The 122,204-nt window shown below is 46.5% G+C and overlaps 1 protein-coding gene across 2 annotated transcripts; it reads left to right on the plus strand.

Moving 5' to 3' along the window:
• The first annotated feature begins 30,100 nt into the window (after positions 1-30,100).
• LOC111842407 (reticulon-4 receptor-like 1) lies at positions 30,101-117,739 on the plus strand. Of its 2 annotated transcripts, none has more exons than XM_023808980.2 (3): positions 30,101-30,838; positions 113,727-114,178; positions 115,258-117,739. In XM_023808980.2, exons 1-3 carry the CDS (start codon positions 30,826-30,828, stop codon positions 116,119-116,121), a joined length of 1,329 nt encoding a protein of 442 aa, XP_023664748.2. In that variant the 5' UTR covers positions 30,101-30,825; the 3' UTR covers positions 116,122-117,739. The 2 variants fall into 2 exon arrangements, with proteins under 2 accessions (XP_023664748.2, XP_072558384.1); XM_072702283.1 differs by lacking the exon at positions 30,101-30,838 and adding an exon at positions 112,664-113,398.
• The last annotated feature ends 4,465 nt before the right edge of the window (positions 117,740-122,204 follow it).

Here is a 122,204-nt window from a genome sequence, read left to right on the forward strand (position 1 = left end):
TCTTCTTATGGGTCAGTCACAGATCCGTGTTCTGATCACTCTCATTGGTCACATGCAAATTAGTGCTGTGATATTTCTTATTGGCCAGTTACAGATTAACATTTTGATCTTATTAGTCATGCAGTTTAAGATGGACACAATAATCAAATGCTACAACAGGCAGCTCCGCCCTTGAGATTTGTAGGACTTGAGTTGAATGAATTCATTGAGAATTATGTTGCCTACTTTTGGAGTGAATGGGGCAACCCTGCCAAGAAGGAGAGTATGGTAATGTAGAGCAAGGGTGAGCTGCTTGTCCACTCTGATCATATTAAGACTTTAATAACAGGTTCTGTGTTCAATTCACGCAGCTTTAGTCCTGAGTACTAGACCAGTGACGTCTGCATCAGAGACGCATCAGTGGCATCTGTATCTTCTAGCTCCATAGCTTATGTAATTTTTACAACATCAGTGCTTAATTGCTTTATCAAAATAGTTAATTGAATGATGCTCTTCATTACTCCTGTACTAATCATGTGCTAAAAGACATTGTCTGAAATCCCTGCATCCAGTTTTGACCTTGAGGGTAGTGGTTAACACGCTTAAGCTAGAGGAACAGGAGGGTAGCTTGGACCCCAGCATAAACCGGGCGAGGGTCACACACCCCTGACATTGAGGTGCATTAACGAGGTATGACATCAGCCGTAACCCAGCTTTCCACAAAAGCACCAGGTGAGCCCCATGGGTGGAGCTGTGTATCCAAGGCAACCTGGGGGGGGGGGGGGGGGAGGCGCTGTCACCTAGCAATGACACCCCCCTATTAGGAACTTGTTTTATCCCTGAAAGTGCCTGGGCAGGCAGAAAGGCAATCAGTCTTAATGGCCGCGCAGTGATGGAAACAAAAACACATTTAAAAGGCAGGGAAGCTTTTGAGACAATAGCTTGATTTGTTCCCACCCACCATAGTCAGGGAGAGGAAAATAACAATGATTATTTAAAAAAAAAAATCTTTCCGTGAAGGATGTGCTTTTTCAGGAAGAAGAAAGGTAAGCTTTGGATTGTTCTTTTTTCTTTTGAATTCTTGGTAAATTGTATTGATAGATGAATGTTCTGTTTGTTCACCAATAGTTTTGTGACAAAAGCAGGAGTCTGGCCGGGAATGGGATGAGAGAGCTGAGATTGGAGTGGGGGAGACGACAAAATGACATTTATTCCAAGCACAGTCCCTCGATAAGTGGATTTCATAATTGTGTGCCTTTGTTTTAAGAGCCCTTTTGCGTTCCGGAACGTCCATGTAACCTAGGCGACAAAATCCAGCCAATTAATAGCCTCTGCATAGAAGAGGGGAGACATCAGGAGACCAAAACAGGCAGGATCACATGGCCAGATGCACAGAGGCTCCCCAAAGGCCCTCAGCTAATTCTTTCATTTCTGCACTGGCTTCATAGATCCATGATTTCTGAACTTGGTTGCCATGTCTTCAGCATGCATTCGATTGAAATACATATGGTAATTGGGCCTATGTTGTACTATGTGACAGATGTCCATTATGCGTCTTGGCATTGAAGCGTATTTAAGATAACTAAGTGAAATGTTCTGATTGCAAATTCTTAGTAATATTTATGTGATTTGTGTGACATAACTGCAGCACAGGTATTTTAAGTGTGTGGTTTGCATGTATGTTTTTTGTGCATGTATTTCCCCAGTTCAGTCTTATCATGCCTGTCTGATAGAGCTGTTTGTGTGGGTATGAGAGTGTTTGAATGCTCAGGTGTCGTAGGTGGCGCTTTGAGCGGTAATTAGGATCCCTTTCAAAGTTATGAACCATGTTAACTAAAACGAGAATGTTAAAAATGGAAATTGAATTTAAGAAGGTAAAGTAAAGCTTATCTATATTCATCGGTCTTCTCTATCTTTCCCTCTCTTTCTACTCCTCTGTACTGTACAACTTTCTGAATAACTTCATGCAGATGCCTTATATTCAGCTCAGACTATTCTCTACCTCCTGGATCTGCGGAACGTTCTGGCAGACCCCCTCCAGCTCGGTGCAGCTTTTCCTTCTTGTTTTACTCCCCAGGATGCCATCGCTTATCAGCCGTTATTCGTTATCTGTTCGGCGTCGTTGAGACCGGCAGGGAAGGCATGTGTGCAGAAGGACCGGGCTGCTAACAGCCACTTAGTTGATGGTCACTGGGGGTACAGTGTCTTAGCTGATGGTCACTGGGGGTACAGTGTCTTAGCTGATGGTCACTGGGGGTACAGTGTCTTAGCTGATGGTCACTGGGGGTACAGTGTCTTAGCTGATGGTCACTGGGGGTACAGTGTCTTAGCTGATGGTCACTGGAGGTACAGTGTCTTAGCTGATGGTCACTGGGGGTATGTTAGAATGAAAATGTACATTTCTTATCATATTAATTGTGTGAATGTAGGCAAACAGTTTATCAGCTTTGACGCAGAGACCTGTTAGAACAGGACATCTTCTGTGACTCTGTAAGATTGTGAAAAAGGAACAATCACCCTGGGAGTGGAAATAGACTCTGTCGATACATCAAGGGGGCCCACTCTGAGGAATGCAAGGTCCTGTGTTTAACCCCTTCGCAAGAAGCACAAACAGCATTATAGCTTTAGGATACTCCCCATTGTAACCCCTCCCCTTCTGTATAAATAAAGAAGCCAAGGGACCGCCCGGTGTGACACTGAACTGAGGCGCAGATACTGTCTGTTGCATCTAAGTGAGTGGGCACCCTTGCGCAAGTAAAAGATAGGAAGCGTGCTGTCTCTTTATTCCTGAGTCCGAGAAGTGCAGAGTGTGGAGTGAGAAGCCAGTACGCTTTCTCCACATAGGTATTGAAGGGGTCAAAGCTTCGGCGCTTTCCCCAACAGGGTACAGTGTCTTAGCTGATGGTCACTGGGGGTACAGTGTCTTAGCTGATGGTCACTGGGGGTACAGTGTCTTAGCTGATGGTCACTGGGGGTACAGTGTCTTCTCAGGTGATGGGGGAGAACATTTTATTCTACTATGGAATGTCTTATTGGAAACCTTCACTCATGTCTGATGTCATTTCCTGCTGTTTAATGTCTTACTGGACATTCTCACTCACGTCTGATATCACTGCCTGCTGTTTAATGTCTTACAGATGTCTTACGCCATCACTCACATCTGATGTCATTGCATGTTGTTTAATATCTGATTGGACACCTTAACTCACGTCTGATGTCATTGCTTGTTGTTTAATATCTGATTGGACACCTTAACTCACGTCTGATGTCATTGCTTGTTGTTTAATATCTGATTGGACACCTTAACTCATGTCTGATGTCATTGCTTGCTGTTTAATGTCCTACTGGATGCCTTCATTCACATCTGATGTCATTACCTGCTGTTTAGGGTCTTGCTGGACATATTCACTCACATCTGATGTCATTGCTTGTTGTATAAACTTTGATTGGACACATCAACTCTTGTCTGATGTCATTGCTTGTTGTATAAACTTTGATTGGACACATCAACTCTTGTCTGATGTCATTGCTTGCTGTTTATTGTCTTATTTTGACACATTAACTCACATCTGATGTCATTGCTTGTTGTTTACTGTCTTATTGGACTCATTCACTTGTCTTATTTCATTGCTTGCTGTTTAATGTTACTGGATGCCTTCATTCATATCTGATGTAATTTCTTGCTGGTTAATGTCTTACTGGACACCTTCACTCACATCTGATTTCATCGCCTCCATGTTGCAAAGCTGAACCCTGTGCAGTTGTGGATAATTTAACACTTTCAACCATAGTTGCACGGAGAAACAGATGTTCTCCAAGATGTTGCTGCTGGTGCTGTAAGTGACGGTAAACAGGCCAGCAGGGGGCGCCCCGAGGAGCAGGCTCGACTTGACGATCCGGCCCTCTTCCCCATTCTTCTGACATCTTCCTGCTCCGCTGCTGTTCTCCCACGCCTTCGTTTCTGTTCTGCTGAATCTGGCTCTTCTCTTCTGCCTTGTTTGTCCGCCAACCCTTTTCCATTCTGTGCATATTTACTCTGCCCATAAAACCCTTGAACTAAATTGCTTTCGGGGTTTTGTGGTGTTTTGGGAGAAGCTAGCTCCTAACAGCTGATACTATCTCCGGTGACTGAATCGTTCTCACTTTCCCGTTTTTAATTTGAACTGATGAACAGCTAATTCCGCACCCCCACCCCCACCCCCTAACCCCCCCTAAACGTACACAGTGTAAGACATTCATGCACTCCATCAGGCGAGTAAACGGTTGAGGATCAGAAAAAGTCAGCAAGGCCACTGATACATCACAATAGAAATAAAGACACAGACACACACAGACAGACACACTCAGACACAGACAGACACACACACAGACAGACAGACACACACACAGACACAGACAGACACAGACAGACAGACAGACACACACACAGACAGACACAGACAGACAGACACACACAGACAGACAGACACACACACAGACAGACAGACACAGACAGACAGACACAGACAGACAGACACACACACAGACAGACACAGACAGACAGACACACACAGACAGACACACAGACAGACAGACAGACAGACACACTCCACTTGAACACACATTGCAAACTCAAATTACAGACTCGCATACTCTTTGTGAAATACGCACCTATTCAAACACACTGTCAGACACAGGCAAGCCCACACACACACACACACACACACACACACACACACACAGTGACGCTGCAGCGCTGCACAGGTAACAACGCAGCAAAGCCAATCAGCAGTAGTTTATAAAAACCACCCTGGGGACATTGCCATTGTTACCATCAGACAGGGCTATTTATGCATCTGCAGTCTCTGTATAATAGGGGAAGAGGAGCAGAAAAGGGGGAAGGAGAGGGAGAGGGGGGAAGGAGAGAGACGCTTCATCCTCCGTCTCTGTGAGCCTCTTCCTCACAAATCCTCCTCCAGTGCTCCTCACAGCAGAGGCTCACACTGGCACACACACTCACACATGCACGCACACACACACACACATGCACACACACACACACACACATGCATGCACAGCCGCTCCATCCCGCTGTTCTGCCAAATGAGCCCTGTGAGTAATGATGGTATAAGTGTCGCTTCTCCCACAGGCCAATCCTCTCACCCGGCTGGTACCTGTGATGTGCCAGCCCCCCCCCAACCCTCTCCCAGCCGGGCATGGGGGCCTGTATTTCCTGGCTGGGTCGCTCTGTGTGACTCTATTGGGAGCGGGTCTGAATGACATTACTGTCAGTAGCCCCCACCTCTAGGTGATCAGCCCCAAAAGGCCTTTCCCAACTAACCCTCTCTGGCAGCACGGGGCATCAGCGCGGCCTCACGTGTCACACGTGGGCCACGCGAGCCGCCAGGCGCGTGCGTCAGCGGTGCAATTCGCTCACTCCCTGCCGCGTCGATATCCAGCTACGGCATTTCGCCGAGACCTCCCACTGACAAGATGCCAGGGCGTATTGATCTAACATTTCGCTTTTCTCGCCTCCGACCGGCAGGTGGGGGTGAAAAGTCAGGGTGCGGCTCGGCCTCATCAACGCATCATCAGCGTTCAGGAAGGACCGCATGGGGTTAGCTAACAAGGGCCCCCATCTTTACTGTAACACACGGGCTACTGGACCGTAGCTCGCCATGACCTCACACTTGTTAAGGGGGAAGCTCATTAATCATCCCCTGTTCACTTCCTGTTTGGCTTCCACTCTTTACGTTCACATGCATACTTTTAGCTCACCTCTGGCCAATCCTCAGTCATCACTGCAAACCACTGGTCCCTGAAGTTCTCTTCAACTGGGCGGAAGATCAGGGAGGCCGGGAGTTTGAAAGTAGTACGATTACATGGTGTGCATGCGAACACGTGTGCGTGTGCGGAGGGAAAGAAAGACAGGCGCTATGTGGGTGTGTGCGATAGAGAGACACAGAGAGTACTGGATAAAATCAGGCACTGTGTGTATGTTTACAGTGTCTGTTTCATAACTTAACCACTGGTTATTTGGTAAAGCAGATACAGATCTCAGTTAAACAAACAATTTATATGAACAAATCATGAGCAGAACACAGTGCAGCTAAATTTTCTCTCTGTCTGTCTTCCATACAATTGAGTTAAATGCGAATGATTCTAATTATCTTCAGATCAAGTCAATTCCGTGCATTTGAACTCAATTAGCCTATTTGGTATAATTTTTCCAAATTAGTTTCGCTAAAGTGTATCAGGACATTTCAGAAAGAGAGAGAGAGATGGATGGGAAGGATTCAGGGTGGGCTGCCTCCTCTTCTTCAGGTGCAGGACCTCTGTGCTAGACCAAGACCAATGGGATTCAGAAATTCAGAGAGTGATGCGAACGTTTCCCTGGAGACTCTTAAGAGATTCCGTCTGCGGTTCCGGAATGTGCGACGACTGCTCTGCGGTCGGGACAGGGTGTTAGCCAGCCCTCCTCCCCCTGTCTGGACATGGCAAGCAGGGAAGTGGGTGGAGCTGGAGGTGGAGGTGTTGCTGGTCTCCCAGGCGGACAGAAGAGCATGTGGGTGGACGTGGGGCGGAGGCGAGGTGCCGCCGACGGCTCTGGGTCCCAGCCGAGCACGAGCCTCCCTGTACGGGGATGGTCTAAACATCCTACTTCGACTTTCTGGAGGTAGCATTAAAAAAACAGTAAAGGGTGAGTCTGCTGTCTTTGATCGCACTCCTTTGAAGGACCTACAGGGCATCTGTGCTTCAGAAGGAGAAGGAGGAGGAGGAGGAGGACACAGAACTTTCCACGTTGGCATTTCCTTGTTGCGCTGAGCGTGGGGGCAGGGTGGGCTTCTGGACCTCCAGGGGGACCTTCTGTGCCGCAATGTTGCGTTTGTTCGAAGCAGGCCGTCATTGTACCTTTATTCATGGCGACTGATGGTCTGGGTGAGAAGGTAACAAAGTTATGGGACACTGATAACGCTGTGAAATAAACTACAGAAAGGCAGGAAGCAAGGCCCCCTGCAGAATCATAAAAAAAAGAGAATGTGTGTGTGTGTGTGGTCCAGGTATACCTTACCTTGTGGGGACCAAATGTATACATACATACACACAGACATACATACATGCATACATACATACACACATACATACCTACATACACACGAGCGTACTTACGTACATACATGCATGCATGCATACATACATACACACATGCATATGTACACACTTACAAACATACATACATATGCAGATTCCCCATATTCACACTTACACATACACATACCTATACACACTCATTACATATACTTGGTCGAGCAACAAATCGACACTTGCTGATGGGCTGGGTGACCCTTAGCTCACCCGTAAAGCAGATTCTGAAACAACCACATACACATGCGCGCACACTCGCGCACACGCACATGGGATAATAGAGCAAGCAGTAAATTATTTTAGGTGTAATATGGGCCCAGTCCTGTCATGGTGATTTATGAAGAGCAGAAATATTCTAATCTCCTGGTATGAGACACAAAGCATAGAACAAGGATTCTCACACTTACCAGCTGCTCCGAAAGGACAACCTGAGTGAGGCAGACAGATAGACAGGCAGAGAGAATGAGACAGAGAGTGAGAGACAAAGACAGGTAGAGACATGCAGAGAGGGAGAGAAAGGGATAGAGAGAAAGGGGGAGAAGATAGAGAGATTGGGAAAGACAGAAAGAGAAAGACAAAGAATCTGAATGTGTTCACTTCATTCTTATAAGTTCGCTTTCCAGTTTCTTGCTACTGTATATTATTAGTGCAAAAACTTTTGTGCATTAATTATAATGTGCTGGCAGTATTAGTTTCATATCATGGCAAAATAATTAGTTGATTTTAAGATAGAGGGGAGAGGGAAATGGGAGATGGATGATGGAAGGTCTGCATTCACAAAATCATTCTGGGGGTCCAGTGAAAGACATCTCACATTACAAGCTGCAGAGCGGGACATGCAAACAAAAGCACAAAGCAGAATGCGATCGGGTGCTAAACATGCAGCAGGGGGGCTGAAAGATGGAGTATAAGCTGAGAGAGGCTGAAGGAGGACAGGCTGAGAGATGGAGGACAGGCTGAGAGAGGCTGAAGGAGGACAGGCTGAGAGATGGAGGACAGGCTGAGAGAGGCTGAAGGAGGACAGGCTGAGAGATGGAGGACAGACTGAGGGAGGACAGGCTGAGAGATGGAGGACAGACTGAGAGAGGCTGAAGGAGGACAGGCTGAGAGATGGAGGACATGCTGAGAGATGGAGGACAGACTGAGGGAGGACAGGCTGAAAGATAGAGGACAAGCTGAGAGATGGAGGACAGGTTGAAAGATGGAGGACAGGCTGAGAGATAGAGGACAGACTGAGAGATGGAGGACAGGCTGAGAGAGGCTGAAGGAGGACAGGCTGAGAGATGGAGGACAGGCTGAGAGAGGCTGAAGGAGGACAGGCTGAGAGATGGAGGACAGACTGAGGGAGGACAGGCTGAGAGATGGAGGACAGACTGAGAGAGGCTGAAGGAGGACAGGCTGAGAGATGGAGGACAGGCTGAGAGATGGAGGACAGACTGAGGGAGGACAGGCTGAAAGATAGAGGACAAGCTGAGAGATGGAGGACAGGTTGAAAGATGGAGGACAGGCTGAGAGATAGAGGACAGACTGAGAGATGGAGGACAGACTGAGGGAGGACAGGCTGAGGGAGGACAGGCTGAAAGATAGAGGACAGGTTGAAAGATGGAGGACAGGCTGAGAGATGGAGGACAGACTGAGAGATGGAGGACAGACTGAGAGAGGCTGGAGCCAGCAGCTGACTCTATGCCGTAACTGGAATTCTGGCAGTAAATATGCATTTTGACTTCATTATTACTGTTATTATTCGCATGCACTGCTGTTGTTGCAGTGCTACTATAGTTAGACACGGTACCCATTTGTGTGCCTTTTGTATAATGAGGTCACAAAAGCACTTTAACTTCTTATGCATTGAAACCAATTGAAACACCTGGTTAGAACAACCTATCCAGTAATGCCCAACATTATTACAAGTACTGTTATAAACAAGTAGTTTAAGTGCTGGTAAATACAAATTACCCATCTATATACTGAAATGAACCAATGTCCCCCCCAACAGACTATAGCATTGTGTGGCTGAAAAAAATTGGACCTCAGGATAAAATAGCTGAGTAGCCCTGATATAGCTCATTAAAGTAACTTGTTAACATTCATTTATTCCACAGGTTATTTACTGAAGACACCATGGCTAGTGAAGACTGCTACAGCAATGCCTTCTGTGGATCAGTATTAATTGTCATCACTCCTCAGGATGCATGCAATCATCCTCACCAGCACTTTTGGAGAAAATAAACAGGACATTTAAGGATGAATTTTCATTGGACAAAACTGTAGTAATTTGGAATAATCATTGTAATGGTATTCGACTCTGTATGTGCAGTCTGTTTGTTGTCCAGTGTTACGCAGGTCCTGTCTGCCAGGCCTGGCTTCCTGCCACAGTCCAGACACATGCAGGTAGGTGAATTGGCATCTCTAAATTGTTCAGTGCTGTTTCAGAGTGACATCGCATCCAGAGTGACATCCCATCCAGAGTGACATCCCATCCAGAGTGTGTCCCATCCAGAGTGACATCCCATCCAGAGTGTGTCCCAGCCAGAGTGACATCCCATCCAGAGTGTGCCCCAGCCTTTTGCTCAATGCTCCCCCTGCAGCCCTGTCCTGGGAGAGTGGCTGGAAGATGGATGGATTATTTATCATCATTAGCTGTTATCGATCCTCCATTCTGGGGGTCCTGTAAGTTTAATGAGGACATTTAGAACACAGTGGAAATCCCAGTCCAGTCCAGGCCTGGTGGACCAGTCTGACCCGGTGTGCTACACTTTAGCCCAGCTGCTCCCTGCTTGGCCAGGCACTGTGTGACTCATCTTCATGTTGCGCTCCTGGACCTGGGAGGGAATGAGAGTAGCTGTTTCAAGGAAGAATGCAAACGGCATCGCCTTGGTCAAGCCCTCAGATTCCCCCGTAACCATCTGAGCTTCTCTTTGACCTGAGTGCTTCAAGCGAGGTCAAAATCTGCCATGAAAGGGAAGCAATGGAATGATCTTGGGGAATCTGCTTGAGAATCAATGTTCTCTCGCACGCAGGCTCTGTTCCCCAGGCACAGCAGTGTTCAGCTGAATGATAATTCTTCCTGTCATGTTGCCAAGATGTTATGTTATCACATTGTCTTACCTTCTCCCTTTCAGCACCCAGTTTTCATCTCATTCTCTGTCATTCACTCTTTCTCAGTCAACACTCAACCACCCCTATAACCCCCATGTACTATCACGCCATTGACCCTAGTCACACAGAAACATCATACATCCAGTTTCATTCTTCCCTCCCTGTAGCCTTATACTGCTTCTCTCTCTGTTGCATTCAAAATCCAAGCAATATTACATCCCTCATCACCTGACCACAACCTGCCTGCATCCCTCATCACCTGACCACAACCTGCCTGCATCCCTCATCACCTGACCACAACCTGCCTGCATCCCTCATCACCTGACCACAACCTGCCTGCATCCCTCATCACCTGACCACAACCTGCCTGCATCCCTCATCATCTGACCACAACCTGCCTGCATCCCTCATCACCTGACCACAACCTGCCTGCATCCCTCATCACCTGACCACAACCTGCCTGCATCCCTCATCACCTGACCACAACCTGCCTGCATCCCTCATCATCTGACCACAACCTGCCTGCATCCCTCATCACCTGACCACAACCTGTCTGCATCCCTCATCATCTGACCACAACCTGCTTGCATCCCTCATCACATGACCACAACCTGCATGTGTCCCTCATCACATGACCTCAGCCCTACATACATCCATCTTCACAAGGACTATGAGCATGCATGCATCCCTAACCATATAACCCAGACCAGCACTCATCCCTCATCACATCCATTACTTGACCATAGATGCATTTGAAATCAAATTATTGTTTGCTATATAGTAGGTGAAATGCAGTATGTTTAGTGAGCAGTATGTCTGAATCCTCAGTACAGATCAGACAGCAGGTGAATGGTCCCCAGATGACATACCACATTCTGTGAAAAGTGTGTGACTGAGAGATGCTATGCTGTCCCACAAAGCCACTGGAGCTATAGCCAAAGACAAAGAACGTTTCTTGGTCAGAAATTTCAAGTAAGATATCAGAGAAATTGCTGGCTCTTTATAAATGTCAGTAGAAAATAAAACCCAGTTAAATGAGTTGACTAGAACAGGTATTTTTAGTCATTAATTGTTTTTAACAATTTCAAACTTTTGCAGTGGTCTAGCTCTGTCACTGGAAAACATCTGATTTAGGCAATGTCCGAATGCACATGTGCTGTTCTCATGCATACCTACAGTACATACTACATTAACAGTTGAGCAGTAGCTGTCCAATAAAATTCAGCACCTACTGTATAAGTACTGTAGTAGGTTTCAGACTCACCTTCGATTCTGCACTCATCCTGCATCACATGACCCTGACCCTCACTCATCCCTCATCACATGATCATGATGCTACGCTCATCCCTCATCACATGACCACGATGCTACGCTCATCCCTCATCACATGACCCTGACCAGCACTCATCCCTCATCACATGACCACAACCCTTCACACATCCCTCATCACATAACCCAGACCAGCACTCATCCCTCATCACATGACCACAACCCTTCACACATCCCTCATCACATAACCCAGACAAGCACTCATCCCTCATCACGTGACCATGACGTTGCACTCATCCCTCATCATGTGACCATGAAGCCCTCATCCCATGCAAAAATGCAATTAAACCTTTTGTCATTTCCATATAAACATGACAAACCAGCTGGAAAATGACATGCAAATATGCTTTGAACGTTTTCCAGGGCGTCGTTAATGGAACCACCACGATGGAATCGCTCTGCCAGAACTGACACAGCCGTCGCCTTCCCCTCCCTGTCAAACAGGCACTGCGTGTGATTTCCATGAACACAAGCTCGTCTTTGGTACCACAACACCATAAATGTCAACATGTGGCTTCAAGACGAATATCCATTGAATTCCCCAGGCTGTGTTTGTTTTGAGAGAAACATGCAAAGACAGCTGAGCTATAAAACACACAGCAGGCTGAGAGGTCCAGGGGTGACAAAACTGGGCAAAAAAACAAGTCTCCAGGGTCACCTTGTGCTCTGGTAATTCGACTTTGAGTGACTTAGGGCAGTGTTTCACAACCCATTCCTTGGAAACTCACAGATGGTCCACATTTTTGCTCCCTTCCAGCTCTCTACCAAGCAAAATTGTGGACTGTCTAGCAAGGAGCTTGGAGGGAGCTAAAACATGGCCCGCTGCAAGTCCCCATGGACCGGATTGGGAATTACTGACTTTGAGCAACAGAAACAGCACTGGCCTCAAAGAGCATTAAACATTAGTGCACTGGCAGGTAACAATTTTAAACGGCAGCGAGGCAAATGGAATGGAAAAAATGAGCAATCACAGAAAATAAAAACACAACTTTTCCTTTCCTGGTTAAGGCAGGTTCACCAACAGGCTCCAGAAACAGGTGTATAGCTGAGACCCGGGTAAGAACAGCTGAATATTTTATACTTCACAACCCCATGAAAAGACCACATGCAGGGAGGGGGCCTCCATTTGACAAAAATCCTCAGGATTTCCCAGCAGATGGCTCATCATGCATCTAATTTACTGGATTACATTTTGATGGAGTTTGTTTTTCAGAATGGATTTGGAGTATTTTAAAATGTTCACTGTTTGCAGTGTAAGGCCCTACTTCTGTAGAGGAGTCTGAATTCTCTGGGGAATATATTACGGCATATGTCTACTCTTAATGCCCCACGATGCACCGCGAAGAGTAGAGTAGAGAAAACTTCCCATAATGCACTATGATCGGTCCGGCAGAGTGGGCCTGTTTCAGAGGCGCAGCAATCAACATGTGACACTGTGCAAATGAGTTTAAGTGTCTTGGGTCCTTTCAATGGCATATTTGAGTCTTTAATGGGTGTTTCTGGGAATGCATGTGTGTGCGGCATATACCAGTTATCATGTCGTTGGGTGGGATTCCAAAGACATGCAGTAATGGTAACTGGTGTGTCTAACTGGCCCATTACGTGTGAGTGTGTATGCCCCTTACCATGGACCAGGCAGCCATTTGCCAGAAAATAACTCATCAGCTCTGCATTGTGAGGATTCACCCCAGAGATTAAAGTATTATCTTTGAACATGTATATAATTATTAGAATCTCATGCACACTCGATGCTGACAACACATTCTGCTCTGTTTCTCAGCACAGATTAAATTGACAGCAGAGTAGTGACCTTTAAGCTGTTACAGTAGTTAGGAATCAGATATCTGGCTTGTGGGATGAATATAAAATTGCAGCAGGACTCTACAGGAAACCTGTGATGCAACTGGGTTTTGGGGGGGGGGGGCGTGATAGTTGGTGCCCTTTAATCTGTAGGCTTTTAGAGTGTTAGCTCTGAGAAGTCTTACTGCAACAATCTACAGCTGTGGAAAACAGTGTAATGCAGATGAACTCCAAGGGCGACGCCCGATGAGACAGAAGAAGGAAGAGGAGGAGGAAGGACGTCCCTTGAATGACCTCGTGCTTCTGTCTGAGCTTCTCAGTGTTTATTTCCTTAGCTGGAAGTTCGGAACGACAGGGGTCTGCACAGCCCCGTTATCAGGCAGGACTTTCTGGGATATTCCCGAGCCAAATCCTACTTTTGTGCGATGAGAAATCCTGCGATCGTGAGAGAAGCTTGCAGAGGGAAGTGTCACTTTGAATGTGGCACTTATTGTTCTGAGACAGTGCAGAAAGCCCACCTCTCCGATGACGCAGATGAGCACAACAATGCAGAGAGTGGTGTGGGCCTGACCATAAACGCGCGGGTGTTTAAATGCGTGGGGTGAGTGCGCTGGAAGATGGTTCGTATGGGCGTATGTGTGTCCCGATGCGTGTATGCGTGTGTACATGGCTGGAAACTGAGCTTGCCCACTCCAGTGAGTCATTTAGATGGAGGGTGAGTACTAAAAACCAAACACTAGCTTGGTGACTAGTAAAAAAACATGTTGGACTGCATTTTATTAACTAGTCCAGTTGACTAGAAGCAAAAATTGCACCCCTGTGTGTGTATTTGAATATTGTGTGCAAGACCGAATGTGTGTGTGTGAAACAGAGCTGGAGGAATTCCAGGAATGAGACTGTGTGCATACTTTAATTACTCTTATCGGGCTGAGCCCCACTTGGAGATGTGAGAAGCAAGTGCTGAAGACAATGAGAGCGAGGACACACACACACACACACAGCTCATTGTCTCTAGGGGATATATACACCCAAGCTATCCTTATCTCACACACATTCCCAGCTTTCATAATAGTGATAAATAAATAACTAAAATCTGTTTTTGGAATGAGGGGCAAAGGCACTGTGCTGCGAGGAGGGGACCCTCAACTGCGCCTCAACATCTTGGCCATTCAGGGGTCAGGGGTCAAGGGGTGTGGCAGCGAAGCAGGAGGCTTCACCATTAAGGGATTCTGCTTCTCATCCTGGACAGAGGTGAGATGCACAGGATCTGCTGTTCTGTTCTTGACGTTGGTGCTTCTAATCTTGGTTTTAAAAAGCCAGTAAATTTGGGTATAAAATTGCAATATTGCTATTCGCAAACAGACTCCAGAGCAAGAAAGCATACATTTTTACATTTGAGTACACAAAAGCTAGGAGGATGGTGACATGCAGTTGATCAAGAGACAGGGGAGACAGCAGGAAAGTGGGACAGACAGGGACTATGGTCTATGGTACTGTAGGTAAATGGTCTATGATAGATGGAAAGTTCAGGTCCAGAAAGTACAAATTCAGTCCAAGATTTTGTTTCAACCAGCCAGTTGAATATAAAGAGTCACAGTCACAAAGTACTCAGCTGGTTGGTTGAAACAAAATCTTGGTCTGAATTTGTACTTTCTGGACCTGAACTTCCCACGTCTGATGACAGGAGCTCCCAGCCTTTCAATGCAGAACGGCATACATTCATTTCGCAGACTGCAGGATTACACACAATTAACGAAAACATCATTAACGTCACAGCTGCTTTGCTAACTGCAAAACACATTTTCTGTAATGTTGATCATATTTGCAGCTGAATGATGTTTTTTTTTTTTTACATCACTGATGTCTGTATTGTTGTTGACTCTTTTGTGAGTCAGCCATGAAGTAACTCAGAGTCGTTTGCCTTTTGCTTTTTAAACATGCTGTCTCCTCAGATGCCTTCAGAATTCATGAACATTAGGGGTCGTGAAAAAAGGCGTGGCTTGAAAACATGCAGTTTATTTTTGGCAATTAACCAGCCCATACATGTCAAATTAACCCCCCCCTGGGTTGGAGTGGTGACAGTAGAACTGTAGAACATAGGCTAAAGGAAGAAATTACAGGTAAAAATCCAGAATACGCCCCCACAGGATCAATAAAATAAATCCTAATCTTAATCTTAGAAGTAGCAAGCTATCTATCTATCTCCTCACACTGAGTCATCCACTGTACTTTTTACAGTGTTTATTTTATTTGTACACTCCCCCAAATTATTCCCCGACATCTTGTTGTCTCACCCTTTACATGTCTACATGTTTGTTTGTTTATTTATTGATAACACATTTCCTTATTTGCCATCTCTCTCTTTATTCTGTTTATTGTTTTGGGTATTTTTTGTCTTGACCCTATGTTTTAATTGTATACCCATGCTGCCACTAAAAGAAACTGCTTGTACTGTTTCTCCACGGCAAATAAAAGGCAGGAGTAGAAGTCGTGTCCAGGCGGAATTGGCGAACAGAAAAAAAAATTGATGTTGCGGACAGGAAACGGGAGCCCAAGGAACACAATTTGGAATTGCAGTCCTCTTCGTTCGTATGTCTGAAAGTCTGTAAGTTGAAAGTTCATAAGTAGAGGAGTGTCTGTACTCATATAATCGTATGATGCTTGTTATTAATGTATAGTAAACTGTTCAGGTATGTTCGGATGTTACGGTATACTTATAGGCTGCTTATGAATGTTCAATGAATGGATTATGAAGGTGCAGTTAATGTAAAGCGTTACCAAGGATACCAATGTGCGACTTCAGACCTATGTCATCCCCTCCCCCAAAACTCCCAGTGTTCCATGGCCCAGTAGAATGCTGATCTGTGGCCCCTGATCCAAAGTATCAGCATTGATGAAGCACATGTACAGAAAGAAGGTCTGAATCAGAAACACAGTCGCCCAGAAGCACATTCTGCTTTCCTGGACTGCCGCCTGTTTCTTTAAAAGCTCCCCTTTGATTTATTAATTAAGCCATTAAGCTGGGGGCACAGCTATGCCGCCCCATCCAACGTCACGGTAAACTTTACCATGTAATTTGTTACCGCATAAATGAGTAGCTCTGTGAGAGATGGCTGATTCGCCTCCCCGCCAGATCTGCGATTAACACGTTCATGTCACGATGCCTCCCTCGTTAATTCAGAGAGCCGCCAAAACGCCCGGCGCTTTCGCACCCGAACTCGCTCGTGAAGTACGACCAAGCATCTGCCAGACAGCAGAGGCTGATGTGGCTCCACTCATCAGTCAGATAGTCCATCACAAACATCTCGAGGCCTTTTACCGATCCAGGTCATGTGAAGAGCAAATTGCCAAACTTTCTCGCCAAGTTGGAGATTTCCCTCAGTGACCGAAAGTCAGGCTTCCTCATCATATGTTACAGTATCGGGAACCAAAACTCATTCCTCACTTTCATTACATTTCCAAAAGTCTACAGAAATTTTCTCAAACACACATCCCGTGGACTGAGGGAGAGTGAACAGGCTAAACTCTACACTCATCAGACAGGGCTGCTGATTGCCATATAGCTCCACTGAGGCTCAGACCCTCCATTACTGAAATCATGGCATTTTATCTTGAATGTATGAAATATACTCTCCAATGTGCAATTTCAACTTCCCTTGTTAACCCACTATTCCTGCCACTGCCAAACTGACATCCATCTACACGAGTTAATAATCTTTGAGTCAAATCCACATCAAAATAAGACCAACAGTATTATTTGTAAACTAATTTACACAGATTGCTGCGTGCATGCATTCCTTTGACACTGAAGGTTAGAAAAAAATCCATTCTTTTCCCGTTATTGTCTAAATTAATTCAATGCCAAATACCAGTCAAATACCATACAGTACCAGTCAAAAGCGAAACCTGCGTATAGAGACAGTAGGGCCAGCCAGTTCCTGGAGCAATTAGGCTTAAGGGCCTTGGTCAAGGGCCCAGTGGTGGCATCACTCTGCCAACCCAGGGATTTGAACCAGCAACCTTCTGAGTCCCAACCCACAGAGCTGCACCCCCCCCCCCAAACAAATTATTATTTTTTTTGGTTAATACATTTTTTAGTCAGGGCATAACTTCATATATGTTATATTAATAGTTTAAATGTCTTTATAATTCTTCTAAAATGTAGAACATATTGTAAATAAACCTTCCTATGGGTCGGTGTTTCCAAACTGTTAACTGGTACTTGTTAAAACTCGAACGAGAAATTTTACTGGGGCGAAACAGATCAATCCTGGTGCATGTACCCCAGTAAACGGGATCTAGCAAAGCCTACAGTATGTAGTGCAGCGTGTTACCATTCACATATAGAGAGTACAGTATGACACAGCTGAGACTGGTAGGATATGTACTGAGATAAACAAATTAGACCAGGAAGCAGGCAGGTGGCAGAGATGACTAGAATTAGCTTTCAGATCCCTTGCGGGGGTGATGCTGTTAGACCTGTGAGTCAGGTACTTCACCTAAGTTACTCCGGTAAAGCGCGCTCAACCATGATTGGGGAAGAGTGCCACTGAAAGCCATAAGACATCTGCAAGGGAATTAAAAGGTAGCATAAAAAGGAAGGTGATGCAAGGACTGGGAGAGCGGAGGATCAGCGGGGTGGAACGGGGTGGGGGCGGGGCTTCGTGTGGGGGCGGGGCTGAATACTGATAGGTAGGGGAGGAGCTTGGAAATGAGCAGATCTGTGCTGGGGGGCAGGAGCTAGATGGAACAGGAGAAGAAGGTCATTCGAAGTCAGTAATTACTGTGATTAACCGCGATGAGTCCCCATTACAGCGAGTGGGGGGTGGGCTGGGGGAATGTGTTGTTGTTGTTGTGTTAATCCCCTGGTGAGACTTTCTGGTACCTCTGCCACCAGCACAGCAAGTGGCTTTGCAGTCTGACAGGCCCAGCGGGATGCAGCCGGGGGATGGGGGACTGTTTGCAAAGGGGCTGGATGGGGGGAGGCAGGAGGAGTGTGGAGATCAACAAGAGATGGATCATCTACAATTTCATCATTTAGCTTCTGACAGATTTAGGATTTCAATCCCGCTACCTGTCACAAGGGTACAACAGCAAGTCTTGGGAACTGAACCAAAAGCTCTCAGGAAACCACACGTTTCCAAGGACCTAGACTGTGTGACTGCATGAGTCACGTCTTACCACACGAGACCACAGCCTGACACGCGTCACACGCCAGGCCTCAGAAAGCAGAGCCACTGCCAGCTTCCTGCAATTAGGAAGAAGCGCTTGGTTGGAGAGGCAGACGCCTTCTGCCCATGGTGTCATCATTAGCAATGCAGCTGCAGCCCCCAGGATAAGCAGCTGCTCATGCCATCAGGCCACAGTGGGCAGAAGAAAGACAGATGTTTCTATTGGCCAGATATGGCTCAGGTTGAAAGGTCAAAGGTCAGGGGGCAGAGTTCCAAGAGAGCTGTAGTCACGAAATGGAATGACATCTGAATTGCACAATGATAATTAGGTAGCATTCTCTGTTAGCATTAGCCCCAATAAAGGCCAGCCTTGTTGTGCTAATTTTATTAAACATTCTAAAGGAAATCTAACATTATAACAAAGTCCAGGGTTTGTGCCACCAGTGAATTACACAATAATTATGCATGCAGCCCTCAGAATTATATTTACTTGGAGACCTTATTGTAGATATTGTTTATCAGACAATGGCCCATTCACTGAACACCACCAATTGCAGCTACCCTTCCTACTGCCCTAAAACAAAGAGAAACACTCAAATAGAGTTTTTGAACGACACATTCAAATTAAACACATTTAAATATTGGTCCAGGGACCAAGTGGAACCAAGTGAGCGAGGCTGGTGTGTCCCAGAGGTCCTCAACAGATTGCGACTAATCTAAGCAGAGAAAATGGGTTTCAGCGGCCAGCCGGAACAGCTAATCCCCGGGTGTGATCTGCAGCTCAAGTAAATCAAAATCTGTGGCTCGCCATCACGATCCACATCAGGATTCAGCAGAGGTTAGCTGTTATGTTTCCGGCAGGTGCTAGGGGGCGACATACCAGGGCGTGACTATTCGTCCTGCCTGACTCCTACCACAGAGCAAACACGACGTCAAGAGGCCCCGTACCGCCTGTGAAGCAGGCCGCTGTGTTGGAATGATCTGAGGCTGCTTCAGGGAGCAGATTATTAGGATTTTTTTCTGGCAGTCGGTTAATAATGGTGTGGATCATGTCGTTGAAGCTACATTCAGTCCGAAAGCCACTTCTCTGAAGGTCTGTCACTGACAGGGACATTTTCTCAGTCTCTGAGGTCTACAGAGCTATTGGTAGCTATTGGAAAATGCGCCATTAGCATTCAGCACTAATGTTTAAGATTGAGAAAACTATCAAAACTGCTATTGTGTGTCTTGGCGGCACAGTTTTTAAAAGTAAATAAAACCAAAACAAAACTTTACTTTGGATAAAGTTGGAAATAAACCAATCAAATATCAGTCGAGTAATACCTAGCGGGAAAAGGCACAGGAAGGCAAGGGGCCTGAAAGATTCACAAGAGAATAAAGGTCAAAGAGCTTCTAGCCTGGTCTAGCAAAGACAGGCCAAGGTCCTCGTTAGCAGGCTGAAAGGTTAGCGAAAGGTCTCACATCCTTCCAGAGGTCAAGTTAAACAGCTGCCTGTCAATTGTCCCTCTAGTGCCTGAATGCGAAGCCGAGGAAGCTGTGTAGGCGGAGCTTTCTGAAGTGGGCGGGGCTGGGCGAGGCTGACCGATATACCCTGTGCATGTTAAGCTGTCGGTCAACAGATACGAGCACCTGCCGAAAACGTGTGACACACACATGGCCTCCGCCTGCCAAGACACAGATGTACACACCCATTCATGGAACACATTTACCTTGAGCGCGCTCAGAAGCGCCAACACCTTCCCGGCTATTGCAATACCGCTAGTCATATCATCTGCGTCTCCTGGGACCTCTTCACCGACTATCGATTCATTTTGTGAAGTCGCTCGTCTCCTGCGTGGCTCCAGAAAGGTGAACGGGCCGTTTCCACGGGAGCGGGATTCGATAAGCACGGTGCTCCGGAGGCAGGGATGATGGGGACGAAGGAGAAGAAAGGAGAAGGGAGCAGTGTTGTTGCCGCTGAGTGAATGGGCCCTGGGGTAGTACTCTGGGTTAATGCAGTTACCAGGGAAATTTAGTACTGAGTGTGAAGAACACAGAGCAGGTAATTACCCTGGGATTCACACCTGTCCATGTAACCACATAAATGCTCACCAGGGAGTAGGAGAACCTGATGAGAGTGAAGAAAGAGGACTGATTCTCATATGCTGAGAGATCCTCGCTCACCTCACACCCGTCACATGCTTTTGGATTGTTTATGATTATGATGTTTTTTTTTTTTTTGGGGGGGGGGGGTGGTGATCCCTTCAAGATTGTGTGCTTTGTTTCTTTTCTCCTCTAGCACCGCAACTATAGCAGTGTGCTAACAATGCAGAGGTCATGGGTTCAAATCCCAGGGAGCGCACATAAATTGTAATCCTTCCTTCAGCTATAAGTTACTTAAGATAAAAGCATCATTTAAATTCTTTGGCATTTTCATGTTTTTAAAGAATATGTTACTTGCTTGTTTACTTGAACTTTAGTAGTGTGCTAATTATGTGCAATGTTGTTACTAGATGTTGTGGGTGTTGAAGAACTGTGTAATAAAAGGTAGTATAAAAAATAAGCCATGATGTCCTCTAACCCACCGTCTAGGCAATGATGTCATCTGGCCCAGAACTTATGACTATGATATCATTGTGCCCACAACTTCAGCCATGGTTGCAGGTGGGCCCCATCTAGAGAAAGGTTTCCCTCTGTTGAGCATCAAGCTTTTGTGAGGATCAGGTTGTGACAAAACATTCATCAGCAAATATCATTTATCATTCATTTGTTGCATTGTTTATTTAACAGATGCTTTTATTCAAAAGCAAGACATACTTTATTAGAAAGCTGGGTCAGCCTGTTCCTGGGTTGCTTGAGAGTCTGATGGTGAAATCACTCTGGCCTTCGAACCAATGACGTTCTGATCTTTGGTACTGGGCCTTAACCCACTGAGACATACATCACCCTCCATTCGGCTAAACAAAGTTCAACTTCAGGCAAAAGCAAACAATCTTTAGTCATTAGCGTATAATTGCTGTAGTGACGTTCTTTCACTTATTAACAAATGTCCCTCATTTGATCATATATAAATATTTCAGTACATTTCTTTGCTGCCTTGCAGCTGAGTGACAGCTGGGGTGAGATTTAGCACAGTGATGCAATGCCTTCCAAAGGGTGTAAAAGTGGTTCTCTGTACGGCCCTGGAAGCGGCACACTCTTAGTCACACCCAGCTCCTTTAGCGGCTCTCCATCTGCTGTCCCACTGCACTCCAAGATTCCCTGCAGTTTGTCAGCTAACCAAGTTGCTGTGAGCATGCTCAGTCTCCTGGGGCAGTGCAGAGTGGGTTGGTGCACCCGCCTTTCATTTCCCCCCCGGGAACACAGGCCAGATTTTCAGGGTTCCTACCGACCCGCTAAGTTGCTTTGTTTCTCGTCTCCTGTTTTTCCTCCATCTCCATTAATTTTTTTTTTCCTTTCAACCTTGACCCCAGCTGTTTTTACAATTTGATGTGCACAGAATGGGGGGGGGGGCAGGAAAGGCAGAGTTGGACAGGGGGAGTCACAGTGATTGAGTTAGAGAAACATATGGATCAAAGCAATAAATGAAAAATGGATAAAAGTATGGTGGAAAAAGCACAGAGGAGATAAGGAGGCCCCAAGTAAATAATCCAAAAGCTACGTCTGAAAATGGAGAACACACAACAGGAGAAAAATAAATTATAAAATATTTAATACCTCCCACCACAGAATGGCCAATTCCCCACCAAGAGAAAATCAGCATAATCTTTTAATAACTTTAAATAACCAAAATCCAATAAAGGTGACTGATAAGCAAAATGAAACATCGTCAGGCCAAATCATCCTCTGTGATCAGAGGATCCCTTCTTGCTTTTCATATAAGACATTCATTAGGGAGTAAAGAGGTCGCCGATACATCACAGGCATTCAAATAGAGATGACTTTTACAATGCCTCAGTTCTGAGGTGATGATTTCTGTCTGGGGAATATTCTCATCACACAGGGCCCTTTGGTTTAGATTGGATCTTTATGACTGTGGTCCTCAAACGTCTTTGCCGGAACCCTCAGTCATTTCACATGTTTCTCATGATTTCAGTGCAGGTGTATGTACACAGGTGCGTTTACAGCTGTGAGTGCAGGTGTATGTACACAGGTGCGTTTACAGCTGTGAGTGCAGGTTTATGTACACAGGTGTGTTTACAGATGTGAGTGCAGGTTTATGTACACAGGTGCGTTTACAGCTGTGAGTGCAGGTGTATGTACACAGGTGCGTTTACAGCTGTGAGTGCAGGTTTATGTACACAGGTGCGTTTACAGCTGTGAGTGCAGGTTTATGTACACAGGTGCGTTTACAGATGTGAGTGCAGGTTTATGTACACAGGTGCGTTTACAGCTGTGAGTGCAGGTGTATGTACACAGGTGCGTTTACAGCTGTGAGTGCAGGTTTGTGTACACAGGTGTGTTTACAGCTGTGAGTGCAGGTTTGTGTACACAGGTGCGTTTACAGCTGTGAGTGCAGGTGTATGTACACAGGTGCGTTTACAGCTGTGAGTGCAGGTTTATGTACACAGGTGCGTTTACAGCTGTGAGTGCAGGTTTATGTACACAGGTGCGTTTACAGCTGTGAGTGCAGGTTTGTGTACACAGGTGCGTTTACACCTGTGAGTGCAGGTTTATGTACACAGGTGCGTTTACAGCTGTGAGTGCAGGTTTGTGTACACAGGTGTGTTTACAGCTGTGAGTGCAGGTTTGTGTACACGGGTGTGTTTACAAGTGTGTTGAGGTTTGCTTACTGGTGCTTCTGTGGTACACACCTGTATATAGCACTAAGTCGACTTGTTTCTGAGTATAGTTATTGTTCTCTTTACTTAGATTTGTATATATTATGTTTTCCTGGCAGTGCCCTATTGGATGTTTTATTTTTAATTGATATTTTAATTTAAATGAAAGAAAGCATTAGGCTGATAAAATGGCTAACCTGTAAATCCTAACAAGTGTGATTCATCCCTGGTGAGTGAGGGTGGCAAGCAAGTGTAACTCCATGTTCTGAATATTCATTGTTAACTTGAAGACTTGGGTGACATTAGACAAAATTTTGATCAGTGGTGGTATTTTTTTCCGCTGCATTTGGATGTGCACATCAAACTTAGCTGTCCTACATGCTGCAGCATGGATCGCTGATGTTCCCCACATCAAACACATCTTTCCCAGACGTCGCTGTCAAAAAAGAAGGTGGGGGTTGGAATGCGTGTGGGTGGAGAGGAGTGTGTCACTGAGCACCGAACATGTTCAGCGGGAGGCACACAGGCTACCGACCCAGACCAGACGTCTAAGCTCATGCCTGCTTGCTGCATGCACTCTTTCACTGGTACAGTAACTGGTTTAACGAGTCGAGGAAGTTTGGGGGGGGGGGGGGTGTCTGTGCAGTAAACTGTACTGGTGGAAGATGAGACCTAAGCTTTAAAACAGAAGGAGCTGAGTGTCTCCTGGAGACACAGTGGAACCAGCCGGTGTGTTCTCACTTCCAAAGGGAGGGCGGGCGATGGGGATGTGACTCACGCGGACTCCCCCACAGGGAAAATGTCATTGAGGAGAGAAAAGTAGGGTGACAGGCATGGAGGGCGGGGGAGGGGGGGGAGAGGCATTTTATACCCTGTCGAAAACTATTTTTTGTCAGAATGGCTTCTTTTAAAGGTTTGACGGCTGCATTTTCCCAAATGACCAGGGGCCTGTTACGGTTTTGTGGGTTTAAGGTTCTGTGGCATCAATGTGAAAAGAATCTGAGCCCCCCCCAGCGAATCCCACCCCCTGTCCTGAGACTGAACCTGCAAAACGTATACACTGCAAACAAACAGGAAGTCAGTAGGTGAATCCACCCAGTTAGTGGGCTGTCCGTGGTGCTGAATGCCTGGTTCAATCATCCAATCCTGATCAGTTGGTTGTCTGTGGTTCTGAATGTCAAATTTAGTCAGATTTGTCAGCTGTCCATGGTGCTGAATGTCCGATTTAATCAGATAATTGATGATCCTGAATGCCCAGTTCAGACAGTCTGAGCCTCCAGCTAGTTATGTTCTCCTCAACCCTAAGTAACTCACTTAATAGGAAACTGGTTGCTAAGTGGACTTTAAAATGTGCTCATGCCCACAGCATGACATGGGTCAGTGGTTTCTTTCAAAGGCCAGTCACCTTGCTAAAGGGTACCCTGCATTTGTATAGTCTATCAAAATAATGTTTTTATAGCAAGACATCAGTGCAAGTCATACATAGTTATTGAGGGGGTGGACCCACTCAATCTGACTGCTCCATTGCCTTTCCTTGCCATCTGCTTAGATTAGATGGGGCACGTATGCATTCTGTTTTTCACCAATGAAGAAAAAAAATTACACATGAGAGTAATGGGGAGATAATGCACAGTATAAGATATTGCCATCTGTATGTAAGTTGCATCCAGAAATAATCCATCTATTTATCTGGGAAACAAGAGTGGAACATTATCCCATGACAAAAGCATTTCAAAATATGTTTACTCACAAAGTCTTGCAGAAAAAGCAGCAAAAGCTGTGTAAGAGATGTATGAGGACAATTCTATCTACTGAGACATCATTACCCATTGAGACATCATTACCCACTGAGACATCATTACCCATTGAGACATCATTACCCACTGAGACATCATTACCCATTGAGACATCATTACCCACTGAGATAATGCTACCTACTGAGCTGTCACTATACACACTGACACCTCACTACACACTGAAATATAATTACCCGCTGATATAACACTACGCACTGACAAAACTATCAAATGACATGGTGCTCCTGACTTAAAATGGTCAAAAATCCTCCATGAAAACCAAGTCCACAAATTACACATTTATTTGACACGCAAGACATATTTTGTCATACCTTAAAATATATATCAAAAAATTAATAGTATTCAATATGCAAATACAAAAAAATGAATTATACGTTGAAATGCAGCAAAATGTCATTACGTGACTGAAAGTAAATATTGAGTTTTTCATTAGATGAAAGAGTGCTTCTGGCTTAATGATTTCTCTTTAATTATTTCTGTTGCAATACATTAAGAAACAATTATTATTAACCTATGAGCTCTGGCCATTCAGACCAACCTATTACCCTCTTTCAACTTTGCTATATTAGAAAACTCAGATTTGTGTTTATATTAACACTAGAAAGACTGACTGGGTCAATTGACCCAAATCAAACAAAATCACTGCTATTTCTCATTGAAGTTCTTGCTACAAAAATCTGAAAAAATCTGACTTTTATTTTTTTATCATTCTTGAACAGAACATGGTAACACAAATGAAGTTGCTGGTGAAATTAGTATTTTACAGCAGTATATACCTAGAAAGACTGACTGGGTCAATTGACGTAATGTCATGCAAATGAATTAGATAACCAAGTCATAATAACAATAACATAATAGTCATAACACCATCACCGACAGGGAAACTTGAGAGAAGAGTCAGCTGTCAAGTCACGGTCGCTTGTAAACGCAACAAAACTGTCACTACCTGTGACACGTGCAAGCGTCCTGTTTGCGGCAAATGCTTGGCCAAAATATGCATGAGCTGTCAAACGAAAGCTAACTGAAGCTAACTTTTTTCAGATTTTTGTAACAAGAACTTCAATGAGAAATAGCAGTGATTTTGTTTGATTTGGGTCAATTGACCCAGTCAGTCTTTCTAGTGTTAAAATAGCATATTAGCAGCTAGCTTCCAAGCCCGAGTTCCTCAGAGCCAAAGACCCTGGCTTTAAGGACTACAACACCATCCACTCGCTATGCACCACAGACCCGCTCACACACATGCCCGCTGGTCACTGATAATTACTCATACTTGAGTCATTTGACATTTGAGCTTGTGCAAGCTAGTATCGTCACTTCAACATCATGAGTATAGCAATGGAGGGGACCAGAATTATCACTCTGATGATTAAGAAAGAATCTCAGCTGTCCAGCAAAAGGTTTCAAGAAAAGTGAGAGAAAATCCATTGAGCCTCAAACAATGGCTACGATGGAAGCAACTGGACAGCCTTTGGCAGATTGACATTAGGACTGAGGACCCAGGGAACGACGTGGAAATTGACGAGATCGGAACGGCAGCAACTCAAACTCCCATCTGTCCTGCCAGTTCAGCAATGTCCAACTCTCCTGACAAACTGTTTATTTGCCCTTTCGGTGGTTTTCATAAAACGGGCAGAATTGTAATCGGCTCTCGGCTTTGATTTTCTCTCCGTTGTAGCACACAAAAGGCCGTCGGTACCGAGGAGAAGCTCTCTGCGTCGCTGCTAAATGGACTCGGCTCGTCAGCACATATGCCCTCGTGCACAAACCACCGCATGCCAGGTCAGCATCTGGCCTATGAAGAATCTCAACATACCATGTAAATGCGGCAGCATATCACCTACAATGTCTCTCCAGGTCCCCGTTTCCAGGGCAGCCAGCCTAATGTGGGTTAATGGTCCGTGACGAAGCCCCTCTTCCTTTGGGAAATGTGGCTGTGTACAGCCTTCTCCACCAACCTGCCTATCACCCACACTTCCTAATAACAGTCTCATGCTTCTTTTTTCTGTCGCCTGTTTGTGAGGCTCTCATTTTTCTTACGTTATTTTGAATCAAAGAATCTGATATCCACATTTGCCAAGGCTGCCTGTCTGTCTGTTTTACTATCTTTATCGGGAAGATAGTCCTGTTCCTGCACACCAGCAATGGTCAACCATTTATTAATAGGACTCGAATTCCATGTTCCCATATACTTTGCCAGGTATATTGCTTGTGCAACTTAATATTACAAAACATGAAGTTAACCACAAGACAAAAAGAGATCTAGAATGAGATCTGGGTGCACTAGACATGGGACCAAGTTGCTGGTGATCGTGCAGCACACAGCAATTCCTCCACGGTGGGCGTACAGTAGCAGCCTCGTTTTCCTCATGACAGCTTTGAAAAGGCACTTTAAAAGCTTGACTGCAGAACACGATGCGCATCACTTTGACTGCCCACGGCCAGGAGGGCCATGGGTCGCCTTTGCTCCTGTACTACAGTAATCATTGCACTTTTGCAAGTTAATTTAAAAAAAATGAAAGAATTCCAATTTAATTACACATACTGTACATCAAAGCTTTAATGTTAATTTTATATGCATAATTTCTTTTATTGCATATGTTAATTTTTCATTCCACAGGGAGGGAGTAGCATGACCATCAACTTTAAATAGAGACTTATAGTATAGTATTCCTTTCTGGTTGTAGACAATGCGGGAGCTTCGGTCATGGCATCGCTCAATCCCAAAATTCATAGCTAAAATCAAAACATTCAGTTGGCTTTTGAAAAGGGGAAAGGAGAGGAACCATTGTTTCTTGGTTGATTTTGTTTTTTAAAAATTGCCAAATGACCCAGAGGATAAAAAATATCATAATTTGCAATATTTGTTTTATTTTATTGTAGGCTAATACCTTAAAATGAGGATCTTTCCAGTTAAGTGCACTTTCGATGGCTGTCAGGCTGCTGTTTTTAGAATCATTTGTCAGATTTTTCAAGTGAAATGCTTTTATGTTGAAGCTGCTGTATTTGAGTCATGCAACACTGATACAAGCATAATTTATTTTTTGTCTTTATTTTGAGACTTCTGTTTGGAATAAATTTCTATATTGAATATACAGATTATAAAATCTTTTTAACGTATGACAGTATAATTGTTTAAGCAATTTGCCACATTAATTGTGGTAAAAAGAAATTGATTAACGGCCCTAATATGCAGGCCTATGTATGTATGTATGTATGTATGTATGTATGCCGCTTGTCCTATGTAGGATCTTGAGTCAGTAAAATATACAGTAACAGTCAAAAGTTTGGACACGCCAAGCTGCCTATAAAGGAGAGTGATAGTGTCCCATCACATGACCTGGCCACCTGACATAAACACAATAGAAATGGGTTTGGAGGAGTTTGACCAGAGAAAATAGAACAAGCAGCCAATTAGTGCTCAGCATATGTGGGACCTCCTTCAGGACAGCTGGAGCAGCATCCCAGGAGGCCACCTCATGGAACTGGTGTAGAGGAGACAGTCGTGTCAGACAGTCCCTAGGACAATAGGGGTTAAGGGCCTTGCTCAAGGACCCAATGGTGGGATCACTCTGCTGACCCAGGGATTTGAACCAGCAACCTTCTGAGTCCCACCCCACAGACACCCCTCCAACAAATATTTTTTTTGTTTAATACTTTTTTAGTCAATGTATAATTCCATATATGTTATTTTATTCTAAAATGTAGAGAATATTACAAATAAACCTTTCAATTGGTAGGTGTGTCCAAGCTTTTGACTGGCATTATACATGAAGAACTTCAACTGATATTTAACCAATAGTTGAGGAAGAGCTCTATTGAACAACACCTGCATGATTTGCAAGGCAAGTTTCTGCACAGCAGTATCTGTCAGACTGGTACAATACAACAGCAGCTGTATAAATGCAACAGACACAGTTTCGCTCCACACACATTTTGAATAGTGCTGTGTAGTGATGAACAGTGCTTGCATTCTGACTGTATATTTGTTTTGAATTTTGTTTAGAAACTGCTACACACACCATTTATCACACTTTAATACACAGCATGGAACAAGGAGGGAGCTGTTTGCATGGGGAAAGAACCACAAACAGCACAGATGTCCACATATGTACAGTAATGTCATTTGCTGAGCATTTTTGGAGAACCACAGTGGTACAGGCGCTATATAAAAATAAAATGAATTGAATTGAAATTGCCAGCTGCACACATGCAGCGCGCAATCTTCTGCAGGCTTTTCCTGCGGCCTTTTTCCTCTTCATAAAAAAACTCTGCTGTGTTTTCGAAGGCCCGTAAAGCCCAGCAGAGGCGAGAGACGGTCTGAGATGCGGTGCATTGGTATACAGCGGATTGCAGAGATTTTTATCAGCTACCGTTTGTACTGAAATGAAATGAAAATAAACAGGATTGCCCTAAATACAGACTATGCCCTTAGTGCTGTCAGAGGCCGTGTTCTGTTTGCGGCGGACGTGCTGTGTGTTCATTCTCTGTCTTTTTTTTTTTTTTTTTTGGGGGGGGGGGCAAGTACCTATATGTCAGTCATCATCTGAATACCCATGCCAACAAAAGGAATCACCGTTTCAATTACTGTTTATCTCTGAATTTCCACTAGAAGTCGCGATTTCAATGCATAAATTGGATAGGTGTTATCCCACAGATAATTTATGCGCGGACTGGTTCGTATTTCTAATGTAATAAGATACACCTTGAATAAAGTATGAAGCGGCTCTGAACGGGCCATCTTAACGTTAAGGAAAACATACGGTGCGCATCGTCTGTGGCCCTTTCATGGACTCGGTACATCGCTGCCATCCCGAGTCCTCAGTGAAAAGCGAAAGCGGCGCAGCGACTCGCGGAGAGAGAGAGGAGGGAGGAGGAGAGGCAGAGAAAAACAACGCTGTCTCCCCCGTCTTGTCCGCTGACAGGCGTCAAACAGCACACATGGTGAAGTGATTGAATTGTTGTCCGGGATCCTGGGAAGAAGGAGTCGTGGTTCTCCTTCCTCGGGTCTTGCTGTGGAGATGTAACGACTAAGGCTACAGGAGAAATCAATTTTTAAAAAAAAGCCTTTTGCAACGTGGAAACAAGCGAAAGCATCCAATTCTTTGTCATTCCTATAGCCGTAGTTTGCTTTAGCCGGTCTTCGTCTATTTTAATTTGATTGCTTTTGAAAATCAGAGTTTAATAGGTTGCATGTCATAAATTTGTCCTTTACCTTGTCTCGATGGGAGCGTCATGATCGACTCACAAGAAATTTCTCCCTTAAACTGGCCCAGCCCCGTGACTAGGGGGGACTCGCACGTCGCAAAACAAACACGCCTGACTTCTTTCCTATGCTGTTATTTAGAGTGATGCCAAAACATGTGGGTCAGTCTGGACTGAACCGAACTGTCTCCTGCAGCTCTCTCAATGTCAGCGGATATGTGACAAAGTGTCTTTTATTTCCTTAAGTGGATATAACACTGAATTTAGCAGAAAAGATAACATTCTGCTCCTCGGGAAATGTCTTCGGAATTTTCGGATACTATTTTCTGTATGGAAATTTATGGGATTGCGGTAATCAGATACAGTAGGCGACATCTCAGAAAGCATCCAGAATCTCAGAGAGGATCAAGACTATAAATAAGCTGAAACAAATAACGCACAAGTCACTGACCAGCTACCCCGCAAATAATGCAACGCAAGCCTTAGCCGGAATATCGGAATTCGTGACTCTAAGAACACGCCAGACGGTTTAAAATCTCCAAAATGTTTAAACGAGGTAAGTGCAAAACTTTATGCTGATGATAGACCAAAATATAATGCATTTGTTTATCTGGGTCCTTCCTGTTTAAGATGTGTCGGAGTCTTAATACGTTGCATACGTCGCGGCATCGCAGCGGATCGTCCGGCTGTGCGGATGCCTCGGTTTTGGAGACTGAAAGTAGGCTGGTCACGGGCTTTTTTGGGTGGAGATTTGGAGAAGCCGGCACGCTCGGACCGGCGCTTTGGGAATTGCGCTGCGCTTTAACTCCAGCCAAGAGCTGGCGCTCCACGTGAAGCTAATGTTTATCAGTCCCATCGACCATTATTCCGGCGCATGGAGCGCCGGTGCCGCAGTGCAGCCGAGGAGCCGCTTTTTTGGCTGGTATGCCCCACGCTAAATGATCCGGCTGCCTGATTTATCATCGCGGCGGTCGAGCTATTCTCAGGCGCTAGGCGAGGGGAGTGGGATCGCGCTCCATGGGGGGTATTTCTGCACTTCAGGGATTAGAGGGAATATGCTTCTCTGGAGAAACCATGAGTTTTCTTTGCAGCCTATTCTGTAGCACGGTGAGGGAGCGAACTATGCGTGCGACGTATGTGAAAAGCGCACGATGAAACTTGAGAGAAAAACAACAATAATTCTTGCGGGCTAGAAATGCGCTGGGGAAATTGTATTATAGCTCGTGCTGAAGAAAGTGTTCATTAAATGATTAGCATCCCGCAGTACTGAATTTTAGCTTTAATTAGGCTGCGAACATATCCAATCTGCTCTCCCCATACACACACCTTTCTACACACAATAAATTAGAATTAAGATAATACCTTTACCGGTATCATGTGAAAACGATGGGCTGACCTTCGGGGGCTTATATAAACGCTGCCTTTTAATGTGTTGCTAAGGTTTCACATCGCGAAGCACTATGGCACCATATAAATATTTTAGTACGTTTTCAATTTGAAAGCCATGCGCTGTATTAGACTTCTCTGCAGTTTTTCTAACATGGTTGACGCTTCTCCAAACAGCGTTTTGAGCTTTAGGTCACTCGTAGATAAGCGGGATCGGGATTTTTTACTCGGTTGTGACAGTTCTGCCACTGTGATTGTCATGCCGTCCCTGCCAGCAGGGGCAAAACAAGTTAGCTGACAAAATGATTTAAAACAACGGTTTCTGTCACTTTACTCTAATGACAGGGGAAAGGTGGGCTTCCGCTCCCTGTTCCTTAAACTTCTCCGTGCATTTAAAAAAATCAAGTATAACCAGCGTCCTTCAGCAAGACGGTCACGATTCCATACTCGTAGGGGCCCGGAGCAGCATCCCCGTCCTCTTATAATACACGCCATTTAACAGACGGATGAGACAGTTTTCGGTCTGTCTGCGAAAACACATTTCAATGACTTGAGGCGATTATGCTACTCGGGTTTCTTAACACGATGCGCGCTACCTTCGGTTCACGCCTGCCAGTGTGATACTTCAAAGTTGCGTCGCTCATTACACCTATGAATAAGTGATTTAAGTTTTCGCCTTAGAGATTTCGAAGCTTTACACGTGAGTGCTGTACCCCTTACATCCCACCCCCAAAGCTTGTCCACTTATTAACCGGCAACCACAAAAGCAAAAATACCAGATGGGTTGTGGAGGATTAGGGTTGCCAGCGTTTACGGGAGCAGTAGTGAAGTGCAGGCTATTGCTTTTAGCGGCCTTCTGACGCTATGATGCAATGAGTGCTTTTTGCTAGCAATCGTTGGAATCAACATATTGAGGACAGGCCACTCGTGCATGTATGTGAACTGTGTGGGTATCAGTGTGTGTGTGATATAGGCTGTTCACACCTTTTCTGCCGTGAATATCTTTAAATATGATCATTGTGTATATACTCTGCGAGCTGATCATGCGGTCCCAGTCACACACAAGGCGTGTTTAGAATGCAAAGCTGAACGAGTTTCATGGTAGGGCAACAGGTCCCATCCTGGCATCCTTTGGTGGGTGTTTTTGGGGATCCTGGGAGGGCACCGGTGTTGGAATTTTGTCAGAGGTCTTGGGGGGGGAATCTTGGTGGGCAGTTGTTTAAATGTGGGTGGCAACAGTGGAAGCGCCTGACCGGGGGAGTGCGTGAAGATCTGTTGGGTGGGCAGATGACCCATTTAGGTGGGCACTGCCCACTCTGTGATTGCCAGTATCCACACCCCTGCACCCTGCCATTTGAGCCTACAATACTTGGGGAGCAGCACTGTAATGAATATGCCAAACCTGATTGAATGTTTCAGTAGGGCTTCTTGGCCAATTTTTTTTATGACCACTGGAGGATTGGGGGGGGGGGATTATGAGCAAAGGGCCAAACAGTTCTTATATGCCATGTGATCGTGTGAGGTTCTGGACCCCCTGAAACACATTGGCAGCAGGTATTTCAGTGGCTCTGGGGCTACAGTCTGCAGTTGTGAGCTAAAGTGACTTCATGCTCTATAAACAGGTAAAAACAGAATGTGTGAAGCATTCTGGGTAACAGCAGCAGCTACGTGCTAGAGCAGAAGCTTCTGTTCCTCCTCGGTGTCCATCTCAGAATCGGCAATATCCGTCTCCAACACGCATCACGCGGCTCGTAAGGTGGGACAGATTGACAGGGGCCTCGCCGCCGGTCCCCAGCTAAACAGCAAGATGGGATTTTGGCATGAGTTGGTCTTGTCAGGTTCCTTTTAAACAATCTGTGTATTTTTGGGTGCCTACTAGGGTACGGCATCATTAAGAAGAGCCTAGACAGCCTGTCACAGCTGCTGGAGATCATCACTCAGCCCTGCTGAGCTACACTTTAAACTCTTTTTAGTGTTACCCCCACCCCCATCTATTTCCTCACACAGGATGTAGATCATGTGCCGTTTAGTGTCCCTTCACAAACCAGGGTCTATGGCTGGCCTTGCCATTCGCTCTAATGCCGCAATTCAGTTTATCCTGAACGAGCCACATTCAGACCATCGCCATGACGTCCGTTGAGACGTAACCTCAGTTACCACGCCCTGGTCTCCCGTGTCGGATGGACCCAAACCAACTGGACCCAAGCTGATGTACAAAGGATCCGGTCATGGCCTCTCTTGTTGACCGCCCCTCCTGGAGACAGGATGTGCTCGGCAAGAGATTCGGGGGCTTCTCTGCCATGGGTATCCCCTCGATCCCTGAGCCAGTTTCAGTTTCACTTTTTCTTGAGGCAAAAGCACATAGTTGGAGTAGGGAGAGGTTTCGATGAAGAAGTGCGCTCATCCAGCTATTCCAGCCGTCCTCTGTGGACTGTAGCGTGTGCCAGTCCCCTGGTGAAGATCTCTCTGCTCTGCTGGGCTTTGCAGTGTAAATACAGCACATTGCGGCTCCCCAACATGGCGCCAAACTGGGGTCGGCTCCAGCTTTGCTTGACGCAGACCCGGGACTGGGGCAGAGGAGAGGCTGGGTGAACCAAGACCTTAGCTAAGGCATGATCTGCGCTCCAAATACACACAGGAAGATGATTGACTGGCACCAGACTTGCGTGATTGTTCCTCCTTCCTCAGCTTAACAGAGTATGATTTAAACAAACAAACAAAAAGCACCCTAACAAAATCAGGAGGCGCATGGTGATGCGGAAGCATGCCCCTTCTTCTCATTGGTGGGCTGCTGCTGCTGTGGGTGTGTCCCCAGCCTTCACCTAATACAAGATTCACCAGACAATATGCCTCTTACTGCCATGTTAGAAAACACACTTCATTCCCTCTTACATGTGCTCAGCGAAGCCTTTGATCTCAAAAGCCTATACAGAGCTCACAGCTTCCACCATTTATGGATCCACACTGACATGAGTCAGAAGGACCTTTTTGAAAGGTTCAAAAGCAAACTTCTCCTAGAACCTTTAAGCACTTGAGGTAATAGTGTAGGTATTTAACCAAAGCACCGTCAGTTCTCTGTTGACTGCCAGACACACCAATCTCAAATCAAGATAAATATGTCCATTGGTGGCAAAATAATTTGTATATCTTATACATTTTTAAAAACCTCAAATCTCTTATTACGGGTCAAAATCTCAAAGGCTGGACAGCACAATTACAGGACCAGGGCATCTATTAGGCAGCGTTCGGGAACATGGCTTTTTATCGTCTCTTCGGTCTTTTACCAAGCCTAACAGCTTTTGCTGCTCAGATGGTCTGAAAGCTAAAATGATTCATCATATTGCAATTATGTAACCATGCAATTACACCAGAAGAATCCATTCAGGATACTGCGGGTTTGAGCTGGTCCAGCTTCAGACCAGACCTGAGGTGATCTTGAGATGGATCGGTGAGTCCAGAGTGGAGACACAAACCCCTCTGGTTTAGGGAATAATGAGTCTTGCGCTGCACTCGGTGGGAAGTTCTGTTGATGACGTACAGCTGGGAATCCGGACCACATTTACGCTCACCTGGAAGTTCTCAATGGGTGGTCGAGACACCAGCTACCCAAACCTGTGGTCTTTAGGCGATGGCTGTGCCTTGAGTGGTCTGCAGCCTCATTTACTAAAGGGATTATACCCAGAGCGTTGCAACATAAAAAAATATATAAGGAAAATGACCCAACTGGAGATGCTGTCTGGGTCACATCGGCGTGACAGACGGACCTTTCAGGAGATGGCAGCTGTGGTCAAACCTCGAAATGAGGAAGACAGAATTCTTTCTGGGAAGGAGGCCTGCATTTGACATGTAAAAACCGGCCCTTCCTGCTCTCTGTAGCCTGTTTTTTTTCAGCTTTCGCCACACTAACGGAACTCCAGCACACACGCCAGGGCCCACTGATTACATCCTGCTATCGATTGCCTCTCATTCGCTATTAGATTCCCGTATTGTGTCCGTGTTCCCTGACAGGTACGTGGCTCGAGGTAAAAGCTTTGCTTAACGCGTCGATGTAAAATCGGGTGGAACTGAAAGGACTTGTATGGGAAAATTGCTTTTCTGAAACGTTTAACGATAAGCCCGTAATTAGCTGAGGTCACAGTGCGCCGGTCATGGGGAAGGGGGAACTGAGCTGGGTACACAGCGGAGGATGCCTGACATCTCTTTGTGTGTGTGTGTGGTCTGCATCATTTCCCCCTGCATTTACGCTGGGATATTGTGACCTTCCCTTGACCCAAAATACCATGCGATCTACTCGTTCTAAATTACTTCAGGAAATATTCAGCCGTATAAAAGTTTTTAAATGTAATTCTTGATCTGACAAATCACACTCCACATTCATCTGTGCTCGTGTTGACTCCACCCACCCAAAAACTACATTACCCACAAACCACCACACCCCATATTATTCCAGTGACATCCATTTCCTCCCAGCATACTTCTGATCCTGACTCTTAGTCTTTGTACAGCAGTGGTCTGTTTCTGAGCCCAGAGGCCTTCCATGCTGCGGTTTAGGGGCTGGCCTTTTTTATTAATGACTGATTTACACCTGAAAGGCCAGGTGAGGTAGCTTACTGTTCAAATAACAGGTGCAATAGGGCCATGCCACTAATCCCTGAAATGAATTGTCACCCACGCAGCCTGTGGCCTCTCCGGCCTGGAATGCCCCCTTTCTGAAATGGAGGCTCCACCAGCGCTCTGACACTGAGGCTGCACGGACAGGCCACAAAACAACCTGAAAACGCAACATGAAACATATTAAACCTTATTTTTAAGCAACATAAATGGCCAGCTTAGATATATTAATTGATACTTTATCAAATCCTGTGGGGAAACTGTTTTTACACCTCCCTCAACTTGTTATTTTTTGCAGAGTAAGTTGTCCACAAAGGGCAGCCACCTGTTGTGGTGCCCAGGGAGCTGGGGGTTAAGGGCCTGGCTCAAGGACCCACAGATGTGCTGAGGCTGGGTTTGAACCAGTGACTTCCTGATTACAAGCACACTGGCTTAGCTCACTGAGCCACACATTGCCCATTTTTAATGAGCTAATGAATATTGACATTAATGAATATTGGCATGCAAAAGGGCTATGTGGGGGGCTGTGGGGTAGCATGCTGTGCCTGTGCTCAGAAGGTTGCTGGTTCACATCCCATGGTTCATAGAGTGATTTCCTTGTTGGCCCCCTGAGCTAAGTCTTTACCCCCAAGCGTTCTAGGGACAGGCAGGCCTCAATTGCATGTTATTTTACATAAAAACAAATGAGTGCAGTTGTGTTCTAGGTCAGGGGTAGGCAATCTGGTTCGGCACTTGTGTTCAAAAGGTTGCTGGTTTGAATCCCCGACCAGCAAAGTATCACTGAGGTACCCTGAGCAAGGTACCACCCCCATGCACTGCTCCCTGGCCTCTGAATTAGCTGCCCCCTGATCACAATGTCACATATGGGTTAAATGGAGAGGAAAGATTGTGATGTGTCAACAATTACAAGTAATCACTTCACAGTAAGCAAAGGGCCAGTGTGTATGCAGGATTTTGGGATAACCTTTGGAGGTCAGGACTCTTCAGCCAATCAGTTCTCCAATTAGTAATCTAATTAAGGAGTTGCAATGAAAACCCGGCCCTTTCTGAATAAGATTGCCTACCCCTGTACTAGGTGGAAAGGTAATCCCGTAACCACAGGTGAATGGTCAGTGTAGAAGGGCCAAAGCACCGTGTTCCCGTCTGCAAGCCTTGAGCGTTGGATGCTAACACAGCCGGATGAATTACTGCATTGAGGGGGTAGCATTTTCCCCCCATGGGATTTGGAGCTGCCCATCTATCGAGTCCATCATTTACCCACTAGCCAGCCAGATACCTGCTGACAGTGTCACACACCTGGCCAGACTGCGTTCAGCCCGAGCCCCGGGAGTTTCTCTCGGTGCTGCTGCGAGTCCCTGCTGCTCCGACATCCACCGTCATGCTGGAGGCGGGCTGTACCAGCAAGGTAGCATGCATACACACACAGGCGGGAATGTGCAGGTGAGGATGTGTGTGTCACACACTCAAAGACACACACAAACTGGAATGTACAAGTGAGGAAGTATGCAGTGCACACACACACAGACACACAGTCACTCATTAATGTCAGAATCTGACACCTAGGTGCAACAGAGCAGTATGTGTGTGTGTGTGTGTTGGGGGGGGGGGGGGGGGCGTGGTTTATGTGTATTCTATTGTGGGGACCATATTTCCCCACAATGAGACAAAACCTTGTTATTTTAACCTTGTGGGAACATTTTGTCAGGTGCCCAATATAAACATTAGTTTTATAAAAATCTGTAACTGCAATCAAAAAACTAAAAATGCCAAAAGTCTTGTATTCAGTTTGGTTACGTATGGTTAAGGTTAGGGCTGGGTAGGGATCTTTGTTGGGATAAGGATTTTGCCCATAGAAATGAATGAATGGTCCCCACAACGATGTGTGTGTGTGTGTATGTGTGTGTGTGTGTGTAATGCTCTCTGTCGGCTGCCCTTCCCAGAGAATCCTGGCAGGGGGGCCGATAATTGGGCAGGGCTATGCAGCGGCACGTAACCGCAACCCCCGCTCTCGCCCTCCATCTCCTCCTGCCCGCACTTCAGCCCCCCCCGCAGCTCCCCCCCCCCAGCCAAGTGTCCGGCTGCCTGTAATGAGATATGATCTTATAGTGTCAGGATTGAATTCCTCTAAGAGGTGTCTCGTGGGGTTCTGTGGGCCCCACCTCCCGGGCCGCCAGTGGCAGTGGAGCGCAGTGGGGGGGGGGCGCACTACAAAGACCACTCCCTGCTCTACTCACAGCATCCGCACTTAACGATCCAGGACAATGAGTGCTTCCGTGTATCCTTACAATTATATATTTACATGCTAATTAGTATCATCGCCTGTTATTGTGAGATGGATGTTAGTGCCATCACCCATTGGAGCAGGGCATGAGTGTCCGTCCATGGCGCCATGTGTGTGGATGCGTATTCGCCCTGTGTCATTGTGGGGGTTCCCCCTGGATATTTTGGTGTCCCCCCACAGTCCAAAAACATTGTTAATTGGAGTTACCAAATTGCCCATAGGTATGCCTGTGTGAGTGACTGTTGTATGTGTGTGTGTGTGTGTGTGTGTGTGTGTGTGTGTGCCCTGTGATGGGTTGCCCTCCCATGCTGGGTTATTCCCCGCCTTGCACCTGTAGCTTCCCAGATAAGCTCCAGATCCCAGTGATCCTGTATAGGACAAGCAGGTATGAGAAATGGATGGATGGATGGATGGATGGATGGATGAGTGGATCAATGACCAGTGGACTGACGTTTTGGTATAAAGATGGCGCAGGTGCAAAGACGCCCTTTATAATATAGTCAAAGAAAAGCAAAGAAGCATAAGTGCCCAGCAACGTGCTGAAGGCGGCCCCCATTTGCATGCGTGTCGGCGAGCTCCTGTCCATGGGGCTGCTGAAAATACGAGCCAAGGTCAGACCGTGGTGACAGACAGAATACCCACAATTCAAGGCCGGGCGGCAGCCTCCCTCTTCCCTCCGCCGCAAATGGCCGCTTTCGCAACAATTTACCGGACAATTTAGAATGAATTGGCTTGAGAAAGTGGCTCATTGTGCCGATTACAGCGCATGGGGGCAGAACAATAGGAGCGCGGCCCCTGTGGCTGCTGTGATGCACTGCGCCCTGTCACCGATCCGGGGCCCTTTTTCCTTCAGCTGAGCTTCCCGAGGGAGCAATTAAGGGCCGGATCGGCACCACCCGTCTTCAGCCCCCTGTTTCGGGTGGGATTGGGGTCCTCGCCAGGAATACTAAAGAGCTCCGTTCCATTCAGGCCAGCCTGTTCCAGGGGCTGAGGGCTGCCCATTTCCAGTGCCTGTGCCGAACACCACCGAAAGGTTGCAGGTTCAAATCTCAGGGGGTGTATTAAAAATGGATCCTCTTTAGAGATAAATCATCCAAAAATAAAGAGACGAGATGGAGGTGGGGGAGCATGATGACTCAGTGGGTAGCACTGTTGCCTCACATCTGACAGCAGAGATTTAGGGCTTCAAATCTCACCTCTGTTCTGAGTGTGGAGTCTGAATGTCATTCCCGTGTTGTGTGGGTTTTCCGCTGTACCCAAAGGCTGCAGTTAAGCCAAAATGGCTGTTTCAAATCATCCATAATGTGTATGCATGTCCTGCAATGAGCTGGGATCCTATTTAGGGTGTAATCCTGCACTGTGACCCTCCCCTCTACTAGCAGTTGGAAGATTGATGGACAAGCAAAGAGAGACTGCTGATAACCTCACATAGGATACTTTTAGGGGGGGGGGGTATCACCATGTTAACTAGGCGACACAAAAATCCTTTAGCTTGTTTCAGGTATTTGGGACTATGAGCAGAATGATTATGCCCTGTTTAGAGCTGTAAAGCTGCCTCCCCCCCCCCGGCCCCACCCTGACCCACACACACACCCCCATCCATACACTCGCTCCAAACTCAAGGGTTTGCCTCCTAAGCATTCGGGTGACCAGGCGCTCCCCATCAGATGGGCACGACAGGGGTCAGATATCTAAGGGGTGATTTATGGGGCATCAAAGCAACCTCCTGTACCACCGCGAGCTCAGGGACACTGCGAAAGCAACAAATAAATCAGCATCTGGAAGAACAAGATGTCACAGACTCTCTGTGGGTGATTTTCCAGAGGGAATCAGGACAGTTGAGATTAAAAAAAAACTATATGCAGAAAATATGACATGATTATCCAACCACTTGTGACTTATATATATGTATATAAAGGTTTATCTATATTTACACCGATATTTATTTGGCTCGTACGTTTTTACAAAACAGTTTACAAGTGAGGCAGATAATACGTAATACTGAAAAAATGATACATGTTTGTTTTCTGTGGGGAAGAAGCCTTTCACCAGTCCTTCCCTGGTATATCTGTTCTCTTCCACTGCTCCCATGGTATGCCTGTGTTATTTCCCAGTGCTGGTCAGCTATGCCCATATTAGTTACCAATGGGAATGCTAGTATTAGTTACCAGTGTTTTCTGACTTACCCCTAAGACAGTCTGCAGGGACGTATTGGACCCACAGGTAATGGCTAGTAGGGTGATGTCACCGTTGGGCCCCTGAGTGAGGCCCCTAACGCCATTCGCTCCAGGGGTTGGCTGACCCTGCTTTCTCAGTTTTATATTGCCTTGGATAAAAACAAATTTGAAAACAGCTTCACACCGTCCTCTTGTAGTTCTTCCACTGACCATTAGGAGGTGCTCATTCTGCCCCTAGATTCACACTGTCACATACATATACAGTACATACTGGCTGACGTGATGGTCAGACCAAGCCCTCGCCAAGGCTCCTGATAGACAGGATGAGGCCCAGAACAGTCCACAACAATGTGGACATTTTCGTTTGCAATAGCGAGCCGAAGAGACTACAAGTGTCTCCGGTGAACTTTTCAATAAAATCTATGAAAAGTTCTTTGGACAACTTCTTAGTGACAGCAGCCTCAACCAATAACATGATATATAACAATCATTCAACAGAGAGAATGTGTAGTTATCCTAGCAAAACAACTATAACTGGCACTGGTTTAAAATCCAGTTTATGCTCATGATATGATAATACCCTGAAGGGACTTCATTTTATCTAAGAAGAAAAGACATTTAAACTCAGACAACATTCTACATCTGGCTCTACCGACTTTGTGTACCAAGCAACAACCTTTTCCCTCACATTTAACTACACTATAACTTTCTTGGGAAACCTGCTTTGGCTGCTGTGGATGACAGCTTTAACTTTGTCGGGGACGGGACCCCAGAATGAGCCCGGATGTCATGTGTCACGCTAAACCCCGCCCCCTGCTCCACAGTGAGCCAGTGCCGTGGGAGCGATGTGAGCCCAGCTCATTAGTGGCTGATCTCCAGCTGCTGATATAAATGGGATTGCTCAGTAAACTATGAAGGGTAGGTGACCTGTGGAGCTGGGGGTCCGGGGAGCTTTGGAGCTGCTCCAGTTAACAAAACCCAGAGCAGAGGAGGATAAATCAGAGGCGGGAGAACAGATAGATCACCACTAGCTGTCGTGCAATACATTCAATTACTTATTCACTTAGGAGACAAAACAACTTATGTAGCTCCAAGCAATTGCCAATCAATCAAGGGGACAACAGACGAGTCACTGCTGAGAGATGTTGGTCACGAGTGAGCCAGGGTGGGGACGGGGTGGGCGGGCATCATTGGGATCAGATTAGGATCAGGTTAGGATCAAGTTAGGAGTTAGGATAGGATCCTTGTCCTGGTTCTGGTCTTGGTTCTGGGGAGCGTGGCAAAAATCCAGGAGCATAAAACGGAGATACAGAGATTGCAGGCACCCTGAGAAGCAGCAGGATTAGGGAATGAGGTAGGGGTGGGGGTCTGCACATATAAATGTCAGAGTATGAAAAACGAACAGGCAGCCACCTGGTCAAACCAAAGGGGCCACGCTTGCATATAAATCGGACCTGACCTTGGAACATCGATCCACAAGCATTGTTCCACATCCCTGCCAGAATGTGGCGGAGGCAAAGAAACGTGGAGCGAACCACCTAGGGAATGGAGGGTGGGGATTATGGGGAAATCGATACCTTATGGCAGTGCATAGCCCAGGAGCTCATCACAGAGCGCTTTATTATTGCATTACTGTGATGTGTCCGCTTAGCCGACGCCATTATCCAAAGAGACTCACACACAGTAACTGTTATGCTGGCATATATCAGTGACCAGTTACCGCAGCCCTCGATAAACAGAATGAGGAGCAGGAGTTTACTTCCTTTGCATTTGATCTCCTTCACTGCCACAGCTCTTCACCAGAGGCAGTGCGCACTTTACTGCTTCTGTAGCTGGATATTAAGTGCAGTAATTTAGCTAAAGTTGCTCCCGGAGCCTCTTTTCTACAGTGCACTACTGTTAAGAAGGACTATTGGAGCCCAAGAGTGGTATATATATTTAGTACTGTTGTGTCACAGTCTCTGCTGTGTAGTTAATGTTAGATGCTTTGCTAGGACAGTGTTTCCCAATCCGGTCCTCGGGGACCTGGAGCCGGTCCACGTTTATGCTCCCTCCGAACTCCCTGCCAGACAGTCCACATTTTTGCTTCCTGCTAGCTCCCTACCTGGGAGGGAGTAAAAACGTGAACTGTCTATAGGTCCCCGAGAACTGGATTAGGAAACACTGGGCTAGGATAACAAAACAATCTCTCTATTGATTGGTCGTTATTTCAAATGCTATTGGCTGAGGTTGCAGTCTTTCTGAAGTCGTCCAATGCTCAAGCTTAAATGTTTGGCAGAGACACTTGTATTCCATTTGGCTTGTCGCGAACAAAAACGTCCAGTTGGTGGTATTTCATTTCAGTTGTGACTTGTGAGATTGTGCGTGCAGCTATGTATCTCAAGCAGCCCCTGCAACCTGCTGCGCCGTCTGCTGCGCTGAAACATGCACGTGCATGGAGCGACGCCAAGAAGCCCCGGCCCCTAGCACATACAAGGTCACACACGCGCAGATCAAGCGTGTAAAGAACACAAACACATACACATGATACATATGTGATATTCCTGTGAATATATATCATCTCCTAGCTGGCTGTTTTAACTGGGATCATTTGTTGAACATGACCCTTCTGTTCCAGGTGAACAGAGCACAAATGTGTCCCTGTAACATTAGTACTATTTGCACAGACTGACTGAGGGTCAGGTAATCTGATGCTGTGATTTCCCAAAGCACTTCCTGTCAGCTGACATTTGAGCTCCCTCCAGCTAATCACTGCCCAAATCTCACTAATGTTTATCCAGCCACACTATTTATAAATCTCAGTATTCAGGCAAAGTATCTTAGGGCCCCTCCCAAATAAGGCACCTATTTTGTGATTAGAAGTGAGGGACCAAAGGGTTGGAAGACCTGTAAAGCTGCTAATTGAGCTGGACTAGAATGGCCAGATGACTAATTCATATGGTTTTGGTCACATGCCTTCCTGACTAACACCTGTATCACCTGGTGTATATGACATCAGCTTGTGATCATTGGAAATGGAGTTTCAGTTTTGCCTAAAATAAACACTCTACCAAGCCTTGACTTTTCAGTGGGAAAAAGATAGACACACACACACACACACACACACACACACGCACGCACGCACACACACACACACACACACACACACAACAACAACAGATTAGGTATATCTTTGTGAGGACCGTCCATTCATTTCTATGGGAAAAACCCAACTATCCCTACCCAGCCCTAACCTTAACCATAAGTAACCAAATGAAATACAAAACTTTTGCTTAGCAGTTTTTAAATTTTTTTTTTTATTGCAGTTACAGATTTATATAAATCTGAGTTTCCTGACTGAAAAAAATGTCCCCATAAGGTCAAAATAATAGGTTTTTATTTCATTGTGGGGTCCCCCCAATGTAATATACAGTATACATGACCACCCCCCCCTCCCACACACACACACACACACCCCCACACACACACACACACACACACCCAAACACGCACACACACACACACACGCACACACACACACACACCCCCACACACCCCCACACACACACACACACACCCAAACACGCACACACACACACACACACCCCCCCACACACACACACACACACACACCCCCACACACACACACACACACCCCCACACACACACACACACACACACCCAAACACGCACACACACACACATACACACACACCCCCACACACACACACACACACACACACCCCCACACACACACACACACACACACACACACACACAGTGCCCCCGTGGCAAAGTAATAGATGTAACCTAATTTACAGGCACTGTCAGTAGTCCAAGGTATGACTCTGCATTTATTTCTGCACACAGACCGGATGGAGGCTGAACCATGTTAGCATATTTTACATATGATTACTTTGCTGTAAAAATTGCACCCAGATCTCTAAATTCCGTCGCCCCTCCCTTGGGAAGCTAGCAAAACAAACGCAAGGGAAACCTTTGTCTGCCATGACAGGCACTGCTAGAGCTCATCACTGGCATGGAGACGCCTGTCCAGTTACCCCCCAGTTACCATGTTAGGGAGGATTCCACGCACCTGTCGGTCACTGCCATCGCAGCCCGGACCACAACCGTGAGGCTTTCAGTGACTCACTGCCTTCCTGGTCCCATATTGTGATTTCACCTCAATTAATGCACACAGCTAGTCTACCATTACCGAAATAGATCTGGTTGAATAGCACTCCCCTGCCCGCTGTTACTTGCAATGGTGACTGCTGCACTCACATCAGCAATCCAGCCCACCGCTACCCAACACGCTGCAGCCGACACAGTTAAACACAGAATGTTATTAAGACGCGCTTCAACGTGACGCACTTGGGCCGCTGGACAAACTGTGCTGTGACACGTAGGGTTACAGAGCCATCTGGAGACGGCGATATCCCAGCATGCCGTTGGGTGACTCGCTTGTCAGCATTTAGCCCCCCCCATCCCCGCTGGTTGGCCTGCTGCAGAATGCCCCCATCCCTCTCTCTCTCTCTCTCTCTGAATTTGCGCTGAATTATTAAAAAGTGTTTTGATTCCCAGACTGATTGTGAAGCTGTGCCTCTCACCATTGCGATCGTGTTCCTCTCTCTCCTTATTTCTAATCAGACCGTAATACCCGCCCCCCCCCCACATTGCTTTCATCCTGCTTCCTCCTGGATTCACCTCCAGACACCGCCCATCCTGCACCTCTTCCACAGACAGTTTGTGGGATTAAATTGCCCCAACCTCCTCCATCCTCACGAATCTGCATTTAGGTCCAATTTTATACAGGGTGAAAGGGAATAACAGACAATGGGGCCGCGAGCTTCCCATACCCATAATGCAACAGCTTAGACTATCAAATCAGTTTTGGGATGCCCTTGGAGAAAGCAAGCTCAGAGACACATCTTCCCTACAAAGTAACCAATGGGAAGCATTTTAGCTTATGATTGACAGCACACACCCTCCACAAGCTTTGAACCTGTGTCAATAGGCACTGCAGACACATCTGGGTGCCATTCTTTTCCTTAGCCCCGCCCCCATCTCTCTTAGCCACACCCACAGTCCCACCCACCCAGCACCCCTTCTCTTGTTGTCCTGCAGTATGGCCTTGAATGCAGCTCCCGGGGCTTTGGCCTGGCAGCTTCCATGCATATTTCATGGCACGTTACCTTCCCTTCTGAGTGAGCATGCTCAGCCTCAGCACCCCCGCTGCCGCCTCGCGGGGCACATTCCGCTTTTTAATTTGCCTTCCAGGGGAATCCTGAGTTGCCGGAGCTTATATGCTGAACCCCGGTAACTGAGTGGGGGACGGGGGGACGAGGGGGGGGGGTGCTCACAAACAAGCAAGGAGTATGACAGCGGGTGCAGGAACACGATAAGCGCAGGCGAAGAAATGTGACAGCGAGCGACGTAAAATGATAGCCGGCGTAAACGTGTGATGATGGAGGTGCAGAAATATGAGAGCGGGTGTAAAACCAGCAGGTAGCGAAATGCGATAATAGGTGGAAAAATGGGATGGGGGGCGGGGGGGGGTGCAGAAATATGATAGTGACCTGAGTAGCACCGGCTAATCCGTTTAGGCTCAGCTCGTGTTTGTTTGTTTTTAATAGAGCTCATTATGTAAGGCAAGGCTAAGTGTGCATTCATTATTCATCAATACGGCCATAAGCCGGCATGTCGAGGCTGTTAGGAGGGGGGCTGTAAACATAGACAGCTTGTTGGGCGCTCATGCGGTGCACGAGCATGCTGGGGGGGGCGTGACCCACGGGGACGCGGGCCGCTGGTATGAAGAGGACAGTCGTGTCGGGAGATCAGGTACTTATTAATGGATAACATGCTCCGGATATGTATGAGCACGTATGTAACTGTTTGGGTAGCGTAGCTAGAAATTCTGAGACCCCTGACAAAATGTCACCTTGGGTCGCCCTCCCATTATATCCTTAAACATATTCAAAGGTGGGGGGGTGGCACAGTGGTCAGCACTGCCACCTCACGCCTCTGGCACCAGGGTTCCAGTCTCCAGCATGGCTACATGTGTGTGGCGTTTGCATGTTTTCCCCTGGGAACTCTGGGTTTCCCCCCACAGTCCAAAATCATACTGAGGTTAATTAGAGTTACCAAATTGCCCAATGGGGTGCTTGTGTGAGTGTGTCCCCTACTGGGCTGGTCCCTGCTTTGCTCCCATAGGCTCTGGACCCTTTGCAACCCTGAACAGGATACACAGGTACAGAAGATGGATGGATGGATGGATGGATGGATATTTAAGGGCTGGTATAAAGTGCTGCCCCCTCCCTCCCGAACCTGGCAGGGTATTTGAGTCCCTGCATGAGGATGTATGTGTGTCCTGGGGTCTCACCCCCCCCCCCCCCCCATGAGTCCCCCCGCTCTCCAGATCACTGCCAGCAGAGTCCTCTGGGTGCAGCCCTTTTACAGGGTGAGGACTTCATGGCGAAACCATCAGATTTAATTTACTTGAGATGAGAAATAATACGAAATACAGCTACCAATAAACACACGATCTGAGCATTTCGCTCCTTTTCTGCCTGCAGGAATGCTCTGTTAGTCTTTCGGTTCCCCCCCGAAAAACTGTCAAACTTTTATTTAGTAGAAGAAAATGAGACTTTATGCCCAGGTGGTCCATTGTTTCTCTCTTATTCACTGGAATGACTGGAATGTGGACAAACAGTCGCATTAATCTGGGGAAGCCGGCTTTGTTTACCCGCGGTTAGATAAACATGGCCTCTTTGAAGCCTGGGTCATCCATCAGCACCTGTAAAGTCAGAAGACATCAATTCACTGGTTGCCTAAGACAGGCGAATGTCAGATTGGCTGGGGCTGGACCATAGACAGGAAGCCTGTTGCATGCTGGGATGGGTTTGTGTACTGGTGCACTGTGGCAGAGGTGATACACTGCAGAATGCCAGCACGCGCTGTGCATTTAAGAGAGAGGTGTGCTGTGCAGTAATGCGTACACTCTGTCCCACAGAGCTGGGGGGTCCTCCAGGGAAGGAAAAGGCGGAGCTTGTTGTGGAGATACTCCATGTTGCCCAAACATTGACAGCTTCCTACACTTATCTGCCTCTGTCCGGTGCCAAGCACGGTTTGCCCACCCGTGGCACTCTCATGTGGCAGCCAGACTGCCCCGCTTAAGGAGCAGCTTCCATATATAATTTAAGAGCGATATCTTCAAAAAAAAAAAGACTTTAGAGTGAGTAATAAAGACCCGAGATTTCAGCTCTTCAAGGCTATATCCAGAGTGGTGCTTTGAAGTGGGATGCCGTGTGTCACCGGCTCTTTGTTTCCCTTCCTCCCACTTGACATTCGTGGGTAACGCTGTGGTTTCACGCTCGCACCCATGTGACGGCCCGGCAGCGATTTCTGCAGTCCCGCTCCTCAAGAGGAGCCTTGAACCGCCGTGGAAGGTGGCAGGCAGGATTCCGCTGAGTGACAGCCGGTGGGAACAGCCCAGCCTTCGCACACCGAGATCATCCCCACGGATTCCGGAAAGAGGACGGGCTCTGCAGCCGACCGGCCGCTGAACCTCAGCCCTCCATAAGGGGGTGTGTGAGCAAACCACACAGGCTACACAGAACACCACGGTAAACGACATTAAAGTTTAATGTAGCCTAGTATGATGGCCTAAAATATGATCCATAAGAAACTGAAACATTAGGTGTACCATTACACATGTGTAAAGCAACAGGGAAAAATATGATTCTCATTTCCATCAGGGGTGAGGGGTGCCAACAAACCATTCTGTGCCCCCCATTTGCATTACTGACAGGTAACAGATGAGTCGTCATTCAACTGCCATCTTACGCATCTTACGCCCATCTATCATGACACTAGTAATGTATAAATGCACTCATGTAGACACAGTCATTACTGACAGACGCACAGTCATTACTGACAGACGCACAGTCATTACTGACAGACGCACACAGTCATTACTGACAGACACACACAGTCATTACTGACAGACGCACACACTCATTACTGACAGACACACAGTCATTACTGACAGACGCACACACTCATTACTGACAGACACACACAGACACTCATTACTGACAGACACACACAGACACTCATTACTGACAGACACACAGTCATTACTGACAGACGCACACACTCATTACTGACAGACACACAGTCATTACTGACAGACGCACACACTCATTACTGACAGACACACACACACACTCATTACTGACAGACACACACAGACACTCATTACTGACAGACACACACAGATGCTCATTACTGACAGACACACACAGACACTCATTACTGACAGACACACACAGACACTCACTACTGACAGACACACACAGATGCTCATTACTGACAGACACACACAGACGCTCATTACTGACAGACACACACAGACGCTCATTACTGACAGACACACACAGATGCTCATTACTGACAGACACACACAGACACTCACTACTGACAGACACACACAGACGCTCATTACTGACAGACACACACAGACGCTCATTACTGACAGACACACACAGACACTCCGATTCACACGCACGGTCCCTGTACCATGCTGGTTCCTCCTTTCGCAGGGCTTCTGCATGAGCTATAAGGCCTTCTGTCAGCCTCGCCTCTCCCGTTTCCCTAACATCTCCCGCTGCACTGACGCAGCTCTTGGTCTCTCTCTATCTCAGCCTGAGCAGTAGGCATGTCCAGTCCCGTCGACTGCGGTTCATTTGTGGGGCACCCTAAACACCCTAAGCAGCCAGAAACCCAATTGATTCCAAGCTGATGGTGTGGCAGGCGCCTGAGGTCAGACTCACCGAGAGCCTCTGGCCCAAGTGGAGCCACTGTAATATCATACCCGGAAAAGCTGAGGTTCCTCAGGGCAGGATGGACTGGTGAACGCACCATAAGCATGGTGGGCAATGGCTCTCAAGCAGAAACCACGTGCCTCTTATTATACTGTAAATACGGTAAGACTGATCCATTCAGTATGAGTCCCTGTCATACTAATCAATCCCAAATCACCTCATTTTCTACGAGCTAGACATTATCCCTTGATTGCGACAGTGCCTTTGGACTGGCCAGCAGGGGGCAGTACCCACAGGCACCAGCCACTGTTAGTGACTGCGAAGACGGAAGCAGTAGCATTTCCTGCTTGAGGATAGCTTTGGGTTTAACCCTGTGATTTCGCTCAAAGGCAGACTTCAGCACACTGCTGTCTGTGACCTAATTATACAAGATGGTGATTATGTGACACTGAATTTCAATGGTGTAGCAGGAAATTAATTACATAATTGATGATGAATTATATAACTGCAAAAAAGAATGTATTCAGAGAGAAAGTAAATTAATTAATTATTGAAATTAAATTCAGGCAGAGAATGTGAGATCGACGCTGTATGAAAACATCAATAAGTACTGAGTCTATGACTTTTAACCCTGTCTACAGCTATTTAGAGGAAGACCCATCACATGTGAATGTCAGTAGTTACTGTAGTATGGACTTCACTGGAAACCCACACTGAAGAGAGCAGGAGACCCAGACAGATGATTTCAGGAAACTTTCTTCATTGGGAGGAGTATCAGTGCTTATTACATCCACATGTTTGGGACGTTGGGGACACACATGGCTGAATCCATCATGACGAGAACGATGCCAATACCACTATGTTAAGCACTAACTGGCTTCCTAGACCACGTTCCTGATCATATGATGTGGGTGGCTGGAACATCATAGAGACCCCCCCTCACCCATGCTGTCATTTGTGGATTAATTCAATTCGATTCGATTCAATTCGATTCAATTCAATTCAATTCAATTCAATTGTCATATGCATGTTAACACAGGTTGAACATTTCAACTAAAATGCATTGGACGAGAGAAGAAGCCGGAGAAGAAGTCTCTCAGCATTAGAATATTAGAATATAAGGTTAGGATCTGTCCCCATAATCAGAAGGTCGCAAGTTCAAATCCTGGTAGAGTGATTTCACCATCGAGCCCTTAAGCAAGGCCCTTATCCTCCATTAGCTCCAGGCTGCCTTAATTGTATGTTGCTTTTGGTAAAAGCATCTGATAAATAAATGTAATTCCGTAGCACCCCAATGGTATTATTCCAAAAAAGACTTATTTCCTGCCATCTTGTTTAGCCATTTCCTCCAGCAGAAACAGTGAAAAAATACTCACAAAGCTGCCCCATAAAGAAGCAGAAACCAGTGCCCCCCCCATCCACACTGTTTTGGCTTCCCATTGGTTTCCATTTTTCTGTAATTAATGACCTTCTAAATTATCCAAACTCAGATACCGATCCATAGCAACCACACAGGCACATTTCAGCTTGTTTAAATAACTGATGAATATAATGAAATATCTTCACAACATCATTTTTTTTCAAGCTGTGCTATGATTCCGGGGACATTTTATCAAAATTTGTTCTCACATAGAAAAACTAGAAAACTAGTGCAAATATGCAACACACACACAGACACACACACGCACACGCACACACACACACACGCACACACACACCACACTGCCCAGCAGGAACTCTGGCCAGTAATCCTACTGCATATAAGTCTGTAATCACACAGAGAGAAGAGGCGAACAGAACCACACACACACACACACACACACACACACACCCCTAGCCAGCGGCTTCCCCCCGGTGCTGTTGGAAGCCTGCCGTTGAACATGGCTGCAGTGTATGCAGTAGCTTCAGGGTGCGGAGTTCATTATTTACAGCACATCCCTTCTGCCATTGAGCTCATCTGCATCCGGGTTCGCAGAGACTCACCCAAGTGAGGTGCAGCTTTGGGCTGAATGCGGCCAAGTCAGACCCAGCCAGGTGACTGACAGGAGAATTCAGGCAAGTAGACGGATAGTAAAATGACCAGTTTGACACTCCCCGGATTGCAAAATCTACCAAGGGGGACCTACCGATAGGGATGCCGGACACCCCATGAAATTTATTTCTGGCTGCTGGCCAGGCAGAACTCACAACTATAAATTAGAGCAAATCCGCAGTTCATGTCAGCCTACTGTAGAGCTCTGTCTTTCTTTCTCTCTCTCTCTCTCACACACACACTCTCACACACACACAGGTTTGTAATTGTATCTTTGTGGAGATTCTCCATTCATTTCTATGGAAAACTCTAATCCCTGCTTGATGGCCTTAACCCGTACCCAGCCCTAACCTTAACCAAAGTAACCAAGTAACCAAACAAAATACAAGACTTTCAGCATTTTAACTTTTTTGATTGCAGTCACAGATTGTTGCGGGGACCTGAAAAATGTGAAAAATGGTCCCCACAACGTCAAAAACAGGTTTTTATTACATTGTTTGTGACATTTGGTCCCCATAATGTATTATAAACCTAATCCACACACACACGCGCGCTCCGTGAGGAGTGTCATTCCCCATGGACTGAAGGACGAATCACCTTCAGCCACTATCAGATGAGAATACAATATCAGCCAATCAGAGATGCCCTCAGAAATCATTGCAAATTCATCCAATGGCCTCCGATTGATATAATTAGGGCAGTGGTTTTCAACCTGTGGGCCGCGGCCCCCTAGTGGGCCGCGACGGTATTGCAGGGGGGCCGGCAATTATTATTAATAGAAATTGTAATATTGTTAATATAATAAAAAATGTCTAGTCAAAATCAAATAAATCATAATTTGATATATAATTAAATAAATTACCAGTTTATTCAATAAAGACAATTAACAGCCTTGCTTCCGAGTACTTAGTTAACCCGACACAAAAAGCGGGATCGTTTAAATTCTTTTGCAGTGGGCCGCGGAAACATATGTGTTTGGCTGTGTGGGCCGTGAGTTAAAAAAGGTTGGGAACCACTGAATTAGGGATTTTCTGCTGGATTTTCCAGACCAGGAGAAAGGCTTATGCCAGTGGTGTTAACAAGGGATGACTTTGGACAGTCATTAATTTTAGGACAGAATTGTTTTGTCAGATGTTTTTATCAATGCAGTTTTGGAATGAACCTGTAGCAGTGATGGGTCTGAGCAATGGTGACCATTTGCAGTGATGACCTTTAGCAGTGATTGTATTTAAAAGTGTTGACCTTTAGCAGTGATAACTTCAGGCCATGATTGATGTGTAGTATCTGTGGCTGCAGTGGTGATCATTGGAAGTGATGACCTTACACAGTGATGGCATTTAAAACTGATACATGTTTGCAGTGGCCGTCATAAACAGAAATGTTCTTAGGCTTCCCACTTGTGCCACACTCTCAGTCATACGACCGCACCCTTAAATGTGGGGTCCCACCCTGTCTTTAATGGGCACCACCGCTTTACTCATGGGTGCTGCTGCACCGTCTGCTGGTGGTATGAAGCTCGGTAAGTTAGGATGCTGTGCCTGTAATGTGAAGGTTGCTGGCTCTAATCCCATATTTACAATGTGGTGCTTGTAATCTGAAGCTTCTAATCCCAGAGTTAGGATCCTGTTTGTGCAATCAGGTTGTTGGTTCAAATCCCAGGGTGCGGCAGAGCGATTTCAGTGTTCGGGCCCTTGAGCAGGACCCTTAATGATAATTTCTCCAGGTATCTCTCAAAAATGTACATAGCTTTGGATAAAAGCTTCTTTCAAGACATTTAGTGCATAAGCCCCTCTTTTTAGAAGCGAAAGAAGCAAGTGTATGATATATAACAAAAGAGTGTATAACATTTCTAGAGCTATAAAGAGGGTTTGCATCACTGTGTGAGGGACAGCAGAAGGGCAATAGAAGGCAAACAGCTACCAAATGACCTCTGGTTACCAGCAGAGGGAGATTCATCACATTTCCAGTCAGAAAAACCTTGATTTTTAGCAGCAAGTTAAACTTGCTATCTTTGCATAGCTGTTAGAACATATATTGTTATATAACTCATGAAATGAGACTGGTTCCTGAAAACAAGTAACAGATTCTAATGAAGAGATGCAGTGTGTGCGGTGTGGAATAGGTACGCTTTATTAAAAACAGGTTTCATTCATAATATCCTTGGCACTCTACCTTCCGACCTATTAGCATTAGCCTTCGCTACCGCTATCTGTCACGGTAATCGTCGTAAAGCGTTCGCGACAGCAGAGGTCCTCCAGTGAGCCCCAGCAGCTGCAGCATCTGTGCTGCATGCCAGCGCCAAGCCATTTTAAAATCAGATTTCACCATGAGTAGCTCAAAGGCGGAGGGGATTTCCTAAGCCGAGCGCTGGACTTAATGGCTAACTCCGGGAATTGGCTGGATAATTACAAGCTATTTACAGCCAGTCAGAGGAGAGCGGCCTTTGATATCACCTGCTTATCTCCCACCTTCCATGTTACCTTCTCGGAGTCCATGGCGGAGGATCCGGCGGCAAAAATCCATTCCTGCATTAAAAGTGTGAGCAGCCTGCTGTGCATCAGCAGCTCAGGGATTTCAGCAGACTCTCGCTTCCCCATCCCGAAGAAGGAAAACACTCTTCCTGGAACTCCTAAATAGCATTTCATACCTGCTTACATAGACCCAAGAAAGCAAGTCTGATGGAGTTTCAGCGCAGTGCTGGGAGGGGCTGCATTACCGCTTCACTTTATTGGCAGGGCTGATAGCTTGTACACTGGACCCACTGCAGATGACTCGAAATGTAGCAGAATGGCTGGTATTCAATCACCCGAAATGCTTTCATGTTGCACCTGCTGGTGACTCCGTTCATTGGCTCATTGCTCACATTGAGTACAAGTCCTTGGTGGTGGCTTTCAGAGCAGTTAATAGAATGATATCTAACTCCATCTCACATTGTTCAGTCAGTAAATCAGTGTTACCTGCTGATCCCTCCAAGTCTAACTCTGCTACCCAACAGTATCTGGTCAGTAGAGTTCCTCACAACCTTCAAGAAGGAACACTCTGAATAAGTCACCCAACCACTGACCTGCTCTCTGTCCTCATTGGCTATCCCTTCGTTGCAGGGCCGGATTAAGCTGACCAAGTGTCCCCTGGGGAATAGCACACATGATGTCACCTCAGACAGACACAGAGCTTGTGAAATTCAAAGATGCGTCTAACACAGGGAATGCGCTACATAGGCCTTTCAGTGAGTGCTGTATTAAAAGAACAGTATTCAATGAAATTAAATATATTAGATATTAAATTGCTTCAAATTGTTCATAGACACCCTGGAATGTAGGGGGGGGGTGCACTTGCGACTGGTTCCTCACTGAAAACTCAGCCCAGCCTTGTACCAAAGTCAGCACCTTGAAAGCTGTATGCTTGTTAGGCCTCGCTTGTACGTCGCTTTGAACAAAAGCCTCAGCTAAATAAATGAGGAGGTAGGGAAGGGAAGGTCTGATGCTACGGGCTCGATCGATGTGGGTGTGTTGTGGCGTGTTCACCCGCATGGACACGTGCAAACTGGAGGCTGTTCCTGAGCACGTGGAGCTCCAAGAGCACACAGAAAGCAGACACAGCTGAAAGACAGCAATATATGAGAAAACCGCCCCACATTCATCTGTTTAGCATGCAGAGATCCATGTCTCCCAGAACCAAAGTAACACAAGGGCTCCAGAGCCATAGTCGCAGCATTATATACCTGGCAACTCCACCCGGCCCCGCCCACAACCGCAGAAGCCATCACAAGTGCAGATCATGTGACCAATTAGGCATGGCTAGCCAGAGCAAAAAACAAGATGGTTCCTTCTGATGCTCAGACCATGAGGGTGGAAAAAGATGTTAAAATAAATGCAGCTTCATCAAAAGCGAAACAACCAAAGGAGTAGGGATGTCGGCTCATTACCAAGAAGACAGTTTCATTTTGACTGGGCTTGTGAATAAGCAGGGTGGTTAGGCTGCCCCAGTGACATGCTGGGTTATATGAGGATGGGTTACTATCAAAGCATAACTGCTTTGGAAAAAAATAAAAAATGCAGGACTGCCAGCTGTATAATGTATCTATTATCTGGATAATGATATGTACTGACAGATAAATGCAGAGATGTACGGAGAGGAGAAAAGAGGAGGAATACAAGAGGAGGGTAAGAGCAAGAGAAGAAAGGAGGGATATAACGGTATAGGAAGAAAAATGACCTGATGGAAAAAAAAATTAATTATGAACAAGGCCTTTACAAATTTCCTGGGTGCTGTAAAGCCCTCAGTCTGGATACTCTGACCTTTTTCATCTTTGAACTTCACTGCCAGTGTGTATGTAATTATTTAGCAAAGGATCTCGACTGTTTAACTGCTGCCTAAGGTATATTTATGGCTTAATTTCAAATTTATTTTACACGGATCATTTAATAGAAGGAGAAAATATTTGATCGGACTAGAAAAGGAGCCTGGGCAGCGATTTAAGTGATAACATAAGAAAGGTATGTGGATGGCGGGGAGCCATGGGGGGGAGGGGGGGGGACTGTGTTTTGTGGTTGAAAAGCAGAATGAAGACTCTTATTGGCAGGGAGGGTGTGTGCAGGGTGAGTGAGGAAAGAGAAAATCTGCTGCCACCGAGAGAGAAAGGGGAAGATCGAAAAAAAGACAGATGGACAAGACTTTTCACTTAAAAATGTTCAAATCCACCACAAATATGTAGTAAGTAAATGTCAGGCAGGGAGGCAAGGACGAGAGTGGGGGTGCTGTTATGCGGAGTGGAGCATGCTGGGAAAACAACTCCTCTCTCAGTACCGACTCAAAACTCACTGGCTGTAGAAAATGTGCCTAATGCATTCTGATCCACGGCAGGGTATGCAGGTTTTACATGACGGCTGGGCCGCTTGCTGAGGGACAGAAAATCCCAACGATACTTAAAGAGTCAGTGGGATAAGCTCAGTGGTGTAAAGTACTTGAGTAAATGGACTTCGTTACTGTACTTAAGTATTTTTTTGGCTACTTTGTACTTGTACTGAGTATCAAAAATATAAGCAACTTTTACTCTCTACTCCACTACATTCGTGACTGAATATATGTACTCTTTACTCCACTACATTTGAACGGACGCTTACCGTTACTCGCTACATTGTGATTGCGTGCGACAAGTCAGGATCTTTATCTACCACGGCTAATTTCTTCAAGTATGTCGGGCTGCAGCCTGCAGGAGGGCAGGGTTGGACATCCAACCCCGCCCACATCCAACCCGGCCCATTCGTACCGCGAAAGCCACGCCCTTGTCCAACACGTCTTAAAGCGGAAGCCAAAGCGAACTCGCAGAACGGAATCGTTGTAGTACCTGTTATGTCATTAATACGGTGGGAGAGAGCTCAACGCGCTGCAACTTCAAGAAAACACATGCAAACATAAAAAAACACAACAAATTAAGAAAACGTCTCCATCAGTTTCACAACACAGGCGCTGCAAACACACGAACGCGCAGCAAACACAAAAAACGCGCTGCAAACACAAAAAACGTGCTGCAAACACAAAAAACGCGGTGCAAATACAAAAAACGTGCTGCAAACACAAAAAACGCGGTGCAAATACAAAAAACGTGCTGCAAACACAAAAAACGCGGTGCAAATACAAAAAACGTGCTGCAAACACAAAAAACGTGCTGCAAACACAAAAAAAGCGCTGCAAATAGCAGGCACCACAACGGAAATGTTTCAGGGGGACCTCAAAAAGTGACGAACCCATCTGGGAGCTGATTATTTGTTCAGTGGCTTTTGGTCAGAGTAGAGGTGTTGTGCGTGAACTAAAAGGTGTTTTTTTTTTTTTTAACAATCTGATCATACGATTCATTGGTCTTTTGGATATTATTAGACTAATCTGACGAATCACACACTTAACTGTGGAACGTTATTAATTTAATTGCCAATAAATATCTAAATAAATATATATGCAAATAAATGACAAAATTCTGCAGTGCTTCATTAATGGTTAAAATCAGGTAAAAATTCATTATAGATTGATGGAAAAAAATATATTTTACAATTTATTTAGACCCCTTAATAATAATGAACAACGGAATACAAATAAAGCATGCTAAAATCGGTAACATTGTTATTTTTATTTATTTATTTATTTTGTTTTTTCAGATCAAAATGTATTGTCCGTTCTGTGGCTTTCAGCGGCCAACTTTGCACAAATTTTGTAGCTCATGTGGGCGAAATGTTAGTTTTGTCGTGGAGAATGCCCCTAAACCTGCAGGTGAGGACCAGTGGCCTGTACTACGAAGTGGGGTTACTGGCTTATCGGGGTAACTTGTCGGATTTAAGGTACCACAGTTTAAATGGACTTCATATTCGTTCACTTACATTTTGCCCAGACTACCTTAAATCCGACAAGTTACCCCGATAAGCCAGTAACCTCGCTTCGTAGTACAGGCCACTGGTGTCATGCCAGACTGTGCCCAGAGGTAATATGAACAAATAATCAGCTCCCAGATGGGTTCGTCACTTTTTGAGGTCCCCCCGAAACATTTCCGTTGTGGTGCCTGCTATTTGCAGCGCTTTTTTTGTGTTTGCAGCACGTTTTTTGTATTTGCACCGCGTTTTTTGTGTTTGCAGCACGTTTTTTGTATTTGCACCGCGTTTTTGTGTTTGCAGCACGTTTTTTGTATTTGCACCGCGTTTTTTGTGTTTGCAGCACGTTTTTTGTATTTGCACCGCGTTTTTTGTGTTTGCAGCACGTTTTTTGTATTTGCACCGCGTTTTTTGTGTTTGCAGCACGTTTTTTGTGTTTGCAGCGCGTTTTTTGTGTTTGCTGCGCGTTCGTGTGTTTGCAGCGCCTGTGTTGTGAAACTGATGGAGACGTTTTCTTAATTTGTTGTGTTTTTTTTATGTTTGCATGTGTTTTCTTGAAGTTGCAGCGTGTTGAGCTCTCTCGGCCACCGTACATTAAGTTAAAAATCTTTAGTGTCCCAGTGTAATAACAGTGCTATCTATTATTTATTATTTTGTTTGTTAATGTTTCTGCGAGACACACTATTGACTGTCAATTACTGCACAAAGATTTTACTGTGGGACCCGCATGGTTGTTTGTGGTTGTTTTGCTGCTGGTTAAACGTTTCCATCAGTTAGCTGACTATCTAGCCGACTCACTAGCAAAACTATGGTAACTAGGTAAAGACCTTCTTGCTGATAATATAGCTTCCATGTAGTTAACAAGACTTGACACTTAAAGACTTTGTGCGTCATCAGATATTACTGTCTGCTCAAACGACTGTTCAGCTTGCTTCCTATGGGTTACTAGTTATTAGCTAGTTAGCAAAGCCACTGTGGTAGCATCCATTAAGGCTGTGCGATATAGCAAAAATATTTTTATCATGATCATATCAAACGATATTGATAATTATCATGGTGTAATTCAAGTCATTATTTTATTACTATGAGTGCTCCATTTTTGCTTGAAATGCCCTTAAGAATTGCCCTTAAGAATTGCCCTTAAAACACCATTAAAATCAGCTCTGAATTTGTTTTTTTATTAGTTTTTTTTGTTGTTTTACCTTTTTTTTGAACATTTGAGTTTGACTGAGACTGACTTTTTGTTCTATTTTCTTCTTCTGCCATTTTGAAACATTGAGGTGTTCAATTTAAAGTCTATATTAGGAAATAAAGCCTCATAAATAAATAGTTCCTTGTTTTCCACATTTCTTGGTGTTCTTTGAGCCTACATTCAGTACGAGTAAAATACTTAAGTTCTTTTAAAATTGGATACTTTACGACTTTTACTCAAGTCTTATTGGAATTGGTGACTTGTAACTTGTAATGGAGTAATTTATACAGTAAGGTATCTGTACTCTTACTCAAGTATGGTTTTCAGGTACTCTTTACACCTCTGGATAAGCTAACGGTTAGCCTGCACGCTAACCGCCGTTATATCATGCAGTGACATGCTGCTTAGCGTCAGCTGGAGAATCTGTAATCGACGGGCGTCCCTAAGGCTGTGGTCTATGCAGGCCATCAGACGACGTGCCAATTATTACTGCCCAAGTCGTTGAGCATGTCAAAGTACGCCAGCAGACGTTGCTGCGAAGCGGGCGGCAGTTATCAGCCAGCCTGAAGCTTGTTGACATGCACATAAGTAATAAGTGTCCAAGGCTCTGTGTTCCGGGTTAGGACGAGTGATCAGAAGGTTGCTGGTTCAAATCCCGAGGCTGCTAGACTGATTTTGCCCCTGGTTCCAGGGGTGCCACACGCTGGCAGACCCTGGCCCTGTGACCCCCAAACTTGCTCTCACCTGTCTGTGTGTCCCAGGCTGATCCAGATGGGGTAGGCGAAAAGCGAATTTCCCCACAGGGATCGATGAAGTATCACTGTCCTATAAGGAAGTAGTGATTATAGCAGGGGGTCCTAAAAAAAGCATGAAGGGAGATGGAAAGCAGTGGCAGCCCCTCAATGCCCGCTTGGCACGCTGAGAGCCTCAGGCTTGTCCTGCCTCAAAAACACCGCAAACATTGCTTCATATGACAGGGACACTAACAAGCCTAACTCCATTAGCCTTAGTGAAATCACATCAATCTGTGTTTGTTATTGACTCCTAACCCTGTTTCTTTAATCTGAGTAGTGTTCTAATGAATTGATCTTGGATTATGTCACAGCCCAGGGAGCCCTCGGTGCCGCCCGATACGGCACCCCTTACACACTACGGTTCCTTCTTGTCCGTCTTGGCTAAACATGTTTCTGTTTTTGTTGAACTCGCTCTCCTCCTCACCGTATATCCCACATCTTGAGGGATTTCACAGCGAGGCTGTTCTCCTCATATACGGGATGGATGAGGAGGCAGAAGCCCGAGGGTCCAAATGCATGGATCTCGGCGTTCCTGCAGCAGCAAACGGGCAGGAGCGTGGGAGGTGGCGAGGGGGGGGGGCTGCGTGCGTGTGCTTAGCATGGACACTCTCCAGCCGCTTTTCCTGGTTTCGCATCTGTCTCTCTTACCCAGCACTGGGTCCAAAATCAGCTTCTCCGCATATGTGCTGCTGTTTAGATTTCACACCCTAGAACCTTCTACGGTTCCCTTTTGGCCACAAACTGGGGGGTGGGGGCAGGGATCCGAGAGGATAGATGGGTGTGTGCATTCAGCTAAGTAAGTTTCATCAGAGAGAACAGTGTGTGTGTGTGAGTGTGTACTTTAGAACATTCTCCAAGCAGGCAAATAAAATAAAACACAAACCCACTTATTCCTGGTTGGTTCGGTGAACTGCCCATGGCGGCATATTGATTACACGTGGCGGGATGCAGGCCGCAATGCGCAATGGTTCCGGCTTCTTGTGCGTTTGCCATGCCGCACCCCGCAGTGACTAGCGTGGATCGGGGGCCCCGTATGGGATGGAGCTCAAGGCTCCGCGTGGGAGGAGGTGAGCACTTTCAAGCTCTCACATAGATGCCACTGGGAGTAGCAGAGTCCCCCACTCACTCCCCTGCTCCTCATGCAGGATTGTACAATCACTGCCCACTTTAACCATGTGAGCAGAAACATTCATGCCCATTTTACAATTTCTCTGTTTAGCTGACGCTTATATCCAAAGTGAAGCGTAATTTAAAAAGGGACAGCCAATTCTTCAAGCAATTTTAGGTTAAGGACCTTGCTCTTAACCCTTGTGGACTCTAGGATTCGAACCTGCAACCTTCCAATCACAAGTACAGCGTCCTAACCTGCAGAGCTCCACAGCGCCCCCTATTGGTCGTCTCCTTTACTGGGCAAACTGTGGCACAGCACAAAGGCTGGCCTACTCTAGACAGTGAGATCAGGGTGACAGGAGGAGAGACGAGACCCTGTGTAGATGCAGGGGGGGAGACGCGGGTAACACCAGTAGAGACTTATTGGCAGAAGGGAAACACAAGAAAGCAGAATAGGGTCTCGAGAAGGGCTACGATGGGACGGAGAGAAAAATGAGAACCTGATGCCCTTATCTGTCTGGCCCGGGGACGTCCAGCCCCTCCCCCGCCAGCGACCTAATTCAGATTAAGCAGCAGTGCTACTTGCTTCCAGTGGAGACTTACAGAGGCAGAAAAGAGCTCATGACCACGGGGCTACTGCCTCTATGACACTGATAAAACGTGGAATAAACAATGCAAGAGAGGGCAGAGAGTGCGTCCGCAATGCTGGGAGACCAGAGCCTGGGTACTCCCCGGCATGCCATGTAAGCGAGCCAGGGTGCAAACCGAATGGCCAGACGTGGAGTCAAGGATGCCAAGGATACCAAGGATACCACGACGCAGCGCGTGCCCAGCGGGGTCGCTCATAAGGACGCAATGTCTCCGTTCGCTTGGTTTTACCTCGTGCTCGTCTGGCGGGTTCAATCGGCAGCTTTTGTCGCTGGCTGGCTTCTCCATTTGTAGAGGAAACCGGTTTCAGTACAAAAGATGCTTTTAGAGAAACTGGCCCGAATGCAAAACACATATGACAAAAATACGCCAAATTAGGGGTCCAACATGGCACAGATGATGGCTGATGCCCCCCACCCCCCCTCGACCATATCATACAGTGTGTGAAGATGAATACAGGGAGTGGAGCAAGGCCTGCTGTGGTTGGGGGGGTGGGGGGGTTAGGGCTGTAGGTGTGAATGGTACATTCCCTGCTAATGTAATTGCTAATTTACGGCTGGGGAGAGGAGGTCGGCGATCCCTTCAGCTGCTCCGCATGCTCACAGCATGTACAGCGACGCAACGCTGCATCCTAATCGCGTCACACCCAACCCTCCCCGCAATATTAAACCCTCACACCCTCCATCACCCACAAATATGTCATAATGCAGAGGGCTGTAAGGGTCTTTGCAGACATATGAATGAAGTGATAATCCATAATAATCCCTTCCGAGAAAATGCATAGATGCTTCCGCATGTTCTGCTAGACATTGGTGGTGTCGAGTAAGGGGGCGGGGTTGCAAGACGATGTAACAAAAAATCTGATAACATCGGCAAAATCTCGTGAAGGGGACCTCCCTCCAGTCGGCAAAATGGCCAATCAGCATTACGTACTAAGTGGACGCAACCAATCAGAGTAATGTACTAAGGGGACCCGGCCAATCGGCGTCATGTACTAAGGGGACCTGCCCATTCAGCATTATGTACTAAGGGGACCCTAACCAATCACTGTAATGTACTAAGGGGACCCGGCCAATCAGCATCATGTACCAAGGCCATTCCGAATCACTGACACTGTTATTGTGGAGGTTGTGCGCTGAAAAGTTTCGGAACCCATGTATTAGAAAATACATTATAATAAATGGGGTCATTCAACTTTTACACCCCTACCTGGCATTCCCCAACTTTTACATAACACTAACTTGGCTGTTCTTTTGTGCAACCAAGTCAGTCTCGGTAGTATATCTTCTGTGTCGACTGTTAAACTCTCTGCATTTGTATACAGTATAAAAGATTATTCCTGCCAGTTGTCACATGGTATATTTAACTGAAGCAGTTATGCTCCATTACTCTCACTGTGTTCCATAAGACATTCATTCATCATGCGACGGCCTCCAGCCTTAGCCAAGGGGCATGCAGTGCAGCCGTTATCCACACCAGGCTCCTCTGTGTCACCACAAACGCACCTATGACCTCATCACACAGCACACTGCTCATGACTTTGCCTCCCACTGGCAACTAAAAAAACTACAGCCACCAAGCAAAGTATCAAAACAAACTGGAATATTTTCTATTGTAAAAATACGAAAATACATTTCACATACTTCTATATCAGCCTCTTCTTTCACAAGGACACTGACTCCAATGGCCCAAGCATTTGACATTTTTCCGCTAGGCGATATAAATGTGAAACCAAACAAAGATTTCGAAGTGTCTACAATATATCCCAACCATTCATGCGAACACGCAGATAATGGTAAGTCAATCGAATGAAAAAGTAATTTAAACTCAGAAAGCTGTTCTTTATTGACAAAAGTCCAATATGAGCCACGTGATTGTTACATCACCTCTGATTGGCCGTGCCTAAGCTTGAATGGGCTAATGAGGCAACAGGGCAAACCATGTGACCGCTTCATTGTTTCCAGTTGGCTACACCTAAGCTTGAAGGGGCTAATGAAGCAATGGATGAAGCATGTGACTGGAAGATGGCAAACGGATGTACTCTGGCAGGCTCAAGCAGTGGTGCACTCTCCTTGTTGAATGACAGAGCTAAAAGATTCTGTCCAATAGGCAACTCATGCTCTCAGTTTTTCACACTCGCTTCAAACTGTGTGATGTTAGCTGCTCAAGTTACTTTCTCACAGTGTTGACTAATTGTTTTTGAGTTGATTTGAGAGGTTTTGGCGCCTTGCCTTCCTCAGTGTTTAGTCAGGGATGAATGTACTCAAAGCATCAGGGAGAGGGGTACTGTATAAAAATGAATTAAATTGAATACCTGTAAACACGTTTGCATGCCTCATTCGAACTGCATGTCACCACAGAGGGTGAAAAATCCTCCGTCCGCATCCACTGATAGAACCCCATTGCAATTTGGCTCCCGGATCATCAGCAAATGGGCCCAATTTATTACGATCTGCTACGGCCGTGATTACGCACATTATTCTCATCCACAGAATTCCGATAAAATATAACGGATTATCTCATTTTCCAGCTGTCTATTTAAAGAGTTGTTTACTAAAGCAACTCAAATGCTGGAATTACGAGACCAAAATATCAACTTTGGCAAATGCTGGGGTGTTTTTTGATAATCGCTTTGGGGAAAAGGTGTTTTTTTTTAGCCTATAACTATAAGCATCATGTCCCAACGGTCCAAACTAATGTGCTTCCTGCCTGTTGAGGGTCATTTTTGTGACCGCTGCCATCCGCCACACTCCCTCCTCCTCCGTGACCCTTTCCTCCATCTCTCCTCTCATCCACCCTTTGCTACATGGTTTCCTTCATCTCTCTATCCCTCCCTCTTTTCCTCTGCTTCTGATGTTATGCACTCGGTGACTCAGAAGTTATCAGCAGGGAAGCCACATGACGCCTCGTCACGTTGCCGGGCGCGCAGGAAGTGACAGCGTCCTCTGTCACACCGTCCCACACATGACAACCCCCCATAACGTTGGTGACTTGCTGGAAATAGCCCCCTCCCCATGCTCCGAGCAGCAAGGGGTGTGCTGGTTGAGTAACTTGACTTCATGTAAAGATCTGCTGTTGCACTCTAGAATGGAGACCTCATTGTGTCAATAAAACATCCAGCTGCAAATAATGGCCATTAACACACAATATATACTATAATAAGTCCATATACTCTGGCCACTCACTAATTTTAGTGTTTCATGATTTTACTGCTCTTGTGCTACAGTCTAAGAGTAGAATGGGAGGATAATAGGATAAACAGTGCAACAATGGACAAAACAATAGCGTAATAATAGACAAGACAATGCAAGACAAAAGACAGTGCAGTATAGGAAGCTTAGTTACCCAAGGCACTTGACAAAGGAGAGTGATATTAATTATTATAAATAAGAACTCCGAAGTAGGGAGGAAAAAATCATGCTGGGAGTTTTGTCTCACCTTCCATTTTCAAACCACTTACTGTATGGTGCTCAAGGCTGTGGAGGGACTGGAACATAATGCAGAGCAGGGGAACAAGCTGGATGAACCCCAGTCCAAAAAAAGATGACCTTAACCCCCAACCAGCCCTACCCTTATCCATAAGTAACCAATCAAAATACAAGTCTTTTGGCATTTTTAGTTTTTTGATTGCAGTCACACATTTTCATAAAACTGAATTTCCCCTTGCGGGGACTGGAAAAATGGTCTGCACATCATCAAAATAACAGGTGTTTATCATATTGCGGGGACATTTGGTCCCTACAATGCAATGTATGCATAATCCTCACGCACACAGCCAAGATGGGATTCAAACCCAATATCTTAAACATGCAAAGCAGCAGTGCCACTTCCTCTTGCTTCCTGTTACACAATAAATAAAATATTGCTAGCTGGCCATAATGAACGGCTCAGTAAGCATAGGAATGGTCAGCAAGCATTGTTCCTCCCTTTATGATTGGCTACTGCACTGGGCTTTTAACTGTGTAAAAGCAGCACGCTTTCCAAAACTGGTACAGGGATATGGGTTGTGTGTGGGTGGATGGGTCAGGAGAGTGGAAAGCAAAAGGTCAGGCAGGGAGTTGGAGAAGAAAGAGCCTGCAGTGAGGAAAATGAAGCCATACTTGGCAAGCTACACTGAAGATGTATAGGTCTTGTTGCCGGTGGAAACAGGTGTGCATCGTTATAAATATGCCGTAGTCACACCGGTAATCCAGATGTGACAGTGATGGTCTACGACAGGTGGTCTGAACTGAGGCTTAGACTCTTTATTCCAACATATCAGGGCCAGCGAACGACTTCACACACTTTTAAGGTGGTAGACCAGTGTTTCTGAATCCAGTTCTCAGGGACCCACAGCCGGTCCATGTTTTTGCTCCCTCCAAGCACCTTGTCAGACAGCCCACAGTTTTGCTTAAAGGGAGCAAAAACGTGGACTGGGTCCATGAGAACCGGATTGAGAAGCAGTGCAGCCGAGTCCCGAAGCCCCCAAAGACAAGCAGCACATTTATTCAAAATGAACCAGATGTGAACGTAAGTCTGCAACAATATAATAATGAGATCCAGATATATCTCCCCCGACTGGTACCACAAATGTGACTCATTTGGCCAAATCGCTCTTCCATTTTTAGTAGCGCTGAATTAATGAGGCATGCCAGCCTATCGGTGCTCTTCACACCGTAGCTACAGGTAACTTTGGAAGGAGTTCATTTGGGTCATTTCATAAACATTAATTGGGAATGACAGAAGCCGTTATTGATTCTTGACATTATAATTCTTGACTTTTGATTGTCGTGTTTTCCATTGCCCTGCCCCCCCCCCCCCCCCCCCGTCCCGGTTCATGGCTGCTGATCGTGGGGAAATTTAATTAAGCATCTGCGAGCTCTTCAATCACAGGGATTAGCTAGCGAGCGCGACGCGAACGACGACAGCTTCTTGAGTTATGAAAAGGCCTGAAAGGGAGAGCAGAGCGGAGACTGGGGGTTTGTTTCGACTTGTATGCGTATCGTTTGGGAAATTATATGCAATATAAACACTTGATAATTGAAAGCCTATTACCCTTCACCAGGGTTGCCAACTTTTGTCAGCTGGCTGGAGCGAGATTTTCAATTCAAGTCTGCACACACATGCACACGCATTTACATGTATGTAACAGTTTTATTACCTTGTAAATAGTCTGTAAGGTTTGCAAACGATCACAGTGCTTTGGATGTAGTTAATTTTAGGTTTATAATGTAATAATAAAGATTTGCCGTAAGAATTCTTGCCTGAGCGTGAGAGTCTGAAAGTGCGAGTGTCACGCCAGATGCGGGAGAAAAAAATGCCAAGAAGCAAATATACGCAGTGCTGAGAATTAATGGGTAAACGTGGCTGGTGCCCCAGCTCTGGGGTACTGGGGTGAGAGGAGTCTGGCCACCACTGAACTACGAAAATGCTACTAGCAGTAGCGCGGACCTCAGCATTTCTGCCTGTTAGCTTAGCGCTTGTTTCCGGGGGGGCTGCATGGGGGCAGAGTGTATGGCGGCCAGCTGAGAGATGGATCCCACTGTCAGCAGGAACGCTGGATGCTGGACCATGTGAAGCCGAAATGGTGTGTGTGTGTGTGTGTGTGTGTGTGAGTGTGTTGTTGGTACTGAATAATATCGGTGTGTATTTCAGGAACAATGGCAATATAGGTATTAATCTGTTGGTGTGTTGGAGGTGAGGTAATTTGTTTGATTAAATGTATTTATAGGTGTACACAGAATATCTTGGTGGCCTGTAACCCATTGAGTGCACGAGCGCCCTTGTCTGACAGACACTGTAGATGCAGCATTCAGTCCTCTATAAACAGCTCAGTCCCTCCGATCCGAGGGCTCCTGTTTCACTCTCCATCTCCCCAGACCTCTTTCTTTCTCTGTCCCCATCACTCTATCTACCTCCCTCCACCCTTCAGTGTCTCCCCTCGTACATTTTATATTTCGGTCACACTTGATTTTCTGACTAGATTAGTCGCAAAGTTAAGCAAAGCAGAGGCCCTATCTTCTTTACCATTCACCACTCTCTCTCTTCCCCTCTCTCTCTCTCAGCTGCCAGGGAGATTGTGGCATGATTTTACTAATTGATTCATTAGGAAGCTCCTGATTGCTAAAGGCATTTTGGGTCCATTCAGGCGTGGGGCTAATGTGCTATCAAGACCTCACCCATGGTACTGATCCGTCCTGCATGAGCTGGTGCAGATCTGCTGGAGGTAGCTAGCAGGTAGTCACAAAGTGCTCTTCCCTGCATGGTTTGGCTGCAGATCTTTATGGATAGTGTTTTGCCAATCCGGTCCTTGGGAACCCACAGACAGTCCATGTTTTTCCTCCCTCTCGGCTCCCTGCCAGACAGTCCACATGTTTGTTCCCTCCCAGGGAACAGGGACCGGATTGAGAAACACTGTCTTAGGAGCATCCATAAGCCACATTGGTGCTACTTCCTGCGTGGCTTATGTGCAGATCTTCACAACATACAAAACATTTTGCATCTACATTGTGTTCTTCTACCTCTGTGATCCCACCTTCTTCACCTTCCTCTCTGTCTCATTTCCTGAAATCAGCTGTCTTGACCATCTCTTCTCTTTCCACTCTTCCTGAGTTTCCCTGTCTTCTCAGTCGGCACCTTTATCTGATCTTCTGGACCGTGCCATTGGATCCAGCTTCCTCCTTTTGATTCCTTCTCATTCATCCCCTTGATTTTTCAACCACATCCCAGTCTATCGCTTGCTGGCAGCACAGGAACGCCACACTCCCAAGGTCCCGTGCTGGCAAACATGGAACAATCGTTCCGACACCTTTGATCGGACTGGCAGACAAGCGTGTGTGACCCTGCGGTTTGTCTGTGGAGGTGTTTGTGTCAGAAGTCAGCACTGGCTCAGACAATGCCCTTTCGTATTAGACACACAGCCCGCCAGATAAGAGATAACTGTGATAAGAGATATGAATTCAGTCCTCAGCTATTAAGCTACTCAAAAAGTGCTTTTAACCAAAGGAAGTTGCTTATCTCATACTTGCAATCTATTGCATAGATGAGCTCATTTCTTTATATACCCAGCAGTATAAGTTATTGTTTCCTTGCCGCCTTTGATTTCTGGATCTTTTTCCACAAAAAAACCCTTTAATACAGCATAACATAATCAACTGCTGTGACAGCGGGCTTTAGTGTATTTCTAATTAACCTGAATTTTTTTTGGCTACATCCTTTATTAGGGGCTTCAGGGAATCTGTGCTAAGAAGGACTCAATGAAATAGCTCAGATCCATGTAGCTGCAACACCCTGAGTTTACCAGCGGGGGTGAGTGGACCTCCCATGTTTATCAGCAATAATTATTAAAGGAGACGATTATGCTGATTTGGCAAGTGTGTCGCTCCACTAGCTTGCGCATAATGTATCTTAGGATCAGAGAATAGGTGTAAATGCGGTGCATCCTTCACCCCAGAACAGACTGTGCTCTATTACAATGCCAATCTCACCACTGCATCCAGTGAGCTCCCCGCGATCCAGAGAGCAGTGGAGTTTCAAGGGGGGGGGTTGGAAACAGATGCTTACCGAGGCTCCAACACTGGATTGCATCATGTTTGGCAATAAGGCGCCAGTATGGAGTTAAATGCAGGTGTTAGCTGACTCAGTGTGTGCACTCCACACCGAAGAGCGAAAACAACACAGGTCACATTGCAGGTGCAGGCATGAGGGACAGGTGTCCGGCACCAAGATGCACCAAGGTGTTTAAGAGTGGCAGTCCAGCAAAATAAAGGCCCGATGATTCTGCTTAATACAGGACGGAGGATCCGTCGCATGTCGACGTGCCTTAATGTGCTGGCAGCTGGACGAGCACAGAGAGAGCGATTGGACTGTCTGCAAAAGAGCAGAATTCGACTTGTTTTTTATAATCAGAGTCTGTTAACAAGCACTGTACCAAGGCGTTAGACAGCGACTGGTGTTAGAACATCTTCTTCTCTCACTCCCACACCTCTGTTGTCCATCCTCTGTTTCATTGTTTCCCAATCCAGTCCTCGGGGACCCCAAGTCCACATTTTTGCTCCCGCCCAGTTCCCTGCCAGACAGTCCATGTTTTTGCTCCCTACTGGGAGCTGGGAGGGAGCAAAAACATGGACTGTCTGCGTGTCCCCGAGGACCAGGTTAAGAAGCACTAGTCTATTTCATCTCTCTTTCTCTCTGCCTGCCCTCCCCCTGAGATTTTCTCCCTCGGTCTCAGGCATCAAGGGGGGTTTCAGAAATACTAACTAAAGCAAGGAGAGCCTTCAAAGCTTCCTGAAAAGCAGAATGGCTGCCACATCCCTGACTCTGCACACACACCGAGTGTGAATACCGTGCTCTTCTGCCAGGCTGCATGTACAGCTCTTGGAAAGCCTGCCTCTCTAGGACACCACTGATTTCCCAAATCTATACTTAACATACACAGCTAAAGTGCTTATGTGCTACTCTAACCCGTCTTTTAAGGTAGGCTGAGCACAGTCCTTAACAATTATACAGTACTGTGCAAAAGTCTTAGGCAGTCAGAGAAAGTGATGTTTAAATGGTGTTCGTGTTGGTGTAAAACTATGATATTAAATCCGTCAGTGTGTCAGCTTAACCATTTCAAATTCTTTCCTAAAGTAAGCCCAGTATCTGCAGTAAGCATTCGAACCCCTATCCCCCCGTGTTTGTTGACTTGTCCAGTTGCACACCTTGTTTGGCTAATTAATACCTCATTGAGCTATTTAACTAAGTTAATTAAGTTAAGTTAATTGAGTTGCCGGTAAATTATTACGACTACATGGAATGGCTGAGGGGTTTGGAACCAAAGCTGTGTTCATCCAGCCATCCAGCTAGATAGCAGTAACATTTTGGAGAACAGAAATTCTTGTTAGTTTTTATTGCTGTTGCTGTTAATTTGCATTTGTTCTAATGTGAAATTATGCATGATTTTCTGGGCACATGTACGCTTTATACCCAGTTTTAAACAATTTCTGTAGCCTTCTAAGATTTTTGGGTAACACTTTACTTGAAGCAGTCTACATAAAGGTGACATGTAACCGTCATAAGAATGACATGACACATGTCATGCACATTAATGACACATCATTGATGTTTATGACTGTTGTCAAAATGCGTCATTCAGTTCCAAAAACCGAATGACACATTAAGATAACAGTCATAAATATCAATAATGTGCATGACATGTGTCATGTCATTCTTATGTCATTCTTATGACGGTTACATGTCACCTTTATGTAGACTGCTTCAAGTAAAGTGTTGCTGATTTTTGCACAGTGCTGCACGTAATTAACTCATAGCATTTCAGGTGTTAACATTGGCAGTGCATCTCGGCAGACTGCTTATCGCCACGACAGAGATGTCAACACCTGTCCAGAAGAAGACGCTGGCTGATGGCGACTGTAGGGATTGAAGGGGCTTTGCAGAGAGGCTTTGGGTCTGCTTTACCCCATGGGGCACTGGAGCAAGTAATTGGAGTGATGCTGCGATCACCCAAGTCCAAAGCTTTTAACCCCCCCCCCCATCCTCCAGAGCGAAATCGAGTCTGTGGACAAACACACCACCCCCCCCCCCCCCACTCCCCGAAAACCAAGAACCAAACCAGCAGACTGATTGACCCTCAGAGGAGGAAATGACCCACTCAAGACACGGAATAGGATTCTGCACTCCTGTCCCTTAAGGAAAGGTCATGTGATTAATTATTAACATTTGCCATTCGATTGGCATACTTTAATCAATGGTGACTTCTACAGCACTTCTAAAGCTGTGTGTTTATGTATTATACATTCATATAGACAGACAGACCCAGACACTTTATTAATCCCAAAGGAAATAGCTGGTTTACAGGAATAAAAACAGATAGCAAAAGATAGTAAAAAGATAGTCAAAACATCTAAACATTAAAAGACAGCAGCAATAAATAACAGACAACAATAAACAGTAGCAGTGCAAGGAATCTCATGAGAGTATTGCACGAAATCCCATAGTGATGGCTCAGAAATATATAGTATTGCACCGTGGTTATTGCACAGTGGACGAGTGAGTGTTCTGTGAATTTGATTAAGCGGTTCTGATCCATTCAGAGTGTCAGAACGCCCTCCCTGCATTTTAACTAAGCCGTGGGAAGCGGTTGCCTTCACAGTAACTCTGTGTTTTTGGTCAATGTACAAAATCTCTTATAGACAGAGAGAGAGTTGGAAGAATTTTGTTCACAGGTACAGTCCTTTAACTGCTGTGCAATTCGTGTATACATCATTACAGGGGACTTTGGAGAAGCACCAAGTGCTATCAGAAAACATCACAGTCACCATGAAGATGTTAGAAACGTTTGGATCAATAACTTCTCAGGGATATGGGCAACATTCATTTGGACCAACCTGAACAAAACTGAATTCAACTTGGAAAATTCTGTTCACGAGAAGTATTTAATTGTGGTAATCTAATCTTCTTCTTTAAACCTCACATTAGAGCAAGATCTGAGATCTTACCGTCGCTTGTATTATTAATTTGCTAATTTCAAGCAAATGCCTCCTGGCACCTTTCTTTAGCAAGTAAACCTGAGATATGGGAGAATTTAGCCTGCGTTTCACTTAAAAGCTGACATGCAGCAGTGATGATAAATAGTTCTTGCCTGTGCATCACTGGGCAATCGTCTATCAAGCCTTCACTGATGGCACTTTGGTGACGCTGACGATCCCTTCGCTGGGCCCTGCCAACGGCTCAATGTGGCATAATGTCTGCAGGGACTAAAATGCGCGGTTGGTAACCGGCAAAGAAACTTGCCAGGGACCCCCTTACATTTGACTGGCATCTGCTGTTTCTATTTCTCAGGTAGAGTCCCCCCCCCCCCGGAAAATCACAGCCTGATAAAAAAGGAAACAAATTGTCTTATCTGCAAGAATGAACGATGGTGATGAAATGAATGAGGTCAAAACGAGGGAGAAAACCAAAGCCCAGCATAACAAAAATAATATGGATTTCCGCATTTCCAAAGGAGATGGTGGTTAGTGTTCCGATTCTTCCCATCCCTCTTCCTCCTGCTCGTCCTGCTTCCGAGAGTAATGGAAATATCGACTAACAATCCGTCAAGCTGTTTACACCGGCCCGTGGCGACGAGGTGCCGGAACTGTACGCTGTTGTCTGTACCAGGCTTCACACCAGCAAAGAGTAAATTCCCACTCCCCCTTGTTGACTCCAGCATCAATGGTTTTGGCCACCCCCCCCCCCCCACCCCGCCCAGACATATCAGGTACTTAGCAGACATGATTGAATGTGGCAGAGATCTGGACAGAGTGTGGTGTACTGCATGCCCATAGTGTTTTTCTGTTGTGTAAGAGGATATCAAAGAGCCAAAGATGGGCCAATCACAGGCTACACGAAAAAGACAAGGCCTATCACATGATGGGAATTCTGCCAGAGATCCATGTTTGCAGGGAAGGATTATAATGGTATGGGGGGGCGGGGGGTAGGAAGACAGCTGGAGGGAGAGTAGGATGTAAGGGGAAGGGGGTTACATATTGGGCACAGAATCATTCTTCACACCTATCAGAACATCTCCTGTTTCCCTCCAGATCTGGCATTAAAATGCATATTTAATCTTGACCTGTGTTTCTCAACCCATTCCTCTGGGACCCCCAGATATTCGACATTTTTGGTACCTTCCAACTCCCAGCACACCTGTACCAAACGGTCAAGAACACCGAATACCCATTATAGGTGTACTGGACTGTCTGGGGGGGTCGCAGAGGTCTGGGTTGAGAAACACTATCTAGAGGATAAATTTGTGTGACTGTTTGTTCAAGAGTGTGTGTTCACCACACCTTTCCTTGAATTGGATACTCGAAATCCCTGCCTTTATCTGCCGCTTTCCATGCATCCAATTTCCATAACCAGTTATCCAGCACGGGCTTCCAGCCCCGAGCCAATCGCGGGATATACTAGGATATCCGCCATGGCGTCTGTCCACTGCTTTCACACCATTAATTCTCCCATGTTGTGACCGCTTTTGGTTGAATGCAAAACGAAGCATGACTGAGCCATCGATTGGCTGAGCCCCGTGACCCACACGGGGGCCGGTGGGCCTGTGAAGCGGCTGAGTGATTGACTTTTGAGACGGAGCGAATAGCAGGTGACGGCACTTAGCTGGCATGTCATTAGTAGCTGACAGAAGCATCAGAGATGATGGATAATTGCGACTGCTCTGGGAGGGAGGGGGACGGGGTCAATCAAGCCTTCATTAATGGCTCTTGAGTGCATCCTGCAGCATGTCCAGAAAATGAGAAGATAATATGCTGGCCTGGCATCTGTGACACACACCTTTAACCTTCTGCTCATGCGCTCGCATGCTTTTCGGTGTTTACGTGTCGTCCTCGAACACGTCCGCAGGGGGTGTATGCGTGCTGTAGCCACGTTGCAAAAAAAAAAAAAAAAACGAAGGAAAAAAACGAGAAAGATGATGAGAAAGGGAAACACTGCTTCACCCAGATGCCCTCCCCCCCCACTCCGAAGGACACCAGCGAGAGTGAGCACCCCCGCAGTCTGTGGGCAGCTGGGGCACAAGGGCCGTCATAACTGGGCCGGGGCCGCTGCCCAGTGGCGTCGCTCGCGTTTTCATACTCAGTAATGAATTTCATTAGAATAACAAAGCAGGCTGTGGATCGGTGGGCTGGCGAAGCTCTGGCTCACAGCGCCTCGGAGCCTGACACCTGCTGGCTGCCGCCCAGAGCTGTGCCATCGCTGGCGGGGCCTCAGCATGCAGCGCTGCCCCCATCAGGGCCTGAGCGTTCATCTGTTGGCTGTGTCTCAGCGCGTCACTCGCCGGTATCCCCTGCTGTTTTGAACTGGACTTATGCTAATTACATCCGTATCTACTGTAAATGAAATAGTAAGACTTGACCAGGGAGGAAGGACGCCTAAGGTGAAGCATTTAGCCGCAGCGTTGGTGTTGCAGTAGCTAAACACAGCTGCGTTCGAGCCAGTGACCCAGGTTTGAGTCCCAGTCGATGTAGCCTAATGTACTTATGCTGATCATTCACCAGTGCTTTTTGCTTTACAATGGTCCAACTTACAATGTTTATACTTTACCATGGCGTGATAGCGATGCACATTCAATAACTTTGGATTTATTTGTTCCCAGTTAAAAATATGCCGTACGATGCTTTGCACTGATTAGGGAAATGCCAGCATCCACGCAGTCGCACTTCCGGTCTCTTTATCCATCGTGAGCGTAAACATTTCACATACAGTAGGGTATTTTTCTGTGTTTAATCAAATGAACTTGTATTCATTTATTTAATTTTCAATTTCTGGTATTTAGTTAGTTACAGTAATTATTTATGTACTTACTGAGTGACTGTAGTCGTCTATTTACTTATTTATCATGTCATATTCATATGTGACTTACAATATTTTCTACTTACCACGGGACCATCAGACCCTAACTGCATCGTAAGCTGAGGAGCTTCAGTACTACATACCACACTTGTACGTCACTTTGGACAAATGCATCTATAATAAATAAATGTAAATGTTGGGGTGATGTGTGACGCTGCAGGTCAGGCCTCCAAGGCTTGTTAGCATGTTCTCCCCGTGTCATTGTGGGGTTGGCATGTTCTCCCCGTGTCATTGTGGGGTTGGCATGTTCTCCCCATGTCATTGTGGGGTTGGCATGTTCTCCCCGTGTCAATGTGGGGTTTGCATGTTCTCCCCGTGTCATTGTGGGGTTGGCATGTTCTCCCCGTGTCAATGTGGGGTTTGCATGTTCTCCCCGTGTCATTGTGGGGTTTGCATGTTCTCCCCGTGTCATTGTGAGGTTTGCATGTTCTCCCCGTGTCATTGTGGGGTTTGCATGTTCTCCCTGTGTCATTGTGGGGTTGGCATGTTCTCCCCGTGTCATTGTGGGGTTTCCTCCAGGTTCTCTGGTTTCCCCCCACAGTCTATAAACAGGTGAACAAAAAGGAGAGTTGGAGTTACCAAATTGTCAGGAGGTATGAATGTCTGTGTGTGAGTGTGTCCTGTGATGGGTTGGAGCCCTATACTGGGTCATTCCCTGCCTTGCGCCCGTAGCTTCCAGCATAGGCTCCGGACCTCCACAACCTAGGATTGATCAAACGGGTACAAAAATGGATGGCTGGTTGGACTCTAATCTCATGATCAGAAGGTCATGGTTCAAAACCTGTGATTGGCAGAGTGATGTCACCGTTGGGCCCCTGAGCAAGACCTCTAACCCCATCAGCTCCAGGGACTGGCTGATCCTGCTTTTTCGGTTGTTCGTGGTTTTGGATAAAAGTGGAAAAACTGGAAAGCAGTGACCCTCCCCAGGCACAGGTCAGCTCCAATTGCACCTACACCTCCCCCAACCTCGGTCCAGGTCGTTCCGGCACTCCCGCCAGGTGTTGGAACCACAACAGACGTGCTAATTAGACCCGGGTTGCTGGGGCAGACTGACGGCACGCGAGTGACCCATCGTTAACCCCTATGCTGGAACAAACAAGAAGTTTGTTTGTGCAGTGTGGGGCAAGAGCTGCAGGGGGCGCTGTGACAGGCCATAAACTCCACAGCTAATACAACACAGTACATAAAATCTGCATGCTGATAGAGACTGAGATTTTTTTTTTTTTCCGGAAGGTTCTATTCTCCCTGCAAACTAGCCCAGGGCTGGACTGGCTAGCTGGCATAAGCGGGTATTTTTTCCTAGTGGGGCGATGGGTTTGTGGGCTGGCAAAATTCATTCTGGGTAAAGTATATCTGGTGGCCCAGGGCCAGATCTACCTTATCAGAAGCCCTAGGCAAAGCTTAGCTTGGCAGGCCCTCACCAAGAAAACTGATGATCATTTCACTTTCTGTCCAACACAAGTAATTCAGGTGCCCTAAGCAACTGCCTATAGCTAGAGCTGGCCATGTTTCTGCCTGCACATAGACATTTTAATGCAATATATTTTATTTTTATTTTTGTGTAATTATTCTTATCTATAAATTATATATACATGAATGGCTTTGTCTGGGCCCCCTTGTGCCGATCGGGCCCGAGGCAGCTGCCTGGATCGTCTATACCTGCATCCGGCCCTGGGGGGGCCTATCTTGGCAGTTCTGCCTTGGACTGGCCTTCATTGCTTTTGCACGGAGGTGGGGGGTATTTGAGGATTTAAATGAAAATTTCAGCTGCCGAAGGACTGAATGGTCCTTATAATGGAACACTAGTGGACTTGTGTTGCCCTTCATCTAACGGAAAGATGAATAGAAGAAAGAGAGAGAGAGAGACAGGGGCAGAATGAGAAGAGAAGAGTAAACAGACTACACACTGTGCAAAAAGGTTTCCTCACATTCGTCACACTCTTATCACCGATCTCTTTGTATGGTTTTCACTTTTAGTCACGTCACTGGTGAAATGTCACTATTGTTATTGCATCGCACCTCACTTTGTTTATATATGAAAGGTTAATTGCATGTGGAATGGATTGACTTTTATATTTAAAATGATATTAGCAAAGTCTTTTGGGAGGAAGGAGAGCTGAGCAGGGGCGGGGCGGGGCCGGCAGGCTGGGAGTGACAGGGACCAGGAGCCAATCGGGCGATAGATCGCAGATGGCAGGGGGAGCACGCTGCGGTTGTGCTGCATGGCCGGTTTATAGAGCGCAGTGAAATTTGATAAGAGGCCCCCGTCGGGGAGGACGAACGGGGGGAGATGCTGGAGGGAGTAAGAGGAGTGATAACGAGAGGGAACAACAACCAAAACGACAGATAGTATCGGGTCCCGGCAGACGAGACACTGCGCAGATAAGGGGGGGCTGTGTCCATCCAAGGGGGGCAAAGGGGTCCACACACACACACACACACACACACACACACGTACAGGTTTGTAATTATATCTTTGTGGGGACTCTTCATTCATTTCTATGAGGAAAACTCTAATCCCAACATGACGACCTTAACCCCTACCCAGCCCTAACCTTAACCATAAGTAACCAAACTAAATACGAGACTTCCAGATTTTTGTGGGGACCTGAAAAATGGTCCCCATAATGTCAAAATAACAGGTTTCTATAACACAGTGGGGGACACTGGGTCCCCCACAATGTAATATAACATAATACATACACACACACACATTGCAGGAGCTCTGTATTTATCTTCCTGCACAGGGCTGTGATCCCAAACACAGACGGACCCTTATACCCAGCGGCTCTGAGACGCACAGACAATGGGGATGTTATCCACACTTGGCGACCCTCTGGCAGGGATCCTCTCACACACATGTGCTGGGGGGGGGGGGTCTCATCTCCTCATTAGTGGCCTGCTGGCCTCGGGGACGCAAACATAATGCAGCTGCGGGCCGTGACTGTCTGTGAGAGCCGAGAACCAGCCTCCAATTCAAATAGAAAAGAGACAAAGAAGGACTGCAGAAATTACTAAACAGCCAGGCCCCTCTGGTGTGGATGATGGGGGACCGGGTGTTATGGGTTCCAGCCCCTAGAAGTGCTCCGTGAATAGAATAGGTCAAATCAGTCGCTTAGCAACTGAAATATCCATTTATTGCAGTGTGCCCTTCCTGGTGTGACAGAAATCCCTTACGGTTAATGAAATTACCCCGAAAAAGCTGTGATCAAACATATTCCTGAAGGTACAACAGTAGAAACCCTTTTATGAACAGGAGCTGGACTCCTCAGTCAGCTGTGGCAGCATGGGGAGGGGGGGGTATTAGGGTATTAGTCATCCTCACTGAAGCGGATCCCCCCCCCCCCTCCCAAAGTAGTCCCAACAGGCCACAGGCTCTTGTGAATGGCTAAATTCTGCCTGCTGATTAATATGAAGGCAGCGCACAGCATCTTAATCCACACAAGAGACATGGCTGGTTTCATGCGCCGAAACAGGGAATCGAGGCCCGACACACCCACACAGAATACAGAATACGGGGAGAGAGAGTATGCATGAGAGAAAGGCAATAAGCAGAAGAAAGGGAGGTGAAGGGGCCTGCTTCAAAGCTTGTTCTAAGGCTTCACTAGGCTTCATACTCCTTGGACTTTAACTTGGCGACAGGCCAATTTCTTAAGGAGAGAAATACAGTGGTACCTCGGTTCTCAAACTCACTAGAACTCAAATTTCTTTAAAGTCGAACAAACCAGTTTGACCTAGAACTCAATCTGAATATCAGAAGTCGAACCATGAACGCTGACCTAATATAAATTGTACACGCCAGGAAATGAGTCATACTACAATGCAATTCTTACTTGAATGCCTTCTTCACAGACTGGACGATTAACCAAATAAAGCAGCACAATATTACAGTAACTAACAATAAATAAACCACTTTAACTTACGTGTAAATTAACTGAAAACCAGTTCTCACTGCTTTACGTGATATTCGGGAGAAATAGCAGATTACGCATCGGGCAAAGGTGTGTCGTTACGGAGGCGGTTCCAGTTTGTGCAGCCGGGTGAGAGGTCGCAATGCATCTAACCGTAATGCATTGCGTCAGGATCAGAATGCGTTGCTTTAAGCCAGCTGTAAGCGAGTCGAACGCACCCAATGACCGGACTGGGGAAACAAACTGAAACGCGGACTTAATACAGAGGACTAATGACAACAACCAGAAACAGCTGATCACATGGGGATCCCATACGAGTTTAACGAGGGGGCGTGGCACACGGAAGGAGCGGACGATCGGGGCAGGACAGGGGTAATGTTAGGATATCGTTTTGGAAGCCATTAAGAAAAAAAATGCTGCTCTTTTTTTGTCCTGTTCATTTTGTGTTTAAATGCTAAAAAAAAAAAAACATATTTAGGTGTAATTTTGGGGGGCCGGGAACCAATTAATTGGTTTTCCATTATTTCTTATGGGAAAAATTCGATCAGAACTCAAACTTTTTAGGGTTCGATCCGGAGTCCGGAACGGATTAAGTTCGAGAACCGAGGTACCACTGTACAGCCCAAGTCAGCATAGAGAGGGGAGGCCCATCAGGTGGATAACAAGGTCAGGAAAGTGAAGGATGAAGGCCAGGGGGCGGGACTTCCCACTGTCATGTGATGCATGTGCAGTCAGGTGCACGAATCAGAAGCAAGCCCACCTGCTCTCTGTGCAGTCTGAGCTCTTAATTACTTTGTTCGAGTGGTTATTGAGATGTTGACTACTCCATGTGTTTCAGTCACGTTCCAGCTCTCACTCAACTGACAGTTAGTGGGTGTTTTTTAATTAATTAATTTAGCAGACACTTTTATTCAAAGCTTTTTCTATTTTTGAGGATGCAGGGTCAGACAGTCCGTGCAGTAATTGGGGGTCAAGAGCCTTGCTCATTCCACCATCTGTGGGATTCAAACGAACAACCTTCCAATCACAGACATGGTATCCTAACCTGCTGAGTGACACGCCAGGCTTGGGTGCCTCTGACAAAAAATGCCTTGTTCAGTCAAGCCTCTGGATCAGAACAGCAAATGATTCCTAAGTCAAGATGAGCTTTGATGAGCTAGGGGTTTATTTCAGGTGCAATAGGAAGTCAGTCAATGGGGGATATTTGAAAGATCTCTGTGCTTCCTATTAAACATCCGGGGCATCTCTGTGGTCACGATCACACGGCGGGGGGACTCTGCTTCATGCGGTGAGACGCTGCTGGCAGAATGTGACAGAATGACAGGAACAGGGCACAGTACAGCGGGATTCTGGGTCATGCACTCCTTGACCAAAGAGACCAGCCTCAAAGAGAAGGCCTAACCCTCTGACCTGCCGCTGTCTTTGATGAGGACTTCCACTATCATCCTACTTCCATTTTCATCTTTTATCGGAGAACAAAAGAACTTAACAGAACTTATGAAAGTCTGCAGTGGCATTCATCCATACCTTCAGTTACTGATAAGATTAAAATTAATATTAAGATGGAATTTATAGATCCCAGCGGGACATTGTGGTGCAGCGAGTGCACAGGGGAACATACTAATAGCCAAACAGAAGAAGTACAAAGACAGTACACATGGTGCAAGCAAGTAAATGTGCTGCAAACAGACTTTACAAGCACACAGTACACAAACAGAAAATCCTGAATATTGCATTCCGTGATCCATGAACCCACCCCTTGGTACAGCCCACTCTGTGGCCTCAGCTGACAGCCGGTTACCAAGTGAACCCCTAAAATATATGGTGGGGGGTTAGGGTTAGGGTTAGGGTTAGGTTCAGATTCTGCCGTGAGGCATGGATAGTGCAGAGACACGGACAGAAGAGGTCCCTATTACAGCTCATGTTCAGCGTGGCTCTGGCAGAGCTCTTTGGAGCTATGTGAGCCGTCTCGCCGCAGGTAATCTATTTCAAAATGAAAAAAATATAGTTTTCCTTACTAAGTTTTCAGTTCTGCTCCCTTATCTCACCTCTATTTGCTGGTTGACACCTGATCGTGTCCTCTGTTGCCAGTTCTCATTATCGCCCCCTGTTGGCTGCCACGCCATATGACATGCCCCCCCGCCCCGCCTCTGGGCCGCTGTTCTCATGCATCGACACCGCCAAGCAGGCCAGAAATAGCAGGAAAAGCAAGGTCTGTGTAAAGAGAAGCAGCTCATTACCACTTCATTGTGATGTTGCGGTACGAGGCCACAGCGTGTTGGACGATGGGAGGTCAAGACGGGTTCTCAGCCTCGCAACATGTCCTGGACGGAATCCCCGCTTTGTGGGACGTCAATGAGTTTTCAGCGCCGCAGACAGCAATGGGATTTCTCTGCACGGCTTCCATTACCGGACCCCCCACCAGATCTGAAGTTTGTGCGACAAGCCGGTTTATTTACACCCCGACGACAGAACAGGCACTTGGGGCCGATGATGAGGCTCCAGGGACCAGCATCTCACGAGCTTCCCAGGTCTTCCCACTGAGGTGGACCCCCCAGTAGTGTTAACACATGGTGTTGACACTACTGATCACATGACTGATACAGTCCTGATATAATGTCAGCGTAATGGCTCAGGACAAACCTTCACAAAGCAGGTGGAGCAAAAAAAAAAAACAAATCTAGCAGCCTGTATCACAAAACAGGATTTCTTGCTTAGTTGGATACCTCGTCAGATTTAAGGGGGTCTGGGCTAAATGAAAGTGAACAAAAATGAAGCCCATTTAAACTGGGCTACCTTAAATCCAACACATTATCTAGCTCAGTGTTTTCCAACCCAGGCCACGTTTTTGCTCCCTTCCAGCTCCCAGCCTGTCCATGGACTGTCCGAGGTTCCCTGAGGACTGGGTTGGGAAACACTAACCAACAAATCTGGCTTCATGATACAGGCCCCAGGACCGAACAGCCCCATAAAAGGTCCTTAATGCCCCACCCACACCATCATTTAACTGGTGGAGGATTTCAAATATTCTTTCTGTGATCTGATATATTACATTTAATCTGTATAGTAGCTGCTTTTATCCAAAGCAATGCACATTTTTGAGAAAGCAGGGTCAGACCATCCCTGGAGGAACTGCGGGTTAAGGTCTTTGCCCAGAGGCCCAATGATGAAATCATTCTGCTGACTCAGGGATTTGAGCCAGTGACCTTCTGATCACAGGTACTGCATCCTAACCCACTGTGCGACACAACGCTCCATTTAATATTTAACAATCCCTGTATGAAATCATGTGACCTTCCTTGTATTTTTCCACGACCAGATTTTGTCACTAAGTGTTTTGAGCCTGCCAAAGCTCAAACGTCTCCCCACCGTAATCCCACAAGATCTCCGCGGCCTGCTCTTCTCATACGCTGCTCTCCTGCCTTATCACTCCCAAGTCACAAATCATTTTTAACCCTATGCGAGTCACTCCGAGATCTGTGTCACACTCTATCTATCTATCACTATGGTTGTGAACTTCCTGGTCACCACACCACTGTCACCATTGTCTATTTTTGTCATCTCTACTGGATTGCACTTTTTTTGATATATGCGGTCATTAAAAAAAATCCCCGTTGAGATCTCAGAGAAGACCCGCCAGACATCTTTGTAACCTTCCAGAACCATCCGGATGTTTCCATGATGATTCCACTTGCCTGGCTGTCTCATTCCCTGTGGTTATTTTAGTTTCTGAATTTCCAGACCACTTGACGTGTGACTGCAGTGTCGGCAGTTCAGATCCCAAGAGGAGCTTTGCAAGTCACCCCGGATAAAGACATCCAATAATAACATTAATAACATTTAGATTAAAAGAGTCGACTTGTTCCCCCACTAGGGTAAAATGCATGCCCCAGTGCAGCCATCCAGCAGGCAAGCTGTGCCTCAGTCATACTCTGTGTACTTTCAGAGACAAACAGCTTTATTTAAATATTACACTTTCATAGCTCTCACTCCCTATTCAGATGGATACTGCAGAAGAGCGTCCTTTCCAGGGATCTGAATTTCTGGTTAGCTGTGTCCTATGAGGGTACAGCTCACTCCCAGGGATGGGAATTTCTGGCTGGTAGTCTCACAGCTGCCCCTTTCCAGGGAGCGGAATCCACAACATTTAGGTCACGCAGAACGGCAGACACAGCTGCTCAGTCCAGGTGACCTGGCTGGGCCCGGAAACTGGAGCACGGATCTCGAAGACATGACCCTCCCCAACAAACAGTGCATTCATCATTTGGGGATTTTAACAAAGCCGGCATTCAATCTTCATTAGGAGGTCAGCTGGAGCAATTCTCAGTTCGTTTCCTGCTTCTTAATAGCATTAAAAGGCGGAATCTGAAAGCGTGCGGTGCATAGGGATGTCCCGTCTGCCAAAGGAGGCCATGTGAGACCGTACACACATACGTACCGGCACGACCTTCTTGTAGTGTTAAACATATTACAGCCACACACACAGACCGTTGGTAAATGAAGAATCACATTCTGATCAAATGTAATTTAGACCACAAGCAGGTTAATTATAAAACATTTATGCGCAAAGGCACAGCTTATTAGTCAGCACCATGTAGCACCACAAGGACACCAAAGGTTAGTAAACTCCAAATCTTCTTGACTGCCTTATTGCGTGGGCGGCGAATACTGTTTGCTTGCCTCTCGTTAGGCTAACGAGTGCTCATGATTGCCGCTAAGTAGTTTCTTTCAGACACTTCAGCCCAGCCTGTTTTCCTCACACTTGCTCGACAAGCTGCACAGAAGCACAGAGCTACCTTCATCACTCAGAAAATGGCAGGTCTGACTCCGGAGTCCTGGCTCTCTCTCGAGGGTGTGCCATTGGTCTCAAAAGGAGGGGATGTGCCTCTTCTGTTAGGTCATGGCATCGTCAACGTGCTGGTGCTCATTGGTGAGTCAGTAGCATTTAAGTGGCATTCAAGGGGCGCAAGAGGATAACTTGTAATGGACACAGTTTACTGTTTTAACCACAAACAGAAGAAAAAAGAAGTGATTCAGGTAGACTTCATTGATACAACAGAGTTTCCCTGAATGGAACTGGAACCTGCTTGTAATGGTGTATTAGCCATATTAGTCAGAAGATGGTAAAATATTGACTAGATTCAGTTGGCTTTAGCTTCACCAGTCCTCTATGGCAGGGGTCACCAACCCTGCTCCTGGAGATCTACCATCCTACAGAGCTTCAGTGCAGCCCTATTTTGAGATACAGATAAATATTGCAGCCAGCTGTATTGAAGCTAAACTGACTCTAATACCGAGACAGTACTGAAGGGCCTGATTATCTGTATCAGGTGTGTTAAATTAAGGGCTGTGCCTAAGCTCTGCAGGGTGGTAGATCTCCAGGAGCAGGGTTGGTGACCACTGGACTATGGGACTCTCCCCTACTCACAAAGCTGAGGACTATGCAGCTTGAGTTTTTTTTTCTTCCAGTGGACAAGAGGGCTGCTTCTACGCAGTACCCAGGCTTCTTAAAGAAAGTGGGTAACTTGCTCAAAAGAGTACCCCATATGCACTCTGTGATCCTACATGGAGACTTACATGTATAAATGGAGAACGATGAAGAAACTGGCCTCCAGGTCCTAAACCTGAGTGCTGAATTGTCATTGGACTTAAGTGCAAGCCATAACAAACACCTTATTCTGAGAAAAGGATGCCCATGAGGGTTATAGCAGGGCATGATCAATGGCGGATGATGATCCACAGCATGGCTTACAGATAAAAGGTTTGTTTTAAACTGAACTCAACAGAACCAGAAATAACAGGAACCACAGCAGGGGTGCAAACAAAGGTGCTATAGGAACTCACAAAGACCTAGACTGAACACAGGGGACCACCCAGTAAACACAAACAAGATAACACACAGGAAACAACTGGCCGGGGAACAGGGCAAGGGCAGGTATTTATTTAGACAGATAACACAGACATGATGAGGGACAGGTGCGGGCCATTACTAATTACACACAAGAAACTAGGAGCCACAGGTGATAATAATTAACAAACACTAAGGACTGAAACATTAGGAGATACTAGGAATGTATGTGAAACTGGACATAACTACAAAACTAGACACAGGCAGGGACAACCATAATAAAGATACAAAGAAACAAAACTAATAATTAAAATGTCCAACATAATTAAGGCTGGCCTCTGGCTAGCCTCAGTCCCACAGCAGTTAGGGATACACAGTTCACAGCCACACACTCAGTCCATTGAGTCACGCATCGGCCTGGGGAGCAGGGGAACACGCTAGGAACAGAGAAGGGTGTTAAACGTAAGGTAACAGAGGAAAGGACAGAGACACCTGCTGGCCAAACAAGGAAACAACAGACAAGGCAGGAAATGATTATGACACATGAGGGTACATAGTACCAGCATGCCCTAAGCCACAAGGTCAGTGATCAAATTTTTAGTTAGTTCTGCCCCTTACTTCTAAGTATTCAAATAGCCTCAAATCAGATAACAGAACTTCTCCCATGTGCCAAGTAAGCCTTGGGACATTATATCTAAATTAACCATGTTTAAGATCCCTAAGCTGTGACCAGATCAATGGAGGCTGTAGCTTGTTTAGCTTGATTGGCGCTCTGGGAGAACCGCCCCTTCAGCGACCCCCCCCCCAGCCCCCCTTTGCAAACTTTGTGTGTTTATCTAACACCCCCTGTCTCCCCCCCCTAAAAAAAAAAACAATAATAAAATGTAAATCTGATCTTTCTAATTGCATTAGTACTGTACAAAGTCATGGGTGCACTATTTGATAGATAACCCCAGTCCCCTTACTTCGGGCTTCCAGTGGGGCAACCTGAGATCAACCCAGCCATGCCCCACTCATCACCAAGTAATTCTAATTGGTAGCCTGCCTAGCTCACACAATAGACTCAGGGTGCTCACTCCGACAAGGTTAACAGACCCACACAGTAACATGATATCACTGATGTGACATGCAAATGAGTGATAGGAAACCAATCGCGCATATATCACAACAGTTCTTTTGTGCGGGCGTCTGGTGCCCCCCCCCCAGAGCGGCTACCCATGTCACCTATAACTAAACCCGCCAGTGGATCAGAAGGTGGTTGGTGCTGGTCATGGAGGTAACACTAGGACACTGGTGGTGAGGGAAGCTGTCAGGATGAAGGACAGGCCTTCACAGAAATGCTGGCTTGGGTCTCCTGAGGCAGCCGAAAGGTACTGACAGGACTGAAGAAAAGGAAATTTCAGAGGCAAAAGCTTGTGCTTGGGAGGATAGGCTATGGGTGGTCCGAAGGTTGTTTTGGAGTCCTCAGAAAGCGCAGAGAGGGCCTTACTCAGCCAGAGCAGGGAAGTGCTGACTAACTCCATTGTCGAGCAAAAGAAGGAATACTTATGAGCTGTGGGTAATGACTGAAAGACTAAGAATGCACGTGGTGGAAGTGAGGTGTCTCCACAATGTTACCACACTCCCTGCAACAGGGTTAAGAGTTTGGAGATCCAGGGAGGCAATGAGACATAGCCGCTGTACCTCCGTTTCAAGAGAAGCCAGCAGAGCCAGTTTGGGGTATTTTATAAGGATGCCATCTAGTTGGGCTCTCAGGGCATCTGCTCCTGGCAATGGGCAGAGGCCCCAGGGTAGACCCAAGGCCACCCTGGAGGGACTATATCACTCAGCTAGCTTGGTGATCCTATAAAGTGAGCTGCAGTCCATGCCTTGAGTACCATGCCTTGTTCACTTCCTTTAGGTGATTTGTTCACTTCCTTTAGGTGTTTTGTTCCCTTCCTTTAAATGATTTAGTCACTTATTTTAAGTGATTTGCTCACTTCCTTTAGTTGATTTGCTTAGTTTCTTGTCCACATTGCTCATTACATCTGCCAGACCAGTAGTGGTCCTGATTCCTTAGTTCAGAGGTCAGAGGCCTCAATCAGTAGCCAAAATATACTGTTTTTACTGTTTGTTAACTATTCACATGAAGATTATTATGACTATCTTCAGTCATTTTGGTTTTCCATTAGAACAATGCAAATGTAGCACCCAAGGGTCATTCAAGAGTCCAACAGCATGACTCCGGAGCTTGGGCATCCATTTGAAATGTTTGAGTTCTAGACTACTACACCTCCCAATGGCTCATGAGTGGGAGTTTAACTTACACAAAAATGTAGATCTCCAGGTGTTAAATCAGAAGGGAAAATGATTGATTAAGAGAGATAACCAATCAGATTGTAGAGGAGGTGGGTCCAAGCAACTAGAGGAGCAGGACCAAGGCATCTGATTGGTTGGTCCCATCTCTTGTAGTTGCTTGTACCATCTCCTGTAGAATTTGATTGGTTATCTCTCTGAACCAACCAGTTTTCCTTTTCTCCTCAGAACATTTTTGTGTAAGTAAAACTCCATGAGCTCATGAATAAATACATGAAATTTAAAAGTTTTAACTACGTAGTGTTACAGCAGAGGACACTGGGCATATTTTGGAAGCAGTCATGTATAAGAGTACATGTAAGTCCTTCAGTGGTAGTGGGGGGGCTAGACCCTACCGGCTTTCTGCATGTACCTCTCAATCACTGACTAATTTACACACTGAAGTACCCAGAGAACCTTAACTGTGATACAAATTAAGACTTCAGTCTCATCACTGAACACTGATTACCCAGAATGCCCAGCAGCCCTGGCCAGCTCTGCCAGAGAATGCTGAATAAAAATCCCATGGTATCTCTTTAGTTAGCTGTAGTTTGCCTTTTCATTCCAATTCATTCCCCTGACTTAATTGGTCCAATAAAACAATTTTCACACTCAGTTCATCCAGAAATTCTTGACAGGTCCAAACAGCTACAATTTGCCATTTTAAGAAATAGTGTCAAAAATCTGACAATTCAAACATCCATCTGTCTATCATCTGTTCCGCTTATCTGGTCGAGGGCCACGGTTAGATCTCAGAATGACTGGTGTAATTTAATCATTTGCAACAGAGTTTATGGCAAAAAAGCTGAACGTATGAAGGCCTCGAGGAGATGCACCCAGGGCTCTGAGAGAGAGACGAAGAGAGATTAGACCGTGACTGCATAGCCAAACCTTTTTGGGTTTAGAGCCTCTACATACATTCAGTTTTAGCTACATACATATTTCTCTGTACTCCAGTTTGGAAAACAATTACACCCAGCATTAAACATGGGGTTGAGATTATGCGAGAATAGATTTGAGTATTTCCCTCATACAGAAATGACTAAGCATAAAATGTGCATTAAAAATTCAATAAATCTCTGTGTTGCCCTTTTCGTTTATCTCTCTTCCTTTGCCCCTCCCTTCTGGTGCATGGAAAGGATGAGTAAATTATTTCAGGAGCAGAGGCAAGGAAAGTTAAATGAATTTTTTGGGGGCCATGGGAGCTGACAGCCCTTCCAGCCATGTTACTATAAAAACACTGTGACTTCACCTGTTAATTTTAAACTACAGACACATTGTGAATGGATATGTGAGTGTGTGTCAGGCCTGTGAGTGTTAATCTACATACATGCTCTGACTGCCTGTGATTGAACATCAGGCCTGTGAGTGTTAATCTACATACATGCTCTGACTGTCTGTGATTGAACATCAGGCCTGTGAGTGTTAATCTACATACATGCTCTGACTGTCTGTGATTGAACATCAGGCCTGTGAGTGTTAATCTACATACATGCTCTGACTGTCTGTGATTGAATATCAGGCCTGTGAATGTTAATCTACATATATGCTCTGACTGTCTGTGAGAGAGTATCAGGATTGTAAGTGTTAATCTACAGACATGCTCTGACCCTGTTTGTTAAAGAACATCCGGGCTGTGAATTTTGATCTACATACATGCTCTGACTGTCTGTGAGAGAGTTTCAGGCCTGTGAATGCTAATCTATAGACATGCTCAGACTCTGTGAGAGAGTGTTAGGCATGTGAATGTTAATCTATAGACATGCTCTGACTGTCTGTGAGAGAATGTTAGGATTGTGAGAGTTAATCTACAGACATGAACTGACTCTGTCTGCTAATGTGCGTCAGGCCTGCATCAGGAGGGGGACCAAGCTTGTCTCTCTCTTTCTCTCTCACTCTGAGTCAGGTGTATCAGGGCCCTGTGCCTCTCTTATATTGAAATTCTAATTTAAAAGACCTCCATTGGCCTGACAATACAATTGAGTCAAGCGGTGTTCCAAAGGATATTAAGGCACAGCAAAGCAGACACAAAAAGTCGTTTATCGCTTACGCTAATGGCCCCCCAGAGGTCTATGAGGCTTTTGAAAAGGAGAGGGCACAGAGTTTGGGGTGGGGGTAGACGGGATAAACAGAATATCGACCAACACAATGACCCAGCTTATTAGCAGAGACTATAATTTGCTCTCAGACTGGTTTTCTGAAAGATTATTTTCAATTAGAAAAAATAAAATGTCAGGTTGTCCACATTTGCTCTTATAGAGTCTCTGTAAATGTCAATAGCATTACTTTATGGGGGGGGGGGGTGGGTGATGGCAGGTGTCCAGCCTGTTTGTGAAGCAGACAGCCCCAGAGTTCCTGTTGCGCAGTTACTTAGATGATCACATGGCAAGTCCGAGTGGCAAGAGGGACTCTGCTGATGACCGCTGCCCCCACAAGGCAGGATTACATAGGCAGCCATGGTAACTGTAACTGCAAGCTACACGGGAAAGGCTGCCTCTTCAGTGGAAACAAGCTGAGGCATGTGATTGAAAAACAGCCTGTGACACCCCAGAATCAGACCAAAGCAGTTGATCTGAACCAACAGGGCAACAAATGAATTTGCAATCACAGTTTTAAGTAATTTAATGAAAGCTCCAGTTTGGATGGTTCTTGAAAGACCCCAATAGGGGGCGCTGGAGGGTGGACCCAAAGACGACTCTGCATGTCCTGCCAAAGAGGCCTGCATGCTCTGATTCCGGTAGTTTCTTTACTTCTCCTCAGCTTTCAACTCCAATATGGGATTTAGGAGCAAAAAAAACACACTGTAAGCCAAATCAGGTCCTTCCTCTCTGCAACATAAACAGCCATTAAATTTTTTTTTTTAAACAGTCACTTCAAAAGGCAGAAGCCTGGATCCCACAGCATATGTGCGTTAATTGAAGCAGGGGGAGGCGAAAGCTGGTGTTAAAAATTCTGGCATGATATTATTCTAAAAAAAAGATCATAGTCAAGCCATGTACTGTATGAATAAATGCATCCCACCAGAAGCCTTTCTACAGGCCAACTGCTGCTTGTGTCAAGTGGCTGTTAAAGAGGCCTGCAATCCAGTGCAACTGTACATGCTACACGTCACACACTGTGTCATATGTATGTAGACCTATGTCTTTCCCCAAAGCCCTGGGTCATGGGTGACAGGAAAACTTAGACCCAAACTCCAGCCTTTTAAATTACAGTCTATCCTTCACTGCAGTCCCATGCCAAAGCACGAAAAATCATCCCACAATGGAACCCCACAGCCAGACTGCACCAACCTCCATCCAGCACTGCCCCTACCCTCCCATAGCTGGACTGGTCCCAGGTCACAGGCTGAACAAATAAAGCAGGACTTTATCCTCATGGAGGTGATATGGGCCGGGCTTGGAGGAATCTGCAGGAAGGCAAGACCGAGGCCGAAGAAACGATAAAGAGTAATGGCACAGGATGGGCCACATGGGGGAAAGTGGGACGCTGCCACCTTGGCCTGGCCGGCGCCCCCTGCCTGCGTTAATATGCAGCACGCCTGACAGCATGAATTATACAGCAGCACTGCATATGAAAGGGATAAACACATAAAAGATTCAGGCACTGAGGCGACGTGTCACAGGCCGACTCCAAAGAGGCAATTGTGCCTGTTTGTGTTTGCGTGAGAAAGGCGAGATGGGCTTAAGCTGCATGGGGCTTGAATGGGGTGAAAAGAGGACGTTACGAGGCCGGACAGGGTGAGCTGGGGGTGAGAAGCGAGGATAGGGGGTGCTGGGGGTGAGGAGGGAGGATGGGGTGAGCTGGGGGTGAGGAGGGAGGACGGGGTGAGCTGGGGTAGGAGGGAGGACGGGGTGAGCTGGGGTAGGAGGGAGGACGGGGTGAGCTGGGGGTGAGGAGGGAGGATGGGGTGAGCTGGGGGTGAGAAGCGAGGACAGGGGGTGCTGGGGGTGAGGAGGGAGGATGGGGTGAGCTGGGGTGAGGAGGGAGGATGGGGTGAGCTGGGGGTGAGGAGGGAGGATGGGGTGAGCTGGGGTAGGAGGGAGGACAGGGTGAGCTGGGGGTGAGGAGGGAGGATGGGGTGAGATGGGCTGAGGAGGGAGGATGAGGTGAGCTGGGGGTGAGGAGGGAGGACGGGGTGAGCTGGGGGTGAGGAGGGAGGACGGGGTGAGCTGGGGGTGAGGAGGGAGGATGGGGTGAGCTGGGGGTGAGGAGGGAGGACGGGGTGAGCTGGGGGTGAGGAGGGAGGACGGGGTGAGCTGGGGGTGAGGAGGGAGGATGGGGTGAGCTGGGCTGAGGAGGGAGGATGGAGTGAGCTGGGGGTGAGGAGGGAGGATGGGGTGAGCTGGGGGTGAGGAGGGAGGACGGGGTGAGCTGGGGGTGAGGAGGGAGGATGGGGTGAGCTGGGGTGAGGAGGGAGGATGTGGTGAGCTGGGGCTGAGGAGGGAGGATGTGGTGAGCTGGGGGTGAGGAGGGAGGACGGGGTGAGCTGGGGGTGAGGAGGGAGGACGGGGTGAGCTGGGGGTGAGGAGGGAGGATGGGGTGAGCTGGGCTGAGGAGGGAGGATGGGGTGAGCTGGGGGTGAGGAGGGAGGATGGGGTGAGCTGGGGGTGAGGAGGGAGGACGGGGTGAGCTGGGGTGAGGAGGGAGGATGCGGTGAGCTGGGGCTGAGGAGGGAGGATGTGGTGAGCTGGGCTGAGGAGGGAGGATGGGGTGAGCTGGGGGTGAGGAGGGAGGATGGGGTGAGCTGGGGGTGAGGAGGGAGGATGGGGTGAGCTGGGGGTGAGGAGGGAGGATGGGGTGAGATGGGCTGAGGAGGGAGGATGAGGTGAGCTGGGGGTGAGGAGGGAGGACGGGGTGAGCTGGGGGTGAGGAGGGAGGACGGGGTGAGCTGGGGGTGAGGAGGGAGGATGGGGTGAGCTGGGGGTGAGGAGGGAGGACGGGGTGAGCTGGGGGTGAGGAGGGAGGACGGGGTGAGCTGGGGGTGAGGAGGGAGGATGGGGTGAGCTGGGCTGAGGAGGGAGGATGGAGTGAGCTGGGGGTGAGGAGGGAGGATGGGGTGAGCTGGGGGTGAGGAGGGAGGACGGGGTGAGCTGGGGGTGAGGAGGGAGGATGGGGTGAGCTGGGGTGAGGAGGGAGGATGTGGTGAGCTGGGGCTGAGGAGGGAGGATGTGGTGAGCTGGGGGTGAGGAGGGAGGACGGGGTGAGCTGGGGGTGAGGAGGGAGGACGGGGTGAGCTGGGGGTGAGGAGGGAGGATGGGGTGAGCTGGGCTGAGGAGGGAGGATGGGGTGAGCTGGGGGTGAGGAGGGAGGATGGGGTGAGCTGGGGGTGAGGAGGGAGGACGGGGTGAGCTGGGGTGAGGAGGGAGGATGCGGTGAGCTGGGGCTGAGGAGGGAGGATGTGGTGAGCTGGGCTGAGGAGGGAGGATGGGGTGAGCTGGGGGTGAGGAGGGAGGATGGGGTGAGCTGGGGGTGAGGAGGGAGGATGGGGTGAGCTGGGGGTGAGGAGGGAGGACGGGGTGAGCTGGGGTGAGGAGGGAGGATGCGGTGAGCTGGGGCTGAGGAGGGAGGATGTGGTGAGCTGGGGGTGAGGAGGGAGGACGGGGTGAGCTGGGGGTGAGGAGGGAGGACGGGGTGAGCTCTGCTGTGGCACAGACATAGGAGACAGTATTCTGCTCTGAAGGCTTCTGTTCTTCACTGTGTTTAGCTCTATGAGACTCACCTTACAGCCGCCTCACTGTCCACAAACATGCTTCCGTACACTGGGAGAAATGCCTCGGTATTCATCTAATTCCTTTCTGAACTTGAAAGCGCTCAGTAATGCAAACAATTGTCAGCTCACGCGTTACAAAAGCGGGTCGATGCAGACGGATCTGAAAGCCGGAACGCCGGAGACGGAGCAGAAATGGATGGGAAACAGCAGCTTACAAAAGAAAGACGCTGTGTGGGATTCTTTGTTTTCTCGCATTCTAGAGAAATCTTCTTTCTTTAATTGCAATGAAAGTGCTGATGCACAGCAGTTGACAATCCTGCTCTCCAGGCAGTAGCCTGCAAGGGCACTTCTGCTCTATCTGCGGCTTCTAGCTCCCCCATCACCACTTTTCAGGTGGGGGGAGGGTAAAAGAGGGGCAGAGGCCTCAAGTCTGTCAAATGATTTGTAATAGGTCTGAGCTTCACTTCATTTCTACCCAGGTCAGCTTTCAGTTCGCCATCCCATCAAACCTTTTGTTGCAAAGGTTCCAGAATTGAAGAACATGATGAAATCGACACAAGTCACTCCTTCCTTTAGAAACCCATACAAAGCCCAACAAGTGGACCTATACCTTCTGCCTAAGTCTATTCTCTAAATCAGTGTTTCGTAACCCAGGCCTTGAGGACCCTCAGACAGTCCACATTTTTGCTCCCTCCCAGTGCGACTGAAGCAAACAATAAAGAACAAACCAAACAATCGAGATCACAAATACGTGGTCCAGGTGTGCTGGGAGATGAGAGGGAGGTAAAATGTGGACTTTCTAAGGATCCATGAGGACTGGGTTGGGAAACACTGCACTAAATTAACTCAAATAAACAAAAGGACTGTAAAAATCTGAGTGCAAATATTCGTTTGAAAAAAATAAGCAGGAGGTCATATTTCATTTAAAGCATACCAGCAAACAGCCTGTTCCTTTTTCTCCCCCGTGCCGTCGCATCTGGAGTCTCTCTCCTCCGCAGCACCGGTGATCCTGCCACTCGGCCTGTGGGGGGCGCCACTCCGCTCCCGCAAATGCTACATGGGAACGACCTATGTCTTTCCCCAAAGCCTTTAATCGGATCGAACCTGAATTAAAGCCATTAGCTAAACAAGTGACGTTAAACAAATATGAAGCGATGACCTAGAAACACTGAGGTAAACGTGAGTAACGTGCCGGCCTGATCCGTTATTTATAACTTCCTTTCCAACACAGAGCAGGGGTCTGGAAGATTTTAAGTGGTGACCTCTTGGCGGTGAATAACAGCAGATCTAGGGCTGGAAGCTGATTGGTCCATCCCAGCCCAAGAGCCCAGAACTTAAAGCCATGTTCCTCCGCCTCCTCAGGGTCTGACTTCTTCCTCATAATTAACCTCTCTCTGCACAGGTAACTAAATGATTACCCACTAGCTTTTTTTACATACTCTTCTTCCTTCTCTCTTATGTGTAGACTTTTCCCGCAGACGCTGGGCATGTTTATAGAGTTTATAACTGCCCCCGGGGCGGAGGGATACGCTTTGCGCCACATTGGATCGTAAATGTGTTCAGGCCCCGATTATGCCTGGGTAATGGCATATGAGAGATGGGGATGTGTGGGGGGAGGGGAGGGGGTGGAAGATAAAAGCCAGGGCGCTACATCCTCCCTGTACTGCCCCCGTATTTACCCCGCAGGGCACTCCGCAGTACCTGGCTTCCACAGTCCAGCTGCTCGGCAAACACAAACAGACTATAACCTCTGGTGGCATCAAGCCTTAAAACCCCAAAGCCCCTCAGCTAAGTGAGACTACCAACCATCATCAAAACAATAACTAAATACAGGCAGCCGTCTATTGTACACACACACTCACACACACACACACACACACGTTTGTAGTCATAACTTTGTGGGGACTCTCAATTCATTTCTATGCGCAAAACCCTAATCCCAGTAATGACAACCTTAACCCCTAAACTTAACCATTAGTAGCCAAACAAAAGTCTTTTGGCATATTTATTTTTTTGATTGCAGTCACAGATTTTTATAAAACTGAGTCCCCAATATGTCTAAATGACAGGTTTTTATCACATTGTTGGGGCATTTGGTCCCAGCAATGTAATACAGCGGTTCCCGGCCCCAAAAAATTACATCTAAATATGTTTTTTTAGCATTTAAACACAAAATGAACCGGATAAAACAAGAAGAGCATATACTGTACTAAACACATCTAAGCACATTTATCAAAACAGTAATTTATAAATTAAGAAAATAAATGTATCCAAACAATGTGTAAAGTTAAAAAAAACAATGTGTCCTGCCCCGATTGTCTGCTCCTTCCGTGTGTCATGCCCCCTCATTAACCCCGTGTGGGATCCCTGTGTGATCAGCTGTTTCTGGTTGTTGTCATTAGTCCTCTGTATTTCGTCCGCGTTTCAGTTTGTTTCCCCAGTCCGGTCATTGTATTGTCCGTCTGCGTTTTGCCTGCCTTACCTGTAATTAAACCCCGATACCCTGACGTCTGCGCCTGTGTCTCCATTCCGTCCCCACTCGGCACGACAATAATATTATAATTAAATGCATCTAATGGTTTATTATCCATCCATCCATTATCCAACCCACTTATCTTACTGGGTCACAGGGGTTCCAGAGCCTATCCTGGAAGCAATGGGCACGAGGCAGGGAACAACCCTGGACTGGGGGCCAGCCCACTGCAGGGCACACTCACACACGATTCACTCACACATGCACACCTATGGGCAATTTAGCATGTTTTTGGACTGTGGGGGGAAACCAGAGTATTCAGAGAAAACCCCACGACGACACGGGGAAAACATGCAAACTCCACACACGTAACCCAGGCGGGGACTTGAACCCAGGTCCCACAGGTATGAAACAACAGTGCTAACCACTGCACCACCATGTCGCCCCGAATGGTATGTTATTAATATTAAAATAATGAATAAGAAATCTTTATTTTTAAATGTATTTTATTATATAATAATATTCACTGTTACTGTCTATCATTGTCTAAATGTATTTTTACTGTCTAAATATATGTATTCAGCTAGTGTAAACATGCACGATGCTATCACAGCGAATGCGAATCTTAGACTGAAGCGTTATCCTTTGTTTCCGCTGACAAACGTGCGGCGTGACTCATTTCCCCGCGCGTACAAGTTATTTTAAGTCGGCGTTCAGAGTTTGACTTCTGAGATTCAGATCGAGCTTTAGGTAATTTTTTTTTTCGAACTGGTTCGACTTTTAAGAAATTCGAGTTCTAATGAGTTCAAGAACTGAGGTACCACTGTATATGCATACCCCCCCCCCCCCACACACACACACACACACACACACACACACACTCACACACACATTTTGTATATGTAATATATACACATTTTTTTCATCCCTGCATTTTTCTGAGCTTTTCCAAGCTAACCTTACATGTTACTTTTTCAAATTTCCTTTACTATTAAAATTAATTATTGCACTCTAAGTAAGCGGCTAGTTTTGTTGTTACTGCTGACCCTCAGCGGGGCCCTGGCAGTAATGAATGCTGTTGACACAGAGGGCTCATTAGCACTGGGGCTAACCAAAGGCTTGATGGACCTCAAGGGCACGTCTGCGGGTGGGATTACGCAACGGGAGACTGTGCGGGAAACACTGCTGAGGCGGCACAGAACTTTCCCGGCACTTTCCATTATGCCAGACAGTTACAGCTTAACTGGCACACACTCAGACAGATGTGTCCCTACTCACAACTGTGCACTCACTAACACACATACTCACAGCCATACTCACTAACACACATACTCACAGCTATACTCACTAACACACATACTCACAGCTGTACACTCACTAACACACATACTCACAGCTGTACACTCACTAACACACATACTCACAGCTGTACACTCACTAACACATAAACAGCTGTACACTCACTAACACACATACTCACAGCTGTACTCACTAACACACATACTCACAGCTGTACACTCACTAACACACATACTCACAGCTGTACACTCACTAACACACATGCTCACAGGTGTACACTCACTAACATACATGCTTACAGCTGTATACTCACTAACCCACACATACTCACAGTGTTCATATATTCCTTCCAATGCGGGGACTTTCCATTAATTTGTAACGACATAACTATAATCCTAGCTATGATATGATCCCTCACCCAGCCCTAATCCTAACCATTGTTAACCAACCAAGTAAGTAAACATAAATTTGGCTACTTTAGTTTGTTGATTGCATTCACAAATTTTTCATAAAATCTGAACAATGTCCCCACAAGCTGAAAAGTAAATACAAACCCACAGCTGTAAACTCTCTCTCTCTCTCTCTCTCTCTCTCTCTCTCTCTCACACACATACACACACACACACTTATTCACACACACACTCACACTCCCACACACTAGGTTTCCACACTTGTCTTCACCACAACAGGCAAACACACACACATGTTCCCTTTAAATTCAGTAACTGGACAGCAGATGATGTTAATGTAGAGGTGATAACAGGCTGCTCATTCATTTTTTTTTTCCCTTGTGGGGACTGAAGAAATGGTCCCTACAACATCAAAATAACAGGTTTTTGTGACATTGTGGGGGCATTTGGTCCCCGCAATGTAATGTATACCTGGACCACACACACACACACACACACACACATACACACACACACCATGCATGAACAACCCTCCCTCAAAGACACACACATGCTGTTAGTTGTTGAACAAACTAAGATCTTATTCCCCAGGCAGAACCACTGACATATTCAACAGGCTCAGATGGTCTCTAACTCTGAAGAGAATCAGTTATCTCCCACTGGTCTGGGGAGAGCTGTTGACTCTAATCCGATTCACTGATATGTTATTGACAAGGAGATTTGCGCCCTCTAAACTGATTCATTGACTCGTCGCTGTGTGACAGCTTGTTAGAGAAACCCGACAGAGCATCTTTAGCCTGGGCAGGTCGCCGTGGAGACGGCGGTAGCGAATGCGGTGACGCCTTGTTTTTCTGAAACGGGCCCATCATTCAGAGGAGGAGAAGGAGTGATTAAGCGCAGTGAAGAAAGCCTTGGGACCAAATGATGAGCTGTAGGCGTGCCATTAATTAATTAACAAGCTTAGTAAACAGACATCCCATCAATCATGCCTGAAAAGGACTCAGTAAACAGGCCTTATCTCTCTTTTTGTGTCTCCTACGCTATTACTGCCGTCATGTCTTCATAGGCCCCTATTTTTCAGCTGTTCTTAGCTTTTTTCAGCATGGAGCGTAATCTGATTGGCTTAGTACATCTCCTCTATCGGATAGTGCTTCCATTTAATGCCAGTACACTCCTACGTTGTGACAGCTCACGTGTGGGAAAAAGGCACCATTTGGGGTACCGCAGGGTTAAATTTTAGGACCACTACTGTTCCTAATTTACATTAATGATATTGACACCAATACATACAGTAAACTGGTTAAATTTGCAGACGACACCAAGGTGGGTGGTGCAGCAGATATTAAATTAGCAGCACAGAGGCTACAACGGGATCTTGATTTAATTAGCGACTGGGATGATACCTGGTAGATGAAATTTAACATAGATAAATGTAAGGTAATCCATGCAAGGAGCAGAAATATAAAGTACATATATTTTATGGGTTCCACTGAAATAAAGGTAGCTGATTATGAGAAAGACCTCGTGTGTATGTTGATGCTTCCATGTCCCACTTTCGCCAATGTGGGGAAGCAATTCAAAAGGCCAATAGAATGTAAGGTTACATCTTTAGGTGGAGTTTAAGTCAAGGGAGGTGATGCTACGATTATGCAATTCCTTGGTAAGACCCCACCTAGATTATTGTGTGTAAGTTTGGTCACCATACCTCAAGAAGGACATTGCTGCTTTGGAAAGGGTGCAACGTAGGGCTACGAGAATGATTCCTGGTCTTAGAGGAATATCTTATGAGGAGAGGTTAGCTGAACTGAATCTGTTTAGCCTTGAGCAAAGGAGACTAAGGGAGGGACATGATCCAGGTCTATAAGATTCTAACAGGTCTGGATGCTGTTCAGCCAAATGGCTACTTCAATATTAGTTTAAATACTAGAACTCGTGGCCATAGGTGGAAATTAGCGGGAGAACATTTTAAACTGAATTTGAGAGAACACTTCTTTACACAGCATGTAGTATAGAATAGTCTTCCTGTTCAAGTAGTGCAGGCTAAAACCCTGGGTTCCTTTAAATCAGAGCTAGATAAGATTTTAACAACTCTGAGCTATTAGTTAAGTTCTCCCCACACAAGCTTGATGGGCCGAATGGCCTCCTCTCATTTGTAAATTTCTTATATTCTTAAATTCCAGAATGACTGGAGTCAGGTGACTTTGGGAATGTAAATCACCTGATATGGGACCACTAGGAGCTGCAGGTTCAAGATCCTGCAAGGTGCACGCTGTTGGAGCCCTTGATTATGTGGATTGAACCTAATGCAGAGTTGAAGCGCAAATTTGGGGCCCCCTAGTGGTTAGTTTGCACTGTGTATGTCAAAGGGCCCTGGGGCCCCCTGGTGGTTAGTTTGCACTGTGTATGTCAAAGGGCCCTGGTGAGGAACTTGCGTTGTATGTGAGGGTCATAGTGTTTATCTTGCACTATGAATGTTGCGACTTGCAGTCACTAGTGCTCTGTGGCCCCCTCCAGTCTGAGGGCCCCTGACACTACCCCCACTGGCCCAGCCCATAATCCAGCCATGCCCATCATCTATCTGGAAACAGAGCATCTCTGCTGGGTCCTGTTAGATTCTGGAGCAGAACCTAGCGACTGCAGTAATGGCGTAAACTAAGCGGCTGCTAATAGCTTAGCAGCTAGCTACTGTACATAAGGCAGCACATAGCAGGAGGTGTGGGGGAGGATACAATGCAATATATTTATTTTTTATATAGCGCCTTTCACAACAAAGTTGTCCCAAAGCACTTCACAGGGTTGTGTTGTGATACATAAAACATAATTAGAGAGAGATATAGAACGGATAAACAACAGGTGACTTTTGGTGGCCTTCAAATTGCCATTGGGCTTGGAGCCAGTCCCTTGGAGAGATACCAGATGGGAGCATTTCATAAATGACTGGGTCTGCTCCAGGAATGCCATCACCGCTGCCTTGGGGCAGATACTACCCCTCCTGTGTTTGAGAGAGAGACAAGTGTGACTGTGTGTGACCGCCAGTGTGACTGTATGCGTGTGTGTTCTTGTCAACCTGAGAACGAGACACTCGTCTAGAATGGAACACCGGACAAAGGAAGTGACAGAGGTCAGGGAACACAAAAGACACCGGTGAGACCTCAGTGCCCTTAACGAAGACGCCGGGGAGAAGACCCCCCCCCCCCCACCGCCTTTTATTTTAGCGTGATCCATACCTTAAATAGCTGGATGATGTTGCACATGAAGTCATTTATATAGTACCAGTTGTTGTACTGTAGTACACCATGCAGCTGTGTAAGTTGGGATTAATAGTGAAATGTTTGCTTTATGAGTCACTTTGGGCTTGAGAAACGACCACGGTGCCATAATGCAGCCATTGGAGTCTCTGCTGTGTCCTTGGCATTTGCCTTGTCGGTGTCGCCGTGGCGATGACCCCCGTTAAGGGGTCCCATGGGCTCTGCAGGGAGAGGGTCTATCTCACACTCCCAAACCAGCTTGGTGTCATGGGAGGAGTAGATGGATGGGAAGGTGGTCCGAGTGATGAGGGCGTACGGTGACTTTAGTGCTGTAGAACACCGAAAACAAACTGATCACCTGGTTAAAAGGTAGGTTACCCCCCTACCCCCCCTACTGACCTAACGTCACATCCACAGTCACCTCAATCAGGACGGGCCCAAGGATTAAGCGAAATTAGCGGCTGCTTAGGGCCCAGCGTCCCCCGGGGGACGCCCTATCCGATCAGCCAGTCAGAATAGGAAAGGAAGATTACAAAAGACAACTAGGTTAATCAAATTTTGATTATGGTCCAAAAAAGTGTTAGGCTGGCCCTGATCTCAATGTAAGCACTTAAAATGATCAAGTCACCTAAGCATAAGCGTGCACTCGATTCCCAAAAACCCGCAGAGACGCATATCCTGGAGAGAGGAACCTCTGGTTTGCTATGCATGTGAACATCACTTAAGGTCAGCAGAAATTGCCATCTGAATGGCCAGTGATTTGAATTAATGATGTACCTTTGCTCTGCTGTTAATAAGTTAGTATGTAATTAATTACCGGTATTTGTGCAGACTCCCCTCTTCAGAGTGTGTCAATTTCTGTGGAAATCATTATAATCCAATTACATCATGGCACTGTCAGATTCTCCGATCTGATTGGTCAGAATGGTGTTAATTAATTTTCAATAACCGCACTCACAGTGCCAACCAGGCGAATCACAGTATCAAATCAATGTATGATTGTAATCTATAATTCTTACGTGACTTAAAATTTCAGATGCTGAACACAATTAAAATTTCACAGAAGCTAAAAAAACAAGGAAATTGCTAGAAATAGCTTAGTGCTTCAGGCTGAGGAGCAGGCCCTGTAGTCATTGGTTAAATAACAAAATAATTTACAGATGTAATGCTCTTGTAGTCCAGTTGTACCTCGCAGTCCTGTGTAACCTGCTTAAGTGGGATGGTACAGTACGCAAGTCCGGCTTTAATAATGGGTAATAAGTTGGGTTTTTCCCATAATGCAGCTGAATACCAAGAGGACCATGAAGCTAAATTAATAAAATAAAGATGTATAATGCCTGGAATGTTGTGTATTAACCCTTATATGACGCAGATCGCTTTCACTGCTGTGGAAGCGTGGTCGTGTTGTACGGCGAGCAGCTGCCGGTACCTGGGCAACATCACCCTCGCTCGCCGTGTCTGCTCTGTCCTCAAGGGCAGGATGTGGAAATCGATGTCACTGACGCCCCCTCTTTCTGCTTTTCATCTTGGCCGCGATCGATGGGGCTGCTTCCCTTCCATCGGCTTGCGGCGGAGGCCCAGCCGCTCTCTCGCACACACCCGTGCGGGGGCTCACGTGCGGCCCTCCTCCCTGCGCTGATTCCATTAGTGGCCGTCTGGAGCAGACATGTGCGCTGAGTCGATCGCAGCTGGATCATAACTGAGCAGACGAACTTGCTACAGGGAAGCTGCTTGCTACGACATACACCGAGGACAATTCTCATCATATTCTGTCTTCCCCCACCTCCGCCCCACCTGCTGCTACACTGCCACTACACACATTATCCACGCTGGGCACATAATTTTATTTACATATTGTACTGATTCTATTTTGTGTAGTACAGTGGTTAGCAATGTTGCCTCCTGCCTCTGAGACTGGGGTTTGAGTATCTGACCTGGATTTACATTTCTGGAGTTTGCATGCTAAGATAAATTGAAGTTGGCAAATTGTCCATAGTTGTGAGTATGTATGGGTTGGTGCTTCCAGGATAAGCTATGGATCCCCGCGACCCTGCATAAGACAACCAAGTAGAGATAATTGATGGATGATTGTCCTTGACTGTTTTGCACGACACCCTAAAGTAAATTCCCTGTATGTAAAAGTACTGGGCAATAAATAAACAATTCTGATTCCAATGAGATAGACTCACTTCCACCTGAAGAGCAAAGAAGACACATCATCATCAGCAGGTTGTCTGTGAGGCTCAGAGGAGCAGGTGCAGTGTCCTTCTGACTGCACACTTTAGCCCAGCAAGGAAGGACAATCAGCTCCAGCAGTGCCTACTTCAGGCTCAGTAGAACTCCCCCCCCCCTCACCTGAACCCCCAAGGCACTCTGGGTCTCAGGGATCACAGGCAGGAGAGAGAAGGAGAATCAGAATTAAAAAGACCCAGATGAGTCAACACATCAACACTCACACTAACACTGACACTAACACTAACACTGACACTAACACTAACACTGACACTAACACTGACACTGTCATCAGGGACAATGACTAAAGGCTCCTCAGTCACATCTCTGTGGGGAATCCTGTGTCCTGCAGGAGAATGACCAGACCATCGCTAATCATGACTCGTGGAACAGATGAGAGAACAGACAGCACAGATGCCAGCCCTGAGGTGTTTGGGAAGTGGTGGTCATTGTGTTCCAGAGTTCAGGCCAAACATAACGTTTTAATCAGCAATTCAGCAGCACACCCCAGCACAGAGTGGGTAATGAATCAACGTAATGGCAGGATAAACGGCAGCACTGGGAAGGGAGAGAATAAAAAATCTTCACTCGCTTAACAGTGAGGCTTCTTCCCAGACCGGCATTCTTATGTAACACATGCCTGTACTTTGCATGCTAGGCGACTGTAGGCAAGGCCATTTTCAGCTGCGAATATCAGGCCTGACACAAACTCAGGTGGTCGTTCTCCCTTAAGGGTTCACAGAGAAGAGCAGAGAGCACCGGAAGTAGTGGCTGAAGGTATCAACTTTGAGTCTGGTTTATCATAATAAGTCTGCAAATGAAACCTGTGGATAAAGTATTTCATGCTTCCATGCATCCATTCATCTTCAAATGGTTCATAGGGAACAAGGTCGTGGGGGGGGGGAGGGGGGGCTGGACTGACGCCAGGGATTTACCCCAAATGGGATACCAGTCCATCACAGGACAGTCTTCTTCTGCATAATACAGGCCCTCTGCTGTTCAGTTTCCGCGATTCCGTTTAATCATGCGAAGACTGCCGGTGTGTCTGTGCCTTTCGGTGCCTCCCGGTTCTTTTCAGGCCCGTAACAAACTTTTGATAAATAATTGAATTATCACGTTATTGAATTATTCATCTCGAAATAGAAGCTCGCGTGATTGTGAAGGAGCTTCGTAAGCAAGTCAGGTGCCAGCGCGTTTACAATTTAACGGGCAGAGGAAGACGGGAGAGGCTGGCAGCGGGCGGTGGGCTGGGGAGGGGGCCGCGGTGGCAACAGGCAGCGCTGGGGGCTCTTGTCCAGAGTCCCCGCCCTCATCACGCACAAGAGTGCAGCTGTCGCCCCGTGATTTATCTCCCAGCCTCTCATCATTTATTACAAAGCCCTTTACTCGCATGTTGCGGCATCAGATAAACTCACGGCTTGTTGGGCCCCGGTACCATTAGCTGCGGGCTGCGGCTAACGGAACCAGACGGGTTTCAAGGATGCGAAGAACCCAGAGGATTAAACGGCCGGTGCGCGCTGACAGACCTCAGAGTGGCGCCATTCGTCACTGTCCCAGGGACTATGATGTATAGCGGGGTAAAACCAGCTCCTGGACAGGGGCCGGCCGGAACCATGTATCTCAAGGAACCTTGGCCGTCTTGGGGTGTGCTCTTTAATATGCATGAAATACCTTTACAGCTCCTCCCTGAAAACTGCAATGAGTTCGCAGTGAGATTTATCGCTGTGGGGTCAGAGACAGGGGTGCCATAAATGGGGGGGGGGGGAGGGGGGTTGGAACAATTCCAAGGGTCCCTGAGTGACAGGGGGCCTAAAGAATTTAATTGGATTGGTCTAGGTTGGGGGCCCAATATGAAATGTATTCATGGAGCTCAGAATCTCTAGCTGCACCCCTGGTTGCCTGGGGCCCAATCAGCACAAGGGGCCCCAAGTCATGGGAAGTAAAAAAAATATATACACCTTTTATATATATATATATATATATATATATATATATATATAGTGAGGGAAATAATTATTTGACCCCCCCTGCTGAATTCTTAAGTTGACCCATTAATAAAGAAATGACTAGTCTTAAATTGCACTGGTATGTTTATTTAAACAGTAAAAGATAGATTATTAACAAAACAAGCAAGAAATAAATCATTATGTAACAGTTACAAACCAATTTGTCATTTATCTAGGGAAATAAGTATTTGATCCCTTAGAACACATGCTTTAGTACTTGGTGGAATAACCATTGTTTGCAAGCACAGCTGTCTGACATTTCTTGTAGTTGATCAGCAGGTTTGCATGCAGGTCATTAGAAATCTTCATCCACTCCTCTTTGCAGACCTCCTCCAATTCTTTAAGGTTTTTAGGCTGTCACTTGGATACACGAAGCTTGAGTTTCCTCCATAGTACTTTTGCAGGAGACTGGCTAGGGTTGTCCATGACCTTAATGTGCTTCTTCAACCACTCCATTGTTGCCTTGGCTGTATGCTTAGGGTCGTTGTCTTGCTGGAAGACCCACCCACAATGCATTGTCAGTGCCCTGGCTGAAGGAAGGAGGTTCTCATCCAAGATTTTACGGTACATGGCCCCATCCATCCTCCCTTTGTTTCCACCTCCATGTTTGACGGTGGGGATGGTGTTCTCGGAGTCATAGGCAGCATTCCTCCTCCTCCAAACACGGCGAATTGAGTTGATCCCAAAGAGCTCAGTTTTAGTCTCATCTGACCAACACTTTCCCCCAGTCCTCCTCTGAATCATTTAGATGTTCAGTGGCAAACTTCAAACGGGCCTGTTCATGTGCTTTCTTAAGCAGGGGGACCTTGCGGGCATTTCAGTCCTTCACGGCGTAGTGTGTTACCAACTGTTTTCGTGGTGACTGTGGTTCCAGCTGCCTTGAGATCATTTACAAGTTCCTCCTGAGTAGTTCTGGGCTGGTTCCACACCGTTCTCATTATCACTGAAACTCCATGAGGTGAGATCTTGCATGGAGCTCCAGACCGAGGGAGATTGGCAGTTATTTTATGGATCTTCCATTTGTGAATAATCGCACCAACTGTTGTCACCTTCTCACCCAGCTGCTTGCCGGTGGTCTCGTACCCCATTCCAGCCTTGTCTAGGTCTACAATCTTCTCCCTGACATCCTTGGAAAGCTTTTTGGTCTTGGCCATGAGGGAGATTTTGGAATCTGGATAGATTGATTGCTTCTTTGGACAGGTGTCTTTTATACAGGTAACGAGTTGAGAAGGGTCCCAAAATCAGCTCGTTACCTGTATAAAATACACCTGGGAGCCAGAAATCTTGCTGATTGATAGGGGATCAAATATTTATTTCATTTTGATCCCAAATCAAAATAAGTAAATAAAAAAAAATCTTCAAATAAATAAACATGCATGTGCAGCTTTTTTAGCGTGGTTTGCCCTTTTAATAATCTTCTCTCAGCTCACTGTGGTGCTGGTATTCATTGTGCTATTTGTGTATGTTATCAGTCTTTTACAATGTGGGTTTTTACATGCAGTTTTTGTCTTGTCTGTGTTTTTCTCGCCGTTTTCGTTCGTGATTACCGCAAAGCTAAAATGCTGCCACACCGACAATATAAGATCGGGGGGCGCCTCCATCCATCCATTTTCTGAAACCGCTTAATCCTGACTGGGGTCACGGGGGGGAAAGGGGGGGACTGGAGCCTATCACAGGAACAATGGGCGCAGACGGGAACCAACCCCGGGCAGTCGCCTACACACCACAGAGCACACACACACTCACACAACTACAGGGCCAATTTAGACTCACCAATCAGCATATCCTGCTCATTTTCGGACCGTGGGAGGAAACCGGAGCCCCCGGCAAAAACGGGGAGAGCGTGCAAAACTCCACACAGCAAGGACCTGGGACCGAAGCCAGGACCTTCTTGCTGTGAGGCAACAGCGCCAACAACTGCACCACTGCGCCACCCAGCTATGTGTCCTCAGTTTCAAATTCGCTCGCCATCCTGCATTCGGTCAAAACCAAAAACTGATGTCCGACATCGATGTGAATGCGCAGTGACATCTGACGTCAAACTGACATCGAGAAATCAAATGTAATAGTACAGCAGTTTTTTCTGTTAAAGTACATATATATGTGTACACTGGATATATAATTTATACGATATTAGAATAATTACACGAGGGGGGGCCTCTCATGTAAAGCTTTGTCCCGGGTCCCTGTAAAGGTAGATCTGGCCTGGGGTGCTCACCTGCCTTTCTTTATATGTAGCGCTGGTTCTTTCGCTTTGTGCATTCACACCTTGCCGAAGCAGGACCCAGACGCTGGAGAGTGTAATAAGCAGCCGGCCCAGGCTCACCGCCCACGGGCCTGTGCACCGCTTCTCCCTTGGCTGAAACCCCTTTACTCCTACAGCAGCATGCTGGCTTTTGAGTATCGTAAAAAAAAAAAAAGCCAGCTCACAAACTCCCCCATATACCAGGTCAAACCACAACGGGGATACTTCTGTCGTACCGATGTGATTTACACCGAGAAAAACAAAACACGGGCCCCATGAGGATGCCACTGTTAGTAAAAGTTTTTATAGGTCGGGGTGGCATCACTGAGCCAATCAGCATGTGTGTATGTGCATGGCAATGGGAGTCATTTGGATATTCCCGCAAATATGCAGGAGATCCTGAGATGAGCTTTCCGTGTGGTGAATTTTGCATCCCCCAGCACTGGTACGTTGCTCATTGTCCTCACATGAAGGGTCGCTCTCTCATCGCTCTCATTGCCATTCAGGGACAGATCAGTTGTCACCACAGACCCTGGTGAGCGAAGTACTGCGGTGAAAGCAGCAGACACGTCGGATCCATCAATACGCCAATCGGTTGTTCAGTTTGTCTCTAACCACTTTCACCGCTACTATCACTGACAGGCATTCAAGCCAGAAAAGCGAATCCTTCGTTTCCTGCTGTCACAGCCATGGTCGTCATGGTTATGGATGAGATGGGTGTCAACGGTGCACCTGCAGCATGCAGAAGTCCCAAGAGCTGGGGAGGGGGGGGGGGGGGGCATTTGTGTATTGAATGACCAGTAGGTGGCAGTGATTAAAGGACTGGAACCTGAAAGGGATCAGATAGAGACAGCAGGAGTGTAACAGCCTGTTCCAGTATTTTAGAGTCAACAGGCACAGCTGTAAGCTGCATGTGGTTCAGAATGAAACCATGACACAAATAATGGTGCGTGAAACAGATGTGAAATATTTGTGGCTGCCATTCCGCCTTTCTCTTTGCCTCAGCCTGGCCTTGGCTCGCTTCTCTTTCCGTCCTCATTGCCTCGCTGGGAAGAAGCTATTTTTACCCGGTGTGAAGCCAGTCATCCGCGTGTGTGGGTGTCGGCGCTGATGTGTGCGTGTGTGTTGCTGTGCTTTTGTTTCCCGTGCACGTGTCTGGGAGCGCACATGCACGTCAGATCGTCTGTCGCTATGGGCAGCAGCCCTCATCTTTCTGTCTCCTACCTGGTGGGAGTCTTGTGGTCTGACAAAGAGGAACCACACAGGCATCAAAATGTGGACACCTGAAAAGCCCCAGAAGGACATAGACAGTTTAATAATAAGTGTGGCGGCCATGTTCCTGGAATGATGAAAGGCTTTCCCCTTTCCGGAATGCAGTGACCCAATTTCATTTGACCTAATCATCAATCCTATTATGTATTTCCATGACATGGGCGGGGCCTCAAGGATCCAGAGGCATTTCAGGCTAACCAATCAAACCAAGGCCACCATGTCACACCGTAGAGCAACGCAATCAGACGCCCAATGAAATCACTCATCTATGCAGCAGACAGACTAGACAGTGGCCTTCGTGGGGTTTTTTTTGGCTTTATAAGAGAGTTTGTTTTGAGGTTGATTTAGGAGGAACAACAGACATGTAATGAGATCTCTGTCAGCCCTCAATGACTCGCATCTGAAACACTGAGCTGTTTTACGGCCCTGGACATGCGCAGCTGCACACTTTAGCAAGCATAGGCTTGAGTTCCTAAAACAGAGCATCTGAGCTTTCACAACGCAGGACCTGAGGGTCTCATAACTCTACCAGTGTTTGACCTTGACTTTGGGGGAAAAAAATGCAGAAGCTGCACTTTACAGCAAGTACATTAATGAGCCTTTCTTCCAGAAAAGCTCATGAAAGATGCCTGAAGCGACTTCAGGGCTGCTCCACTGACAGCTAACATCACACTGCATACTCCCTCCCAACCCTTAGATTGGGGTCACCGACTGGCAACAGACTACAGTCCGAATCTCAAACACGTGATGCCTCCCCCCAAAAAAAAATTCTCTTGGGAACCACCCCCCTAGCCAGCAAATTGAATCGTCTGGACCCCCCCTCCAGCTGATGCAGTGGACCTTGGCTTTGTGTTGCTTAGGAATTTGGTCCTCGGGGAAAAATAGTTGGGGTAGGCCTGCTATAGACCTTCTATAAGCAGTAACACCATATTAATCACAGCTGCTGAACGTTAGTTAATTTAATAGCAAGATAAATATACTGAGGTACATCTCTTTTCTCTTTCATTAGTGATTAGGATGCACCACCCATTCATCATATGGAAATTATTAAGCATTTGGGCTCATATATGGTTTGGCGTTTAACCTCCTGTTGGGCCATTATGAAGAGTGTCCTGGCTTGCAATTCTTCCTCTTGGCCCGATGGAGCAGGTGAGGAGCCCAGTTCCCCGGGAGCCTCCTACCTGACTCACCGCTGCGTTTTCTCACCATCTCCGTTTCCTAGATCAGACACCAAGCAGCCCCAGTGGTTGAAAGTGGCCTAGAGAGAGGAATGAAGCTGAGCCATGTCGCCTTCAGTGCACAATGACCGGCCAGCGGAAGGGAATCGGCTCACGCCGTCGCATTGTTGTGTCGGAGCTTTTGATATCTCAGTGCCGATAAGAGGCTTAGCATTGGCAGCCTTGCTGTCATGGCAGGGTCGCCAAGGGTAGCGTCGGCGGATCATATTTCAGAGAGGCATTGTGTGGCCGGGGTGGAAGGACCAGGCGGGGTGGGCATGGTTTATTGAGTGGAAAAAGTGAGGGAAAGGAAGAAAATGAAATAAGGGAGAGGAAAAAGCAGGAGGAGTGTAGATGGGAAGTGGGGGAGGGGGGTCATCCTCTCTCTGTGAATCTATGGGAGAGACAGAAAATGGTACTTTTTAAAAGAACCATGCTTCATTGCATAATGGTCTCCATGTGGTACTACCAACTCGAATGTTCTGGAGTTTTCGATATTCGGGCCCCATTGTTGTTGATGGCCGTTTGCCTTCGCTGGGTGTGGCACCGTCATTCCTCCTGTTCTATCCCCAGGCAGCGTCTCTCCTGGGGGGCCTTCACCACTCCCACGGCGGCTGATCCTTTCCTATCACCTCAAGTCCCAAACACTGCATGCGAGGAGTCATTTCCATGAAATAGTTACATGGGTGTTCTCAACGGCATTCCATCCACACGACATTTTTGCTTTCTGTCACTCCAGAGACATCGTTATCCAGAGACTGTCCGTCTAGTTGGGGGACAAATGGGTGTCTGCAAGCCGTGGGTATTCAAGCTGTGTGCCAAGACTCAATGTGGGTTATAAGGACTGAAGAAAACAAACACTCCAACTGATCCATTTTGCTGCCAGTGAGGGACAGGGTGCACTAATAAATTTGCAAAATTTGCAAAAAAAATAAAAAATAAAATAAAAATAAATTTGCAATACCACAATGATTATGCTCTATAAGGCAGTGTTTACTAACCCAGTCCTTGGGGACCAGCAGACAGTCTACGTTTTTGCTCCCTACCAGGAGCTGGGATGGAGCAAAAATGAGGACCAGGGGAACACTGCTACAGTATAAGGTATACAGGTCGGTGTGCTGTAAAGGGGGGGGGGGGGGAGTTAGGATGATTCCAAGGGTCCTCAAAAGTGACAGGAGCCCTAAAAATATGCAACATAATTGGAATGGTCTGGGTTGGAGGCCCAAAATGATTTGCTTTCATGGGGCCCAAAATCTCCACCGGCGCTCCTACGTAAAGGCACCGTGAGAACCTGAACCGCCAGCAATGCAATCAGCCTCCAATTATCCAGAACATCTTATGCAACAGGCCAGGTTCAGTCTGTGGATGCTAAATAGCATGACCTGGAGCTGGCTGCCTCGCCAACAGAGACATTTTACTCCAATTAAGTATTTCCTCTCCCTCTACTGGAACAGAATCAAGTGCTGCCCGCAATGTCAAGGGTCCGTGGGTGGGCCTCTCTCTCAGACGGTTCTTTCAGGAGCAAAGGCATCAAAACCACCTGCTGTGGTCAGCTATAAAGAATTGGGCATGAGGAAAGTCGAGGGAGAAGGAGCCACAGAGAGTCGACAGCGAGAAACATGTGAATCACTCCTCGATTTCATTCGTCTCGCTGACAAACTCAAACAGACATGGCGGAGCTCTCCTATGTCCAGTGGCGTTTGCATAATGGATTCCAGCAAAAGCTGGCCATCGTGCAGTAAGACTGTGACATGACGATTCTCCCTCCCGTCTTCTTGATGACTCACTCTCGCTGTTATCTTTTCAGCCTCGACTCGCTTTCCATTTTGCTCTCCTCTCGGCTACCTCCTTCTCTGCTTTCCCTCGGTCTGCTTTGTTTCTCTCCCTTTTTGTCAGCCCCCTGCTTTATTTCACTTTCATTTTTCCGTGACTATTCTCTTTCTTCCTCTCCATCGCTCATATCAACCCCACACTCTTCCCCCATATCAGAGGAGGCAAATTGACAACCACTCAGTCAGACGCACAAATTCATTTGATGTAGTTCATTTCTGACGCAGCTGACTGGCATGATGGATGACGGACAATGTCTCTTTGGTAGTCATGTCCCTTTTCTGACTATGATTCAGTTTACATTGACTAGGACTTCAATAAAATATAACTCAAAATAAAGCTGCGAACAAGAAAGCAGCTCTTTAGACAGTGTGGTGGTTACGACAACAGGGCACTGAAGGATGTTTTTCGGTTCTGGTCCTAGGAAGAGTCATAATTCTCAGTTCAACACACTTAACCAGAATTGGTCCAGCTAAATGAATAAATAGGTGGAGTGTTGGGGTTGCCTCACTCCTCTAGAACCAGGCTTCAAGTCTCTGCCATGGCTCTGTGTGTGGAATATGCATGTTCTCCTCATGTCACTGTGGGGTTTCCTCTTGGTTCAAAAACATTTTGAGTTTAATTGGGGTTTGCAAATTCTCTGTAGGTAAATGTGCCCGGTAATGGATCAGCACCTCATCGGCACCCATCCCATCCTGGGTTGTTCCCTGCCTTGTGCCTGTAGTCTCCAGGGTCTGGACCCCACACAACCCTGAATAAGATAAGCAGTTCCAGAAAATGGATGGGTTAGAATGTTTTTTTATAGAAGTATAGGAAGTCATCAAAATGAAGTGTTGTTTATATATGTGTAGGTTGCAAACAGAATGGCATATTAGCTTGATGGATTAAGGATCTGTGCCCAGAATAATATAGGTTCCTATGGATGGTAATCATTAGTGTTGGTATCTAAGGCCCTTAACGCCATCTGCTCCAGGGGTACTGGACACTCGTTGACCCAACACTCGGACCCCAAAAAGTTGCTCTCGCTTGTAAATATATATGTCTGTGTCTCTCATAGAAAGCAACATAGAGGATATAAAAACTACACAATTCCCTTAATGAGCTGAATAAAGTACCACTATTGTATTCTAAATGAAAACCTAAAGACTGCAGATTAGTTCAGTTTCTTTATCTAAGTAGGATAACAGATCCTTACCTAATTCCTTTCAGCCCACTATTCAGAATTTTCACTCCATTAACTAAGATAATGAAGTATGGCTGTCTGAAAACAATTAGTATAAGAGACATTGAGTGGGCAAATTCACTTCTCTGTGAGAAGAAAGATGTAGAGAGGAGCAGGATTGCGTAGCAGAGCAGAGGAAGTGAGGGATGAGGCTACAGTATCTGAAGGCCTCAACTGCCATAGTGGGATCTATGTCCAGCTTCTCTTGATCTGTACAGAGGGTCATTTACAGGCATGATTTAGGCTCACAGAAACCAGAAAAAACATTCCAGAATGGAACGTCTACCAAGTGCAGAAGTTCCATTAAAAGAATTATAATGATAACCTGTGTGCAATGGAATGCTGAGAGAGGCACAACCTTGTCTAGCCCCAGGATACAAGTCTGTCTTTCACTCTCAGTCATTTCTCAACATCTGCTCCTCTTTTCACTCTGACCTTGGGTTCATAGGCTCATTCCATTCTCTGCATTGCCTTCTTCTGCTCCCTGCCCTTGTTTATTGTGTAATTTCATCCCGAGTCCTAATTTCCCATGAGCACCAACAAGTTTTTTTTTTCCTGTCATTTATAAGCGGAGCAGGTGCCTCACTCGATAAACAGAACAAGAGTGCAGAGAGAGCAAGAAAGGAGGCAATTGCTCGGATGGCTTTATTTTGCTCTGTCTGCAATACATTATCTCCCAAAAAAAGGACAACTGCTCAACACACAAAGTAGAACAGAAAAACTGGCAGAGGGACAAACCTGTTTATCATCTCCAATTGCCTGAAGTGTCTGTGTTTTTTTTTTTTTTTTTTTTTTTAATCTTGCATCAGGTTCAGAAAGGGAAATTGAATGTTCATACACTGGGGTAACACGGCTCCCAAGGTTAGGGACACGCTTAATGGTTAATAGCAAGTTAAACGTGCAGCATCAGTCACAGGCTGTTAAACACAGTGGAGCATTGTGTCGGCAGGAACGCCTAATTCGTTTGGGTTTTATCTGCTTGGCACGTGCGTGTATAGCCCTTTGGGAGAGATTCAGTAAAGCGGCGCATGGCTTTCACTGTCACACAGGGTCAGGACTTCCTGGCGGAGAGGTGGCAGGTGGTAGGTAGGGCAGAGCCCATCATTTAAACTTGTTGTCAAGGGGCTCAGAAGTCAGCCATCCTCAGTCATGACTTATAAAGGAGTAAATGGTGATTCTCTCTGCGGTGGAAAATGCTTCCTCCTTCAGAATCTCAAAAGCAATACCATGACCCCGGGGTCAAAAGTGGTTTTCTAGGTGACTCAGCTTTGAAGTAAAAAAAAACTGAACATCTCTGTCACTTTCTCCTGCTTGTCCTTCTGCTCCCTGCTTCTTTACCTCTTTTCTCTTTGACGCACCTTTTTTCTTCACCCCTAACTGCATCTCCGCTCCCTCCATTCTTGCTCTCAGGCTGCAGGCTGGAATTCCTCTTGGTGCTGTGGGGTTTGGAGCTGTCCTGGTCATGTCCACACCACTGCGTCTGCTACACGACGCCCAGCACCGTCAGCTGCCAGGCGCACAACTTCCTGTCGGTCCCCGAGGGCATCCCGGCAGAGAGCGAGCGCATCTTCCTGCAGAACAACCGCATTGGCCAGCTGCTGCGCGGCCACTTCAGCCCGGCCGCCATCATGCTGTGGCTCTACTCCAATGACATCTCCTACATCGAACCCACCACCTTCCATGGCTTCTTCCGACTCGAAGAGCTGGATCTGGGGGACAACCGGCACCTGCGAGCCCTGGCACCCGACACCTTCCATGGATTGGGTCGACTTAATTCCCTGCACCTGTATCGCTGTGGCCTAAGCACCCTACCCAGTGGCATCTTCCAGGGTCTGCACAACCTGCAATTCCTCTACCTGCAGGTAGGGGCACTGCAGTCTATGTTAACCTTTAGCCTGCATTATCCTTGTAAAATCACAGTTCATGTGTTTGTACAGCTACAAACGAATAACATGTTGCTGCTCACTTTGGCTCCAGGACTTTTTTTCTTGTAGGCAGCTGTAGATATTGTGCTCCACTCTTGCTTGTGGGAGTTTTAATTACACAAAAATGTTCTGAGGGCAGAACCAAAAATGATTGGTTCGGAGTGACAACCAATCAGATTGTAGAGGAGGTGGGTCCAAGCAACCAGAGAAGGTGGGACCAAGACGTCTGATTCATAGGTCCTGCCTCCTGTAAAACTCCCATGAGCTCCACTCTTCCTTTAAAGTACTATTTAAAAAACTGAACTACAGAGAAATAAAATCAAGATTTTGCGCTTTAGCTAGGCCTGGGCTGGCCATCCGGCATACTGGGGATTTTCCCAGTAGGCTGATGGATTTGTGAGCTGGCACAATTAATTGTGGGGGGATTCCAAAGTGCAGGGCCGATTTTTAATCCCAGCCTAGCCCTGTCTTTTGCCCTAATTCTGTAATCATACATATTCCATTGCACTGAAGTCAGGACTTTGTATTGGCAATGGCAACATTCTGATGTTATTCACCACAAATCAAAACATATGCAAAAATTTTTCAATCATGTCCATTTCCCATCTAAATCAGAATGGTGCCGCGTGCCCATGGATAGTATAATGCAGATGGCCGCTCCCTATGGCAGAGAGAGCTTTTATTACACTGTGAAAATGCTGACCTAGTCAACAGCCGAACCTCATAGCTGGACTTTCCAACACATTAAGTGGGCAATAACATATTCCAATCATTTCTACCCAAATGTGCACAGGAAACTCAAACAGCTCACTTCTCAGCCAGCGTCTTCGTCCGGCGAGACCCAAATACCCAACATGGTCGTGTCTTATCTATTTATATAGTCAGCTATTTGACATCAGGAAACACTTTTCTTGGGAGTACAACAGCCATTTCACTCCAAAGCCTTTAGGAAAATATTTTTCTAAAAATCCATTAGGCATGATATAACAACCAGTTCCTATTGCTCCTGCCCCTAGGACAACCACCTCGACTTCCTGGAGGATGACCTGTTTGTGGACCTGCTGAACCTAAGCCACCTGTTCCTGCATGGAAACCGGCTGTGGAGCCTTCACCAGAACACATTCCGTGGGCTGGGCGCTTTGGATCGCCTGCTGCTGCACCACAACCGGCTGCAGTGGGTGGACCGGCTGGCCTTCCACGACCTGCGACGCCTCACCACACTCTACCTGTTCAACAACTCGCTGACACAGCTGCCCGCCGAGTGCCTGGCCCAGCTGCCCGCCCTCGAGTACCTGAGACTCAACGACAACCCCTGGGATTGTGGTTGCCGGGCACTGCCGCTCTGGGATTGGCTGCGCCGCTTCCGGGGTTCCACCTCTGAGGTGGGCTGTCATGAGCCACCAGGGTTGGCCGGCCGGGACCTCAAGAGACTGCGGCAGGAGGAACTGCCCAGCTGTGTGGCGTCCGAGTCTCGACACCAAAGCAGCGGGCACTTCCCGCACCTCCCTCCCCGGGACCAGCACCATCTCATCCCGCCTCCTTCACCGCTGCCCCGCCCACTACCCTCGGCCCGTCCCGGCCGTCCCAGGAACTGCACCCGGCAGCGAGGGCGGTGGGGCAAGGGCAAGGGCCTGAATGAGGCCCACATCTCCAGGGAGATGGACAAGGAGTACTCCTACCCCAACAAGCACGACCTCGACAATCCCGATGGCTCTGGGTCGCGACGGAAGCACAAGTGCGCCCCGCGGACCACGGTTGGACCTCCAAGCGGGGTCCAGCGGGCCACCAGCGGGGGAGCGGCAGCCTCCCGCTGCTCCTTACTGCTCCTCCTGGTTATGGTGGGCCTCCTGGAACCGCTGAGCGTGAATGTATTGCGCTGAGGCAGCAGGGGGCGCCGATAAGGGAAACACAGTGAAGCGGTGGCTTTGAGACTCCCGCACTGAAGGCGTGTGTCAGGACGAGTGCCAGACTCATGGAACTCAACATGAGCAGAGGGGGAGGATGCTGAAGGGAGCCAGAGACGAAGAACACAGGGGAAACATTCTGGTACTCTCATAGAGTCACTGCTGGTTTTACCCCATGTCTATCATCCTCTGTCTCCCTTTCTTTGGGTCTTCATTCCATTTCCATGTTTTATTTAGAGCAACAGCCACCCAGGCTGTGCAACAAAATAGGGAAACCGATTGGCTGAAATTACTCTTTGGTGTTTTTTTTTTGTTAGCTTATCGATTATTTTGTCACATAAAAGAGGGACGATAGGCAAACGAAATACAGACCGTGGCTGTGTGAGTCGAGTTTTACGTTAAGTGCATTATTTCTTGTTTCCAGTTAACAAGGCTTCGAAACTGGGAAAGTGCAGCCAGGAATAAAATATAGTAGATCCTTACCTAATAAGGCAATCCCAACAATATTAAACTCTGGTACCATGCGAATAAAATACTCCAACTCACTAATTCTAGCTGGTCTTAATCTGGCCATCAGACTTACTCTGATTTCCAGCTCAGCCATTGTTTGGTCAGGAACTTATTCCCTGGAATAAGGATACGTGGTCTACAACCATAGCTTAAAACAAAATGTCTTTCTTTGTCTTATTTAGTTTTTCTTCTGTGTTTCTGTTTCAATCTTCGTTATGTCACTACAAATAAGAAGCCAGTTATAATCAAGCTGCTATACTCTATACTGAAGCCAGGGAGAGACACTCCAGCCGCTGTCTGCTTCAGGTGTAACTCTTTCTCCAGGAGAATAAGGTGTTAAGTCGTCTCTTTTGTATGTATGTATCTTGTCCTGTTGGTTTGAGTGTTTGTTCACATCTCTGCTGAACATGACTCACTAGAGTTGAACAATAATTGCCCATCTATATGTTTTGGGAAGGGGGGGGGGGGTGGTTGATGAGTCAAATCAAGCATTCCTACTGACCTCCAACCTTCTGTCGGAGCATCCTGGACCCCTCCCCCTCATGCAGAGTAGATATTCCAGTTTCCAGAGGTTGGAGATGAATGAAAAAATGACACACGTCCATCCTTCCTTGCTCCAAGTGGATGGAATACTATAGTTTATTCATTAAAATGTGTTCGTTTTATGAAGGGAGAACTGACTGCCCCAGCATGGAGAGAAAATGACTGGGACTTCAGCGCTGTCTTGCCGGCTGCCCTGTCAGTGACCCAGGAGTAAGACTATTAATTAATTTCAAGTGGACACTTCTCACCCAATGGGTGAAGTCAATACAGACCGATGAGGCCACCAACACCACAGCCCTCCATCGATGGACTGTTAAGACTGAGCTGGTCCCGGACCCACGGACTTTGAGAACTTTGCTTCAGGATCCTTACGTGGAAAATGCTCACAACCATTTGTCACCACCGCGGTAATAATGACGTCATAGATGATAACAGGGTCTCCTCTTCCCCCACAATAGGGGGGCATGTGGTTGTTTTTTTCTTTATTTTTCTTTGTAAGCGCATCCTAGTGCCATTTCGGATCAGTGGTGCACCCCTTCTCCCCCCCTCCCCTCCCCCACCACTTGCCGTGTCCCCCCCCCCCCTCCCCGCCCCACTCTGCTACTTTGTGACTCAGTTTTTCTGTTTATCATCATTCAACGGGAACAACGTGAAAGCGGTTCAAAGCGCCTATTAAAAGAGAGCTATCTTGGTATGTCAGTGACTGCCTGTGTGGGCATTTTCTTCTGCTTCCGCAGATGGGTTGGTGTTAAACATGGGTATGTACAGCACTGCGCAAAAGTCTCATGCAGTCAGAGAAAATGATGTTTAAATGATATTCATATTGGTGTAAAACTACGATATTATGTTTGTCTGCTAAAGTCACCCCAGTGTTTGCAACAAGCACCCAGTACACCCATGTATGTTTGTGACTCAAACACTCGCACTCTTTGTATGGCTAATCAACACCTAATTGACATTTTAAAGCTACTTAAATTGTAACACTTTATTTGACAGGGCCACAAATACTTAGTAATAACTCAGTTACTACTGAAGCACAAATCATGAATAAATACAGTTGCTACTTGAGATAAAAGATGCGTCACGATTTATTAATGATGAACAAATATGTGCATTCAATAGTTCCTTCAGTAGTTCACAAAGGTTTATAAAATTAACACATACAGTATCAAATATAATAACTTCTTGAGATAAAATGTGAGATCAGTATGTAATCAAGACTTCATCTGTGGTTAATTAATACATAAGTAATAGTATAATACCCGTCAAGTAAAGTGCTACCACTTAAGTTAATTAATCAAGTGAGCTGGTGATGAAATTTAACAAAGTCGTGGAATGGCTGAAGTGCCCCTAAAGGAAGGTTTGGGAAATGAAGCGGTGTTCATCTACCCATCCAACTAGTCATCCATAACTTTTAGGCAAACTGAAGCAATTCCTGTTAGTTTTTATTGTGTTACACTTAATTTGCACAAGTTCTAATGTTAAACTGTGTTTTGTTTTTGCGCAAATAAATACTTGCTACCCACATGAACAGCTTTAAACAAGGGCATAGAATTCGACATGGTCAATAGGGAGCCACCTATCACCCCTATCGCTATAAGTCCTTATCAATATTGTGGGAGTGCTGTGTATGTTTAGGGGAGCAGGGCTAAGTTGGACCCTACAAATGTTGAAATTAAACCTACATCCATGGCTTTAAACATTTTCTTTGACTGCCTAAGACTTTAACACAGTACCATCTATATGCACAAACAGAGTAATTCGACATTCATCAAGCATACATGTGCACACTAATCAGGCATGATACGCATCTACCTAAAGACACACTGATATATAGACGGGCAGCCTGTCCCATTCACTCCAGCCACACTCACATACACAGCAATGCCGTACAGCAGGGCTTCCCAGTCTGGTCCTCGGGGATGCACAGACAGGGAGCTGGGAGGGAGCAAAAATGTGGACTGTCTGGCAGGGACCAAAAATGTGGACTGTCTGGCAGGGACCAAAAATGTAGACTGTCTGGCAGGGACCAAAAATGTGGACTGTCTGTGTACTCTCAGAAAAAACTGTACCTTTTGTACCTTTGCTTGTCACTGGGGCTGTACCCTTGTAATTGTACCTTTGAAAGTACAGAAATGGACTCTGAGGAACATCCCAAAGGTACAAAGAGCATCGATGCACCATCAATGGTACAGAAATGTTCCTCAGAGTCCATTTCTGTACCGTAAAAGGTACAATTACCTACAGCTAAGGGTACATTGGCAGACCCTTGAAGGTACAGCCTCACAGCAAAGGTACAAATTTTTACCCTTTTTTCTGAGAGTGTGGGTTGGGCAAAACTTCCATACAGAATCTAAAAAGCAGCGTCTGTCGGAGAGTAGCTGCTTATGAGAGCATCACAAAGTCTGTAAGTTCTAGTAACACATTATTAAAGCGGCTTTGGAAAGTAAATTATATTCCATTTATCCCTGAACAGAATTGATTTACAGGCGAGATTGCAATTTATTTTGTTATTTGGTTCAACAAAGTGGGCATCGGGGAGGGTTTTTTTTATTATGAATTAACTGAGGATGAGAAGAGAATTTCATTTCATTTGAAGGACAGCATTGGCAATATGTTCCAAAATTCCTCTTCATGAATAAATCACAAAATCAGACCCCACAAAGGAACATGTGAAAATCCAGGAGACTGACAGGCACAAAAACAGGTAGTCGAGTTACGAGTCTGAAATTTTGGTTCAGCCCCCCTCTCCCTGTGCCTTGGTTGGGTAAATTTACTAGGAGGGGCTAAATATACCTACAGTAGGATGGCTGGACCACCCACAGAATTTATTCCTGGCTGCAGGTCTGAAAATCTGGGTTCACATCACTGAGGTATGCCAAGCTATAAAATCAGAAGCAGTATAAATATCGAAGCTTTAGTGCTTTTAGCATCATCTTGATGTTTAAATCTTTGTTCAGTTTTAAATGAAACATGCATTGTGTTTATTTGGTTCTGAAAATATCAGATTCTGCAGTCGTTGTTGGTTCATCCATTGAGAAACAGGCTGGATTTCCACTGTGATGCAATCAGCCGACTGCAATGATATGCTGTGGGGAATAAAAACGCATGAACAAAGTAGGAACCAGCAGGACACACACAGCCCAACCCAAAACAGCATAAGCAAATGTACAATGGAAGAGCCTTAAAAAGACTGGATAAGGAATGAAAAAAAACATATTAGGGCCATGGAGTGTTGGAACTGACCAGGGGCCTTCTTCCAACAAGCTTGCAACATTTTCAGATATTCTATAGCAGTGTTTCCCAATCCGGTCCTCTGGGACCCACAGACAGTCCACAAAAATGTGGACTGTCTGGCAGGGAGTGCGGAAGGAGCAAAAACATGGGCCGACTGTGAGTCCCCAAGGACCGGACTGGGAAATGCTATATTTGTCTATAGCATTACCAGCCAGCAAAAAAACATCCTGAAGACGTCTACAGGGTCAGCACAGCCACAAATGTAACCCCAAGTGCCTGTGAGCCCCTGTATGAGTAAACTGCATCTCAGTGTCACCCTGCCCATACTCAGCAGCCATGACTCTCCTTCCTGCTTTCACACTACCAGCATCTCTATTACCATACAGGTACCGCTGCTCCCAGAGAATCGGCCTTCACGCTGGCCAGACACCTACCACCCTTCACAGGACAAATGGAGAGAAGTTTATTTATACCAGTAATTTTTACTACATCCCCAAGTGCAATACCATGGATTATTTTGCTGGAACAGGTAAGGATCTCTCAAGGCTACAGAATCTCCTGTATTTCAATGGAAAATCTTCGACCTACAAGCCCTCATCCACGGCAGCAAGGAAAATTAGCCGCCCGCTTTAACAACATGCCACGCTGATCGTAATCTTCCGTGGCGTTAGGTTAATGGCTTACATTGGTCACAGAGCCCTGTGACTCACCAGGGGGATCCAGGATGGATGTCCACAGACCTGCCAGGGGGCAGGTGGACGAAACGAGGGGGAGGTACAGCGAAGGCTGGTAAACAGAGAAATGAGAGGAAGGGAGGGAGGGAGAATATGAGGACTAGGAGACAGAAATGAGAACAGTGCAAACAAAAATAACAAGGAGACAACAAAACACAGCACACATAAATACACCCAGAGAGCGGGGGTGGGCACCTTATTCCCTCCCAACGCAATATGCCGTTTTAACGTTTGTTTGTGTTTGGTTTCCTGTTTTCATACATCCCTCATAATTACCTTTCACGTTTGCACAGCTCTATTCATTTGCTAAGTAGAGGTTCTGCCAAAACAAACGACTTTGTCACACCAGTGTCGCTGTTTGAACTGAGCATGAATGTGGGCATATGATTAAAGAATAGGCCATCTGTAATAGGAGCTGTATTATATCAAGCTAAGGTGTGAGAGAATGGAATACTGTAACAGAGATACAAATGATTGAATTAGGCCTTAGTTTGCAAGAGGTTGTATTCCTCTACAAAACATAAGAGGGTCATCCACAGACTACATCCGGAAGAACCAATGATTGCTCATAGCACACGGTCTGGTGTGTCGACATTTCCTGCATGACTCTTTAATTAGGTGTCCTGTCTTCGTTTTGTAGCTTTAATTAAAAGCCAGCATTTGGAAAATTAAAGAGTGTGAGAGAATGATGTTTGCAATGCAAGGGGGAAACTCATGGTAATTAACATCACTGCATCAGCTGCAATCAACCCCCCAATTTAACCCCCCACGCTTTGTCTCCAACTCCCTGATCAATCATAGATCCCATGCATGCAGGATTCCTTACTCTCGATAATTTTGCATATGCATACAAAAGGATGCAAACGGACCCCCAGGGCATCCATTTCATTCACTCCACTTCACCTTGACTGCCAACACAAACATCTGGCTACAGACTAATCGTGAATGCAAACAGCACACCCCCTACAGGGCTGGAGGTCAAATAGCGTCAAGGCTGAAAATGAGAAGAAAACAAATTTTAAAGTTATTTATCTG

Source organism: Paramormyrops kingsleyae, chromosome 18 (genome assembly GCF_048594095.1).
Source record: "Paramormyrops kingsleyae isolate MSU_618 chromosome 18, PKINGS_0.4, whole genome shotgun sequence".
Taxonomy (NCBI): Eukaryota; Metazoa; Chordata; class Actinopteri; order Osteoglossiformes; family Mormyridae; genus Paramormyrops; species Paramormyrops kingsleyae.

Bases quoted from the DNA above. Each gene is read 5' to 3' on its own strand.
- LOC111842407 (XM_072702283.1), top strand. From the start codon at position 113,194: ATGGTTAATAGCAAGTTAAACGTGCAGCATCAGTCACAGGCTGTTAAA. The intron at 113,399-113,726 runs GTAGGTAGGGCA...TCTTGCTCTCAG, and splicing joins TGGCGGAGAGGTGGCAGGTG to GCTGCAGGCTGGAATTCCTC. The intron at 114,179-115,257 runs GTAGGGGCACTG...TCCTGCCCCTAG, and splicing joins TGCAATTCCTCTACCTGCAG to GACAACCACCTCGACTTCCT.